General features: G+C 42.5%; 1 long non-coding RNA gene across 2 annotated transcripts; it reads left to right on the top strand.

Moving 5' to 3' along the window:
• Nucleotides 1-18,245: 18,245 nt before the first annotated feature.
• LOC119854994 lies at nucleotides 18,246-73,218 on the top strand. 2 transcript variants are annotated; one of them, XR_005292720.2, is made up of 4 exons: nucleotides 18,246-18,576; nucleotides 48,404-48,472; nucleotides 71,721-71,780; nucleotides 72,761-73,218. It is a non-coding gene; the product is annotated as an uncharacterized LOC119854994 (long non-coding RNA). The 2 variants fall into 2 exon arrangements; XR_005292719.2 differs by lacking the exon at nucleotides 48,404-48,472.
• Nucleotides 73,219-136,940: the final 63,722 nt, after the last annotated feature.

Raw genomic sequence — 136,940 nt, 5'->3', positions numbered from 1 at the left:
AAATTGGAATGACTGTGTTGTCCAATGCTTGGAGCAGCCAGCAGGGAGATGGGAGACTTTGGGTCCAGTCCTCCTGCTTCAGCCAGGCTTTCATTATTTATCTACAGCAGAACAGCTTCTCCAGAAGAGATTGAAAGAACCCCATCTCTGCATACTCAGAGGCTTAGTGGTTTGAGAGGTGGCAGAGCCCTGCTCAGGTCCTTTCGTGGTTTGCTAAGCAGAGCTAGGTGCCTCCCCGCAGCCTGGACAGAGGTGCCTCTCTCCAAGAGAGGGGTAGTGCTTAGCACAAACCCCTCTCATCAGCTTGATTCTCTCATTGGCTAACTTATGTGGCTGCCTGCTTATCCTGCTGGCTTTTGTGAATCCCATTCTTAGGTGCCGGTCTCTCCCCATTCATTGTATAGGGAGCCTAGGTGCCTTACTTGGCTTTGTGGATCACAGTATTGTTCCTGATTGTTTAGGAGCCTGCAAGTTAGGCTCTGTGATGATCAGCATTTCAACACCTAAATCCCTTCCTTGAGTCCCACCCCTACTCCTCAACCTACACAGGTGGGTGGCTGGGTGCACAGAATGGGGGAGAGTCAAGGGTGCACTCCTCCAATGCAGTAGCATTGCACTGGGGCCAGTACAGAAGGGGAAGTAATTTGTACGAGTTAAAAGGCTGGCTCAAATTATTTACCCACAGAAATAAAGAGGAAACAAGGACCAGGTCGTGATTCTGAGTCCCAGTCTGGTTCCTGCCTTGCTTCTGGGGCAGCTCAGGAACACATTGCCCCTTATTCAAGCTGGACTGTTAAGGTTACAATCCAGTCCTTTGAAAAGTGCTGAATAGTATTATTGTCCCCTCCAAGCCAAAGGCCTGATCCCTCCCTCACTGAAATCAATGGGAAAAAGCAAGGTCATGCTGCGACTCTCTGATGCTGCAGTACTTTCCATAAATGGAAACAGAAATGGACCGACACAACCTTCCAAACACCTCTTGGGACTGAATACAAGAAATGAGTATAGTCACAGTGTATTTCCATATTTTCCAAGCCATTTTTAAATTATTTATTTTCCTTAATTTATTTAATATTGTCAGGCCCATTACAAGGCTCCCTCTACAGGAGGATTTCATAAGGGCTGTGTGTGCTTCCAAATTGCTTAACTTTCCAGACAGCCTTAGCCACGTCTGCAGAAGCTTATTTCTCAAGAGGTTCCTCTCAGCGCCTGTTATCAGCGTGGTATTTTTATGCATCACTGAATTGATTTACATTTTAAGTAGCCGTTCTAGGTTAGACTGCATTCATTCACGCTGGAGTAATTAAATCAATGAGACCTATGGCACAATACAGCCTCTGTGGTGTGACAAGGCCCACAGTATAAAGAAATGATACTGTGTCAGCTAATAGGAATTAAAAATACTAGAATAACAACATTGTATTCTTTGGTGGCAGTGGATTATTTAAACAAAGACTTTTAATGATATTCTCTCCACGGATGTTTTTTAATTAGGCTTTTCTTTGTCTTCCTTTTAAGACTACATATATTTTTTTAAAGATATATCCAGTGGCTATATTCTTTCCTGAGTCTAGTCTGATAGTCCAGGGGAAACAAACAGGGCAGAGACAGACCCCAAGGTGCCTCTGGATTTGGATCCAAATTTCCCCAAAGTTTAGGGGTGTTTTGATCAGTTTTTCAGTCCACCCTCTCTCTATAGCAGAGTAAGGCAAAATGATTCTCTACCCAATTTCACTTCTTAGTGACTCCCCTGCTCCCCACAAGGCTGGTCAATATACAGCATGTGGGTCACTAAGATACAGATACTAATGCAGATGCAGCCTTAGTTATATAGGCAGTGTGACCCTGATCCAAAGCCCACAGAAGTCAATGGGAGTCTTTCCACTGACTTCAGTGGCCTTTGGGTCAGGCTCTATGTGTTTGTCTAGGGCACTAGAGTGATCTGCACCCCATATGGCCACTCATCTATGGGTCAGTTCCAAACCACTCTTCTATGGCTACAGGATTTATTTTTGCCCAGTGACCACTTAGTGACCCCCTCTAAAACTGGCATTTTTCTTTCATCTGCTAGAGATGCATTTGGATCTCAGATACACTCCACAAGCCTTCACACTGGCTGTTGTGGTGCCTTGCTTGAAATGCTGCTGCAGCCAATTTAAAAAAACTTCTGGACCTTGGGCACTGACAGTGCCTGCAGTAGATGGCTGAGCGAAGCAGAGCCTACATTTGGAAAAGGAGATGATGTAGGAGTAAGGGGTGCTGCAGAGCTATGGGTGCCAGAAGGAGAAATAGCATACGTGGAGAGGTCCCATGATCTATCTTTGTGTAGAGTGTTAGTCTCTAAGGTGCCACAAGTACTCCTTTTCAATGTACCTAGAGTAGTCCCGGCACTTATGGGTGTTCCATTTACAAAATTTCTTTAGCTTGCTGCCCACAATGGTGGTATTGTGCTACCAGGTATCAGATTATGAATAGGGAAACCGAATGGTACAAGAACATGGATTCTGCCCCAGTTAGTGATTAATCAGGTGCATTGGACTAACTACCAATGTCTGTCTGAGACAGCTTCTGGAGGCTCCTATAATTGATATAAATGTCTCAGCTAGCATAGAAGTGTTCTGCTGCTGTGTCTTGGACTCTATCTGTCAGTGCTGGCTTCCCGAGAATTGGTCAAGGGAACCAACTCTCAGACCTCAAAGGGGAAGTGCAGAGCAAGCCCTAACTGATGGGGACCATAGAGTAATACAGAAGAATGCCAGTTACTGTTGCTGAGTCTCCTAGTAAGGAGTTGTGCATTGTCTAACTGCTATTGGTACCATTTTCATTCCACCAGTCACAGATTACACATGTGCTGGTATCAAGTAGTTTCCAAAGGCAGGGTGTTCAAGGACTGAGGAAAACCACTGAACATGTCAAGGCAACTGTGAAATACGTGTGTCTGTGGGGGGGGGGAGGGGCGGGGAGGGGAGCTAGACAGAGAAGAATGGGTTAATAGTCTGAAAACAGGCCTGGGAGTCCCTGAATTCCAATACCAGCACTGAGACTGACACTCTCTGTGGCCTTGGACAAGTGATTTCGGGCCCTCTTTTCAGGCCGTGTGCATTTGTACATGTGAATATCTAACAAGGCAAGTGCAAAGGAGGCGAGTGCCTTCGATGGCCTTGCCTATAGGGTGACTATTTTGGTTCCCAAACCGAAGTGGTTTGATCTTCACAGGTGCTGAGGAACCCCAGCTCCCATTGATGTCCCAGGCTCAGCATCTGTAAAAATGAGGCTTCCTCTACCTATATACCTAGATAAGGATTTGGGGCTTTCTTTAGGCACCCAAGTTTGACAATTTTCATTATTTTTTTTTAAAGAGAGAACACAATAATATATTGTATGTTTCATTAAAATGTCACAGCTCCCCCAAATAAAACCCACTTCTTGGATTACAAGAGTGGCCTACCATACCTTCCTAGGGACAAATATGGCAACACCAACGAGGGAACGTTGCCCATTGATCACTCACAGCTATTTTTATTATGTCACATTGACTTCTTGCAACTCAAGCCCTTGATTTCCAGAGTAAAAATCAGATTTGGAACTGTAACTTTTTAGACAACTGTACTGTGGCTCCTAGGCAGCACTACATTAGACTAGCCTGAGGGAGGCAGTTACAGGACTTTTGTCCAGAGACAGATGAATGTTGAGAATACCCTGTAAGATGGTGCACAGTTGGTATAGTGCCCTCTGTTCCCTGAACCAGACAATAGCCCTCTTTGGAAGCTAAGTCTGGCTAGAGCTTTTTGGGACAGTACATCCTGTGTTAGAGGAAAACTGGTATAGAAATAGAGAATATGTGCTCTGTGATAGATGTGACAACAAAGGCGCAGAATTCTTTGACATCACTAAATATATAGAGTATTACTATAGTTGGGGAGGACTCAGCATATACCCAATTAATATGCCGTTAGCATAGCAGATACAATTACTCTATTCTTTTCTAAATAGATTCTATTATTGCCTTCATCACCATACTATATGAGCACCTTTCCAATAGCACATTAAGCAACATGACTAACCTCTGTCACATGTGCTTATTTATTTCTCCCATCCTCTCCCCAGGGGGAGAATGGTGTGTGCAACGTTTTGTTTTGGTAGGGTTTTTGTTTCTTTTTAAAGGTATAGGCTGGTATGTGTTTACCGGGTAGTAATAATACTTAGCATTTATGTTTTCAGAGTGCTTTAGAAACATTAACTACTTAATGGTAAGTCCCAGGATAAGGAGAAATTGACATGAGACTTGCCCCAGGTCACAGAAGCTACCATTGTCAGAGCCAAGGTGAGAACCCAGGAGTTTGTAGCTCTCTGTCCAGTGTTCAGTCCTCTCATTGTGCTGCCCTTCATTGAAATATTGTTAGGCACTCCCTGTTAGCCTTTTTCAGCAAACCGCCACATACTCCCATCTGTGTCAGTTCATTAAACTGTGGAAACTCCATAATAGCAATGAGGGTAAAGTTCTTTGCTCAGACAACACCTGGAGACTCGTTACATAATCTTATTATACTGATCCCAGAAGGCTGTTTGGGCTTAAGATGGGATTCTTAGAAGCCATAGCAAAAGGTTGATTTTATATGCTATGTTTTGATAAGTTATATGGTATAAACTAGACCACAGCGGATTTCCCCCTTGGTACTATTTGTATTTATTTACACAATGTTAATTTTGGTTTTGCATGAGCTTGACCCTTCAGTTATTTTCACACAGTATGACTTTATTCAGTGCCATAGGGGAATAATATCAAGAAGAGATGTGGAAGAAAAACAGCACAATTAAACCTCTAAAGCAATTGTAAAAACAGCCGTAACACAGTAAATCAATAATTTGATAATTACTCTCAGCTAGCTGACCTCTGTTTAAAATACAGGATTAACATGGAAGATGTACATTGTAGCAGAGAATTAAGCACTGTATTGTATTTTACATTTGCCCAGTGTGTGTTGCACATGGTACAAAATGGTATTTCTAGTAAAATTCTGAGTTGTAGACTAAACTGAAGAGAAAAATCCTTTTATAAATTCATGGGATTATATATATTACACACACACACACACACTTATTTTTGTTTGGGTAACAAAAATGCAAATATTCAAAATGGTTTCAAGGTCCTACAGCATTCCTTTCATCATGATTTATTGTTATTTGTATTTATTTAGTGTAGTAGCATGTATGGGCCCCAGTCATGGACCCTGTTGTATTAGATATTGTACAAACACAGAACAAAAAGCTGGTCTTTGCCCCAAAGAGCTTTCAATCTGAGTCAGATCCATATATAATTGAAAATCACATCAAATTGTATAAAATCCAGATAAATATTAGAGTGAATTGGCAAGATATGTTGAAATGATCATCTGCTGAGTGTTTTAATCAAATCCATTCAATATACCAGGATGAAAAAGGATCAAGAGAAAAATATCTCCTTTAGCTGGACCTGGAGCACTGTTCGAGGGATATGCAAATTGGAGAACATTTTGTATTTTCTGTAATATTGTCCATCCCAGTCAGTGACACCTGCCTCATTTTAGTTCATCTTTTCTATTTCTTATTAAATATTTGTAATAATTATTACAGCTGGTCAAAACATTGATTATATTTTTTCACAAACAGAAAAAAATCACCACTTTCAACCTGCTAATTATTTATTATGATAATAATATTTCTAACTTTCTGAAAACCAGTACAATTCCATGCATCCTATAATAGTGTTATTCTTTATTGTTTGTATTGCAATAGTACTCAAAGGCTCCATTCAGGATTGGAACCCAGTTATGCTAGCTACTATCCAGATACACAGGATGGCACAGTCCCTATCCTGTAAGCTTACAATCTAATGCCCAGGTCCTCACCTTAGTGCCTAAATACCTTTGAGGATCTGGGCCTAAGGCTAGGGTTGCCACCTATCCAGGTTTTCCTAGGATTTTCCTTTTTTTGAGGTAGCTATACTAGGAAATCTATTGGTCTTCCCAGAACATTAAAAGTCCTGTTTTTGTCACCTCCCATTCCCTTCATTTTTGTCCCCTGCTGAATCTGTGCCCTGGGGATAGAAGGGAGCATGATCTGCCACGGAGCAGGGGAGGGACACTGCCTATGGGGAAGGCCTGAACTGAGGAGATCTGCGCATTCTCCTCAAGTCTGTCTTTAAGGGTGTTGCAGGGCCCATTGATAGCTCATGGAGGAAGTGGGGCCAGACCGGGGTATGCAAGACTCATAGATAGCTTGGTATTTTTCCACTCCACATCCTGCAGTGCGTCCCCATTTTGAACAGTAGAATGTGTGGGGCATGGAGGGAGTGAACAGCACCGAGCCCCCAAATTTCCCCTGCTGATCCACACTGTCCACCCCCATATCTGGGCTTATTTGTACCTCAGAGGTGTCAACCCTACCTACATCCCTGATCCTGCAAAGACATAGACACTCAAATGACAAAAAATAGGAGGACTTATGAGGGTAATGGCATAAGATCATGTGGTTACGTAGGTGGGCTATTGCTCAGATTGATGGCTCCAATATCACCTGAAAGTTCCTGTCTGTACATAAATAAATAATTAAATATCCTCTATTCTGTTGCTCTCATCTGGCCATCACTGATCAACTGATTTCGGGTGGGTGTCACAGTAGAGTAACCCCTAGGAAGGGATCTGATGCGAGGAGACAATAGAGGCCTACGAATTAGGTCTGGAGAGCGTTCCCTCCCAAGGAGGGCAGCACGGAAGAAGGTTTGTGCGATGTGTGGGGGGAATAGCATACAATGTGCATTTAAGGCTGGTATCATTGGTGAAGTGGGATGGGGTGAGTGAACAAATTAGGAGACCTTAGCAGAATAACGTGGGTGGCAGGGGGAGCAGAGCATGCAGATCTGGCAGGTGAGGACAATTTGATGCTGTTGCACTCACATCGCAGTGGTACATTGGAGCCCGGGGAGGTTGTGACATTTTGGGATCACCCAGACTGGAAAGAGCCTTCTGTCACTGCTCTGCCCTGTTCCCTTAGGGCTTACAATGCTGGTGTTGCAGCTATGGTTCAATTCCCTGACCCCCAGATAGCCCTGCCCACAAACAAAGACGCTCAACCCTGGCTTCAATCCAGCCTCCTTATTCTTGGAGAGTGATGCCCACTCTTTCCAGACCCAAGTCTCCCCCAATCTGTCCCTCCCTGAGTTCTTAAGTACCAGACAATGGATTGTGTCCTCTGGTCAGTTACCCCCCGAATGTGTGAAACCAGGTCCCCATTTATCACGTCATTTTGGCACACACACTCCACACAGTTTGCACAACAGAGACCTGCTTGGAGTAAAAATAAACAAAAAGTCTATTTCATAGAAAACCCACAGATTCAAAGATGAAATAGTAAGGGAAGCAAACATACATGAGTTACGCAGAAAATAAAGTTCATTAGACAGGAAAATATTAGTTAAGTAGGTTATAGGTTTTATAAAGTGTGTTACGATTTTATTGTCCATGAAACCATTTGTTTCCACGAGTTTTACCTGTTTCTTCTCAAATCTCTATTCCTTGTTAATTAAACTTAAAGTTGTTTTCACTATAAACAAATCTAAATGCTGTGAGGAAAGCAGTGACCCTGAGGTGAAGCTGGTAAGTTGGGGATGCTGTTCCTTTGGGAATAGCGGATGTGGGAATTCTGTGTGTGTGTCCAGTGGACCAGGGGCTGGACACTCCAGGAGGATGCCTGGAGGTCTTGGGGTTTGGATTGTGACTATCACTAACCTGCAGAAGGACAGCAGAGCCAGTGCAGGCTGAGAGGGGATTGCTGGTGTTGCCTGTGGCTGGTGGAGTCAGGGAGCTGACCTCTGTCAAGCACAAACAAGGCTTCCTCCTGCTAAGGGCACCCACAAGGCTTCCATAAGCACCCTTAGGAAGCATCACAACATTTATAAAGCACTTTGCGATCCTCAGATGGAACGTGTGCGATAAAAAGATGTGCGATAAAACCACAAAGTATTAGTGTAAATTTAAAGGCCACATTTTCACATAGGGCCTCCAAAATTGAGGAGGCCAAATTTGTCATGCACACTCATTTCCACACACACATCACATGATTGCCCATTTAATCATCCCCTGCAGATATTTGTTTGCATGGGCAAATGCAAGATTTGTCCATGTAAACGGTTGCACCCAATATGTGACAGCATTTCAGAAACTAGGTTTGAATATGCCCCTTCATGTTTACAACACCATCTCTATATTCTGCCTGATTTTCTTTTATGCAGACCTTTTACCAATCATAGGCTCCAGTGGAGATTGGAAAAAAGAAACAAACTATAAAAGAAACTCAGCTGTGTTTCTTTAAAGTCTATTTTTAAGTATGAAAAATTGCAGCAGCTAGATTTTTCTGGAATCTACTGTGTGTCTTGTATTTGATGCCTTTTCTCTGCATAGTAATGTGTCTTTAAAAAAACCCCCACTGATATATGTTACAAGGAGTGTATCTCTTTCACTGAGACAGAACATTTTAATTTCCCGACACCTTTTAGTGATTGCTTCAATTTCCGAAGATTTTGATAAAATCATGTGGTTTAAGAGTATCAGGATTGAATACCCTGCTCCAGCAGCAATTTAATGAAATGCTGTAGTTTCATGGCATTTCATTTGACATAACCTAGCTCAGAGGTCTAATAAATGCAGTGTGATAAATGTTGAAGCTATGATTGTAAAAATATACTTGTAATTGGGTTAATATGCCTTAAAATACTACCCATCAGTTATCTTTCTTCTTGCTGTTATATGACTTGCACTGCAAAGACTAAGCAATTCAGTTTACCCTTTCCCCCCACATTTCCTTTCCTTTCCTTTTCTAAGATTTCCTTTTTCTTTAATGCATTACACAGCAGTATGCTGTATATAATCCACCAATACTAAAAGGCCTCTTCTAGAATCCTGGATCCTTTCCTGAACACTTCATATTAGTCTGACAGCAAGCTGGAAGATTTTAAACACATAAGCAAGACTACTCGACATGAAAGACAAATGCAGAGCAGCATGGTTGTACAGTGGTTGTTGCTTAAAAGTCAGAATTTATCAATAGTTACCCCACTGTGATGTCTAAGATGCTGTGCATAGAATAAAAAATTACAAAGATATCCCAGTTAGTGCTTGGTAACTGTTATTTTGACTTAGTAAGATATGAAAATATGAAAAATTGGGCTAGGTGTAATAGGCTCCTATATAAGACAAAACCCTGAATATCGGGACTGTTCCTATAAAATCAGGACATCTGGTCACCCTATTTTGACTTTTTAATTATGAACGCGCTGGGTATGTGTGTGTGTGCACTTGTCTAGGTTGATATACAACACTGGTAGTATATGAGAACACCGACCTGTGAAACATATCAGCATGCCTGTGTAGTGTGCCTTTGTATGCAGTTTCATAGTTTTACTCCAGCTAAATTCTGATGTGCAGAATGTGTTGTCAGACTGGAAATATTCACTGTACATTATTTTTCAGTATCTTTCCTGATATAAAATATCAGTAAAAACTAATTAATTTACAGAGAGTATTTCAAGCAATGGGTAAGGGGCCACACACACCTGTAGAGGCCTAGTGGGAGTGTAAAAATAGCTTCCTAAGAATAAACGAGTTGCCTCTGCAATTTGTCACACAGCAAGTGTGTGTATGTGTGTGTACACACCTACATGCGATATGTTCTATTATATCTACATAGCGTATGTACATAAGTACACTGTATATATTATACACACACATATGTATACAGTGTATTATTTGATAGCAATATCCATGTGGTGAGTTGCAGAGCTATGTAACAAAAAAAGCATCATGCATCTTTGGCCATTTCAATTGCCATCTGCTCATTAGTGCATCTTCCCTAAGATATGAACATCTCACCCAAAACTTTGGGCATCTCAAAAAGTGGTCAGTTTTTAAATATGCTGAATAATATTTTATCTTTCTCCTGCAAAATGTGGAATTTCCCCATCGTAATTGCACCAGGATGGGCAAGTTTCAGTCGTCGGCCTGTGATATCTTCTCTATACATAATGTCACCATATCAACGGTATAAATTCAGGATTCTTCAGCCAACTAGCTGTGTGTCTGAGAGAGAGGATGGTCCTTACGACCCTAGCTGAAGGTCTGAAAAGAGGTTATTAGCAGAGCTGGTCAGAAAATTTGTTTTAAAAATTTATATATATATAAAATCATATAGAGTTTGATTAAATTTAATTGTGAAAAAAATGGAAAAAGTTTAAAATGGCAAAATGTCAGTTTGATATTTTCAGCATGAAAAGTTTCAATTTTCCATTTTGAAATGACTTTTTGTTTAGAAATTTATTTTATATAAAAAAGGAGTCAAATCAAAGCAATTTTCTTCATGTTTATTGAAATGAAACACTTTGATTGACTCCACAATGTGTTTTTTCCCCCATCTTTGAAAAAAAACCCTCTGAACCAAATTCGAACCAACCAGGTAGAACCGGGTTAAAAAAACTTTGAAATTTAGGTCAACTTACAGCCACCGCAGTAATGACTGTGGTGGCTTACGTGCACCTTGCCCTCCTTCTATCGGTGCTGCGCGGCTTCATCAGGAGCGCTTCCACCAACAGAAGAGGGGCAGGTGGGGAGTTGAGCGCCTGGGTCCCTGCTCCCTACCAGGAGCCCAGCCACCCTGCCTCCCCGCTCTCAGCTCCCCTCTCCCTGTTGGGAGCACAGCAGCCGCCCAGGCTCTCAGCTCCCTGCTCCATGCCCCCTGCCTGGAGCATAGCATATACCTGGGCACCCGGGAGGCTGCCAGACTGGGAGTGGGAAGCCTCCATGCAGCTGGGTTTCTGGTGAGGAGCAGGGAGCTGGGAGCCTCAGTGCAGCCAGGTTCCCAGCAGAGAGTGGGGAGCCAGGACCCGGGGGCAGCCTGTCTTGGAGCGGGGAGCTGGGTGGCCACAGCTTGGCTCAGAGTGGGGAGCAGGAGCTGGGACCCAGATTGGCAGCCTGGCTCGAAACAGGTAGTGGGGAGCCGGGCGGGCTCAGCCCAGCTTGGATCAGGGAGCCTGAACAGTGCTGCCTGGCTGGGAACGGGGAGCCCAGGGGCAGTTGGGCTCTAGCTGGAGCCCCCCACCTGCCTTTGGGGTAACAGCCTGGCTTTCTTGTCAATTTCACATCTCCTCCTGGAGTCATGAAATTGACAAAAATGACAGCCAACAGTTTATATATGTAACCAGCAGTGTTTACACAGGATACTGCATTGGCCTAACTACACTGCCCTAAGCCGTACACCTCTTGTGGTGGAATTATGTCTCTGTAGTAGGACACTTACAGTTGGTGGGAACAAGGCTGTAGTAAGCTGCCTTACGTCAACCTAACTGTAGTGTAGACCAGGCTGTAGTTACATGGGTGCCAGTTCCCCTACTCTAGACAAACCCTATGTGATTGTACAACCCTTAGCTCTTTGGAGTCCCAGTCTCATCTGGAGCCTCTAGGCCAGGGGTGGCCAACCTGAGCCTGAGAAGGAGCTAGAATTTACCGATGTACATTGCCATAGAGCCACAGTAATATGTCAGCAGTCTCCCCCATCAGCTCCCTCCCACCCCGGGGTTCCAGTGCCTCCCACCCACCAACCAACCACCCACCAACAGCCCCACTGATCAGCGCCTCTCCCTCCCTCTGCGCACCTCCTGATCAGCTGTTTTGTGGCATGCAGGAGATTCGGGGGGTGGGAGGGAGGAGCAAGGGCATGGCAGGCTCAGGGAAAGGGTGGAGTGGGGACAGGGCCTGTGGCAGAGCCATGGGTTGAACAGTGAGCACTCCCCAGCACACTGGAAAGTTGGTGCCTGTAGCTCCAGCCCTGGAGTCGGTGCCTATACAAGGAGCCATATATTAACTTCTGAAGAGCCGCATGTGGCTCCGGAGCCACAGGTTGGCCACCCCTCTAGGCACTTCTCTAACACAAATAACCATTGGGTCCAAAATAGCCTGAAATTGGTGACTTTCTCAGCATGCTGTAAAAGGTATTTGTTTGTGAAGGCTATTTGGAGATGGCTCAGGGTGCACTTCCTATATGATGAAGAGAGTAAGGTAGCTGGCTGGCTGGCTGGCTGAGTGCCCGTGAAACTGATTATTTTAATGCTGAGATTTAATGTAGTACTATTTATCATATAATAATAATGTTAGGCCTAGATCCTTGGATAGACATCTCTACTATTTTATATTTCAATTAATTAATAATAATAATAATTAAAAACTTTTACATTCCTCTCTCCCTGGAAAACCACACTGCCTAAGAACAGGATCTCCATCTCTGTTTGTTATAGCATCGTCATTCCCAATACTTCTCACTCAGAGTGGTCTATTGTCCACTTGCTGTTGCGTTTTTGGACTGCTACTGGGTTGCAAGCCCTTTTGGGGCAGGGACTTTCTCTTCATATTTTACCATGAAACATCATGTCTGTTCTCGCTCTCTCTTTGTATTAACAGATTTACTTGTAAATTCTCAGGAAATTCATTCTGTTCCCAAAGAGTAAGTGCTACCAGTTTGGGAAGGATGTGTTTTGTTTTACATAATTGAGTGGCCGAACCCCTGCTATAAATGACAAACAGATCTCACCCTTACCTACGGAGTCATGATTGGCACGTCTATAGTAATAATAATGCCAGAAATTTAATATAACATCTAGCCCAGTATCCTATCTTCTGACAGTGGCCAGTGCCAGATGCTGAAGATAGACTTACTAGCCTGCAATTGCCATGATTACCTCTAGAGCCTTTTTAAAAAAATCAGCATTACATTAGCTGCCCTCCCATCATCTAGTACAGAGACTATTTTAAGCAATAGCTTACATGCCACAGTTAGTCATTTTGCAATTTCATTTTTGAGTTTCTTCAGAACTTTTGGATGAATACAATCTAGTCCTGTTTAAACTGATCAATTTGTTCCAAAACTACCTCTATTAACACCTTAATCTGGGACAGTTTGTCACCTAAAAGAATGGTTTGGTGTGGATGCCTAAAATTAGCATCCTAACTAAAAAGAAAAGGAGTACTTGTGGCACCTTAGAGATTAATAAATTTATTTGAGCATAAGCTTTCGTGAGCTTCAGCTCACTTCATTGGATGAAGTGTGCTGTAGCTCACGAAAGCTTATGCTCAAATAAATTTGTTAGTCTCTAAGGTGCCACAAGTACTCCTTTTCTTTTTGTGAATACAGACTAACGCGGCTGCTACTCTGAAACCTGTCATCCTAACTAAGGCATCTAAGGAGAAGTGGCTTCAATTCACTATCTGCTGGCCCCTTTTCTACAATGTTGCCAACTCTCACGATTTTGTCATGAGTCTTTTGATAATTATTGTTTTCCTTAAAGCCCCAACTCCTGAAGTCAAGTGGCTATATGATGATTTCAGCCTTCATTCTTAAAGAAAAATGAAGTTTCTAGCCCCTGTGGCTATGGAAAAAGCTCCAGAATGTGATCCTAAAGGTTCAAAAGCAGAAGGCAAATGAAAAGAACACCAAATCTAATATTTTTACATAAGGTCATGATTTTAAAGCGAGTCTCATGATTTTTGGTGAGCCTGACTCATGATTTTTGAACATTTTGGATTGGCAATCCTGTTTCTACGAATTAATTATTTACATAGGCCAGGTCTACATTAGGAGCACTTTGCCATTACAGCTATGCCCAAATACTGTACTAGCAAACCGCTCCTAGTGTGGACACAGTTTATACAAGAAAAACTGCGCTTTTTGCCATATCATTTATATCAGCCCCTCAAGCTATAAATAAGCCTGGCTAAAGCAGAGTTTTGCCAATGTAACTATACTTATACTAGGGCCTTTTGCCAGCAAAGCTATGGTCATGAATCGCACCTCATCACATCCTTGAATGACAGAGCTATAGTGGCAGAAGTCTGTAGGGTAGTCCTAGCCGTATAGAACTTTCCTGTAACATTTAGTAATCCCTACTCCCATTGAAGGAGACAGGTCCCCTTCCATTATAACTAGGAGTAATGGGATGAACTAAGAAATGGAAAATTTAGGCGGATTACCAGCAACAACTTTCTAGTCACAATCTCCGCTAAGATGTAAAATTGCCTCCCTGGGGGAATGGCAGCAGTTCCATCTCTTGGGATGTTTAAAACTGGATTGCACAGAACACTAGAAAATGTAATGAAAGGGAAAATCCTACCTTGGCAGGGGAATAGAGAAGACCTAATAGGCATTTTCCATCTCTAATTTCCATGAACACTTTGGGCTTTGTATCCAGTGCAGTGTCTCCCTGCTGCTGTCACACAGCCTTGGAACACATTTACATTTTCTGAATAGGGCAATTAGCACTCACTCCTTTCCCCATGTAACTTGCACCTGGTCTCTGACATTCCTGGCTCCTCAGGACTAATGGCCCGGTCATTAGTGGTGATTACTGGTCATTGTTTCTATTTCACTGACCCATCTGATTGGCAGAGGCAGCCTCCAAGAGTAGGGGGATGACTTTTAAATAGGCCAGTTCAAGGATAGAACCACTAAATAATAAAGAAATAAATAACAGCAGACAGGCCCTACCTTTACTTTGTATGGCTAGAAATAAATGAACATGTGGTTTCAGGGCGTGTGGTGAAGACGTTCTGTGCCAGTGGAGGGCAACCTGGGCCCGTAAGGGTAATCTGCTGGCGGGCCGCAAGACAGTTTGTTTATTTTGGCGTTTACAGGGATGTGCTGGCTGCCGCTTCCCGCAGCTCCCATTGGCCGGGAACGGTGAACCACAGCCTTTGGGAGCTGCATGTGGCCGTGCCTGCGGACGACCAATGTAAACAAACTGTCTCACGGCCCGCCAGAGGATTACCCTGATGGGCTGCGTGTGGCTTACGGGCCACAGGTTGCCTACCACTGCTCAGTGCTGATGGGAGAGCTCTCCTGTTGGCATAAAAAAACCACCACCCATGAGCGGTGGACGCTCGCCCACTAACATAGCACTGCTCACACTAGCACTTATGCCAGCATAATTTATGTCGCTCGGGGGGGTGGAATATTCACTGAGCGACAGAAGTTTTGCTGACATAAGTGATAGTGTAGACATAGCCTTAATTCTCATTATTTATTTGTATTGTGCTTAGAGGCCCTGACCCCATTGTGCTAGGTGCTGTACACACATAATAAAAAGATGCTCCCTGCTCCAAATGGCTTATTACAGTATGAGAGACAACAACAGGGTACAAGAGGCAAAGGAAGCACAAGGTGACAATGGCCCAATTATGATCAGCATGATAACAAGAAGTCGCAACACATCTGCTGCCTAACCACTGCCTCTCATTACTACAGAATACCATTGTGGGGTGTAATGGCCACGCTGTGGAGAGTTTTCCTTCTCTTCAGTGATGAGTTCTCAGACCCAGTCCTGTAGTCTTGTACTCAGGTAAAATTCCCCTTGATCTCAGTGGAGAAATGAAGGTGTGCCTGAGTAAATTAGCAGTATTAAAACCATTTGGACTATATTCTTTGTCTTGCAGAGGAGGATGATCTTGTAGTTAAGACACTGGACTGGGATTGAGAAGACTGGGATTCAAGCCCAGATCCTCAAATTGATTTCAATGGGAGTTAGATAGCTGTAGCTCACGAAAGCTTATGCTCTAATAAATTTGTTAGTCTCTAAGGTGCCACAAGTACTCCTTTTCTTTTTGTAAATACCTTTGAGGATCTGGGCCTTAGTTCTTGGTTCTTACGCAGACTTCCTGTATGATTTCTCTGTGTGTGCCTCAATTCCCCATCTATAACATAGTGACAATCACACTTCCTTTCTCCCACCCTTTGTCTGTCTTGTCCATGTAAGCTTTAAGTTCTTCAGGGCAGGGACCATAGCACACGGGAGCCTTAATCTCAGCTGGGGCCTCTAGGTGATACTGCAACATAAATAACTGATAATAGTCTTCCACCGCACTTATTCAGGCTGATCTGAGGAAGTGAGCTGTAGCTCACAAAAGCTTATGCTCAAATAAATTTGTTAGTGTCTAAGGTGCCACAAGTACTCCTTTTCTTTTTGCGAATACAGACTAACGCGGCTGCTACTCTGAAATCAGGCTGAGTAGTACTTTTCGCTGGAAGGGGTCCCACTGAATACAGAGGAACTCCTTGAGGAGTAAGGTGCTATTCAATATGAATAAGGGAGAAGGGGGGCATATTTCATGTCACATTCCCCATCAGTGCCCGGTCCAGGCCAGGGAAGCTAATGATCCAACCAGCGGACCAAATTTGGTGATGAATCCTGGTCACGTGTCAGCTGAGGCAGGTTGCACATAAGCCAAGAAGTGTGAGTAAGGATAGCAAGATCTGACCCTTAGTGTATACATTAGACTCTTTTGACTACAGTACTGGATGGGACAATCCTCTGTAACCCTTTCCCCAAACCCCAATCCAATTGTGAAATGAGCCTTTTGTGACATTTGGTAAAGTTCAGTTTAAAAAATAAAAGACCTTTGAATTTGTGTCTGCGCTTTCTTATTCCAGCCAAGTGCCAGATCCCATGAAGAAATACTGTTCTTGCAGCCTGCAAGTTATATGCAGCCTGACTGAAAGAAGAAAATAGAGGAGACCATGTGAGACTTCCATCTCAGTCTTTCAGATCTGTGAGGTTGGCTGTAGTTTGGTTAAGCACCTGGTCTTCTCAGTGCCTCTCTGGATGAAACCTCCAAACTTTTCTGAGGTATTCCCATTACTAACCTAAATTATTTAACAAGGGTGAAATGTATCTCCCTGTTGAGGGCCAGCACAAGGTGCTATGCACCTCTTAAACCCAATTTAAGGGCTTACTGTAAGTGGGATCCTGGGCCTTGTCATGGCCTCTGCACATGGGTGAATTTCACCCTGAATGAATAATATTATCCATGTTATAGCTGTCACAGATGAACAAACGTCTTCTATGGGTTAGTGTAATGAATCCATTTGTCGGTTTATGGATCCAAAGTCCTTCTGGGTCACAAAGCCACAGGTCATTGCCAAATGTTTGCTTTTTATTTGGGTCTGAGGCAGCAGAGAGATTTTTAAATTTGCATGGAGGCAGACAGCTCTCTGCTGACTTCCCTACAGAGGCTCATAGGTATTATTTATTCCACCATAGGTAACGGAATGGCATAAAGTCAAGAAATCTGTTCCTTCTGGTAATACAAACCCATCTAAGACAGTAAAATATCAGTAACTGGGCCACTGGGTGTAGATCTACCTATCTGCCTATGCTGTTCCAGCACACCGTTTACTGCAGGGTCTGCTTTCTTTATTTTTTTTTCTTTTCTTCCACTGAGTGGAGAAGGCTGCATACTGTACCAGTATAAGCTTTTGTGAGCTACAGCTCACTTCATCGGATGCATCCGATGAAGTGAGCTGTAGCTCACAAAAGCTTATGCTCAAATAAATTTTTTAGTCTCTAAGGTGCCACAAGTACTCCTTTTCTTTTTGCGAATACAGACTAACATGGCTGCTACTCTGAAACCTGTACCAGTATGTCTCACTTTTTGCCATTCTCTTCCATCTTTTCCTTCCTCCCCCTCACTTTCTTCATCTTCTCGGTGAAATTTTGCTGGGCCCCAGCATGTGGGCCCCAGTTCTGCTTTCAGTTACACCAGCATACCTCTGCAGTAACTGAACGGTGAAGTAGCAACAGTTGGAAATTTCAGCAAAAATAGAATTGTAGTGTAGGTATAACATAGCAGCATATCCCCAATACTGTATTCTCTGTCAGTGGGAGCCCAAGTCCTGCATATGTTTTGTCTACACTTTAATTGTCCTAGATGAACATTTTAAAAATTCTGTTTTAACATATTTTGGGCCACAGGTTAGCCAGCCAGTGGAAATGAGGGCCAAGCATGTTTAAACTTTGTTCTAACCTTGGTTCCACTGGCCAAAGTGGGTTTAAACTGAGATAGCCCTGAACATTTTAAAAACAAGTTTTCTGTGCTTCAGAAAACACAGTTAAAGGCCTACCAAGGATGGGGCTTAAAAGTCAAATCTACAAGATTTACACTTTATAGAAAACTACAAAGGCCTTGTCTATTCATGGGATCAGCCATCAGTGACCAGCAGCTGGTGTAGCTGCATGTGATGGGGTATACAAACCCCACACTGGACAACAACAGGTTAAGGAGCTGCTCTGGGTCAGGGTCCGGAGCTCCTCCCCACAACACCTGCAGGGCATGCACAGGCTGGAGGAGGAGCTTAAAAGGGGAGCAGAGCAGCTTACTTGTTGGCAGACCAAGGAAGAGAACAGATCTTCAGCTCCTGACTGAAGGCAGGAGCTTCCCAGATCACCACGGCCTAAAGGCCCCTCTCTGAAAAGAGGGCCAGATTCTGATGAACCTTGGAAGGGAATCCTTCCCCTCTATTTCCTATTAACTCAGTTTACTTGCATTAATTCCCCTTGCTTTTTGTCCATGGACTACCCCAGAAGGGGAGAGACTTTAAAGTAATGTGGCCAGAGGGCCAAGTCACAGGAAGAGGCAGACCACCGTAGAGGCAGCGCGGCCACGGGCAGGAAACACCCTGAGGGTACAGAACTGCTACACCATGCCTGGCCACAAGGAGGCACCACTGGTGAGTCAACTCCTTTGCACTGTACCAGTGCAAATGCCAAGTGTAGATAAGGCAACTTGCAGTTTGCACTGGAATAACATTCTAGAGGTAAACTCAGTTGGTGCAAATCCTGGATTTCTTGGAGTTTGCACCTGTGTAACTATTTTGGTTGTTGGCCTCTAAGGCCCAAATGTCCCATTAACGGGGAGGGAAAATTTACTCTTATTTTCTGACCCTTCACCCCAAACAAGACTCCCTTTGATTAAAAAACAAAGGTTTTCTCTCCTATTTTAGAATCCATCTCACCCTGACTATCCCTGTGTCTAGAGCTTCTTTATTACTGGAGGTTATTGTTTAAGTAAAGCATGCATTCTGGTAAATAGCAATTGCTCAAACTTAAGCAGTTTCAAACTTAAGAAGTAGCCCTTCCAGTCTCTAGATGAAGGATGATTTGAAATGAATTGATGTGTTCTGACTGGTGAGTCAAAATAATTCAATTCCCCCCTCCCCCTGTGTTAAACCAAGTCAATTTTTTCAAACCATATTTGATATCTTATTGTTTATTTTTGGTCAGCAGACAGCAATTTTCAAGAACTGCTCTTGATGTACAGCTCAGATATCTTACAGGTCACATGTCATTCAAGAAAGGTCAACGATTCATTTAAAGTTTCATCATTCTTCACATAAACAGGCAAATACCATTTCATTCACAGTGCAGGCTTTTGTGTGTGTGAGAGGCCCCTGTAGTAAAGTCTATGTAATATTATTCCTGCCTAAGAAACAGTGAACTGACATTATTATCATTACCTTATCATATATCTTGGATGCACTGCCAGTAAAAGTACGTGCACCTAAACAGAATTTCATTTAGAGTCAATTCCAGGGAGTTTTTTAGACCTCAGCCTCTTGCCCTGATCCTTTCTCATCATCGCAAAACCAAAGTAGTATTATACAATTACAGCTCTGTGGCTTGTTCAGACATAATATATAAAGAGTCAAGTATTACGATAAAGTACTACAATAACATTGATATCTACATAATTGGAAATTCTATTGTGTAACAAAGGTTCTCTTTAAAAAAAAAAAAGAAAAGAAAAAAAACTCAGTTTAAAACACATATTTAAAAAAACAACTTTCTCATGTTACCAGTAACACCTGCAATAATTCAGCCTGAAATAATTTTTAAAATTGGATTCACTTTTCACCATGTAAGGGGCAAGTTTCCTTTCTGCATTGCACTCAGCATGGGCAATGAAACATAGGCTAGTCGGTTTCCCATCCTCGTGCTGGTACACTGGCGCATTGATGCAAAGTTTCAGATATAAATCCAAACCAAAAAACCCAACACCTCTAGCCAAACATTTTTTCTAATGACATTTTAGAAGCAAATATCATGGTAGTATTTTTTATTTGTTTGTTTTGAAACATGTATAAAAACTTTTTTTCTGTAAAACCTCAGGGTAGGATTTTGAAGAGTATTCCGCATTGACCTAACTCTGCTCCTGTTAAAGCCAATGGAGATCTGCATCTGCATGGAGATCTGTACATCCAATTGCTTTATTATAACGGTTGAAATCACTGTGTCTAGGGTGTTTCCACCTTTTAATTTCTGGCACCTCTGGTTAAGGAATTCTTTGCTACTCAAAATGTGTGAGTGTTTATGGGAACCCACCAAGGGCTTGAGCCTGTGAAATCTAGTGCGAGGAGCTCCTAAAGCCCATGCCTCTGAGTTTGTGGTACACAGAGCATGGTGCCAGATGTCTCCTGAGAAATAGTCAGTGTTGCCAACTCTTGCAATTTTATCATGACTCTCAAGACAAGTGGTGTTTGTCTTAAAGCCCTCACGTTTGCAGAGAAGTTTGAAAACATGACCCGGAGGCACCCTCCAGGCTTGGAAATCAGAAGGTGAATTTTAAAAACTCCAAAACAATTTGTTTAATCTCATGCTTTTTGGGGAACCTGACTCATGATTTTTGCATGCTTAAGGTTGGCAAGGCTTCTGAGGTACCACAACATGCACTATGACACTCTGCATTGGGCTAACTTGAACAACATTTCCCTATCTCACAAAGGTGTGGAGGTCTATTTGCCTATTTGTAAATTGTTCTGAGTTCTTTGGATGGAAGGTGCTATAGAAATGCAAAGTATTTTTTGTTCAGTATCTTCATTAATGATCTGGAAGATAGCTTGGATTGCACCCTCAGCAAGTTTGCAGATGACACTAAACTGGGAGGAGAGGTAGATATGCTGGAGGGTGCGATAGGATACAGAGGGACCTAGACAAACTAGAGAATTGGGCCAAAAGAAATCTGATGAGGTTCAACAAGGATAAGTGCAGAGTCCTGCATTTAGGACAGAAGAATCCCATGCACTGCTACAGACTAGGGACCGACTGGCTAGGCAGCAGTTCTGCAGAAAAGGACCTGGGGGTACAGTGGATGAGAAGCTGGATATGAGTCAACAGTGTGCTCTTGTTGCCAAAAAGGCTAACGGTATTTTGGGCTGTATAAGTAGGAGCATTACCAGCAGATCGAGGGACGTGACAATACCCCTCTATTCAGCATTGGTGAGGCCCCATCTGGAGTACTGTGTCCAGTTTTGGGCCCCACACTACAAGAAGGATGTGGAAAAATTGGAAAGATTCCAGCGGAGGGCAACAAAAATGATTAGGAGGCTGGAGCACATGACTTATGAGGAGAGGCTGAGGGAACTGCGAAAGAAAAGAATAAGGGGGATTTGATAGCTGCTATCAAATACCTGAAAGAGGGTTCCAAAGAGAATGGATCTAGACTGTTCTCAGTAGTAGCAGATGACAGAACAAGGAGTAATGGTCTCAAGTTGCAGTGGGGGAGGTTTAGGGTGGATATTAGGAAAAACTTTTTCACTAGGAGGGTGGTGAAGCATTGGAATGTGTTACCTAGGGAGGTGGTGGAATCTCCTTCCTGAGAAGTTTTTAAGGTCAGGCTTGACAAAGCCCTGGCTGGGATGATTTAGTGGGTGATTGGTCCTGCTTTGAGCAGGGGGTCAGACTAGATGACCGCTTGAGGTCCCTTCCAACCCTGATATTCTATGATTCTATTATTACTTTCTGGAGAAAGCCTTTTGATTCCCTGTCCTCCTAATGCATGTGTGTAATTTTACTCATGTGAGTAATATCATTGAATGAAATGGGACTATTCACATGAGGGTGAAATTTACCCCTGTGCAAAGGGCCTGTGGAACACTTAAATCCAGCTTAAGCATTCAATACAGGGCTTGTGTGAGATTTTTAAGTAATGCCTGGCTTTCCAGTTGACCCTCTGCATGGTAGTGGAGTGAAGTTGCTTATGTGGCTAATTATTGACAGGCTCAGGCTCTTGCACTGTGCATTGGGTGGGAGAAGCGTGAACATTTTTATTCTGCAAACTGATATAAAAGGGTCTTTGCTAACTGGGATCAAGTTTTAAATTAGAACCTCATATGGCAAAACATTTTTGTATTGTGTAGCCTTTCAAATGGTTTTTACCAGTCTTTTCCTTTTAAGTGGCTTTATTTTAAAGTTACAAATCAGATACTATTTCTTCTTTGCATTCCCATACTCACAAAACAAACAGATGTGATCCAAGTAAGGCCATGGTGAATAAGAGACTTTGTTCAGAAGCTTTAATACTATCTTGCACGACCTCTGGATAATGAATGGGTGGGTGTCTTGGATAGCACATTCACTCTTTTAGGAAGCAGGGATACATTCCTGTGATTTATAATTAATTTAACAAAATTTTACTATTAACATTTTTTTCCAGTATTCAGTTTTGCTGCGGCAGGTTGTATTTAAGATGGACTCTAAAAATCTATTAAGAAAGGTTATTACCTAGCAAACATGGAAATATAGAGTCCCTCTGACAAGTAGAAAACAAACAGTACAACTCTTACCTCTGCCAGCAAAATAAAAAAAGAATAAAAGAAAAAAAGGCGGCAGCAGCAGCATCTCACTGGACCTCCACATGGAAAGTTCCAAACACTTGATTATTTCATACCCTTTGAAATCTCATTTACATTCATGAACATAGTGCCTTTGATTTTCTGCTCTGGCTCATTTAGGGCTTCGTCTTGTGAGGTACTGAGTGGCTCCAGAGAGAGGTTGCATGCCAACCATTCCTATTAAATGCAGTGAGGGTGAGGGCCTCCAGCATCTCTTCCTCGAATCTGCCATCTGCTTCATTCAGTGTACAGCAAGGACCAGCTCTGGGGACAAATCAGGATTCTATAATGAAGGAGATTGTTTTCTTTAGGATCCCTACCTCTTTTTTTTTTTCTGCAGAAGTTGGAAGTTGTGCAGTGATTGAGGTAGGAGACTGCAGGAACAGAAACAATGTTTCATTGTCTCACTGTAATACCTCCCTGGAGAATTGGATTCTATTCCCATCTCTGCCACTTAGTTCCTATGTGATGCTGCTCAAGACATTCAAAACTAACATTTCCCAGGTGGTCACTAATTGTGTGTTCCTCATTTTCTGGGTGCCTGACTTGAAAGACCATCAAAGACCATTTGATTTGCAGAAGTATTAAACACTCACAGCTGCAATAGAAGTCAATGGCAGCTGAGCTTTGAACATATAAAATGCTGTATAATGCTAAGTGGTCTGAAATGTCAAGTCCTAGGCATTCCAAATTGGACACCCAAAAATAGTGGTCACTTTAGACCGTAATCTCGTTGTGCCTCAGTTCCACATCTGTAAAATGGGGATAATATCACTCCCTCACTCCACAGGACTGTTGTGAAAATAAATTAACGTTTGTGAAGTGCTCAGTTAGTGATAAGCCCCATAGAAAAGTTCACGAGGAAATTAATAATTCTGTTTTCTGAGCATGGTTTGAATAGTGTGCAGTAAATAACTCTTGGGGCCAGCGACTAAACAATGAAGATAAAAACAAAACATTGAATAGTTGCTCATTCAGTGAGCACCGTCCATTCTGTGCAGGAATCCTGTGGTGAAAAAATAGTATGGGATCATGTAATTAAAGACTGTGTCATAGTGTATATACACAAAGAGACCAAACTGAGGTTGCACAGGCAACCTTCATTCTGGCATTTCTGGATTTTTGAGTGCTTGACTTTTCAACCTTAACATTTTTTTAATGTAGTTGTGTGTGTGAAAAGAGAGAAAGATGTATGAAAATCTTTTTTCAGACAAAGGAAATCTTTATTCATGCAATTTGGTATTACCCACTGAAAGACTAGCCCTATACATTATTTCAATTCTTGCCAGTTGGTTTCTACACACAACCTTGTGCATTTCCAGTAAAATCTGGACATTGAGATGATCATAAGAAGAAATGTGATTTTGTACCTTTTCTTATTTATCCAAGTGCACTGAAACACCATACCAATAAACACAAACGTGTATTGGAGCTGTGCCAGTTTATCCTAGCCGAGGACCTGGCTATAATGTTATGTAATGCCGACAGACCCTGGTTGCCGGGATTAAACCTGGGGCGTCTGGAGCTTAAAGCATGAGCCTCTACCGCATGGGCTAAAAGCCAACTAGCTTCTAGCTAAGGCTGTAGAGCAGACTCATTTTATCTCTCAAATGGTCTTGATGCCACTAGATGGGACAGAACACCACACCCAGAAGGTGTGTGGGTTACAGTTATGTACTTGGTGCCTGAAAAGTTCTGTTTGCCTAGGGTAAATTATTAATTTTTTTAGCTGGTAAGTAAAGCTCATTAATTTATCATTATCACCATCATCAAGGGAAAGGTGGGAGATTTTGTGCCTAAGCCAGTAAATTCTTCCTAATGATTATGCAAAGCTGATGTCATTCAACAGAAAAGAAGGTGGGAGACTAACCCAAAAGGATTAATTTATTAAATATATTTTAAAATATCTACTGTGCACCAATTTGTAAGGATCTGAACTAAAATCAGATTTTAAAATAATAAACTTTTTGAAATCTTGCTGTTGCATACTGAAGCTCTGAATGTGTGAGCGCTCCACAGAGTATTTATATACAAACCTACATACATACCTACATATACACTCCAAGGGAAAGTTTTCAACAGTGTATTACACACTACAGCAAGCAGCAGATTGCTTAAGATTACCCCGACATCCTGGACCAGACTTGGAGCAGTAATATCTTCATGTTTGCTGTCAAGGCCCGTCACCCCTGCTGACCAGCAGGGACACCAAGGCAACCCACATTACTCAATCAACTTTAAGTGTTATAAATACTGAGGTCCATAAAAAAGTACAATGTAATGATGGCTTAAACAAACCCAATTCATCATCCCAGCTGCACACATATCGTTTCCCTCAGGGTGACCAACCAACCAGCAGTGAACATAACCCAGGCCAGTTTCTGATTCCATTTCTCTTCATCAGTTTGACTTTCTGTTTTACCCCCCTCTAAAGGAAGAAAAAAATGAATAAAATTCTCACAAATCAAATACAGCTCAGCTGCCTGAGTCCCTTTTTGTGTGCGTGTTGTACTCATGTCCATGCATTTTGCCTCCAGTGATATAAAGGGAAACCCTTCAATTTAAAGGTCAAATGGGGGCCGTTTGTTTTAACTCAGTGGACCATGGCAATGGTATTCACATATTTTATCTTTTGTCCTTCAACAGTTGTTAGACTTGTAGCCGAAGGGGAGGCTTGGCAGATTTGCTTGTGCAGATTTTAAGATATAAAAATACTAAATTTCCACAGTTAAGGACCTGATTGAGTAATATTCCAAAAATCAAATGGATAGTGAATCTGATTCTCAGTCAATGATGAGGCACATTCACCAGCATCCATTACAATGTATTGTTGTTTATTTAAAGGGGAAAACATGAGGATCCAAAACTCTGTGTAGGGTGTTTTCTTCTGTTTGTTTGTTTATTTCACTTTATTTCTCCTGTTTGTTTGGGAGGGGAGGGTCCCTTCACAGTGCACAGAGCTGCACATGGGAGTAGAACTGTTAATTCATTCACCCTCCAAAAAATTCCTTCCTCTAATCCTATTGTCTGTGCCCCAAACCTTGCTTTCTCTCCTTTCCAGAAGAAAGTCCTAACCTGTAGTTAAAAGAGAGAAGAAACAGCCAAGAGATTGCAGAAAACTGCCTCATACAGATCTCTAAGGAAGGCAATATGCAGTGTATAATATTTGCTGCATAATATGTTACCTTGAGATGGTAGCTATAAATTGCAGACTAATTCCAGTTTAGGTAATTGTATTCTTTCTGCCCTACTTAAATTTCTGCTTAAAAATTAAGCTTGAATTGGTTACTGTAGGCCAGATTCACCAATATGCACCAATATTTTAACTGCTCTGACAACACAAAGCAGCTGGTAAACCTGGTCTCACTGGCTGTTAAACCAGGGTATGCTTGGGTTTTTTGGCTTGGTTTGGGTATCCAGAGTAGTGCAAAGCAACTCGAGCATGCTGGTAGATCCAGCCTAGAATTAAGAACTTCTTATCCTAAATTGTAGTGCAGGATGGCTCTGTGCTGTTAAAATGTTGCTGCTGTCTTTCCTGAAGGTGGCTGCATTTCGCTGTGGGTTTATCAGTTCCTGTTTGCAGGATCTACAGGAACAAATTCCACCCTCATTTAAATCTTTTCCACTTTACTGAAGTTAAATGCAGGGAATATTTTAGTCAGTGATGTAACTGACAGCAGTGTTTGGCCCATACATTTTGTATCATCTGTGTACGCACAGAGCACTTTGGGACCCTTCAGTATTCAAGGGGCTAATTATATATTATTAATTAATTCTACAATACTGAACTTGTAATATCTGTCACATTTTATTTTAAGGTTTCAACACCATGTATCCCAAGATCCAAACAGCTAACTAGCTCCTTTATAACTGTTGCAAAACTGCTATTTTCACTGGGAAATGAAGTACCATGCCATATTGAATTATAATAACTAATTGTAATTAATTTTAAAAGGGAAACAGTAGTTAATATGAAAGGAAAACAGTTGTTGGGGCCTAAAAGCAGTGTCAGAATAACTTGTGCAAGGCAAGAAAAACAAATGTCAATGGAAAATTAAAAATGCTTATGACATCTCACTAAATGCATGCAGCTATCTGGGAAGATAGAAGCTTTCCAATCAGAAGGAAAGGCATAGTCCTTACAATAGGAATGATATAATCTAAGGACTAGAAATTTGAATTTCCATCCTGCGAGAAATTCTGATATTTTGAAATTTGTTTTCATCCCAAAGAGGGCTAAAATGTCAATCATAGATATTGAAACGTTTCATGGAATGGAAAGATCTGAAATTTTTTTTATAATTTCCAAACTCTTATGTAGCTATTTTCTTCAAAGGAAGTCAGTATCATTATCCTCGTTTATTAAACCCTGTGCAATGCTCTGTCCAAGTGGCTGAGTTGCTTCCAGCCTATCTTGCCAGTGTTCCCTGTTTACACTGGTATCCCATCAATAACAGTCCCTCCAGGGAACATGGGTCCTCTGACTCCAGTTCCACTGATCATGATACATCGTTCCTGTTTTACAAACATTTTACTAAGGATTAAAAACAAATAGATGACCAGACCCCACAGCATTTATCCCTTCAGCTAGTGGCTGCTACCACATAGCCAAGTTGGAGTCTCATCTTTACCACAGACTCAGCTGGTTACAGTCTTTGAGATAGTTTGGTCTCCTCAACAGATGACCACACCAGGAGTGACCTATCTCTGTCTCCCTGCCGCCTGTCCCTGAGTCTAGCAAACTATTCCTCTGTGGACTGTCCTCCCTTCCTTTAGGGTTGGCCTCTGGATGGTTTGCTCTCTTGCCATTCTGTGGTGATTTCTATAGCCTCTCTCTTGGTGTTGTCTGCAGGCTTGTAAGTGCTTCCTGTTCCTTCAAATCACTTGTCATCTTGTGTAGTCACCTCATATGTCCTGGGTGTTGCTGTGCACCTCATGACTCCTTTAGTCCACGCCTTCTGGTGTCTTTCTAATGGCCGGATCCACACAGGAGTGCCTATGTGGCACTTGTGTAGGTCCTTGTGTTGGAACTAGACACTAATTCAACCATAAATTCCTTTACTAAAACCAAAGGCCGAATGGTACTTATACAATTGCTCTAAACATGTCTAAAAGTCTAACTATAAGCAATTAAAACATCCATACGGCAACAGACATTTATAAGTAATTGATCAAGATATTCATGAAGGGGCTAAACCCAAGGATGCTTAGATCCAAGTTGCTTGGCCCCCAACTTGGTCAGGCAGGTATTAGCAAAGAACCCTTCAAGAGTTCACATTTTAATACTCTTTAACAAACAAGTGATGTCATTGCCAATTGCTAACTTTGGCTAAAAAATAGATTTTTGACTGGTTTAGTGTCATTATTGGTTTAACATACACAATCCTTCTTTATTGTTTAAACTAGTTAGAACTATGCCTGATAACTGGAGGGTTCTTTTGTCTATCTCAGTGGTTTTCAACCTGTGCTCCATGGTCCCCTGGCAGTCCGCAGACAAGGAGTCCGCAAAAGGTTGTCGTTACCATAGAACAGGGTCTACAGACTATGCCTGAGATTTCCAAAGGGGTCTGCACCTCTATTCAAAAAAATTTTAGGGGTCTGTGAATGAAAAAAGGTTGAAAACCACTGGTCTATATTATCGGCTACCTTTCAGGTCTAGTTTTTCTAGTTAAACCACATTCTTTCAAGGCCTTCCTGCAACTGCTAACAGACCTGCACTTTACGCCATCTACAAAAACACATTTATTTCTTTTTAAACTAATTTAAACCCTTTATATACTAATCCTACACCTTGGCTGACCTGTCCTATCCTAATGCCTGCTTTCTCTGATTGCTGGGCATCTCCTCTTGGCAGTATCTCCGGCCTTCTGGCTGCAACAGGTCTCCCCCTCACTGGTAGCAGAACTTTGGTCCTTTGTCCCCTCAGTGCTTGTGCTATGCTGCTTTGGCACCCCTGGGATGGGGTATTCCTGTGTGCTAAAAATACTAACAAGGGGTCTGACTCAGAAGAAACAACCTTGTGGGTATGCTGAGGATGAGGTGGTGGGTCAAAATTTGCTTCTTGTATCAGGCAGAGCATCAGCTTCCCAATAATTTGAATAGTAGGCCACTGTAATCAAGAACTCTTTTCCTTGAAGGTAAATAATTCTGTTCCCACTGTCATGGGCAGTCCATATGGTAACAGAGCCTCTTTCTGCTTGTGGTTATCACACAACCGGCCAGTGTCACACCCTTTTATTAAGGAGCAGAGTCATTTATTCATTCCCAGCCAGTAAACATACTCTTGAGCCTATCTAAGACAGCTGTCAATGCCCAGGTGTGAAGCATGTAATTATGTAATGAGGCAGGGACAACAGCTCTCTCTCCTTGAAGTACGATTCCATTCTGCACTCAGCTTATCTTTAATGTGAAAATATGATCCTACTCCTACCGGTACTTGGCTTTTGTCTTCTGACCACTCTGTTAACCTCGCTCTCGACTGCCTGTAATTGGATTTCCTTTTCTGTAGCCTCTTTGATTTCCATCAGTTTTGCTGTTGAAACTGGAGGATAGTGCAGCTTGTTAATAGATTCAATGTTCTGATCACCTTCCCCCAACTCACTGATACCGGGCATAGATGTCCTGCTTAGGGTGCCAGCTAATACCAGTAATCATCCTGGATGATATCTGATCTCTGCCTGTTAGCATTGGAGGCACATCAACGTTCATTGCAATCTTTCAAGTACTAAGAAGGGGGTTTGCCTTGATTATCTCTAGGGGTTTGTGGTTTGATTGTACAATTACTGAGTGGCTACAGGTGCCCTGATGGACCCATTCCATTTCAAACACCACAACCAGAAGCTCTTTTTCTAGTTGGGCAGACCCCTGTTCAGCCTCTGATAGGGTTCTGGTGGCATAAGTGACTGGCTGCTGCTGTAAAAGAGCTACACCCAGTCCACACTGAAGTGTCAGTGGCTCTCTCGGCTGATGGTGCTTCACAACATAGGCATCCATTATCATCTTCTGTTGGGGACCTACCCTGTCCCACTCAACATACTGCCTTGAGAGCTGATGTCTGGTTTCTGCTACCGCAGCCAGGTGCAGTCAGAACGTGGACAGAAAATTTACCATTCTCTGCAGCACTGTACCCCTTTCACATTCATTTGAGCTGGCATGTCTCTGATTGCCTTGATCTTTTTTGGGATCTGCTTTCAGGTCCCTCTACTGTGAGTAGATGTCCAATGTATGTCATCTCACATTATTTGAGTTTCATTTTTTTTCTGGGCTGAGTTTTTGTTTTTGTCCCTGCATCTTTGTAGAAAAGCTGGCAGTGTTCTGTCACAGAATCATAGAAATATAGGGCTGGAAGAAACCTTGAGAGATCATCTAGTACAGCTCCCTGCGCTGCGGCAGGACCAGGTAAACTTAGACCATCCCTGACCTGTTTGTCTAAACTGTTCTTAAAAACCTCCAATGATGGGAATTCCACAGCCTCCCTTGGAAGCTTATTCCAGAGTCATTAATGAAAGTACAGACTAGTTTCAACCCAAGATTGACTTCCGCAGGACACTACTGGAGACATTACTTTCTGAATATGGTCTTTCAACAGCTGTGCATCCACCTTATAGTAATTTCATTTAGACCACATTTAACGGCTTATGAGAGTATCATGTGGGGCTGTATCAAAATTCTTACTAAAATCAAGATAAATCACTCCACAAGTTAAACCCTTATCCACTAAGCCCATCAAAGAAGGAAATTAGGTTGGATTGGCATGATTTGTTTTTGACAAATGCATACAGGCTATTCCATATAACTCTGTTATTGTCTGGGTGCTTACAAATTGATTGTTTAATAATTTGTTCCAGTATCTTTCCAGGTATCAAAATTAGCCTGACTGGTTGATAATTCCCTGGGTCCTCCCTTTGTTCCCCTTTTTAAAGATAGGTACTATATTTGCCCTTCAGTAGCTCTGGGACCTTATCCACCCTCCACAAATTCTCAAAGATAATTGTTAAGGTTCCAAGATTGCTTCACCTAGTTTCTTAAGTACCCTAGGATGAATTTCATCACACCCTGCTGACTTGAATATATCTAATTTATCTAAATATTCTTTAATCTGTCCTTTTCCTGTTTTGGCTTGCCTTCCTCCCCACTTGTTGTTAATATTAATTGTGTTGAGGAACTGCTGTTGTGTCTTGAATACTGTCTCCCTGATAAACTGCCAGCTCTCCTGAACTCCTCCTTTTTTTCCCTTAGATTTTCTTCCCATGGGATCTTACCCACCAGTTCTCTGAGTCTGTTAAAGTCTGCTTTTTTTAAAAAAATCCATTGTCCATTATCCATTTTTACCCATAGACCTTCAACTGGTCTGTCTCTCACCTCCTTCTGGACCTCAGAACAGTGTATGTATTCTTGATTAATAATGAAACAACTCTTCCCTTTTTATCCTGCCTGTCCTTCCTGAACATGTTATACCTCTCTATACCAATATTCTAGTCATGAGTCTTAGTCCACCAAGTCTCTGTGAAGTCAGTTGTCAAACTTAGGTTATGTATTGATAGTTTCAGTTTTTCCTGTTTATTCACCACACTCCTTGTATTTATGTATCAAATCTAAGATGTTGATCAGATTCCCGCACTGATTTCCATCTTGTTGCTTCTATGACCCTGTTCCATCTCTCCCGCAGCATCTAGTTCTCTGTTAAGGTTGCCTTTTTCATGCTTACCTATGGGGTTTGTTGCCTGCCCTGTGAAAGGGCGCACTCACCCCACACTGGACCGGCAAGGGTTAACTCTACATTGTGATCTGAGGATACTGGGCATGCTCAAAATGCACAAGTGTAAAAAGGAGCAACTCGGCTCAGTTGCTGCTGACCACCAGGGAGGAAAGAAATGTCACCTTCTCCAGCCAAGGATCAGCCAAATCCCAAGGCCGTGGGAGCAAGAGATGCTGCAATCAGGCAGACGGCAGGGTACCCATGGAGGCCCTGCAGAGTCCAGAGTTGCCAGGGCCAGTACAGACCGGGGAACCTGGAGACGGCAGAGACACCCAGACCACGGCAGTGGGAACTACAGTAGAGCAGCCCAGTCAGTGAGTCAGCGTGTTTTGGTCGGAATCCCCCGGTGACTCAGTGGCACACACTCCTGCTACTACCTGGGCTGTGGTCCGGTGGAGAGGGAAGGCCTGGACCCCTCTACTCGGGCTGCCAACCCCCCCTTTTCTGTGTGTGGTGGGCCCCCTTCCTGACTTAGACCAGTGGGCTTCACTACCCTGCTAACAGGGAAGAATTTACTGACTTTGGCCACTAGGCCTTACTGCCCCGCTAAGAGGGGCAAATCTGGGGACTCTGGCCTTTCTTGTGTTGTGTGAATGGGTGGTCGTCACTGCATGATGGACAGCATGACGCTGGGACACTCCTCTAGCCCCATACTTAACGGGCTCCCCCAGGCGGCCTACTGCAATCTTGACGACCAGGACAACCTGGACTATGAAAAGATGAAGGCAGCCATATTACACCAGACCAGCGTCAGCCCCAGACGTACTGCCAACCGTTTCATCAGGAACAATACCCTGCAGGAGCTAGGTTGCGAGCGGTGGATCAACATCTCCAGGAATACGCATGGCGGTGGCTAGAGCCCAACAGGCAGTCTGGTGCTCAGGTGACAGAAGTGGTAATTTTGGAACAGTTCACTCAAATCCTCCAGCTGGGGTAAAGAGTGGGTGTGAAGACACTTACAGAAGTGGTTGGACTGATGGAGGATTACTTGGCAACTGAGATTACAAAACCCTGACCCCACAAGATGGAGGGACCCAGGGGGGAGAGACCAGCCAGCTGGGCAAAAACCCCACCCAGCCCCACTGAGAGGAGTACGACGCCTGTTGGGAGCCGCGACTAGGAACGCTGACCCGAATCAGAAGCCGACTGCCACCCAAGGTCTTACACAGTGGATGAGACCCCACTCATCTGAGCCGAGCCAACTTGAATGGACTTGCCACCCAGAGCGACGAGAGACCGTTGTTATGAATGTGGTCAAGAGGGGCATTTTCATCATGCCCCTATATGGACTGCAATTATGGGCAGGTCTGGGTAGCCAGCCCCCAGGCCTGGAAGAGGGGCCGGAGAAGCTCAGGGTCCCAGTGCTCATAGAAGGAATTCCTATGACTGTGTTGATCGACTCCAGATGTAGCCAGATTCTCATCCAGGGCGACCTGGTACCAGACCTTGAGCCAGGCGGAACCCCCATCCACATCCAATGTGTCCATGGAGACCTACATTCTGATCCTGCTGCCCGAGTGATGCTGGTGACATACTACCAAAAGCACAGACTTTTCAGTTGGCATGACCCCCAGACTGGCCTATTCAGTGATTCTGGGGCCAGTGATGTTGGACTAGTTATCAAGACTTATGAGCCAGGACCTGTTCCTCACATCTCAGACCATAAAGATTCTGGCTTTGGAAAGTTCTGGCAAGATTTCATCAATTGTGGTAGAGGATAGTGGCATCTTTTCAATGTTTAGTTCAGTGGCTTTGGGTCTTTGCCTATTGTGTAATTTGCCTATTGGTTTCTTTACACCGCCATACTATTTACCAGGCTATACTGGCCTTTGTAGGTGCTATGGTACCTGTGATGGGGGGGCTCTTTTCACTGCTGGGATGATGCCTCCACCTGGCTGCTCTGGGAAATATCTCACAAGGCCAATGCCCCTTCCCATAGTTGCATGCCATCCCTCCACGTCTGTCTCTTTCTCTGCAGCACCTCTGCAGTTCCCCTTCCAGGGTAGGCTTTAAGTCTCTACTCTCCATACAACATCAAGCAGTCCTCATGCCCACTGCCCTGACCCGGTCGATCAGTGATTCAGGTAGTCTTCCTGTTCATTGCCTCCAAACAGTACCTCCCTGCAATGGTTAGTAGGGGAACCCAGGCCCACCCTCCACTCCGGGTTCCAGTCAAGGGCCATGTAATGATCAGTTAAGGTGTGCATCTCTACCACCTTACTGCTCTCACCCCTGGACTCCTTCCTACCAGGCTTCTTCCCTTCCTTCTCCCTTACTTCAGAAAAAGGGGCTGTAGGCTTCCTTCCACTGTTGCCAGACTCCTGGCTTTGTAGAAGCCCCACATGTTCCCTCACAGCTGAGCCTTCATCTAATTAGCTTCCTCCAGCTTAGGTCTCCTCTGTTTGTAGCCTAATTGGCTGATTGGACCCACCTGGCCTAATTCAACCCTCTCAGGGCCAGTATGGCAAGTTTGCCCCATCACAATACCCCAGCTCTGCAGACTTTCAAGCCTCTTGCATACTGAATTATGTACAGCCACTGGAATTTTCCTTTGTGGTAAGCACACAGATTCCGCTGTGGGGTCTGCTTCCAGTCATAGCTTTCCTTTGAGGCAGCCATCACCAGTGAAAACCTCCCCGTATAATTTTTAAAATGTCTCCATTGTCCGTGGGTCTCCCCTTTTTGCCTCTTGCACTCCAGTTATAAAATTCTGATGCCCTGATAGGATCCATGTTTGTATGGTTGTATTCTCCAAGAGGGGTCTGCGGTGCTTGCCATCTACCACCAGAAACGTCAATTGGTACTGTTAGTTTTGGGGGTTGGTTACTATGATATCACCTCTTCCAATGAACTGCATTGTGCTCTCGTACATTATTAGATTGCACCTGCTCATTGTAATGAGTGGGCTAGAGTCCCAACAGCCTGCATCTGATATGTTCTTGATTTGAGGAGAGAGCCACGATATCATCCTTACTGTCTGACATGCCATCCCCCTCTTGTACGAGTCTGTCTGACTCTTTCTGAGACCCTCCTCTGCTCTTACACATGCTGCTAAAAATGTACAACATGCCGCATTCCTTGAAATGCTATTGTAGTGCAGGGCACTTTTCCTTTTTCCACTTGTGCTGTCTCCCACTATAAATCTCACTATGGGTGTGGAACCCTGACCATCTGCTCTCCTTTGCTGTTGTTTCATTGCGTGTACTACTGGGGAATGTTGTGACTTCTAGGGCTTTCATCCTTTCTCTTGAGGCTTCCACTGCTTGCCGTATGTCTCAGCATCTGTCTAATATGAGATCGCCTTCCTGGAGCAGCCACAGGTAGTGATCCCAATTGCTGCTGACTATCCTGTCCTGAATGAGGGAGTCTGTCAATGCCCCAGAATTGCATGTAGCAGCCAGTGCACAAAAGGCTGTAATTTAGGGATCTGTGCCCTCCCCTTTGGATTGGTCTCTAGAGAAAAACCTATGTTGCTCCACAGTTTGTTTAGCTTTGGGGAGTAATAGGTCCCCAGGGTTCCTAGGACTGCTGTGAGCCTCAAGGCAGTGCAAAGCTTCAGCATGCAGCAGACCTCTCTGCCTTGTTCCCCTGTAAGGTAAAATAGTAGTTGTACTTTCCAGCTGTTGTTCTCCTTCATGGCCAGGTCTCTGTACAGCTTGAACTTCTCCTTCCACCAGCTCTATCTCTGGGCTAGGTTTGTGTCTGCAAAATCCAGGGCTCTGGGCAGGAAGGATCAGACCAAGTTCCATTGCTCACTCTGCCAGGTGATGCACCTCAGAGAACACACCACTCAGACGCTGCCATCTTGTTTCACTAGCAAAGAGTGAAACTGAGTGCAGTTTGTATCAAACATGTAGAAGGTTATTAAATCCTGCACATTGCTTTGGCAATGTGGCTCAGTTGCTTCCAGCCTAACTCCCCAGCATTCTGTATTTCCACTGGTGTCCTGTCAAAACAGAGAATGTGGGCCCTCTGATTCCAGTTCCACTGATCATGACATATCCTTTGTCTTGCCTATTAAAACAGTATGCTCTTTATGACCAGGACTGTTTCTTACTATGCATTTGTACAATCCTGAGCACAATGGTGCCCTAATCACAGTTGGAGGCTTTTAGGCACCTCTATGGTACAAATACTTATAATCTAGAGATACATAAATACCACCGATTGATGCTTTGTTTCTCAATGCAGAGAAGATTGATGAGACCCATTTTGGAGGTCAAGTGAAGATAAGATTTCAAGCAATGGAAATTTAAATAGAAGTGAGATGCCCTTTTGTAGCCTATATGGTCTACTGGCTTGTTTGATCACATTTCTTCTCTCGCTCTTTCTCTCTGGAACCACAGAAACATTCACCAGGAGGTATCTGACTATGATGTGTGTTTTTTAAGATGTACAATTGCTACCTTTAATTGATTAGACATTGGCTAAGATAATCCTGTCAAACAGAAATTCCTTGACTACTTTACAGTGGGTATCATGGGTGCAGTGAGGAGAGAAAGAAGGCAAAGCAACTGTATTCTTCAGGTTGGGGGAGTGCACCAGTGGGAGTAAATCTCCTGAAAAAGCTTAAGAGACAAGGCCCCGCCTCCCCAGTGCACCATCCCACAAAAGTGCCCCAGTGTTCTGGAGGGAGCAGGAATAGTGCAGCCATCTTCGCCTTGGCAAAGCTGGGGGATGGATTGTGCCTGCTAGCTCACAGTCCTTCCCACAGCTCAGCCTGAAGTGGTGAAGCTCCATAGTGTCCCCTTCTCAGGGCTGGGGCTGACTGCCAAAATCCAAGCTCCCGTTTCAGAAGGTGTAGTCATACGCTTTGTCTCAGAATGCACCCAACAAAGTTGGTCGGTTTCCTAGACAGCAGGAATTAATTTAAAAGGTATCATTTCTTTAATCAGCAAATTAATGATGCTAATTTTACCAAGTATAATATATAAAGGAATTAGCAGCTTGATCTTGCAAAACACTTGAAAGCAATGTGATTTCTCATTGGCTTGCAGTTAAGCCCATGCCTCCATGTTGAGCTGGATCAGGGCCAGAGTAGTCCATGCTTTGCTGGGTCGACTTGTAAAGAACTCAATGTTTCCACCTTGTTAAGGTTTGGAGACCACTTTCTTCATCTGTAGTCCACAGGGTTTTATCTCACTTATTATTATTTATTACTGATAGTTATGTTATGGAGGTCACACTATGCTAGGCACTTTGCCCACCTGTAATACAAAGACAGGTCTAGCCACAAAGAGCAGCAAGGGAGTTCTCCAGGTGAAGGAGGAGCAATTACGTGACCCTTGGGCTAAGTCTGTTGTCTGTAGCGTGTGTGTTTGTGGTATGCTTGCTGCTTGACTGAAATATACCATGTGGTCGGTTTGTTTGGGCACTGTGTGCTGACCGTGTGTGTGCTAAGCCTAGCAGCCTGCTAGGCAAGGCTGAGAGCTTCTTTACCAAGTTTTGATCCCTCAGCCTTTTAATATCCATGAACCCTTAACCAGGGAGCAAGGCTACTCAGGAAGCCCAGGGCTTTAAAAAAGTCACTCCTAAGCGACCAGAGGAGCTAGTGAACAGAAGTGTCTAACGGGAGTTTTGCGAGGGACTTCTCCAGGTGAAGGAGACCCTGGGGTAAGTTTGTGTGTGTGTGTGTGTTGTGGGGGAGGAGGCTAGATACATATAACATTCTTGCAACTTAAGGCCTAAAATGCCCCCGATAATAAAAAAAAAAAAATCAGCAATGGACAACCTGCAGGAGTAAAAAGAGAAAATAGACAGAAATCCAGCAACAGAGTGGGGGCATCTAGTTTATTGCACCCGATGCAGCATGTATGATTACCCGCCCTCTGGGTGGGTGGCATATGTGTGCATTCGGTGTAAGGAGCTCCTGGCCCTCAGACAGTGTACGGGCTTTGGAAACCAGAGTGGCTGAACTGGAGTCGCTGAGGGAGACAGAGGTACGTAAATGAGACTTTCCGGGACAAAGTAGAACGATCCTACCCCTGGTCTGACAGCTTCTGTGCTGTTGAGGAGAATGAAAGTCCCAGGGAAGGAGAACATCCAACTGGAACAGAGGGAAATGATCCCATAGTTGGGACCCTCCTTCCAGATGATGTTGTGGTCTCACTGAGGATACCTCTCTGTGGGAGGGAACTCCAGTTCTTAGGAAAAGACAGGTAATAGTTATGGGGGATTCAATCATTAGAAACATAGATAGCTGGAAGAAAAGGAGTACTTGTGGCACCTTAGAGACTAACAAATTTATTAGAGCATAAGTTTTCGTGAGCTACAGCTCACACAAAAGCTTATGCTCTAATAAATTTGTTAGTCTCTAAGGTGCCACAAGTACCCCTTTTCTTTTTGCGAATACAGACTAACACGGCTGCTACTCTGAAATCTGTCAGATAGCTGGGTTTGCGATGACTGGGAGATCCGCATGGTGACTTGCCTACCTGGTGTGAAGGTTGCGGATCTCTCGAGACATCTAGACAAATGTATGTGTAGTGCTGGGGAGGAGCCAGTGGTTGTGGTACATGTAGGTACCAATGACATAGGTCCTGGAGGCCAAATTTAGGCTGCTAGGTAAGAGATTGAAGTCCAGTAACTCCATGGTAGCATTCTCTGAAATGCTTCCAGTTCTATGTGCAGGGCCAGTTAGGCAGAACTGCAGGGTCTCAATGTGTGGATGAGACGATGGTGTAGAGAGGAGGGGTTTAGATTTATTAGGAACTGGGGAAACATTTGGGAAAGGGGAGCCTATACAGGAAGGATGGGCTCCACCTAAACAAAAATGGAACCAAATTGCTGGAACTTAACATTAAAAAGGTCATAGAGCAGTTTTTAAACTAAGGGCTGGGGAAAAGCCGACGGGTGCGGAGGAGCACATGGTTGCACAGAGGCATCCCTTAGGGGATGATCTATTAATGAAGATTCTCTATGTCCTAGTAAAGAGGAGAGAATGAAAAATTATTTAAAACAGGATCTGATGAGAAACAGTCAAGTGAGAAAGTCCTATTCCATTACATCATGTACTGGCAGACATTTAAAAGTGACAAGTTTTTATAATGCTTATATACAAATGCTAGAAGTCTAAATTAATAAGATGGGTGAACTAGAGTGCTTCGTATTAAATGAGGATATTGATATAATAGGCATCACAGAAAATTAATGGAATGAGGATAATCAATGGGACACAGTAATACCAGGGTACAAAATATATCAGAGGGATAGAACAGGTCATGCTGTGGGGGAGTGGCACCATATGTGAAAGAGAGCATATAATCAAATGATTTAAAAATCTTAAATGAACCAAACTGTACCATAGAATCTCTATGGATAGTAATTCCATGCTCTAATAAGAATATATCAGTAGGGATATATTACTGACCACCTGACCAATATGGCAATAGTGACTGTGAAATGCTCAGGGAGATTAGAGAGGCTATTAAAATAAAAAACTCAATAATAATAATGGGGGGTTTCAATTATCCCCATATTGGATGCGTACATGTCACCTCAGGATGGGATGCAGAGATAAAGTTTCTTGACACCTTAAGTGACTGCTTCTTGGGCAGTTAATCCTGGAACCCACAAGAGGAGAGGCAATTCTTGATTTTAGTCCTAAGTGCAGCATAGGATCTAGTCCAAGAGGTGAATATAGCTGGATCGCTTGGTAATAGTGACCATAATATAATTAAATTTAACATCCCTGTGTCAAGCAAAATACCACAGCAGCCCAACACTGTAGTATTTAACTTCGGAAAGGGAGACTATACAAAAATTAAAAGGTACAGTGCCAAAAGTGAAATCCCTGCAAGCTGCATGGAAACTTTTTAAAGACACCATAATAGAGGCTCAACCCCAAATTAAAAAACACAGTAAGAGAACCAAAAAAAGGGTCACTGTGGCTAAACAACGTAAAAGAAGCAGTGAGAGACAAAGGCATCTTTTAAAAAGTGGAAGTTAAATCCTAGTGAGGAAAATAGAAAGGAGCATAAACTCTGGCAAATGAAGTGTAAAAATGTAATTAGGAAGGCCAAGAAAGCATTTGAAGAACAGTTAGCTCAAAACTCAAAGTAATAGCAAAAGAATTTTTAAGTACATCAGAAGCAGGAAGCCTGCTAAACAACCAGTGGGGCCACTGGATGATCGAGGTGCTAAAGGAGCACTCAAGGACAATACGGCCATTGCGGAGAAACTAAATGAATTCTCTGCATTGGTCTTCATGGCTGAGGATGTGAGGAAAATTCCCAAAGCTGAGCCATTCTTTTTAGGTGACAAATCTGAGGAACACTCACAAATTGAGCTATCATTAGAGGAGGTTTTGAAACAAATTGATAAACAGTAATAAGTCATCAGGACCAGATGGCATTCACCCAAGAGTTCTGAAGGAACTCAAATGTGAAATTGCAGAACTACTAACTGTAGTTTGTAACCATCATTGAATTCAGCTTCTGTACCAAATGACTGGAGGATAGCTAATGTGACACCAATTTTTAAAAAGGACTCCAGAGGTGATCCTGGCAATTACAGGCCAGTAATAGGACTTCAGTACTGGGCAAACTGGTTAAAACTATAGTAAAGAACAAAATTGTCAGACACATAGATGAACATAATTTGTTGGGGAAGAGTCAACATGGGGAACAGCCCCATTTTGTAAAGGGAAATCATACCTCACCAATCTACTAGAATTCTTTGAGGAGATCAGCTAGCATGTGGGCAAGGGGGATCCAGTGGATATAGTGTACTTAGATTTTCAGAAAGCCTTTGACAAGGTCCCACATCAAAGGCTCTTAAGCAAAGTAAGCTGTCATGGGATAAGAGGGAAGGTCCTCTCATTGATTGGTAATTGGTTAAACGATAGGAAACAAAAGGTAGGAATAAATGGTCAGTTTTCAGAATGAGCAGTAAATAGTGGTGTCTCACAGGTCTCTATTGGGACCAGTCCTATTCAACATATTCATAAATGATCTGGAAAAAAGGGGTTAAACAGTGAGGTGGCAAAATTTGCAGATGATACAAAACTACTCAAGATAGTTAAGTCCCAAGCAGACTGCAAAAAGCTACAAAAGGATCTCACAAAACTGGGGGAATGGGCAACAAAATGGCAGATGAAATTCAATGTTGATAAATGCAAAGTAGTGCACATTGGAAAACATAATCCCAGCTATACATATAAAATAATGGGGTCTAAATTGGCTGTTACCACTCAAAAAAGATCTTGGAGTCATTGTGGATAGTTCTCTGGAAAACATCCACTCTGTGTATAGCAGCAGTCAAAAAAGTGAATAGAATGATGGGAATCATTAAGAAAGCGATAGATAATAACACAGAAAATATCATATTGCTTCTATATAAATCCATGGTATGCCCACATCTTGAACACTGAGTGCAGATGTGTTTGCCCCATCTCAAAAAAGATATCTTGGAATTGGAAAAAGTTCAGGAAAGGGCAACAAAAATTATTAGGGGTATGGAATGGCTTCCATATGAGGAGTGATTAGTAAGACTTGGACTTCTCAGCTTAGAAAAGAGACAAGTAGGGGGGATATGACAGAGATCTATAAAATTATGACTGGTGTAGAGAAAGTAAATAAGGAAGTGTTGTTTACTCCTTCTCATAACACATGAACTAGGGGTCACCACATAAAATTAATAGGCAGCTGGTTTAAAACAAACAAAAGGAAGTATTTTTTCACACAATGCACAACCTGTGGAACTCCTTGTGAAGGCCAAGGCTATAACAGACTTCAAAAAAGAACTAGATTAGTTCATGGAGGATAGGTCTATCAATGGCTATTAGCCAGGATGTGCAGGGATGGTATCCCTAGCCTCTGTTTGCCAGAAGCTGGGAACGGGTGACGGGATGGATCACTTAATGATTACCTGTTCTGTTCATTCCCTCTGGGGCACCTGGCATTGGCCACTGTTGGCAGACAGGATACTGGGCTAGATGGACCTTTGGTCTGACCCAGTATGGTCGTTCTTATGTTCTTACTCCACAAAGAACCAGATTTCTGAGCTGAATTTCAGGTTTGAGCAACCCCAGGTCCCAAAGGGAAGCTGCGCAGAAACAACAGAATTTCACCTGTGTTCATGTTGAAGTGCACATTTTTTACATGATAAAAACATTTATCAGACCGTGTTTGGGTGACATTGACCCAGATTGTGTGGGAAAAGCTTGTGAATCATTTGACAACTCTGACCTGAGTTTGGAATGAAAATTAAACCCCGGTGAGTTTAGCTTCACTTTAGGTATTACCAATATTTTGCATAGTTCAGAAAGAAGCCTTGACATGCATTTTGTATTCATACTCTTTATTTCCAAATCTAGTAGAATTTTAGGATGAAATTCTGCCCTTTGATTGGTGTGTGAGTTCCACTAACTCACTGGAAGCTGCTCCAGTGTGGCTGTTAAAAACAGATTTGTCCATAGTGGTGTTTATACAAATACATGCAAATTCTGAATCTAGCAAAACTTAGCATGGTGATCTGGCACCCTGCCCACTAGTTTATATTTCTATTCCTGTTTTATTATCCAAGTCTGGATATCATTACCATGATCTTCTCACTGATATCCCCTTCTGTGATCTATCCATCACCCTTTTTAGTGTGCTGTTCAGGTTGGAGAACTGAACGCAGATATGATTTTTTTAGAACAGCGAATTTCCTGTTGCAACTGATACCTCATTCTGCACATGGAGATCTTTCACCCCCTTAGGTCTCCACCTCCTTACAAGAGCATGAGTTTGAATGGCAAGTTGTTTCACCAACATGCCATCCCTTGTGTCATTGGGACAGAATCTGATCCATAATCTGCTTTAAATGCCTTGCCCCACTGGAAGCAAATGACAAATATTTCATTCTCTAGAATTCTGCAAAACTTCTTGTGCTATAGGGACAGTGCAGTCAGTCTTGGCAATGACACTGTCCATTAAAAGCTCTGAGCTGCCCAACTCAAGTGTACACCATACATTAACTTTTGTCCTTCATCAGCTCTTGGTCTCATAACTAGAGGAAAAGATGTTAGGATTTGCTTGAGCTGAGCAATACAATATTTTTGTTCAGCTGTGAAGTTGATTAATAATTTGGAAATTAAATCAATATAGACTTTGATTTTTATTAGCGTGGGGTTTGCATGTAAACCTTTTGTACTGGCATTTGTAGCAGGACTAGAGAAACTTTAAGGGACAATCAAGTCTCTCCCTGCCTCTAACCCTGTGCCCCTTTCCCCCCCAGAAATGTAAATGAAACTCCAAGGATCAGAATCCTGGCAGTTGTTCTTGCTATTTGTCTTTCTGATTATTCTATGGCCTACATTTTCAAAAAAAAGCAAGCAGTTTTGGATGCCTCGGTTTTTGGGTGCCCAGCATAAGGCACCTTCATTTAAATTTCTGAGCACTCACCTTCTGAAAATTAAGGACCCTTAAAGTCTGCATCTGGTCAGCCAAAAATTGAAGCACTCAAAATCATGTTTGAAAATGTAGGATTTCTGTCTTGTTTCCTAATCCAGGTTTTTTAAACAATGCAGATACATTGACTTGTTCAGAGAGCAAAGATACAGTAATTTGGGTTCATATCTCTATTTGCAGCTGCCCCGTCTGAATTAATTGAGTAAATGTAAGATGGCTGGGCTTCCAGAGCATTATGTTAAGTTGTTCAGAGGTTTTGAGAAGTAACCTCAGCACAAGGGTAACAATAATAATCCAGTTTAGTTGTTCACTGCCTTTGTGTCAGTGGTATTGAGACACTTCACAAAATAACTGCCATCATGCACAGTGCTGGTTAAAAACATAGGTTAGAATTTTCAAACTTCAGTGGCTCAAAGTAGGCACTTAAATCCCTATTGCGTTATTAAGGTAGCCTGAATTTATAGATTCATAGATACTAAGGTCAGAAGTGACCATTCTGATCATCTAGTCTGACCTCCTGCAAAATGCAGGCCACAGAATCTCACCCACCCACTCCTACGAAAAACCTCACCTATGTTTGAGCTATTGAAGTCCTCAAATCGTGGTTTAAAGGCTTCAAAGAGCAGAGAATCCTCCCTCAAGTGACCCATGCCCCATGCTACAGAGGAAGGCAAAAAACCTCCAGGGCTTCTTCCAATCTGCCCTGGAGGAAAATTCCTTCCCGACCTCAAATACGGCGATCAGCTAAACCCTGAGCATATGGGCAATTTCAGAGTCAATGGGAGCTCCACATGCTCAGCAACTCTGAAAATCAGGCCACTTTAATTAGGGTTCTCAGCATGGATTTAGGAGTCTGATCCAAAGTCTATTGAAGTCAATGGGAAGACTCCCTTTCTCTTCAAGGTGTTTTAGAGAGGGCTGGAGATACTAACTTTAGCTAAGTAAGACTGAAAAATGGGGCTTAAGATTATTGGAGTAAGCACAAGTTAAACAATAAAATCAATTGCAGTGTAATGGGGAAAACTTTACAAAAATTATAAGGCCTTGAAACAGCGGCAATGCATAGGGGGAGAGATGCAGGGTGATATAACCCCCCTGCCCCCCCCCACCCCGATTTGCTACTTGGCTTGTACTAAGCTTGCTCACACGGAGTGAGCATGCTCACTTGCACTGCTGAAACCAGCTGCCCTCATTCTTCCCCCCCTTCCCCCCCCCCCCCGCTATCAGCAGGCACGGGTCACTTCTGATAAAACTCTTTTGAAAAGAGGTGCCAAATGCATAACACTTCTCAAGTCTGGCAGAATCACACTCTGGGACGCCAAGGTAGGAGAACCATAAATTCAGTTCTTTCTGCCACTGACTTTGAAGCAGGGCAGCCAGAGGTGAAAGTGGGCCAATACAGGCCGGTCTGGTGTACCGATAAGAAGTGGCTGCTGGTATGGGCCCTTAAACAGCTGATGTTAAAGCACCGCCGCGGCAGCACTTTAAAGTCACTGCCCCTTTTGCCCCCCCCACCCCAGAGCCACGGGGGTGGGGGGGAAGGGGCAGCTGTCCCGGGGCCCGGCAATTTAAAAGGGCTCGGGGTGCCCGGCTGCTACCGCAGCAGTGGCCGGAGCCCCAGGCCCTTTAAATTGCCTCCAGAGCCCTGGCTGGCGTAGGCTGGGCAGCATTAAAGGGCTGACTGGGGGAGGCTGACCCCCCTGCCCTGCCCCTTCTTCCTGGGGCCCAGAGCTGGGCCCCCATACCAGTAAGACTTTTAAGTTATTCACCCGCCAACAGCTCTTCTTCCACAGACCTTAGTGTGAGAAAAGGTGCATTGGGTTCCATAAGCCATAGGTTCTCAAATACTCTGGGGAAGGGTAGGGTATACAAACCTACATAACTAGAGAGATTGGACAATACCTGTAATGTTGCTGCAATGTGCCTCAGTCTTTTGGATAATGCAGCAAATATAGCCCTGTGAAGTAGTCAAATCTTGAGGAATCCCCTGAACCAAGGACAAATGATTGTGACACAGTAAACGGAACATCTGATATCCAGAGCCCAAATTCTGTTCTGAGCTAGACAGATATGCAATCCTGGTGTCCCATAGCTGTGTCACTCAGCACAGAATTTCACCTGGGGCAGGTTCTGTCCCACTGTTCCAGCCCTTTTGACAGCTCATGTGGTGCAAAGAGGCCAGAATCTGGCAACAGCTATCCTGCTAAAAAATTGCCCCAGAGGGGGCAACTCTCATCAGACATAAAGCCTGTGGCACTGGCTCTTATCCCATACTCCAGATAGGGGACATGTTAGTGAGGTAGGAAGTATGCTGGAGGCAGATTTGGATCAGGGTGCAAAATGAATAGCCGTCATCAGAAGACATTTAATATTGTAAAGTCCAGCTCTGATCATGGCTTATACCTGTTTGTTTGACAGCAGCGACAGACCAAGGGCCATGCTCATACTGTGAATACATTAGCTTGCTGGAACCTCATTAAAAATCAGGAGGCCTCAAGAAAATGACAATCTCTTCATACTTTCACCTGAACCCAAAATAATAAATGAATGACTCAGTTCCTCTGTCATTGATTTCAGAAATAAGCAGAGTGGCACCTCATCAGAATTTGGAGAGAATGAAATAGAGCTGAACATAATTTATATTGTAATGATATAACATTTAACAATGTCTGAGAAAAGGAAGGATGTAGACACCAAAATGCACCAGAGCCTAAAAAAACCCAAATCCAGTCAAATCCTAATTCAAGCCAGTGAGAATTTACTCAACCCCCCAGACTACTGTCTATCAAGCAATAGCTAAACCAGGTTAATCAATTGCTGGTTGCATCTAAGGTAATTCAGGAGGATATGATGAACAACTATACCTGTTGTGCATAAATGACCAACTATTTAAAGGTTTCAGAGTGGTTTAAGTTTTAAAGAGATGCTATTCAATTTTTATATGCTTCAGTTTTAAAAACCATACACAGAAACAACATAATCAAAAAGGAAAAACCTTCAGCTAACCACTGAATGGCAGATTAACTCCTGGGTCAAGATCCACTTAGGCAGAAAGGGCTGTCAGGTTATGGCTCCCTGATTCTCAAGCCACAGATGCCTCTGTGTAAATTAGAGCAGCTTAGAGACTTCTCTAACTTATACTGACTAGTTGTGGTTCCTACGGAGCCATATGCCAGCTGAGAATTTTCACAGCAGAGATGTATTCCACTCTCCCTCCAGCATGCCTCCTCCCTCACCAACATGTCCCCATACTGGGGCATGGAATAAGTAGTTGGTGTAGGAGCCAACTCCACAGGCTCTATACCTGATGAGTTTCCCCCCTCTGGAGCAATTTTCAGAGGGACAGCCATTGCCCGATTCTGGCCTCTTTGCATCACATGAGCTGTCAAAAAGGGCTGAAACAGTGGGACAGAACCTGCCCCAGATGAAATTCTGTGCTGAGTGACAGCCATGGGACACCAGGATTGCATATCTGTCTAGTTCAGAACAGAATGTGTACTCTGGATATGTACAAATCATTGTGGACCATTTACTGTGTCAGAACCATTTGTCCTTGGTTTGGAGAATTCCTCAAAGAGCTGTCACACTGCAAACTTTGCAGAGGAGCCAGTGCACCTACAACAGAAGAGATGATCCAAGGGGGCAGCTTGTGGTACACAAGTCCTCTGTTCCAGCCTCCAAATTGTCTGATCATTTCCTTGGGAGAAGGGCCAAATCATGATGCTTTCTAAGAAGCAACAAAAGGGTGAAAACAGATTGATCCTAGAATTTTAATGGCAATGGTCAGTACAATATTATCAACTTCCATTGTTCTCATCTCTGTTGAGAGAAGTGCTGTCATCATATGTCCTCAGCATCATAGTGAATGTCACAGGATTCTGTCATTGTGAGTGAAAATGTTATCAAGCGGATCTGATATCTTTAGCCTTGGCATAGCTGGTCAGATCAAAGGCCAACTTTTCAGTGACACCAAAACAGTTTTTTGATTCCCCTGTGTTCATATTTGCCCTATTTCAGTGACTAATTTTCAGCAATCCTGTAGGAATGTGGATCATATAATAAGCTTTAAGTACATGCAGAGGGCACTCTGAAATTCTTAGCTGTTACATACTCTGCACTTTGCTGGTCCTACTTGAATGGATTTTAAAATGTTAACTTCCTGTGAAGCTGGGAATGCAGTGAATGACTCTGACAAACAGATAACGGCAAAACCATGATCCTGCCTATCACTCAGGCCCAAAACCTGGGGTTCATCTTTGCGGTGTATACCCAGGGTTCTTTCTCAGCACATCCAGGGTGTATCCAGACTTCGGCACTCCTTCCTACATAACCTCCGTAAGATGCTTCCTTTCCTATCTCTCCACACAGCAAAAATTCCTGTTCATCATCACCTAACATGATCACTACAACTGCCTCCTCTCTGGTCCCCCTAGCATATATATCCCCCACACTCCAAGTCAATCACATTGTTGCTGCTAACATCTTCCTCACCCATTCCATTGGACCCCTCTTTGTATCGGTCATCTGGAGCCCCGTTTCACCTCATCAAGCTAAACAACGTGGCCTCACCTTCAGGACCTTCACCATTCTGCCCCTCCCTGCTTGTCTGCTCCCATCTCTTAGTCTCTTACCATGTTGTCTCCTTCCACCTCTGCTTTCCCGATGATGCCAGCCTCAGCCACCTATTTGTCAACTTCCCACACCGGTATCTTCACACCTTCTTCCATGTTGCTCTTTAGACATGGAATGCCCTCACTGACTCAGTCTGTAAGTCTGTTTCCCTTTGAGTTGTCCTGATGGCTATGTGAACTCATCCAGACAATAGTATTTTTAAGAGGCAAATGGAAATAGTTACCACTTATTATATGTGGGCCTGATCCAAATCCCATTGAAGACAATGGAAAGACTCCCACTGAGTTCAATGAGTTCTGGATAAGGCCCTTGAGTTATAATTATGAGGAAAAAATGGCAAATGTATATATTTGCATGTAAAATTGTATATATTTGAGATCCTTCAATGACATTCCACAGGTGTATCTCTGCACCTAAGTGTAGCCTCATTGATTTCACAGATCTGTTCTGGGGCACAAGGGCCCACTCATATGGATGTCACTCTGTAACCCACTGGTGAGTGTGTGTTATGGGTCCCCGTCTGTGCCCAATTCACAGCTGATGTGAGTGTTACAGCCCCACCTAGAGCATGTTGGCTCTTTAGTTCAAGCTGAACAGCTTGTGCTGCTTAGCTCTGGAGGTCCTTAGTTCAATCCCCAGTGGGTCTGCTGAGAGGAGGCTTTAACAATTGCAGAATCAGGGACTACTTATGTCTGGTCTACACTACAGACCTATATCGGTATAACTTTGTTGATTTTTCACATCCCTCAGTGACATAGTTATACCAACCTAACCCTCCATGTAGACCGTGCCTCTTGCGGAGGTGGATTACCTACACAAAGAAAAGAGCTCTCTCCCATTGACTTAGAGCATCTTCATAAAAGGGCTACAGTGGGGCAGATGCATCAGTGGAGCTGTGCAGATGCAGTGTTTTAAGTGTAGACATGCCCTTAGAATGTAAACTCTTAAGGTCAAGAAGGGTATCTTCATATATATTTATGTAGTAGCTAGCACAATGGGCCCCAGATCCTGAATAAGGTCTCTGGGCTCTATTTAATACAAATAAATAATAATAGCGAAAAATGGGTAAATGGAAAAACAAAGCTATCTTTTTTTTTTTTTTCAGACTTCCTCTTCCTTTCAACAAAGCAGTTCAATGTGAAGTCAAAGTTCATTGACACATTCTCTGTACTTGGTAGGATGATTGTTTTATATTAGCTATTGACTTGGCCTGCATTGATCCTTGAGAATGTATCGCACAAATCATTTTGCACTAAACTGCTGAATCGATGAAGAAATCTCCTGGAAAATTTATATTAAAAGTCGCTGCTTGCCTAAATGAGTTCCCTGTGCCCCATATTGAATATTTTGCTGATGAATTGAATGAGTTTAAATTTGAACATTGCAGACCCATTAAAGAATGAATTCTTAAATCAAATTCTGCCATTTATGATTGAAATGAGATTTCCCCTGCAGTAGACTAGCTGCTATATAAATCAGTTGTGCGTTTTATACTGTACCATAAACAAGATATAATTCTTTTAAATACACAACAGGTGCCTTAAATCTTTTGATGCATCTTGTATTTATCTGATGTTGATTTTAGTATATTTACAGTAGATAACTAACATGGGTTTATAATAGAATATAGTTTCTGAAGGTTAAAGAAGCCATAATCTTTGCTTTTAAATGCAGTTTTCAGGCATTCTACTTTACATCAGTGTTCACAGTTGGGTTATAGGTTTAATTTAGAATAAATAATTTCATTTTGGTCTATAAAAATACAAACCTGTTAGAGTAAGGTTACATGCAGGGCAAATTCTACTCAATGTAATGGAGAGTAGGATTTTTTTCTATTCTCTTACCACGCTAGTTTTTAATACTTTACTCTGTGAATCAGTTTTCTTTTCTTTCTACTGGGGCCCTCTGTACATTGAGTGAGTGGTTGGCTGACCATTGGTGCATAACTTCAGGCTGGGATCAAAATTGTTCCATGCCTGAGCTCAATCCTGAAATTGTTCCAAATGCAAGACTCTCATTGACTTCAGTGGTCTTTACTGAACGTCCTGTGAAAAGGACTTTCCTTTCCCCACACACAGGCAGCGTTGCACACTGGCCAGATGCATTATGGGAGTTTATTGCCTTCCATTGAAGCATCAGGCAGATGCCACTGTTGAAGTTGGTATACCTGACTTGATAGACAACTGGTCTGTTCTCACATGGCATAATCTATATTCCAGAATTTGCTCCAAGTGCATCTGTATGCTCTGACTCACCATCTCCTTCCATACTGAACAAATTGAAGAGAAAAAAGAAAAAAAAAACACATTGGGCACAAATTAGCAGCTGGTGTAAGTCACTGTGTTTCAGCTGAAGTCAATGGAGCCATGCCAGTTTACACCAGCTGAGGATCTGGCCATTTTAAGTTTTCAGACGTATTTAAATAGTATTATTTCACTGCAATTTTGTCTGTGCTTCAGTGGACTAACAGTGAGCAGCAACAGCTGCATTGTGGGTTGCTAAGCCTGCTGGTATTGAACTTAATTTTACATAGCACCAAGGTTTATGGTAATGTGATACCAAGAAGTAAGCTTGATATAAAGTCTGAAAAAAGCAAGTCAGAAATGCAGGAGTTCAGACTAAGTGATCATAATGTTCCTTCTGATCTTAAAAATATGCAAATCTATGACATGCAAAAAATGCTGAATGCAAACATGTAAAGAAAATAGCAGTTTAATTGTTCAGTACTCTAAAAGAGCTTCTTCCTTTATGCCTGAGACATACTGCATAAGAGCCAAATTCAAAACCAGAGCAAGCGGGTGGAATTCCATTGATTTCAGTGGACATGCAACCACTTATACTGAGTGTGAATTTGGCTCTTATGTGTTGTTTGTGTTTACTCTCCTTCTTTAGGGTAGGATGACGTGCTAGAGTCTGCAGATTGGTATATTATGACTAGTCTGAGCTTTAAGAAAACTTTTTTTTCCCCAGTCCTGTCAGAAAATTGGGTTTAAAAGCAGCTTCCAGTACAAAGATGTCCCTAAATCACAGGTACTGCAGAAGGGCTGGAATCACTCACTTTAACCAGGTTGTAAAAACTCACTATTGATGCTGTAGTAACTAATGTTTCATCCCATGGCTGCTAATGTTTTTATGTCTCCGTGGGCCTCTTTCCTCCAAGGACAAACATCAAGGGTTTTATAACTATCAGTTGATCATTTCTGGTAAAGTAGGGGAGGTGAATTTTCAGCAAGATAACAAAGGTGTTATCTCTATCCAGGGAGGCTATAAAGGATATTGGGAAGATAACATCTAATTGAAGATTCAATTTTCTAAGTGTCAAATTGTTTTGATGACTAATTGATTTACATAGACTGGATTCATTCACAAAGCAAATATTTTTTAGATCTTTCTGTCTGTCTTCCTTCATTGCAGTAACTAGATCTGTTTACTTTCTAGAAAATGATAAACTAACTAGGTCTGGCATGGAAGAGGCAACTGTTTTAGCTCTGTGTTTTGGATATAGGCCAGCATAGGATGCTAATGTTAGTGAAGGTGTGTTTAGTGATGTAAGTCCAAGACTGGAAGTCTGGAACAGCTGAATCCTAATTGGTGTGACTAGGTGCTGAAATACTAAGAATCTGAATAGAACAGAAAAGAATAGAATTCTCTCAATAGTTTTTGAAATTTTGAAAGACCACTATAACATTTCAAAAAATCCCATAAAATGTTTGACTGTTTTTTCAACCAGCTCTAGTGCAGTGCATGTCCTGGAAGGTGCCCACACTCCTTCCTCCTACACCCCTTCTTATCTTGTTTCAGAGTAGCAGCCGTGTTAGTCTGTATTCGCAAAAAGAAAAGGAGTACTTGTGGCACCTTAGAGACTAACAAATTTATTAGAGCATAAGCTTTCGTGAGCTACAGCTCACTTCATCGGATGCAGCCGATGAAGTGAGCTGTAGCTCACGAAAGCTTATGCTCTAATAAATTTGTTAGTCTCTAAGGTGCCACAAGTACTCCTTTTCTTCTTATCTTGCTAACACAGATGCACCTGAATAGCTTTATTTGTGTAATCTGTAATGTTACTCATGTAAGTAAAGTTTGCTTATGCATATAAACATTTGCATAATCAACCCCTTAGAGCCAATCAAAGAACTAATAAAAATCATTTGCTTAACAAAGGTAGTCTTCTAATAAAAACAGAGTAGAATTGTACTCAGAGGGTGAAATCCTGGTCCTATTGAAGTCAATGGGAGTTTTGCAATTAACTTCAATGTGGCCAAGATTTTACTCTAAATGGTTGGACATATTCTGGAGCAGTTTCTTATGATACAAGATTGACTTGTAAGTATGTTCCTTATACTGAACCATGCATAAAATTCTATGCTTGTGATACTAATAACATCTTAGAATTGTGAAACAAATTTTAAAATTCTAATTTTCTTGTATATGCTATTACTATATCTTTCATTTGATTTGCATATAATTCACATTAGCCAACTTCGTTAATTGGTGAGTTTCACTTTTGCATATCCTCATCTTCATTTCTCATAATGACAATTTTGTCATGTTTGGGTGTCCATAATGCAAAGGACACAAAAAAAACCCAAAAAACAACAAAAAAAAAAACCCCACTCCTGTTTTTAGTAATTGTAAAGAAATTCAGTAAAACATTTGTGATCATATTGTTCTGAAACCCATTGACTCTGTACTTTAAAAAAAATACATATAAATTTGAAGTCTAAAATATTTGGCATTATCCCGTCTCTCCAAATTTTGGTACAACATGGCAAAATTTAATTTGAGGATTTTACCTTTAAAATTTGTCCAAGGATACTGAAATCAAATTTTGCTTATTATTAACAACATATGAAACATTATTTTGTTATAATATTTGAATGATCAATTTTTCCCCAAAACTCCAACTGCACCCTTTAAAAACAATTTTAGTGTGAATTTTATTCATAAAAATGAACGACTGATTCATAGCTAGAACCAGACTTAGTGCAATCAGACATTATGCAGTCTTCCCCACACAGCCATGTCAATGCATCTTGGCCAAGACTTAGAGCACTCCTTCTGTTCCAGTCAACAAATATTGCCAGTTTTGATGGCTTGTGATTTAGACAAAGATCCACTGGAGACTGGCTTGAGGCTACCACACTTGTTTCATTTGTGACCAAATACTAGTTTAAATTTAGGCTCCAATAGGAAAAAGCATAGTAAATCAGCCCGTTTGTGTCTTTGGATTCTGCTCTGTTGTGGCCCAGGCTTCAGCATTTGCACACTGACTCAAAATATATAATGTCTTGTTTTGCCTTTATCAATATTTTTTACCTCATTTAGAAAAAGTGAAGCCTTGGAATAAGTTACATTTACCAATACTTCAGAATTAATCTAGCTGATACTTCAGCTAACCACTGCATAGGGTTTTGTGTAAGTTTGAAGGGAATTTTCAGTAACTTTTTCTCTTTGCTTTTAACTGCAAATCCATTAAGGCAGAAGTTTTTTCACTCGTATCCTAATGAAGAAAGAACATGCGTTTTGAGAAGGAGTGGCTGACAGATAATTGCTTTCATTGGATAAACCTAATATATTTCCTTTGGCCATTTAACATTCCAAATCATTTTACACGTATAGAACATCGTGTGTATAATTGGATGAAGGATCTTAATTCACGTTACCAAAAAAAAGTGAAATTGATATTACTTCATTGATTTTAATAAAGCCTTTGAAGATCTGAGAACAAAGAAGCATATTGGTTCTTTAATTAGTAAAGGATTTATTCAATAAGTTATTGGACAAGTTAATTTACAGGACTTAATTTTGCTATTGAAAGGTTTAGCCTCCTTCCCTCCAAAATTGGGACGATGGACCATTCCAATACTGTGAAGGTGATGACCTTGTGATAACCCGTGTGTTCATCAGTCAAATTACTGTCCCCAGTAATGATAATGCCAAAGCTCTGGAACACTGGGGCAGCTAATCTGTATTCAAATTACACTCAATGAAACAGCAAGCACAATTCAAGTAATAACTCACTAGCACTGAGAGGTGAAGGGAGATGCTCAGACCCCTTCATGCAGATTGGACATTATCATACATTTCTTAGGTGTTGGACAGGTCTGCATGAGAGAGTTGTTAATGAAAATATCAATCAAAAACTCTGCTGACTTAATGGTCAATTTAAATTAATTAATTGGAAAGTAAAAAGTTGAGAAGGACAGCATTGATTGTTTAGCTTAAAGCAGTTGGCAGGCAATGAGAACCAGGTTGTCCAAATAAGACAATGTTTTCTTATGAAGGCTGATGCTATGTCTACAATGTTGAGCCTGGGAAGTAAAAACAGTAGAGATCCCCAATTTAAACTCTCTGCTACTTTGCATCATGGTTCACTGAACTGGGCACAGAATGTTGAATATACATTAACTTATAACAGATCCTCAAGTGGTGTAAAGCTGACTCCAACGGCGCTATATGCTAGCTGAGGATTTGGCCCTCATTTTCCAGTCACACCTCCAACAGAGAATTCGTTGGTTCTCACTGATGGATTTTTATATCCCTTTCTCATAATTTAGAGTTGGAATGAGTTTGCCAGTGGTAGCTATTTAGTTGAATATATAACAAAAATGTGTTGTCGTCTTTGTGGCTCTTATTTGTACATGTGAGGAATTGAAGATGAGATATTAAGTTAAGAAAAAGTAGGAACTTCACTAAAAATTCAAAGTGAAAAATTGGCCCCACTGAAATCAATAGGAATTTTGCCATTGACTTCAGTGGATTGAGGATTTCACCCAGGATGTCCCATCGGAGCTGAGTTCTATGTAGGTAATATATATTTAGAGGCAATAGAAATGGCCAAATTAAAAGATTTTCTAATTCATTTACATTGAGCAGAACCTGGTATTGTGTTTAAACTGGTTGGGTAGGACATGTTTCTTAGGGATGCGCAGTGTATTAAAACTATCCTATTTTTACTATTTTTTAACATAAAGAGCTTCCAGTGGAGATTATTACTCTTTAGATGTATTCATGCCAGCAAATGATAAAGCTGAAAAGGAAAGTGGAAACTATTGTAAAATGCAATCGATGATAGACCAGGAAGGTGGCATATGGAGTTGCTTTAGGATTAGGCTAGGGCTTGTGATGTAGGTTTGAGGTCAAATCAGGGATAGTGCTTGGGGTTGGCACCATAATTTCCTGACCTCTTGCTGTGTAAGATTTCAATCCAAAACAGTAAATATCTAACAAGATCAGATGACCTCATCGGATTTCAGTTGCATCTGAGCAGAACTAAAAACTGGTTTCAGAGTAGCAGCCGTGTTAGTCTGTATTTGCAAAAAGAAAAGGAGTACTTGTGGCACCTTAAGACTAACAAATTTATTAGAGCATAAGCTTTCGTGAGCTACAGCTCACTTCATCGGATGCATTTGGTGGAAAAAACAGAGGAGAGATTTATATATACACACACAGAGAACATGAAACAATGGGTTTATCATACACACTGTAAGGAGAGTGATCACTTAAGATAAGCCATCACCAACAGCAGGGGGGGAAGGAGGAAAACCTTCCATGGTGACAAGCAGGTAGGCTAATTCCATCAGTTAACAAGAATATCAGAGGAACAGTGGGGGGTGGGGTGGGAGGGAGAAATACCATGGGGAAATAGTTTTACTTTGTGTAATGACTCATCCATTCCCAGTCTCTATTCAAGCCTAAGTTAATTGTATCCAGTTTGCAAATTAATTCCAATTCAGCAGTCTCTCGTTGGAGTCTGTTTTTGAAGCTTTTTTGTTGAAGTATAGCCACTCTTAGGTCTCCTCTGCTTTTTCCACCAAATGCATCCGATGAAGTGAGCTGTAGCTCACAAAAGCTTATGCTCTAATAAATTTGTTAGTCTCTAAGGTGCCACGGGTACTCCTTTTCTTTTTGCGAATACAGACTAACACGGCTGCTACTCTGAAACCTGTCACTCTTAGGTCTGTGATCGAGTGACCAGAGAGATTGAAGTGTTCTCCAACTGGTTTTTGAATGTTATAATTCTTGACGTCTGATTTGTGTCCATTCATTCTTTTACGTAGAGACTGTCCAGTTTGGCCAATGTACATGGCAGAGGAGCATTGCTGGCACATGATGGCATATATCACATTGGTAGATGTGCAGGTGAACGAGCCTCTGATAGTGTGGCTGATGTGATTAGGCCCTATGATGGTATCCCCTGAATAGATATGTGGACAGAGTTGGCAACGGGCTTTGTTGCAAGGATAGGTTCCTGGGTTAGTGGTTCTGTTGTGTGGTGTGTGGTTGCTGGTGAGTATTTGCTTCAGATTGGGGGGCTGTCTGTAAGCAAGGACTGGTCTGTCTCCCAAGATCTGAGAGAGCGATGGCTCGTCCTTCAGGATAGGTTGTAGATCCTTGATGATGCGTTGGAGAGGTTTTAGTTGGGGGCTGAAGGTGATGGCTAGTGGCGTTCTGTTGTTTTCTTTGTTGGGCCTGTCCTGTAGTAGGTGACTTCTGGGTACTCTTCTGGCTCTGTCAATCTGTTTCTTCACTTCAGCAGGTGGGTATTGTAGTTGTAGGAATGCATGATAGAGATCTTGTAGGTGTTTGTCTCTGTCTGAGGGGTTGGAGCAAATGCGGTTATATCGTAGCGCTTGGCTGTAGACAATGGATCGAGTGGTATGATCTGGATGAAAGCTAGAGGCATGTAGGTAGGAATATCATGCATTCCTACAACTACAATACCCACCTGCTGAAGTGAAGAAACAGATTGACAGAGCATCCGATAAAGTGAGCTGTAGCTCACGAAAGCTTATGCTCTAATAAATTTGTTAGTCTCTAAGGAACTAAAAACTGTACTCCTTTCAGTTTAAGTTCTGACCCAAAAACAAAGTTATAAAGTGGGGTGAGTTCTTATTTCCTTGTTTCCTGGGAACTCAAAGGGAACTCAGAAGCTCTGTCTTGGGCCCCTCTCCACTTTCAGCCAATGAACTTTTTTTTTTTTTTTCTTCATTTGTTTCCTGACTGCACTGTTTCTAAATCACACATGGTCATTCACGTCAGCGCAAAATATAGACATCAACACAAAGTGCAGTGCAGGTGGAAATAAATCTGGGATGTAAAACGAAATGGGGATCCAGCAAGTTGGCTTAAAAAGACAGGATTCCATAAGCAACCCTAGTGCTATTAATTCAGAGAGGGTAGGACAATAAATTGACCTAATGAGACTGAAGTCAAACTAAAAAAAGAGCAATTGGATACTTAAGAAAATAGTATTAATTATTATATTAGTAATCATTGTTTTATTATTTTATTATTTATCAATAGTAAATAGCACCATAATGTAGGGCTGCATGGCACTTTATGGGGATAATGTCCTGGAGCTGATTCCCTGATCCTGCCTGGCCTCTTTCTTCCACTTCATCAGTGTAAAGGAGGCAGAAACAGCCCCCTAGGGATACCTGTGGTGTGAGGAGTTACTCTGGCAATATAGGGCTACCCCCCTTCTCAGCCCCTACATTCGGTGACATCTTGGGGCAGGGGGAAGAGGGACATGACCACAGCACTGCTGTGCACTGGCTATTCTTGGATGCTGCAACAGTCCCTCTGCGCCTCAGCTGCCATTTCAGCAAGGCATAAACTAGAGCAATCCTGAGGCTGCTCTAACTTACCTTGGGGACTTCCCTGCAAGGTTGAGAATACCAGAGACTGAGCACCACTTGTGTTTTCTTTTCCTTGTGTTCCTGCACTGGATGAAGGTTGGCTGGAACAGAGTCAACTCCACTGAGTTGTTCCTGCACTGAGTAGTTTATAGTCTAGGTTAGTTACAGGATGACATGACTCGGAGGGAGAGAGGCTCCCAGCAAATGAGGTAATGAGGTTGCTTTTTGTCAAAGGGCTTGGATTGTGCTAGTTCTAGGGCTGTCAATTAATTGCAGTTAATTCATGCAATTAACTCAGAAAAATGAATCACGATTCAAAAACTTAATTGTGATTAATTGCCGTTTTAACTGCACTGTTAAAGAATAGAATAACAATGGAAATGTATTAAATATTTTGGATGTTTTTCTACATTTTCAAATATAATGATTTCAATTACAACATAGAATACAAAGTGTAGAGTGCTCACTTTATATTTTTATTACAAATATTTACACTGTAAAAAACAAAAAATAATAATTTTTCAATTCACCTAATATAGGTACTGTTGTGCAATCTCTTTATCATGAAAGTTCTACTTAAAAATGTAGAATTATGTACAAAAAATAATTGCATTCAAAAATAAAACAGTGTAAAACTTTAGAGCCTACAATCCACTAAGTCCAACTTCTTCTTGTTCAGCCAATCGCTCAGACAAACAAGTTTGTGTACATTTGCAGGAAATAATGCTGCCCACTTCTTGGGCAGCATTATTAGTGTCACCTGAAAGTGAGAACGTCGAACTGTTATAGCCGGTGTCACGAGATATTTACGTGCCAGATGCACTAAACATTGTATGCCTCTTCATGCTTTGGCCACCATTCCAGAGGACATGCTTCCACACTGATGACAGGTTCTGCTTGATAACAATCCAAAGCAGTGTGGACTGAAGCATGTTTATTTTCATCATGAGTCAGATGCCACCATTTGGTTCGGGTTCTGGTGGTTCAGGTTCTGTAGTTTCTGCATTGGAGTGTAGCTCTTTTAAGACTTCTGAAAACACTCTCCATACTTCCTCCCTCTCAGATCTTGGAAGGCACTTCAGATTTTTAAACCTTGGGTCAAGTGCTGAGGCTATCTTTAGTAATCTCACATTGGTGAAATTTATATTTTATCACATCTTCAGTGAAAGTGTTCTTAAAATGAACAACATGTACTGGGTCATCATCTGAGACTGCTATACCGTGAAATGTATGGCAGAATGCACCTAAAACAGAGCAGGAGACATACAATTCACCCCCAAGGAGGTGTCATAAATTTAATTAATGTATTTTTTTTAACGAGTGTCATCAGCATGGATGCATGTCCTCTGGAATGGTGGCTGAAGCATGAAGGGGCATACAAATGTGTAGCGCATCTGGCATGTAAATATCTTGTGACACCGGCTACAACACTGCAACGTTCTCACTTTTAGGTGACACTGTAAACAAGAAGCGGGCAGCATTATTTCCTGCAAATGTAAACAAACTTGTTTGACTGAGCGATTGGCTAAACAAGAAGTTGGACTCAGTGGACTTGTAGGCTCTAAAGTTTTACACTATTTTATTTTTGAATGCAGTTATTTTTTTATACAGTGCAAATATGTGTAATAAAAAATAAATATTGTCATCTATTGTCAGACGGAGGAAGGAGTTTGACACTGAGGAGAGATTTGAAGGAGGAGATAGCAATTATGTGGTGCGCAAGATCAGTAATGTGGGCATCCCAGGACAAGGTATCAAAGTCCTTTGAGAAGAAGGAAATGGAGGGGAAGAAAATATAGTTACCCCATTGCTGAGTGGTAGCAGATTTCGGAGCCTTGTAGGTCACATTTCCTGTTTAAATAGAAATCAGTGGGTGATGCAGTCAAGGTATTTTCTATGTAATTTGCTTGTTTACAGAATGTACACAGGTCCTGCTTCCTTAAACACAGATGGTCCCAAACTATATACTGCTGCTCAACGAAGGCACTACTTCCATGTCACCAAGAACCCAATGGCTCTTGGTCCCTGTATCCCTTGGACTGTCCTGCATAATACTTTGTCCTGTATTGCTGCCTGGGTTTTTCACCTGGAAAACCACCTAATCTAAGGCTGATTGTTTTACACCACCTTACACCACAGGGGCTCAAAGGGTGGGCCTGGATGTTCACCCTTCTTTGGAGCAGCTGCTGTTTGATGCAGGGGAAACTCAAAAAAGGTTTGTGTGTCCATACAGACAAAGAAGGGTGCTTTACCCACCCAATCCTCTTAATGACTGTCTGGGTGCAGTCTGCGGTACCTTCAGATCTTTCTTTAGAGAGTTTGATCCTGAATGCTTATACATTGCTGAGTCATAATACCTTACATGACCGTAGCACCTTTGGGCCTAATAATATAAATGAAGCCATTGGATCTCCAACTTTCCTGTTTTGTAGGCCAAATGATAAGTGCAAGATTCACTCGTGTGTCTTTGTTTCTTAAAATGTTTTATTCTATGGACCATCCAAAGGGACCTCGAGCACTGTTGTGGGCCCACATACCTTATACTGAGAACAACTGTGCTGTAACATCATTAAGAATAAGGCTTAAAACAGGGTAGTCCAGGAACTAATGAGCTACGGTTGTAATTCCTTCTTTACCTGCCATGTTTGTATCTTACATATTGTGAATATCTCTGCGCTGTGGGAGTTTTATATACCCTAGTCTATCTTCCTAACATAGGTTTCTCTATAGCACCCATCACAGTATTATTATTTATTGTTTGTACTGCACTACAACTAGGAACCCCAACATGGTCCAGGATACCATGGTGCTAGGAGCTGTACACAAACACTATCTTTTACCTGAGATGTGTTCTGGAGGTATAGTAGTCAATAAAGAGAGAAGGCACTGTCTGGGCTAGGTAGGAGAGAGAAGGAGGCAGCAGCAGGGATGAGATTTGCTAGGTCTTTGTGGTGCTGGTACATTGTGTGAGCATTGTTGCTAACCAGGGCACTTTTGCAAAAATGGCATGCAAGGGATCTAGGGATAATTTGACTCCAAGTGTTCTGTGTGCATTCTGGTGAATTGTAGTTTGTAGAGTATGACAAATTCAGTGCTTCCAAGTTGATGGATCATTTTCAGTACTTTCTTGTTGACTCCTTTTGGGTTTACTCAGGTTATGAGCATTTGCATTTATTAACAAACTGCAGTTTCAAAAAAACCAAATCCAAAACAAAACTTAGTTCATCTCACTTCACTGAGTGTAAACTACTCAACAGCAAATTTCAGAGGCAAGTTGCCAACTGGTTTTATTACCTGATTTCTATGAAATTACTAGTTTAAAATCATGTTTGCTTCCTTGAAGGGGTAGGAATCAGTCAATCGGCGTTAGACTGCCATTGATTGTACAGGAGGAAACATTTTCTAAGACATCTAAAAAATGGCAAGGAAGGATTTAAGACAATCGCAGGCCAGAAAGATCAAATGTTACCTCCTCGCTAATGATACTGAAATGCTTAATATTGACATTGTGTTGTCCAGTCACCTCACTTCTGTCTCTCAAAGATTACGTTCTTGAGCAATGATTCTCTTTATTAGATCTCTCCAGTATAGAGCTGGACAATTTTATTTATTTATTTAGCAAATGGTGAATTTCCAGGAAAAAATTCATTTTGGGGGGACACCAAAACTATTCACAAATTGGGGCTGAATTCAGCAAATTTTGTTGGCTTAAAAAGTGGGGAGAATCATTGAAACCAATTTCAACCATTTCAAAACTAAACACTTTGACTTTTCCTTTCAAAATGGCATTGCTTTTCAAATTTTAGCTAATTAAAAAAAAAAGTTTGAAAAACACCCCATAACGACCTGAAATGAAATGAAAAATGGAAACAAAACACAAAATTTGGTTTGGGTCAAACCTAATTTTGTTTTCATTGCTTTATTGTTTTGTTTTCCATTTTGGCAACAAAAACTGGAAAAATTAAGTGTTGGTTCAAGCCGAACCAAATTTTTTTCCAAATTGTTTTTCAGTTTGGCTGAATTGAAAAATCAGTTATGCGCTCGGCTTTACTCTTGCCGCCACCCATTTTCACAGCCTTCTCTTGAATAATTAGTCACCCTGATCCCAACCTGCAAAGAGAAAAACCAGCACAGAATGGACAAAGGCAGGAAAGTCATGCTGGGCCTTCATCACTCCTGGTGTAAGTCAGCAGAAGCACAGCGGATGATTCTGCAATTTTAAGTTGTGCCTTGTTGAATCTAGATGCTTCTTGCTGAGCTGTATAAATAACGTTCATTCAGCTAAAAGGCAATCTCAGTAGCGTTTGCTGTTCTCAAAAGTCCTGGTTTTGCTTAAATGTTTAATTTCCCACTAAATTTAATTTCCCATTTGTGCTGACTTGGGTGCTTCTGTACCATTAAGACTACCCCTTGGTTCAACTGTAGCATTGTCTAAATACAGATTTTATACTGGTTTAACTATTTCGGTTAGGGGTGTGATTTTTCTACCTTAAAAGTTCAGTCAGTACAATCCCCAGTGTGGATGCAGTTATATCATAATAAAAATACCTTCTACATTACAGGTATAGCTATACCTTTATAAGTATAGTATGGCATAAGGTTCCTTTATGCCAATATAATTGCATCCACACTAGGTGGGTTTTTACCATTTTAACTATCCTGGTGCGGGTAAAGCAGTACAGCTTGTGTTGACAAGTATAAGGCAGGGAGTCAGGATTTCTGGTTTCTGCCATTATTATTGTGTGACCTTACGTATTTTCACTCTTTACTCACAATGCTTTTGAAAATCGGATCACTGATGTCTAATTTAAGACACCCAAACTGAAAATTTGGGCCTTACATCTATCTGTGCCTCAGTTGCCTCATTTATGAAATTAGGATAATAAATAAGAGCCAGAAATCTCTAACTTCTAATCCTGGCATTGACTTTTTCTGTGGTCTTGGCTAGGTCAATCAGCTCTCCTGCCTCGGTTTCCCCATTTGTGAAAAGCAAAATACTTTGCAGATATGTTGAGAGTAAAAATATTCATACTTGATACTTAGTGCTTTTCATTACCGAAGCATTGAACAGACAGTTATTTATTATTGTTCTATTAATTTACCCACAAGTTGCCTCTCAAGTGAATCGCACCATCCTATTTCAATAAAATAAATATGACAGTTCAGTGCTTTGGTGATGAAAAGCACTAAGTACCAAGTATGAATATTTTTACTCAAAGCAACAAGCTGGGCCTAAGTCATGGAACTGTGAGAAGAAGAAAATGGGTGAGTTTAGGTATTTCACTCATTACTTATGGCAACAGGACCAAATAAAGAAATAAGAGACAAACTACTGGGGCAGCAAGGATGAGACTGATTGCACACAGAAGTGCATGGTTTAGGATGTGCACAGGAGAAGATAAATCAAGGGGAAAGGCCAGCAGCAGTATTAGCAAAACTTTAAAGTGTGGATCTGGTCTGAAGAGGGACTGTGGTCCTGATCTTGCTCTCATTGACATGTTTAAAGTTGAGCGTGTGCATAAATGTTTGTAGGATCATGGTCTACATGAACATACCACCTTACTCAACATGTATGGGCCCTTTGTGTAGAGTCTGTGCCTGATCGTGTGATGTGGATCGTTGTCTACCAGGGGTTAGGATTTAACAACTACTAGGTCCATATTCAGGATTTAAATTGAGACCTCCCAAAGGGACCAAATTAGTTTAGCACTAAATCAGATTTTTAAAGATATTTAGGAAATCGATGGGAGTTGGCTGCCTAGACATTTTTGAAAATCCCACTAGACCTATCTTTACCTTTTTAGGTGCCTAAATATATTTAGAAGTCTGGTTCCTTCCTCCTGATAAATGGATCAGGCTTCTGATGGAGTTACTCTGCATTTATATTAGTATTAATGGAAGCAGAGTTTAGACCAGTGAATTTACTTTGGATTTACACGTGTGACAGGGATTAGGATTTGACCTGGTGTGTTCGTCAATATTGAAAGGACTAAAAACATTACTAAATACCCAGTATTTTTCAAGTCCCCTCCTAGGCAAGGTGATTTGGCAGGGTGAATTGTTTTCTGTTCTACAAATGTTTTGTGGTCCCTTAGATAGCAAGTAACTTGATATAACTATTTTATATTTTTTATTGAAATAGGAAGGAATTGGTAAATTAATAGAACAATAATAAACACTGTATAATCATTTGTCACTTAAAAGGTTAGGGTTTTTTAGAAGAAGGTGAGTAACTAAACAAGGTTTTCGTCTGGTTACTGAATATTAACTATGGTATCAAAATGGTAAATTTTGCATGATCTGTTTTAAGCCAGTATATAGAGAGAAGAAATTAAATGTTCATATAATATAATTAGGAAGTAGTCAACATTCTAAATTTGGGGATTAGATACTGTTCCTTTGTATTTAATTGGACCAAATGAAGTATCCTGCTGTATCATTGAATGGGAAGTTTCACACAGTATAATTCAATGGGAAGTTGTGCTTAGTTAGTATAACAAGTGAGGGAGAAAGTGGTTATAGTAGAAGTCAGGAAGTGGACTCCAACTCTGCTATTGACTCTCTGAATGACCTAGGACAAGTTGTAACTTGTCTGTGCCTCAATTTACCCTCTATAACATGGATATAAGGATATCTATGTGACATGGTTGTTTTAAGGCAGAGTTTATGCTTCAAGGCTGGAGAATAAAGATGTTATATGAGCCAGATTCTGAATCCCTGCTCATGTTGGGGACTACCTTTAGGCCTTGATTCTGCAAAGACTTGCACATGTGTTTAATGTTATGCACTATGATTAGTCACACTGACTTAAATGGGACCATTCACAGTGCAAAAAAGTAGCTCAGACAGGAGTCTTTGAACAACTGGAGCCTTACTCCGCTATGTACAGGTATCAGAGTCTGGCCCTCCGTGAAACATATTATTTTCTTTTACTATGAATGATAATCAGATCTTACACTTGCTGTATGCTTGACATTATTCTGCAGCAAGTGTTAGTGCTATTATTGTTCTTATAGTGTTTAGTTTGCATGTATTCGCTCTTGACTTTAGATGGATTTTAATTTTGCATGCGGTAGCTATAGTGTGCATGTAAAAGCGTCCATAAATCTGCTTGTTCAAACGGAAATAGGCATTTTTATATTATGAGGCTGCCTTGCCCCTAAACAAATCCACATGATTAGAGCAGTGGATTTAACTAATTGTCTTCAAAGCAGCCCATAAGGGAATACAAAATGTTGTCTGTTAATCAGCTGGGAAAAGCCACAGCATTATATCATGTGGTTTAATTCCACATGGTTTGCAAGTTTGCAGGCTGTTAATTTACATAAAATCACTATCGCCTACTCCATAATAATAATCATAAGCCTTGGAACAAGAGATGAATCAACACCTGAAATGAACCAATTTTGAATTTCAGGAGAATATAGATTCAAATCTCAGGATCCTATCCCTCTGGTTTTTGTTTCAGGTTAGAACCCTGTTTTCCAGAAAAAGCTCAGATTCAGTTATGTGAGATTTCATGGGAACAGATCCTTTTCAGAGATTTCCACCATGCAAGCTGGCAGAAAGCTAATGATTTCAACCCCAAATTGTGGAAAAATCAATGTTCCCTCTAATTTTTGACAGGCCGTGTGCGCAAAAAAATTCTTTTGTGCAAATTGTTGTGCTTCTGTGCAAATTTTTGTGCTCGCAGTGTTTCGCCATATGCGCTGGGTTTAGGATCTGTGTGCACGTGCACAGCTTAGAGGGAACAGTGGTTGAAATCTCAGGAGAACAGATATCAAGATTTTACCATCATATCCAAACACAATCCAAGCTATCTATAGCCACAAACCCAAGCCTTAGCATGCATCTAAGATAGAGCAGAAAATAGCCTCCATGGTGTATCCCTTTCTGTGCACTTCTGTATTGCAAAAGTGTAGATGACAAGTACAAGCAGAGCCAGGATCTGGGGCTAAGTGTTTGAACAATTTGGAATAAAGTACAAATAAATAAATCTAAGTCTGTTCATTGATAATTTGTGAACAGAAATAAAGGATTAAATTCAGTGAGCAAATTATTCTGCATGGTTTCTTCATGCTGGCTTGGAATTCAATGGCTTCCAGAGAGGAGGGATGATCTAGTGGTCAGGGTGTCCTCCTAGAACTCTGGAGAAATGGGTTCAATTTTCTGCTCTGCTACCGGCTTCCTGTATGACACTGAGCAAGTCACTTTCTGCCTCAGTTTCCCATCTGTGAAACGGAGATAATAGCACTTCTCTACCTCATGTGGGTGTTGTGAGGCTAAATGCATTAAAGATGACAGGTTTCAGAGTAACAGCCATGTTAGTCTGTATTCGCAAAAAGAAAAGGAGGACTTGTGGCACCTTAGAGACTAATAAATTTATTTGAGCATAAGCTTTCGTGAGCTACAGCTCACTTCATCGGATGCATTTTCCACCAAATGCATCCAATGAAGTGAGCTGAAGCTCACGAAAGTTTATGCTCAAATAAATTTATTAGTCTCTAAGGTGCCACAAGTCCTCCTTTTCTTTTTAAAGATTGTGAAACGCTCTGGTACTACAGTAATGGGGACAGATAAGTACCTTAGCTAGATAGCCATGTTGCACTGATGTCAGTGTCAAAAATTTGGCTTGCTGTCCTGCTAATGTCCTTAAACTTTGACCTAGAGAAACCAACCTTAGAGGTAAAAGATTTGATCTTTCATCATGATTATTCAGTCCTTGACCTCTCTGCTAAAACAGCCAATAAGACTGCCAGTTCATGTTGTGGTTTATGTGGGGTGGTCACCAATCTCCTGGAAACTGAACTAGAACTGGCTTCATTTCATATTAGCTACTGAACATGCATCAGATGGTAACAAGTTTCATTTACTGCAAGCAACTCGGGGATGAAAAGCGTTATCTTTCATTACCTGAACCAACTAACCCTAACTTTGACACCCAGAATGAAGTAGCAGGAAGTGAAATGAAAACCAAGTAGTTGGGAGAAGGTAGCAATATTGCTGAAAGTACTGCTTCTCTCCCACCCGGCTCATTTTCTCTTTGGCAAAAAACATTTTTATATTTTAGAAAGGGGCCAGCTAGTAATTTGGTTTTCATATATGGCTGGTCTGTTTCAAGAAAGGAGATTAGTCTTCACTAATCACATTATCGTAAGAATAGGAAAAGTTTAGAGGCATATTGCACATTGACAATTGAGAAACGTCGTCTTATATTGAAGATAGAAATATCTCACCCATATTAATCCATAATGAAAAGAAGAAAATTAATGGAGATCTAAAGCCAAGATAGCTGCAAAACCATGCAAAGTAACACCTTAATACATTTTGGAGTACAAACTGGAGACCAGCAGACTTAATGGATTGGTAATGTATTATGGACCCTTTTACCTCCAAACCACTGGTTTAAGCCTTTCTGGGTCAGTTGCCATGTCCCCACTGTTTGGCGGTCTCCATCCAGTTCTCAGTGAACATGTGCCCACATCACAAAATCCAGTGTCACCATTTGACATTGGTTTTCTCAGCAGAGAGCTCAAGGAATGAACAAACTACCCCCTGACATCTAGACGTTCTCCTTCTGGAACAAGACAGAGACGCAGGGAGCAGGGAAGGGAAATTTTGCCTTCTGTGAACTCAGTTTGTGAATACATGTGGCACATCAGTCTCCAGGACTATCAGAATGGCATCTTCCATGATTCCTGCCGAGTTCCATTGGGATTTGGGCATGGAATTTCCTTAGGCTTCTTTTGAAAATTCCAGCCTAAACTGACACGAAAAATGCAAAGAGAACCTAGCACGAAGAAATACATTCCTACCTTGGCTTTCATTAGGCAAATTGTTATCGTAGATACTTGGGAAATACCTGCAGGTCACTTAGTGCAACTTAAATCAGAGAAGGAAACTTGGCTAGTTTGTAATACATCGCAACATTATCTGTTCAGTGGCCACTGAAGCAGATAGTAATTCTCCAGTAAAATTTTCCAAATTAGTTCCTTTTTGTGTACGTTATCTCCCTGTCAGAGGGAGGTAGGACTGACCTTTCCTCTTGTTTTTTTTCCAAGTCAGTCTTGCTTTTTATATATATATATTGTTTGCAAGGCACATTACACCCTTACTCTCCAAGTAACTTCCCTGTAAGTTTCTTAGCATCATCTCTCTCCTTGTCTGCTGCACTTTAGTATCCACTCAGAGATGTGTGAGCATTCTACTGTAGCCACGTGGTCCTGGTCCTATCTGACTGTGCAGCTAATGTCTTCTGTTAATACATCTCCAGTGCCACATACAGTGTAAATGAAGAGTGATATAATGCATACAACTCAAGTCAATAACAATGTAACAAAAAAGTACTTGTGTAATTACAGGGTACCAGATTATATTAGTTAAATACCGAGGGTGAAATTCTGGCTCCATTAAAGTTAATGGCAAAATTCCCATTGACTTTAATGGGGCCAAGATTTCACGCCAGGTGTCTTGACTTGTGGCTTGCTATACATATTTTGCCCAGACAGTCCTCCTCACTCCAGTAGGTACCAAGTAGCGAAGACGGTTTGCTAATATGGTGGTGTAATTCCTAGCGAGGTCTGAGATGTACATAGAGTTACAAAAAGAAAAGGCAAAACATAGCAGCTGGCCCTAAACAAGAAACAGTTGGAAGTATATTATAGGAAATACAGTATCACAACTGTATACCTAGCATATCTGTCTTTGGACATACTGTATACTCTTCCCATTCCTCCTGTGAGGGTGGGGCCAGACGCACAGTGTGTGGGCTGCGTGCACTTAAGACAGAAAGGAGCCTCAATTGCTGACAACTTTATGGCTGGGTTATCACAGGTCCACGTGAGTTGCGCAACTCTTGATCTGGCTTATTGTCTCTCTTGCAATCGGTTTCTGGATGCAGATTTCAGTCCGAATCTGTGATCTCTAACCCAATCAGATACTTAGTCCATAGTGACGGACACATTTAACAAAGGTTGTTTAGGTGCTGAACAATCACATCACTTATTTATCCAATAATCACATAATTGATTTTTTTAAAAATCAAGTAGAAGGACTTCTTTGAGATTTAAAGATTTCAGTTTCCATCTGTGTCTAAAATGCATAATTTGAATTAAATCTCTATTACATTTTACTAGTGTTGTTCTTACAGTGGAATCTTGTAGATCAACTACCAAACCCAGCCGTCTTGTTTAAAATGCTTGCTGAGGTATTTTTAATCACGAGTGCCTAAGAAGTAATACATACTGATATAATTTGGCTTCTAGATAGATATTTTCCAGCACTAAGATTATCTGTCTGGCTCTTAAAAAATATTCACTTGTAAGGAAAAGAGAGTGAGCACCTTCCAGTGTTTCACCATTGGCAACTGGCCAGAGTCTACCAGACAAATTCACTGCTTCCAATATTTGGACAATTCTACCTGGGTGCAGAGAAATGACAATACAGTAAAATATATTCTGAGTCAACAATGAAAAGCCACTGCCCTCATTCCCGGCCTCGTGAATTTTGCTAAATTACAATAATTCAAAAGAGCTTATTTTCTAGCGAGAACAGTGGTGAAGTACTGGAATGGGTTACCTAGGGAAGTGATGGAATCTCCATCCTTAGAGGTTTTTAAGGTTTGGCGTGACAAAGCCCTGGCTGGGATAATTTAGTTGGTGTTGGTCCTGCTTTGAGCAGGGGGTTGGATTAGATGACCTCCTGAGGTCTCTTTCAACCCTAAACTTCTATGATTCTAATTAGTGAGACTAATTAGTGGAATCTGTAACTTTTATATCAGCACAACTGTTGCTATTGTGTATTTTTCCTAAGGGACACATTTGTTTTGTCTTTAAGGAGAACCAAGAGCAATGACATTTTCTTTTAAATGTAACTTCCATTCATAGCTGATTTTCATATGGGCTTCCAAGGCTTGCAGAGACAAACATGATTTAATAGTTGGAAAAACAACAGAGTCTGATATTCGGGGCCCATTTCAGACTGTCTGAGTGACTTTGGGCAAGCCAGTTAGGTTCCAGTTTCTGATATCCTTGCCTAAATTGGGAAATAGCTAATTCCACATATAGCTCCATTGCATTCACGGGGACTATTTTATGTAGGGAGATCTGACTCAAGATGAGTGAGGGTCTCAATCTTCCTTGGAACCACTCTGTGCCTCTGTTTCCCCATCTACCAACCTCAGAGAGATGTAGCAAGGCTTCCAGATTAAATGTGTGAAAAGCCCTTGTGAGATCCCCACGTGGAAGGTGCTACAGAAATGCAAAGTGTTAATAAATTGGTGAAATGTAAAGGAATCATTATGGTCTTTACAGGTGTTGCATTTTTGACCTTGCCAGTCTTGACACGAAACTTAGTCCATATAGCTCCCCCACCAAGGTGCAGTATGCTAGCATGCCTGCAAGGCGCTTTTCAGCCTAATTCCTGCTAATGTCATGCATGGTTAGTTAACCTCCATTTGATCTGTCTTTTAGAGATTTATTCATCAATAAAGGCGTTATTACTCCTTTGATGATAGTTAATATCATTTATATGAATTGTCTATTGATGGACACATTTAACAAAGGGTGTTTATATGCTGAACAATCACATAGTTTATTTATCCAATAATCATATAATCGATTTTAAAAAATCAAGTTGAAGGACTTCTTTGAGATTTAAAGATTTCAGTTTCCATCAGTGTCTAAACTGTCTAATTAGAATTAAATCTGTATTACATTTTACTAGTATTGTTCTTACAGTGGAATCTTATAGATCAACTACCGACAGCTCCCAAGTAAGGATCAAACCCAGCAAACATTTTAAACATGTTGGCTGGGTTTGATCCTTAATCATGAATGAGTGCACAAAAATTAATACATACTGATATAATTTGGCTTCCAGAGAAACATTTTCCAGCACTAAGATTATCTCTCTGGTTTTTAAAAACATTCACTTGTAAGTAAAGGAAAGGGAGCAGCCCTAGCCGTTTTGCTCTGTCCAGGGCGGGGACATGTTTTTGGCACCTCGCCTCCAGTCCCCCAATGGCCGAGCAAAAAAAAAAAAAAAAATTTTTTTTTTAAATCCAGCTGGCCAATAAGCACTGGAATTGGCTCTTCTCTCTGATAAGCATCCTAGATTGTTGCTGTTATCATTCAGACCTGCTTGAATGAAAATAAATACTAAACTAGGAAACTTTGCTCATCTATTTTTGGTACTTCTTTGGCCCTCATCCGTGTAGCATCAAAGAGCCTCACAACTCTTTAATGCAGTGGTGGGCAACCTGCAGCCCACGGCCAATGGGAGCTGTGGGAAGTGGTGGCCAGCACATCCCTGTGGCCCGCGCCACTTCCCATCAGGATAATCTGCTGGCAAGCTGCAAGACAGTTTGTTTACATTGACTGTCCGCCGCTCCCAGTGGCCGCGATTGGCCGTTCCTAGAAATTTTACAGATGGGGAACTGAAGCACAGAGAGACTTAGCAGCTTGCCAGCATCAAACAGGAAGTCTAGAGCCTAGTAGGGAACTGGACCCAGATCTTCTGAAGACAATACTATCTTTGGGGAACCACAAAACAGAAGTTTTCCAAGAAGGACTGGTAGGAAAAATATAGATTAAGTACAGGCTAGTTCAAAAGAATTAGAACTCAATCCTGCAAACACACACAAGAGTAAAGACACTTGTGAGTGTATGTGTTTGGAAGAATGAGCCCTTAGTTAGTTAATGTAGGTCCCAATCTTGCAAAGACTCTAGGCACATGCTTACCCATAAAGCATCTGCTGATCAGGATCATAAAGAAGAATGAAACTTCTACAGTGTAGCAATGTAGCCTGTTTAAAACCAGGACACAGACTGTAATTCATTGTGGGGTTGCTGTCTCGATCAGCCATATCTTGATTCCTTGTTATATCTCCATTAGTATTCTAATAAGACAGGAAAGGAACATTGGTCTTACTTACATGGTTAACTTTAACTACATCTGTAGTCCCAATGAATTCAGCAGAACTACTCACATGGTTAAAGTTCAGCATGTGTGTAATGCTTTGCAGAATTAAGGCTGTAGGCTTGTGGCCTGTGTTTCTACTGCACAAAGCTTCAGAATGGGACCTCTAGACACGACCATAATAATAATAATTAATAAATAATCTATGACACAAAGGATTTGGAGTGCTTTAATTAGACAAAATGTGATTTAGCTATATGCTTTTTTTAAAAATACATTTGTCTTTTTTTCTCCGTATTGTTATTGATTATTTAATGTGAAACTACTCAATTAGAACCTATTTAAATCGTGCCAGATTATAGCAGCACTGATGCATGATATGGGTCCCATTTTTAAAAGCTTTGAGATAGATTGTGAACTCCTTACACACAATGGTGAGTAATTGCTATGCAGGCATATTATGCTCCTAGCTCCTGGAAGCAGCTACTAGGGACAACAGAAGTACACAGAAAATACATCCAAGGATCAAGGGGTGAAAATCCTTCAACAGTGTCTGAGTTCCTACCACTGCCCTTCACTGTACAGCAGTGAGTGGGAAAGGAGTGCTCCAGGCTTATGTTAAGGTGTCTGAAGAAGAATTAGGATGGATCTATTTCCATGATCATCTCCCTCATAAAATCAATCCAATACACTGAAAAGGAGTAATATTTTTGAGTACTGGGATGCCTAACTCAAGCAAATATTCTGTGTTACAGTATCCCTGTGCAAAGAAAGGTCTATAAGGGATTGGTTTGCTGTGATTTGTTACCGGCCAACAATTTTTTTCTCTGGTTTGAAGGATTTTTTGATCTTTTGATTTTACAGGAGACTGGAATTGATAAGCCTGCTGATTTCAAGGACTGCAATTCAATCAGAAACCCCCTGGTGAGGCTGCAATGAATGGCAAGTCCTGGGATTTGAAGGTTTAAGTCAGGGACTGCCGGTTGTTATCACTAGAGCACTACCAGTTTAGCTACAACATGAATTAAGCTCTGTGTGCAATAGCTTAGCCAGCACGTCACTGTTACACTCAAACAATTTAAGATACAGAATAAGAGCCTGATTCTGAAAAATCCTATGAGTGTAAGTAATTTTACCTTGTGGGGTTGCTCTTGATAGTAATCACTACTATTAATAGCAATTCATCCCTTTGCAGGGCAGTAGTACTCCTGTGCCCCTCTTAAGCTCTCTGAATTTCACCCTAAGGGTCAGATTCGGATCCCCTTATTCATCATGAATAAGACCTTAACCTACAAATAGCCCTGCTGACGTCAATGAGATTACTCACAGAGGCTCTGATTCAGCAGAACACTTAAGCACAAGTTTCACTGATGGTTAAACAGGTACCTAAGCATGTGCTTAACTTTAAACACATGCTTAAGTGCTTTGCTGAATGGGGATGGGGTCAAGTGTTTACTTAACTTTCAGGCCATGAGTAAGTGTTTTGTAGCCTCAGGGTCAGATTAAAACACTAGTAAGTGTTAGTAAGGATATGAAAATCTGGCCCTAAATGACTGCAGGATTAGGTCCTAAATTAGTATTCAGCCCATCCTAGAATGGAACAGTGTCGGTTTGGAATTGTAGTACTAATTATGGTAATGTATTTGCATTTCCACTGCATACATCCCTCCAGTAGGGGACTCTGAGTCAGATTCTGATCTCAGTTATACCATATATTGTAAATCTGGAGTAATTTTATTCCAGATTTACACCAATATAATTGAGATCTGACTCATTAAATGAATGTTACTTTTTATTATGTTTAGATGCAAATTCTATTTCATATATTATTCATTATTAGTATTTTCTAATTCCATATAATTCAGAAGAGGAAAGGCTAATTTTCTATTTGCTTTTTACATTAGAAATAGCACTTCCTTCTCTGTAATGGCTGCCATGACTCATCGAAGCATGCAAGGGCATGTGACTAAATCATGTGGTACTGGACTCCATTTTGTTGCTTGTACTTTTCTACAAACTGCTGGGGGCTTGGCTTGAAACAAAGTTCCCTCCACATGGAAGAATCTATAAAAGGGGGAAGTAACATCACCAAGAGGCCTCACTCCCCCTACAACATAACACCTGAGGAATAAAGACTGAACTGGGGAAGCAGGGTCCCAGGCAGGACAGAAGAATTCCTGCCTGTGTATGCAAAAGCAATAACCTGCTCACAGGGTGATTCAAATCTTATCTAGTTTATAAAGCTTGGATTGTGTTTTTGTTTTATTTCTTTGGGTAATCTTCTGTGATCTGTATGCTCACTACTTATAATCACTTAAAATCTATCTTTCTCTAGTTAATAAATTTGTTTTATAAGTTTTACCTAAAACAGTGTGTTTTGCTATGAGTATTTGGGGAATGTGCTCAGGAACAAAAACTGGTGCACTGTCCTCTCCACACTGAGGGAGGAGCGAACTGGGAAATAAACTTACTGGTCAGGCTTTTGACCAGGGCAAGATGGTACAGCTCTGGGGTCCTAGCCTGTGGAGCTGTGGGAGAGGGGAAGGCTTCATGTAACAGCAGCTGGGTGTGTCCCTGCCTGTGTAAAGGTTTGTGGAAGTGCAGGACCAGGAGCGGTCTGCAGCTTGTCATAGCAGCACAGTGCTAGAGGGAGCCAAGGCTGGTCAGTCAGAGGGCTCGGTGGTACCCCAGTTCCAGGTTGCACCCTGGGGACACCCATCACATTGGCAAGCACTCAGAACTTTGTAACCCCTTTGCAAACAGCTAGACTGAATGCTGTGGGCACAGGGCTCTTCTGAACCTCAGGGCAGAGCCAGCTCTGCTAGTTCATTGTGACCTCTGCAGTAGCCCTGGACAGATTTGGGCTGTGGGCATGCCCAAAAAGGGAGAGTGGGGTGGCAGCAGGTCAGGGTGGCTCTCCCCTGAAATGCCCACCGTGCCAGAGAGAGGGTCAGGAGCAGGGAGCATTAAAACTGGCTCTGTACTTTATTCTCTTCTGTGGGTGTGCAGTCCAAGTCTCAATCTAGCTGTATAGAAACAATGTTTGCAAAGCATGAAAAGAGTTACTGGCATCCAACCATGCAGAATCAAGTCCGTTTTAGGAGAAGACAGGCCTTATGTTAAGGCCCAGGACTAGAAGTCAGGAGATGTTGTTAGGTATTTAAAGAGTGCTTAGAATAATGGACCCTGGTATATGACTGGGTGGTGCGACCACAATGCAGATAATTAATAATAGAATCGTAGAATAGAATCATAGAATATCAGGGTTGGAAGGGACCTCAGGAGATCTTCTAGTCCAACCCTCTGCTCAAAGCAGGACCAACACCAACTAAATCATCCCAGCCAGGGCTTTGTCAAGCCTGACCTTAAAAACTTCTAAGGAAGGAGATTCCACCACCTCCCTAGGTAATGCATTCCAGTGCTTCACCACCCTCCTGGTGAAAGTTTTTCCTAATATCCAACCTAAGTCTCCCCCACTGCAACTTGAGACCATTACTCCTTGTTCTGTCATCTGCTACACTGAGAACAGTCTAGATCCATCCTCTTTGGAACCCCCTTTCAGGTAGTTGAAAGCAGCTATCAAATCCCCCCTCATTCTTCTCTTCTGCAGACTAAACAATCCCAGTTCCCTCAGCCTCTCATAAGTCATGTGTTCCAGTCCCCTATTCATTTTTGTTGCCCTCCACTGGACACTTTCCAATTTTTCCACATCCTTCTTGTAGTGTGGGGCCCAAAAGTGGACACAGGACTCCAGATGGGGCCTCACCAATGTCTAATAGAGGGGACAGATCACATCCCTCGATCTGCTGACAATGCCCCTACTTATACAGCCCAAAATGCCATTAGCCTTCTTAGCAAGAAAAATTGCTACTATTGCCTACCATATAGCAGCGTAAATCATTTTGAAATCCTAGAATGGGAGAGATGTTTGGATACTAAGATGGTGGGTGCCCTAGAAATACCTGCTGGGAGCCAGCTAGCTGACCTACACACAGTTGAAATTTGGACACAAAGTATCAGATTCTTGCACTGAACTGTCCATGCTGAATGTATAAGAAAAAGTTGGGGAAAAATGCCGTTGAGCACATTTGAATAACCATTAAACCTGAGGGAACTGCATTCTGCTCATGGGCATTCCACATGCAGAAGGAGAGCTAAATTCATGCAGTAAAATATTCCCTACAAATTATTTGCTCAGGGCTAGAATATGTGGCTTTTTCATAAGCCCTGAGTAGGGGATAGCTGCATTGCTCTATGATCAACACAGGGAAGAAGTGCCTCTCGGATGCACATTTTTCTCCCTCACTTGCCCCTTGCTCCTGAGGTAATTTGCCACTGACCTATACCATGAATAGATTACATCACCCTTCCAAGACCAGTTCAGCTGCTCCACCCATTCCTCATCCCTCCCTGTCCACCTGCTGCAGGGAGAAATATAAGCAACCACCCCTCCTGCCTCCCCCGTCCCAGGAAGAACACCTCAGAAGAATCTAAAACAGAGGTCTGTTTGGGCCTAATTTTATGCCAAAACTGAGCACAGGTGACCCAGATTCAATCAGAGAATGTTGTTGACTCATTTTGAGAACAGACCAGACCCCAACACTTCCCACTGAACCTGTGTCAGTATCATCACCATCACTTCATCCTTGGGACTTGACCTAGGGGCTTCTTGATCCCCATGCCCCCTGACTCATCAGCACACTCACTCCGCAGTGCACACAGTGTGTAGTGAGTTGGCAGTGGTCGGCAAGAGCGGGGCATGCAACTGCAGCCACCCTACCCAAACCTACCCCACAGGCAGGAGGAGATGATCAGACACAACACGCGCTCGAGAGGGCTGGGGGCATTTCAGCCTTGACCTGAGTTGAACCCAACACTTTTAGTCAGGTCCCATCAGGTTCAGGTTGCGTTGCAAGGCCCTAACCCAAAAGAATCTCCACAAGCAGAACCTCAAGGGGTTTCCTCAAGACTTTCATGTAGTTTTTTGCATGGGAAGAGATGTTTTTCCCTGTACTGACTTAGGGTTAGATTTTCAGAAGACTGATACTTTCAAAAGACTGAGACCCCTCTGTTTGAGGGCACAAATCCAATGACCAGCACCTGATTTACTCCTGCAGGTAGTGAATGAGAGGTGCAAATCTGCAATTTTTTCACTTGCAATTGAATTGCAGATGTAAATTGCACTTGCATTTCACTTTTGCAAGCACAAACTGTCCCGCAAAAGTTCCTGGGAATTTTTAAAATCTGGTCCTTCATCTGTTTCACACCACAGAGAAGCCACCTGAACGTTGAATTAAGAATGGTCAGGAGATGGAGATTAGGAAAAAAGAAAAACTTTCTGACATGTCGGTCCAGAAATACTGTGGTCTGTTTCACCCCAGCCAAGAGATCTTTTATGAATTAATGTAACTTTTCAGCGTGACCCAAAGTTTGGGTTAATAGGTTGGATTGGGTTGAAAACCAGAAAATGAAAATTGCTTCCAACTGTCAACAGATGACTGGAATTATAATGCATATATTTTAACATTGATGCAGGGTAACAGAAGTGATAGCTGATTCCTAACCTAGCCCCAATAGCAACCCACTTTGAGCTGAAGACTTTTCAGTGTTCTTTGGTGCCATCAAGTGGCAGTAAGTCTGAAGGACAAAAATACTATGGAGATCTTCAAAAAGAAAAGGAGTACTTGTGGCACCTTAGAGACTAACAAATTTATTAGAGCATAAGCTTTCGTGAGCTACAGCTCACTTCATCGGATGCATTTGGTGGAAAAAACAGAGGAGAGATTTATATACACACACACACAGAGAACATGAAACAATGGGTTTATCATACACACTGTAAGGAGAGTGATCACTTAAGATAAGCCATCACCAACAGCAGGGGGGGGAAAGGAGGAAAACCTTTCATGGTGACAAGCAGGTAGGCTAATTCCAGCAGTTAACAAGAATATCAGAGGAACAGTGGGGGGTGGGGTGGGGAGGAGAAATACCATGGGGAAATAGTTTTACTTTGTGTAATGACTCATCCATTCCCAGTCTCTATTCAAGCCTAAGTTAATTGTATCCAGTTTGCAAATTAATTCCAATTCAGCAGTCTCTCGTTGGAGTCTGTTTTTGAAGCTTTTTTGTTGAAGTATAGCCACTCTTAGGTCTGTGATCGAGTGACCAGAGAGATTGAAGTGTTCTCCAACTGGTTTTTGAATGTTATAATTCTTGACGTCTGATTTGTGTCCATTCATTCTTTTACGTAGAGACTGTCCAGTTTGGCCAATGTACATGGCAGAGGGGCATTGCTGGCACATGATTAATAAATAAATTAATTAATACAGACTAACACGGCTGCTACTCTGAAACCTATGGAGATCTTATTCGCAAAAAGAAAAGGAGTACTTGTGGCACCTTAGAGACTAACAAATTTATTAGAGCATAAGCTTTCGTGAGCTATGGAGATCTTATTGTTACAGATAGAGATTTGAGGTCATACAGTTAGCATATATATGAGTTAAGGTCTTCTCCCCTGGTTTGGGAGCCCATCATAATATAGCTGCAAAGGCTAAAGAGATAAAATAACATATAGCAGTGTTTTAACCAGCTTGCAATGTAAACCTTTTAAACAGTGGACGCTACGCTTGAATGTTCTATTTTTGATAACAGGTTATTATAGCAGCGCTTGCAGATGTAGCTTGGGGGAAGGTCATGTTAGTCAGTTCCTAGAACACACGTGATTTTTGAGAGTTGTAGGACTTGAATCAAATTTAATGGCCAAATCCTCAGCTTGTGTAAGTCAGTAAAGTGTAAAGTCAATGGAGCTAAGTTGATTTACACCAGTAGAGGAACTGTCCTTAAAAATTCAATCCATTCTGAAATTTATAGGGCTGTATTCATGAACAAACTTAGGCAGGGCCATGCTGAGCCTCACCACACATAACTTGTAGGTGCCTAGAAAATCACTACGATTCACAGAGTCTAAGTTCAGCACCTAGGCTCCCTCTACAATGAATGAGGAGAGAGAGGTGCTTCAGAATGGGCTTCACAAAAGCCAGCTAGGCGGCTCTCTGCTTAAACTAGCCAGTGGCAGAGGCTGAAAAGAAGGGTGTGTTCTAAGCCCCACCCCTTCAGGGAGTTCAGCACTTGGGGTTCTCAGCCTTTAACCTCTCTCTTGGGGTTAGGCCCCTATGCCCTTTTGTGGGGAGAGGAGTTGAGGATGACCTCTTTCATAACCTTTCGTCCTGTGGTTCAAATACTCACCTGAGATGTGGGGAACCCCCAGTTCATGTCCCCACTCCACCTGTCCATCTCTCTTGTTGAAGCTGTTCCACTGTGGATATATAATGAAAGAATCATTAGGTTGGAGAAAGAGAGAAAGAGGCTGCAGCCTGGTGTTTGGAGAACTCACCTGGGAGACCCAGGATCCGGTCACCCTGCTCCAGTGCCTTTTTTTAATTATTTATGCACAATGGAACAGCTTCAACAGGAGAGACTGAAGGAACATCGTATCAGGATATCCCATAACCCAGTGGCTAAGACACTTACCTGAGAGGTGGCAGATCTTTTTTCAAATCCCTTTTCCCCTCAGGTGGAGCAAGGCCTTGAACCAGGGGTCTTCCAGATTCTGTGGGAGAGCCTTTACAGTTGAGCTATAAGAGAGGTCAGCCTCATGCCCCCCTCATCTGTTTTGTATAAGCTCACCTCTAGACAACCTGATCTGGTGGATGAGCTCTGAGCACACTTACTGGATTAGGCTCTGCAGGTGACTTAACTGTTGGGAATCCTGTCTTCCCCTGGTTCGTGTATCATTCTGGGGCTTAGGCATCCAGATGCTTGGCATGGGGCTGCCATGTACATGCTCAGAGGCAGAAACATAGGTGCCTAGGGAACTTTTACTGCAAACATTTAGGTGCCAACGATTAGGTGCCTACAGGGTTCAGCAGCAGCTCAGCTGGGGTTTTGTGAATCCCAGTGGGGCCTGATTCTGGGATTTAGGCACCTTAAGTGGCTCCAAGGCTGGATCACCCACGTAAAAAAATAGTGGATGCTCAGCATGCACTGGCAGCCCAATAGATCAGCTCCTTCCTCTCCACCCCAGCTCCTCCCAGCACTGGCAGTCCCGTTAATCAGCTCCTCCCTCTCCCCCCCCCAGCACCTCCCACCCGCTGCAAATCAGCTGTTCAGCAGTAGACAGGAGGCACTGAGGGATGGGTGGAGCTAGGGTAGGGCACGCTTGGGCAGGGGGGTGGAACAGGGTGGGAAGAGGCAGGGACAGGGGTGGAGCAGAGGTAGGAAGAGGTGGGGCAGGGGTGGGGCCTTTTGGGAAGGGGTGGAGTGGGGGCGGGGTCTGGGGCAGAGCGGGGAAATGAGAAAGTCGGCACCTGTTGTTAGGTGTCTAAGTCCTTTTGTGAATCTAGCCCCTAGTCTGACTAGACTTGTTTGTTTCTTGGGTTGTATACATTTATAAATAAATTCATAGATTCATAGATTTTATGGGCAGAAGGGACCACTACATCATCTAGCCTGACCTCCTCTATATCACAGACCACTAAATAACCCCTGCTTACTCCTGGACTGAGCCCACTAACTTGTGTTTGACTAAAGCATTACTTGTGTTTGTATAACATATATCTTCCACAAAGGCATCCAGTCTTAATGTGAAGAAATGGAGAATCCACCACCTCCCGTGATAGCTTGTTCCAGTGGATAATCACCCTAACTTTTAAAAATTTGTGCCTAATTTTTTATTTGAATTTGTTTGGCTTCAGCTTCTAGAAATCGATTCACATCATGTCTTTCTCTGCTAGATTAAAGAGTATTTTAGTATGTAGTATTTGCTCCCTGAGAAGATACTTATACACTGTAAGATCCATTTGCTTTGCTTTCATGTCTAAGCAAGAATGAAAAACGGAATTTACAAAGCTCAGACAGATTAATTTCTGTTGTTTTAAGAGCTGGAAAAGCAATGAAAAACCCAAAATAAAAATATCTAGCTAGGAAAACCAGCATTAGTTCCTTTAAAATAAAACCAACACAACTGATTTTTAAAAGTAATTTAAATGGTAATTAGTCTAAACGATGTTTTAAATACTTGATGGTTTATTAAAAAACTAAGAGTTTAAAATTGTTGAGATATGTTTGAAAAGATCTACATACATAAGGACTCTTTCATCAAAGACATAACTGATTGTATAGTTTATGTAGTGAAAAATATAAATGGGGAATCCCGAGTAGGAATAGAGAGGTTATATTACCTCTGTATGTGGCATTGGAGCAACTGCTGCTGTAATACTGTGTCCAGTTCTGGTGTCCACAGTTCAAAAAGGTTGTTTATAAACCGGAGAGGGTTCAGAGAAGAGCCATGAGAATGATTAAAGGTTTGGAAAACACAACTTATAGTGATAGACTCAAGGTGTTCAATCTATTTAGCTTACCAAAGAGAAGGTTAAAGGGTGGCTTGATCACAGTCTAGAATAAGTACTTACATGGGGGTGAACACATACTTCATAATGAGGGATTTTCAATCTAACAGATAATTGGTTTAAGAAGATCTAATGACTGGAAGTTGAAGCTAAACAAATTAAGACAGGAACTAAGCATGAATTTTTAACAGAGAGGATAATTAACTACTAGAACAATTTACCAAGTATCATGGTGGATCCTTCATCACTGGCAATTTTAAAATCAAGACTGGATGTTTTTCCAAAAGATCTGCCCTAGTACAAGCAGGAATCAGTTCAGGGAAGTTCACTGGCCTGGATTATGCAGGAAGTGAGACTAGATGATCACAGTGGTCCTTTCTGGCCTTAGAATCTAGTTCAAGGTTTGACAAAAATGTACCACACAAAAGGACTCTGAGAAGAGAATGAAACTTAACTCTGACCCGGCTCATTATGTCTAACTATTGTAAAGGTCTCCAGACAGCAGCCAAATGGAATGAGTTCAAAAGAGAGCACCTGATTCTTCATTGCCTTGCACATTGTATGCTCTGTACACCTGTGTAAAGTGGGTGTAAAAGGCTACTGTCCGGTTGTGGAAGTGTTTTACACTGGTTTTGCACAGATGCAAATGATCTCATGAGCTGCAAGACCACAGAGAATCAACCAGAAATTTGTGAGGTTTTGTGGATTTAAATCAGACTAATAATGTTCATTAGACATTAGAGAGACATTTGAGGTGCAGAGTTTGGAGCTGTATTTTGAACCTTTGAGCGTGAGCTGAGAATTTTGGTTTGGCCCCATTATACAGCTCTCTCTAAAAATGTATACTTCATCACAACAGCTTGTGAGGTAGGAATGTGCTGTTACTACCATTTTACAGAGGGAGAACTGAGGCCCAGATCCATATAGGGACTTGGCTGACTTTTTAGTGGCTGGAAAAATCCCTGGAACAATAATGAGATCCACAAAGCCTGAATTAGGCACCTGGGCTCCCTCTACAATGCATTGGGGGAGAGGTGGTGCCTTAGAATGGGATCCACAAAAGCCATCGAGCAGAGTAGGGAGCTGCCTATGCTAACCAATGGGAAATGCCAATGAGAGGGGTATGTCCTAATCCCCACCACTCTGAATGCAATGCCCAAGTCTGCGACAGGGAGGCACCTTATTTCAATGTGCCTAGGTTGGAGTGTGAGGATGTGACCATTCGCTTCCCAGCTTATGGCTGCCTCTGCTGCTTAGCCAAAGGCCTTAGCCTAAGAACAGGGCCTCAGACTGTCACAGTGAGAGAAGGCTCTTACACTGGTAGACCGTGATTTTGATGCTTTCTTTTATACCTCTAGAACTAGCCAAGTGATAAGAATACACCTAAATTCTTAGTGTATAGGCCTTTACGGACAGGCCAGAATATCTATATCCTAACACAAGTGACTGTGAAGTCTGGGTGGGAATGTCTGGAAAGGACTTGTGGAGCCCAAAGAACAAGTGTGAACACTACTTGCTGAGGGTGAATACTTTTTGTTTCATGATACTCATAAAACAGGCCCTGGGAGAGACTAATCTGAAACACCAATTGGGGGGCAAAAGTACCCTAGGGCACAGGAGGGGAAACTGAAGCAGGAGTATACCCAGTGAGGGTCTTGGGGAAAGTCTTTTTTTTTTTTGTTACAATGTGCTTGAGTACTTTGCTGAATGGGGGCTATAATCTGTATTTTTAATATGTTCCATGCCACAGGCTAAACTTTGGCTAGTATTATAAAAGTAGCGTTGTGAAAGCCCTGCTGTGAGGCTATACTGATGTCCCATTTGCATGCATATTATACCTGCCTGGTCTCAGCACTCTAGCATGTTCCATTCTCCTGAAGTGTAGGAATAGTTAAGATGTATACAAACATACATGTCTACTGTACCCTGTTCCCATGCTTTGTTTCCCCCTTGTGCAATGTTGTACAGGACCTATGGAGGGAGCTCTCTGATTTCCCAGAACAACTGGCCTAGCCTTTTTGCTCCCTCGGCTGCTTCCTGGCTTCTGTGTATGCATATTGCCTTCCAGAACTTCTTCTCTATTTTTTGCTTACAAAGAGCTTCTCTGATTCCCAATATTCTACCAAAGAATCCTTTAAAAGTTAGCAAGGGATCTTATAATAAGGCAGTTTTTGTGAAATTGTGTTTGTAAGTGGATGCACTTAATTACCAGGTGGTGAAATATTGAAAGCCCTTTAGCTTTTCACAATTTTCCCATCAAAGCAGTCTGCTTAACCAGCTTCTCCAATATTAAGCTTTCTTCCCTGCAAGCTGACTACTCAGGTTGCCATAATTTGGAGAGAGCAGAAATAGGACACATACAGGACTTGTTTTTCCAGACGAGTTACTGTACAGTAGGTAGAGAACAGGCAGTCAGACCATGTTGTGAACCTCTTCATCTAGCATGCCGGGGTAGTGTGCTATGACTGCTATGATGCCTTTCTCAGTTGTGATCTCAAAAAGGAGGCCTGTACAAAACCAAAGGCAAACTTAGCTCAGCTGCTGCTTCTGTGGGTTAAAATGGAAAGAGCATTACTGACACCTACTGGTAAAATGGATGGCTACGTATTTTCATGTAAAAAGCAGTGCATGTGGAGAATTAAGGGAGCCCCTGTTTCTTGTTGTTACCGGCTCAACTAATGCTTACTCCCTTTGATATAGGCATAAACCAAAACTCCCCATATCTTGGTGAACTTGAGATCCAAACCACTCTACTCCATCCCATTCTTTTCAAGTGCATCTTATACCAAGGGGCATGACTCACTTTAGTCCCACAGCTGCCTATGTTCCACATTTGTCCCCTCACTTTAATCACTGAACATTATTTATATGAGAAATAAAGAATTGTGAGACTGATATAAATTGACCCTGAGGATGCACCCACACAGCAGCTCAGAGGGCGATTTCCAGCCCAGATGGACAGTTGCACTAGCAATAGCAGCATGGCTGTGGTGGCACAGGTGGCTGCTTGGGCTAGCTGCCTGAATATGTACCCAGAGGGTCAGGTGGGATTGTATTTGGGTGGCAGGCCCAAGCTGCTACCTGTACGCCACAGCCGCACCACTATATTTAGAGTGCTGGCATATGTCTGTCCACTCTGGGAAGCACCCTGCCAGCTGCTAAAGGAAAGAGTGTCACTGTCTTACAGGAATACTTTTTGTATGTCCTTGCTTGTCGGTGTATGTCACTTGTTTTGGACCCTGACAGCTTGAGAAGTAGGCTGGTCCCATCTCTGTAAAGGCCAAAGGCCCTGAGCATGCACAAACACTGAGGAAATTTTGGCGTGCGCTCTCTCCGGATGAAGATCTGATTGAGAAGCTTAAGCTATCTCTGAGGGTAAAGGGTGTGTGTGCATGTGTACACAAAACGGTGTGCAACTCTTTCCACATTTGTGCTCAGATGTATTCAGGAAGGTGGAGTAACAATGAACACACTCCCTCAGAAAGCGTTTCAGACACAGGAGGTGCATCTAACCAGGGTGGCAATGTGCAGTAGGCAGCACTAGCCAGTCAGGTCAGAGGGGCACCTGAGGAATTTTTTCAAAAAGGCAAAAGTGGCAAATGAGGGCACAAAGCCATTGCATGCATGGTTGGATAGCAATGTAATACAAACAGCACGAGCACCTGTGGAATGACTTGGAGATCTGCCTAATGCTTCATGAACAGCTGTCTACATTAACTCCACAAGCATTACTCTCTATGCTTTTCAGTTTGGAAATAAGTCCCTCATTTTTAATGGTGAGGGTGAGTAACCACTAGAACAAGCTACAAAGGGAAATGGTAGATTCTGTCTCTTGATGGCTTCAGATCGAGACTGGATGCCTTTCTTGAAGATATGCCTTAGTCAAACAGAAGTTATTGGGCTCATTGCTGGGGTAACTGTGTGGCATTCTATGGCCAGGTCTTGGACAGCAGGTCAGACTAGCTTATCTAATGTTCACCTTTGGCCTTAAAAATCTCTAAATATTCATGTCTTTACAAGAAGCGACCTTTAAAATGAAACTCTTGTCGGGTGATGTTGGATATTAAATACGATTCTGCACTTTTCATAGGAGTATAATCTTTTCCCTGGTGTCTTTAACAAAACATGCCCTCCCCAGACTGTAGGATGGCCTAATACACCCCATGTGACTGCTGTCCTCCATCCAGGCCCAAAGTAGCCTTATCGGGAACTGGAATCTGGCCTCAGAATTAGATGCCACGTCATGGGCCCCATAGTTTAAATGATGGCAAAACTGCCCTCAGTTCCTTGAAGTAGCCTCTCCAGGTTGAGATGCAATCCATATCTGAGTTAGGGCAAGTTGCCAGAGAGGAAAGATCGTTTTATGGTTATAGCTCTGATCATGGGCTTAGAGCAGAATTCTGTTCCTGGCTCTTACTATGTACTTGACCAAATCACTTAATCTCTGTGCCTAAATTCTCATCTGCAAAATGGGCATAGCAATCTTGCCTGTTTAGACTGTAGGCTCCACAGGGCCAGAACTGTCCCTTAATGTGTGTGGCACCTAGAACAATCAGATCTTGATATCTTCCGGAAGCCTCTAGGTATTACCACAATAGAAATCATTAATTGCCTGGCAGTGGCCTGCTGCAACCTGTCCTGTGGACAAAAGACATCACTCTCCATTGTGTCACTCCAGCACCTCTCTAATACACTTGTCTTAGAAAACGAAACTTCTAAATTCCTTAGATTTGGTGTCTAGTTGGTTGACAGATACTTCTCCTGCTCCATTGAGCTGTACCACTCTGGGATCCAGTTGATACACATACCCTCTCCTTTTGTTGTTCTTTGTGGTGCAAAGAGCAACATAATCATGCCTCATCAGTGATTTTGCTCTATTAGTATGACACAAAGGCCCCTTGGCATGGGGTCCCCTGTTCTTTGCAATCATCTCAGATGTGACAAACCCACTACATTAAATGCACTGCTTACAAGGTATTTGTTCATAAAGGGTAACATTAAGGTCTCTTGAAAGCTTGCAACTTGATTGTAATCATGGCATGATGTGTGTACAGGTGACACTTAAGGAATAATGTAACTATATTGAAGCTGATGCCTGTATGGTCTTCCAGTTTAAGAAGGCGTAGCCAGGGAATTGTAGTACTTAGTGATGGCATCCAATCCCTTGTATTACATCACTGGCTAACAAGGCTCAATTGTCTGTCATTTTCCCTCATCCCAAAACAGCCAATGGAAAGCCAACAGACCACTGCAAACAACTGAAACCATTTGGATGTAAAACAGGAACATTATAATAGGTGGAATCACCCTCTATATCAATAAAGACAAGATTGTAACACTGAAACAGAGTGGAAAGAGGCACTCTGGATCCATTCACTGAGGACACAGCTTGTTTGGGAGAGGGGACGGGGGGGAGGCTTTTCATGAAAATTTGGATCCTGGTTCCGGTGAAGCCAGGCAGTTCTGCAACAGACTGAACTTTGGGGGTGAGAAACCTACTTTACTAGTAACTATTGATAAGTGTAAGCCCTAGGTCATGTTCAATTACTTTGTTTTGTATTGTAATCATTTGTTTCAATCACTTTCTTGTTTCTAGTGGAATCTGTATTCTTTCTTAAACCTTCTTGTGCTTCATTACAAGTTCTGTGTGTTGTATGGGAAAAATGGTTTAAGGTTAAACTGGGTACCTTGCTCCTTTGGGACCAAAAGATCTGGGATTTCTGAGTGTCAGGGCTGGATATCCTGGGGGAACACTTTGCTTGCAAGGCAAAGACAGGGCTGACATTGCCCAGAGGAGAGTGCTTGAGTGGCTGAAAGACTAGTGGTGGTCGGGAGTTGACATCTAGCTATCATCGACAAGACACCATCTCTCTGAAGGCAGGGACTAACTGAGTGACTCTCAGTCCTAAGTACCCCAAGAGCTGTCACAGCATCTGTTTGCAAAAGAAAATGCAGTGCTTGCCCACATTTTATATTGAAATACCAGGGAGGTCCCAGTACTCATTTCCACACCTCTGCAGTGGAAATGGGATTTGGGGAGCATCCCAATACTCTGCATCTCTTATAAGGGTGAGTCCAGCCTGAAGCAGGGAGTCACCTAGAATCCCACACTTTGGGGAAACAGGAGACTGGAGCTAACGCCAGAGTTCAGGGTAGCTTAAACAGAGCTATGGGGGGGGGGATGTGTGTTGGCCCAGGAACTCCACTCACGTCAATAGGCTTTTCAAACCCTCACACAGCTATTGTGTGCAAAGGGAGCTCCTCTTACTGCAGCTGTTGATAGAATGAAGACTGAGCCACCTGACTGTGGGTCCGTTAAATGTAAAGTCCAGCATGACGCTAACCAGCAGTGCTTATTCTGTCTGTGTGTATGTACTTAAATCCAAAGTCAGCTCAAACTGGCTCAGTACCATGTACCCTTTAGTTCAGTCTTTAACCTCCCCCAGAGAAACATTGATGTTTATGAGTATTGGCAGAGACTGGTTGATCTCAAAAATGATTCAGTTCTGCCAAGATGGGTAAAGAATGTTACCTCAGTAGATGAGGTGTTCTCTGTCTTTCCTGCCCCAATATAGGGAATGCCTAAAGAGAATAAAATATTTAGGTAATGTTATGTAGTTACCTACAACACATGCTACTTTAATAGAAGAAAAAGAAGGAAGTTCCGTGCTTATCTTGTGAGGCATAACTATGAATGAGAAACTGACGAATAGCCACAGGGCCACTGTTCCTCTCCAGCCTAAGATACCACCTTAGGACTCAAAGGGGCTGAGTTCAGTTCCTGCCTCTGCCATGGGGGTGGAGAATAAGAGTTGAGCTAATGTATCTGCAACTACATGGATCTACTGACTGTTTAGCCTTGTGGATCTGTAGTATGATGATCTGAAAGAGGGTCAGGCTTCGAGGGACTTTGATAGGATGCTAGGGCTCAACCATGCAAGCTGGGTCACGCTGCTACCAAACAAGCATAGGCCTCTCAGTAAAGATCTTTCCCATGACTTAGCTTGCTTGCTGTTTTGCTTGTTGCTATTGAATCAAGGGATTATTATAGCTCTGAGCAGCAGCCCCACAGAGGCCAGAATGGGATGTTTTCCTTTCCTGCTGCTCCCCCAGGCACTACTTAAAGCACATCCTGGCTACTTAGCCTGTGTGCTAGTATAAGCGGGGGAATAGTCTCACTCTTGTGGGGAACTTTCCTGGCTTCTGCACTACCCCAGTGAAGTGGGCTAGCAAAAGGATCTGAGTCCTCACTCCCACTTCCTTTATCTCCCTGCCCTTGAGGACTCCCTTTCCACTCTCCTGTCTGGCAGAGTCCTCGTAACCCCAACAAGACTGGGCCCAGGATTCCTGGGAGGCTCAACCCCCAACCCTGCTGTGGTCATCTAGGACAGGGGTTAGGGTGTCCCCACTCTGGGGTACTCTCTCTGCACTGGGTACTTCTCTGACTCACTGACCATTACATACAATTTAAAGCAAATGCAAGTTATTTAAATCAACAATTAATTTTAAAAAGAATAAGGAAAAATGGGAAAGGTTAAAGGAAACACGTCACCCCGCTCTGTGGCAGGGAACATCACAAACACTGTCTCTGGAATGTCCGGGCAGTTCAGTCTGTTCCTTGTCAGTCCCAGGCCCTGGCTGTGCTGCAGAGATGCTATGGGTTGGACACTTGCGCTGGTGGTGGCCACACGCTCTCAGGCTCTAAGTGGTAGGACCCTTCTTCCCAGTGTTGCCCCCACCTTGTCGGGGTTACGATCCAAGCCTGGCCTGCAGAGCCCCTTGGCCCAGGCATCTCCCTGTGCTGGGCCTGCTGCCCAGGGTCCCCCTCGCTCTCCCCAGCTGCTCACCGCACCCAGCTCTGGACTGCTCCAGCCCCAGCTGCACCACTCTGTCTCTGCACTGCTACTGCTGCTGCTCTGCCTCCAGCTCCCTGGGCTGCTTCTTTGGCCCCTCTGGCTCTGGTTGCTGCAGCTCTGCTCCCAGGACAGGGTCTGCTCTCTTTGGGCTGCTTTTCTGGTACCTCTGGATCTGGCCCATCTCTGCTCCCCAGCTCAGCCTGGGCCTCTGCTTTCTCCTTAGCTCGGCCCCACTCTGTCTGACCCAGGCAAATCCAGCTCACACGGAGGATGGGACCTCCCTGGCCTCCTGACTCCCTGATTAGCCTGCCCGGCCGTCATTCAGGCTGACCTGGAGCATTGGCCTCTCCCCATTGTTCCTGGGGGCTGTCCGTGTCAGGGTCCTGATTTCCCATCGACCCTTCCCCCTTTTAGTACTGGGAGCTAGCAACTAAAACACCCCCACTGACTGTTAGTAAGGGGGCAACAGTCCCCTTACACTAGGGTTAGGAGACAGCCCCGAGAGAAGGGTTAAGACATTGGGCACATTTGGCTCTTGCACTGGTGTTGAACGCAACAGGGTTGTGGAGGCGTGACTGACAGTAGCATTTGGCCCGACTCTTAGTACAATGTTTTGAGAGATTACCTGGGGAGGTAATGCTTTAAAATTAGGGATAGCAAATAGGCATAATTCAGAGTTGTATACAACAAATTGCATTTAAAGAACCTTAAGTGCAAAAAAAAAATACTCAAAACTCATGAAACACCAAAGTTAAGGTAGCCTTTGCCACCTTAACTCTGCATTACAATATAGGCCTAGATTCTCAGCTGTGGCTGAGGAGCTTGGTTCAGCTGAGGCGATGAAGTACAAAGATGCCCTGCCCCAGTCTTGGAGTCATCTAAGTGCCTTTCTAATCCCCTGTTTAAACTAGAGTAAGAAACCGTTTCAGCAGCTAGAGATCAACTGGACATGAGAGACAAAGCCATGCCCCCTTTCCTAGCCATGCCACCTGGGCCAGAGGTTGGGGAGGAGACTGTAAGAGCTGACCAGCAGCTTCTAGCTGCTAGAGAATCCTCTGCTTTGGGGAAATTTTCTAGCTGCAGCCTAAGCTGGCTATAGGGTAGCTTTGTGGGTGCGGAGTGATGCAAGTCTGCTCCATCATCCAGAAGAATCTGGCCTGTACTCTTCCATTATGCTTTTGGTTTCTCTGCAGGGCTGTTATTCATCAGCCAAGTAGCAGGATGCACTGTGAATGAGGCAACAGTTCACTATCCTTTTTGGAAAAAGGAAAATCTACCTCCATCAAAAGGTCTGCTAGACTGCACTGGAAGGCTCTGTCTTGCACAGCCTGTGCACTCCAGGAGGCCAGGTTTCACAGCATAATTTTGAGCCTCTAGTGAGCATGTTGATGCATCATATACAATGAGACTGGTTTCATTCCATACGTTCCCTCGCAGCCCATATCCTCCCCCCTCCACACATACAACCCTGGTCTAAAGCCTGATAACAGCTAGGTGAATGCCTTGTGCCTATGGGCATTTATTTCAGCCATTTTGCACAGCTTGATGTGTCTCCTCACATATCTCAACAGAGGAAGAGGATGGTCAGACATAAAATTGTCTTCCAAATTTTGACTTTTTATTTGGATAATTTGCCTATCATGCTTCAGGCCTGATTTTCCTCACACTTCTGATGTCTAGCACTAGAAGAACTCCACTGAAGTCAATGGCCCTGACTCTTTCCTGCACCCCTCTTTACCCCATTGATTTGAATAGACTTTCTCCAGTGTGGGAGGAGAATCAGGCCAACTATCTTCATAAAAGCTACATTAATGGTGGTTTGATGCTCCTCCTTATAGATATGGCTAATGAACAATCCTGCAGGAATTCTGAATGGAAAACTTTTATTTGTAATGAAGTCACTGATGACTGGGCCAGAGAAAGGCAGGCAAATCCCCAGTTTACATTTCTAAAGAACCCCAAGTATTGTTCAGTGCTGTATATTACACTTCAATTGGAATAAAGTTCTTCAGAAGCTGAATCGTAGCTACAGACTTATCAAAAGCCCACTCAGTTCAATGTCTAGCTCCAGTCTTTAGTGAATAATTCCTCTAATCTATTGGGCACAAGAAGCGAGAAGCTTTCTCTATAGCTTGTCTTCTATCATCACTTGTTTCCCTTGAACAAACAGTCATTGTTGCCATTGCAAGCAAGAAATCGCTGTCCATTGACCGTGGTTTCTCTCTGTCCCATAGCAATATATGCTGATGGAATACAGGGTCTCCATATCTCATGCGATACTGCATGGCTGGAATGAATACTGGCAGGATGTTTGCTCTGGCTTCAGCACTAGCTCCTTTCTGGCACTGGGGAAGACTGGGAGACTGATGCCTCTCATTTTGGCATGTGAGGATCCAGCATGTGCCCCTTGTCTCACCTCCTAGAGGATGTGAATGTCAGCCCACTGAACTGGCAGAGTGTGCTGAGAATAACAGTTCTTCTATCCAGTTGCTCCATGAATCCAGTCAGTGAGTGGTGAAAGCTAGCCTTTGTGGTAGGCTGATAAATACAGTGAACATCCCTCATTACAGCACGGGCTAATGATCCCTCATATGACCATACGTGAGGGAATGGATATTGAGGGCCAGGTTGTCTGGCCCTTGCATGGATGCATTGTGAGCTCACAGGGGAGAGGGAGACACAAGGAGACTTCCCTGCTTGTGCCTGGCCCTTGTGCAGGACAGTGTAATCACAGGCTGCACTGCAGGCAGCTTAGGATTGTTCCCTTCTATGCCCCTGGAGATGCAAGAAACCCCAAAGGGGCCAGGCAGATGCAGAGCCATGCTCCTATTCCTTCTCTCAGCACAGGCCGGTTGAAATGGCCAGCTGTATGGAGAGGAGCATGGTCCACCCTGGGGAGCTATGGAATGACTTGGACCTCTTGCTGCACAATTCCTCTTTGAACACCCCATGTGGCAGTACAACTCTGCCACTGCCCCAAGACTGGCCAGTGCCAGCATGGCACAATGTGTCTCCAATAGGCAGAGTATCATGCAGGATGATTACTTGCCCGACAAGTAGGGCGACCAGATAGCAAGTGTGGAAAAATTGGGACAGGGGTGGAGGGGTAATAGGTGCCTATAGAAGAAGAAAACACCAAAATCTGATTGTCCCTATAAAATCAGGACATCTGGTCATCCTACCTATAGGAAATCAAGTAGGAAAGCTGAGTGAAGGCAATTACAGGTGTGCAACTCCACTGAAGTCAATGGGGTTTCACAGGTGAAGTTGAGAGCAGAATTTAGCAGACTGGGGAAAATTTTTCAGTCACCCAAGTAACTTAGGCTCCTAATTCCCAATGACTTTCAATCATCCTTATGTCCTTAAGGCCCAGATCCTCAAATGTATTTAGGCACCTAAATCCCTTTAGAAAATAGAATTCAGGATGCCATGTCATTAAGGTGCTTTTGGAAATGTTACCCACTCTAATTAAGGCAGCCCTTTCCATAGGCCAAAACCAACCTGAAACTACTCCAGGGCATGTCCACAATACAAGTTGAAAATATGTAGCCACGGCTCTTTGTAATGCAGATGGGTGCTTAATTGTGTCCAGGAACCCTGGCTGTCCATTGAATGAGTGCTTCAGGATTTAGCCAACTGACCTTATCCCAGGCACTTTTGACTCGGTGAGGATTGAGTAAAGTGAATAAAATGTGGGTGGGTTTTTTTTTGGGGGGGGGGGAGGAGGACAAGTTAAGATCAGGGTGGGGGAGAGAGAAAGGAGACTAATAAAAATCCTTCAGATAGTTACTTTACCTTGTCCCATTTATTTATCCCTCTAACATGGTGGATGGAACCAGTTGGGTAGCTGCTCATGGGGCCAAATTTTTGCTGGTATAAACAGGTTAATTTGACTTCAATGGAGTTTTGCTAATTTGGACCCGAAGGTAACTTGGTGTGTAAACTGCATCACTTTGTTTTAAAGCATTTACAAATTAAAATTATCTACCAACTCTTCTGTTTTCTGCTGACAGCATTTGAGAGAGCCTTCTCCCTCTGAGCTTTCCACCACAATCTGTATTGCCAGGTGATTAATCTTAACCTTGGGCTCAAAGAGTTAAAACAGAGCCAGACCTGGGGGTGGGGGCAATAGCTACAGTTTGGCTACCGACCTTGATTCCGTGCCCATGCTGTCTGTTAGACTTACAGGGACAAATAATATCTCTTATGAGGCTCAGTGAAGAGAGAGCAGGCATATTACCCATGTGGCAGTGAGGGGACATCGTGCTTGTATGAGGTAGGTGAGGGAGAGCATGGTGCACCTTTTTGAAAGGCACAGCAAGTGCTTCTCTGGTGCAACTATCCAACTGCACAGAGGATAGAGATGAGGTCCCACCCAGCAGTGCCCTTTCCACAGCCTCGCCAGTCAGAGACCTCTAGCCAATTAACCTTCCTCTTCACACTGGAATACTCGGAGCCAACTCACGGCTGCCTTCTGTGTGGATGCTCTGTGGGGAAGAAGATTGTCCATCCCCCACATCTCTGCTATACCCACGGAGGTGCAGGTGTAGTTGTGGCCAAGCTGTTCTGAAAGGCACAGTAAGTTGCTTAACCAGTCTAAACAAATGTAACATACTGCTGGGGCTATTGGGCTACTTTTCTTACAGTGACCATACATACAGGGTACCCCATTCTGTCCCCCAATAACATTAGAGCCACCCGAACCTAGTCCCCATGGGCATTGTCAAAAAAAGCCCATCTGGGAGCTCCATCTGAGAGTAGTCATTGTTTTGCATGGCTGGGTGCCAAGTACGGACCACTGTAATTAAAAGAAAATTGCATCTTTGTGGGTTTTCACTTCCTTGGCCCTAGCAGGTGCCCCTGCTGGGTGGTAAAAGGCAACCGCAGCTGCTACAGCTGTTACACTGGCACCAAAACAAGAACTCAGTTAAAACTGTCTTCTGTGCAGCTGGTAAACCCCATAGAGAAGCCTGCTGTTTCATTCTAGGGCATTTGTTGGAATTAGTGTGTGGTGGGTGTGTGGTGATGGTGGTTTTTCCTGTATAACAGTTTAAAATCATCCAAGCCCAATTTTCTGTCAACCATTTGCCCCCACATCGATGCTTTTCAGTGCAGGGGGTGAGGTAATGACGTGAGGAGCATCCATTTAGGAAACGTTGAATCCACTGACAAGCCGACATTTGGTGTAATTAGAAATCAGCTTGCTGAGCTAAACGAACCAGCTGAGTCACTGGTCAACAGTGAAGTGACAAAGCACTGTCTACAGTACAATTTTCTGGTTGATATCTTCCACAAAAGCCTTTTTTTGCCATCTTCTCCCCACCCCTGATTCCTTTGCTGTCGGATTAGAGCAGCTTTCAAGTCGCAAAAGCCCAACATCTACTGAGCTGTTTGGTTTGTCAAACTTCTAAATCTAAAACCTATGGGTCTCTTTCAAATTTGTCATTTGCCAGTGGGGGAGAATACACTCATCTCTATAAAAGGAAGAAGCCTCTCAAGAATTGTAATGTTCTAAGTATTTGAGATAACAGAGAGAGAGCTGTCCTGTTGACAGTGCTGGAACAGCCAGTTTTAAAACACAATTTCCCTTTTTGAAGTAAGGAGCTTTTGCCCTTCAGTGTCCAGGCTTCTACAGGTATTGAATCAACAGTTGGCATTAAAAGGCTTTGGCTTGACTCGTAACAGTCAATGAAGGGATAGTCCTTTGACAGCTCTATCTGGCGTATTTACTCAGTTTACATATAAATTAGACACAGTAGCAGAAAATTGCTGTCCCATATCTCATAGGTGTGGGTCAAAAGTTTCCTTATTTAAACACGCGTTTGAAACTAAATAAACTGCGTGTTTTACAAAAGTGCTCTCTGCTCCCATGGGTTTTGGGAGGAGCTAAAGAAGTCAGTCAACCCCTTTGAAGATCTGGTCCTCAGCTTGGCTTTCAAAGATATTGACACTAACAGAATGTACCTCTGTGTCCACATCCTACGCTGTTGTAGTAATCTTGGCACAAGGTATGCCTTGTGAGAGATCCTCTGAATACTCCTGATTTGCTGGTCAATATTATCCTGAGGAGGTGTGGCAACATTGTTTGAAGTTAAAATGCCCTGGGGATAATATGTTCCAAACCACAGCAGAAGTTGGCAAACAGGTTCGTCTTGAACAAAGGAATGTGTGCTCTGCTTTGTTTGCATTTAAGTAGTAAACCAAGTCCTCAAGCACAAAGGGTAGGCAAAGAAACCTAAAACAGGTGAGGAAAAGCAGCAGGGAACATCCTTCTCCATAGACTTTGTCTCCAGAATCTCAACTGGAAATGTTTTCAAAGAGGGGGACTGACCCTATAAAAAGGAGGGACAAACACTCCCAGGCACCCCTCTTTAGTTTCTTTTTCTCTATCAGGTCACTGCATCAGAAGTGACAAAGGAAGCAGCCATTGAACTGGAAAAGGGTCCTGACCTAAGAATTTTGGTAGGCAAGACTGCTGAGAGCATGTAGTGAGAACCTTACTTTAAATTTAACAGTTTAAATTAGAACCCAGTTGTGTTTTTCTTTTTTCTTGTAACTATTTCTGACTTTTATGCTTCATTACCTGTACTCATTCTCTTTGTGGCTAATACACTTGTGAGTATTTCAGAATACTCAATTTAAATTGAAGTGTCTGTGAAACTCCAAATGGGGTAACAAGGTGTGTGCACATTATTTGAATCTGTAGTACTAGAAATACGGACTTTATTTCTTAGTCTAGGAGATGGCTGGGTAACGCAAGACAGACGTTTCTGGGGGGAAATCTAAGACTGGGAGTGTGTTGGGGTCACTCTGCAATGTAGGCTGCGGCACACGCACCCCGCTGGGAGTGACTTGCATACAGGCCAGACTGTAAGGCTACAGGAGCAAAGTCTTGTAAAGGGCACCCCAGGTTACAGGGCAAGGAAGACACCACTACTCATTAGTCTGTATTGTAGCCTGGGTATGTACAGACACTAACCCCCATTGTTCAGTGCGGTTTAGGTGCCTAAATACCTTTGAGGTTCTGGGCCTGGATGCCTAAATCTGGGTTTAGACATCTAGCTGTAGGTACTAATTTCTTTTAAAATTTGGCAATCTGAATTTCTGAAAAGGGGCCAAAATTGAAATAGGGGCCTATGGTGCCAACTCTTATGATGAATCCTTGCTTTGGTGAGCTGTCCCACTGGCATCAATGGTGCTGTTCCTCCCTCCCCCTCTCTCTCTCCTCCTCCTCCTTTCCCTCCCCCCCACCCCACCCCACCCCTCAAGTAAGGATCAGTCATGGGAGTTGAATGATTGAGCTTCTAGTATGGTCTAGGAGGATAGGGGAGGAAGAGTATTTTAGGGAAAAGAGCAGATTCAGCACATGCAGAAAATCAGATCCCTAGTATACATGCAGTATTTGATCTCCATGCTTAGCTCCCATTGATGTCAAGCTGGGGTTACACAGAGAGCTAGTGCAGAATATATAGCAAAGGAACACTCTGAGGTGGCAGAACCACAGAGGAGCAGATTCCAGAGCAGGGGGATTTTACCACAAAATCTAATATTCACAAGCACAAAACATTTTAGAACACTTCCAGGGAGGAAAAGAATCCAGTTAGAGCGGCCCAGGAGGCCAGTCAGTACAGGTCTCCCTGAGAGTGGGGAAATAGTTGAGGAATACAATCCACAATGCTAATGAGTGACCTGGCTGTCATCTGCATCCCTGCCAACTCCCCTGGCCTGGTTTACGCTAAAAAGTTAGATTGAAGGAAGCCACCTTAAGTTGATCTGTTAATGTATGTGTCTACACTACTGGGTCCTTTATGCCAACCTAAGTCACCTCTAATGTCAACTTTATAAGAGGCATAGCCCTTAATTTAATGTTCATGGGTCAACTGCGAGGCAGTGCTGACGCAGCATAGTGTAATTTGACTTAATTGGCCTCCAGGTGGTGTCCCATAGTGCTCATCTGTTTCCACTGTGGAGATCTTTCTCAACTCTGCAGCCAGGTACACAGGAGACAGCCCCTCCTCTGCTAAAGCCCCAGGAATTCTTGATTTCTCATTTCCTGTTTGATCAGCATTGGGAGCATGCCAGCTTGAGCACAGCTGATCATGGAGACTACCTGCCCCAAACACGCTCCATCCTGGTCTGAAGAGGAGGTGGATCTCATCGCTGTGTGGGAAGAAGTCTGTGCAGGCAGAGCTCTGATCCAGCAGAAGAAATGCTGACATCTACGCAAAGATCACTTGTGGAATAAGGGAGAAGGGCTACATGAGGGACACACAGCAGTCCTATGTGAAAATAAAAACTTCACCAAGCATACCAGAAGGCAAGGGAGACAAAGCACCCCCACAAACAACATGGACACCTCACAGGTATGAGTCTAGGGACAACAAGCAGAATGATATGGTGGAGGAGGAGGAGAATGGGAGACAGGTGAGTGGTGGATCCATTCTCCCAGAGATCCAGGAAATATTTTTAACCCTTGAGCCCTGTTAGTTGCAAGACATCACGGTGGCAGACATCTGGTGAGTATACAGTTACAATCAAAGTCCAGTTAAACTTTAGTGGGCAGACACATTTGGTGGTATTGCATGTTCTCTGTGAAGAAAAAGCAAGGTGCTGTGGCTCTCTGCTTACAAGAGGCTGCTCTAGCTACACTGAGGGTGGCCCCCAGAAAAGACTGTTCATGTGGGCTGGGATAGCCTGGGAATCCTCCATGGATATCTCTAGGAAACTTTCATGGAGGTACTCTGCAATCCTTTGCAGAAGGTTTCTGGGCAGGGCAGTCTTATTTCTTCCACCATGATAGGACACTTTTCTTTTTCCATGCAACTCCTGAATTAATTCTGCTGGGATCATTGAGGTACACAGCATAGCATCATAAGGACTGGGTCTATACCCAGACACTTGCAGCATCTCCTTCCTTTCCACCTCTGTTACCCTCAGGAGACTGATCTTACATAAGGTACCTAGGGGAAACCGGGGAAGTTCTCATTAAAAGTGCTCTTACAAGGGGGGGAAGGGCATGTAGACCCTCCCCACACAGACACACACACACATTCCAGATCGCCAAACTACGAAGCTGCTAATGTGCCCTTACTGTGCTTGCCATGGGTTGGCAAGTAGTTTAAAGTGCCTGATAGGGGTCTGTGGCCCCACATGAGAGTCCACAATTTGGGAGTGAAAATGTTGCCGCCGCCCCCTCCCCCCCCCCGCCGGTTCGTGAACAGCTTCCCATGGTGCTATGGCGAAGGGCCACTGTTCGAGTAGCTACCTCTGCTCCTGTCATGAGCCTGCTATAAACTTCATTAAAAGTGTGGTCACCTATGACCGTGGGGAGCGGGGGCTACTCACCATGACTAGAGCAGCAAAACAGCACAGTGAACGGTTATGGATTCTGATTGTTATGGCTTGCACCTAGTGTAGTAAGGATGGGGGGTTTTATGAAAACAGCCTTGCTATGGAAACATTTTATTCATGTACAATGGCTCCTTTATTTTTTTTTCCCATGACTGACAGCTGGAAAAGTGTCCTTTGGCATGTCATCAACACCTGAAAGCATCCTTTCGCTGATTTAGAAGGAGAAGTTCACTGAGATAATGAACACCTCCAGGACAGCTGACACAGAACTGAGAGTGTGGAGGATTTCACTGTCAGAAATTAGATATGGACATGGAGAGCAGGAAAGCTTCCAGTGAGCAAGAGTGTGCAGCACAGGATGCGATGCTTCCGATTATGAGGGACTAAGCAGACATGTTGAGGAATCTGGTTGAACTGCAGGAACAGAAGCAGGAGAGTAGAGTTCCTCTGCAGACCCTGGTGGACCGCCAGCCAGCATCACCTGGCACAGAATTGCTCTCCCCTAAGCATCCCATAAGGTGTGGGCAAAAAGTCCATTATCCCTTTCACTTAACTTGGGGGGCACAAGGAACAGAAGGTGCCCATTCACAGATCTTTGATGGTCTGGAATGCAGTGTTATGTTACACAGCTGAAAACGTTTCTCCCGTTCCAACTTTACAACCCCTTTTCCCCAAGTTTCAGAATAGCAGCCGTGTTAGTCTGTATTTGCAAAAAGAAAAGGAGTACTTGTGGCACCTTACAGACTAACAAATTTATTAGAGCATAAGCTTTCGTGAGCTACAGCTCACTTCCTGTTCTTTGTTTAAAAAAAAAGGGTAAATGGATGGGAGAAATAAATGTGCCTTATTAAGTAGAAGCAGTGGGCTTGGGTAGGGGGTTGGCTTTACAGGGACAGTAATACAAGGCAGGTGAAGGTTTGGGAAAGCACAATGCAGACAAGCAGCTCACGTTACTGTGATTCATTATTGAAATAGCTTTTCAAAGCCTTGCAGATATGCAGCACCCTTGCTGTGCTCTTCTTATTGCCCTGGTGTCTGGCTGCTCAAAAATGGCTGCCATGCACCCACCCCTGCAGAAAATCCCCCCCTTCCCTCCCCCCCACAGATACTATGGAGCACACAGCTGGCAGCTATAACTATGAGGATGTTCTCCTCACTAAGGACCAATCTTGTTAATAGACTACTTGAACTACCATTCTGCACTTGCTGAGCCTATAGTTGAACCATTCCTTACTGCTGTCCAGATGGCCAGTGTATGGCTTCATGAGCCATAGGAGCAAGGATAACTGATGACATTGAGATGCCTATAATGTTCATTTTTGTGGTTTGGAAAGAAATTCCCAGAATGCAGCTTTTTGAACAGATCACGTTCCTAAAGATGTGCGCATCATGAACCTTTCTCAACTATCATACGTTGATGTCGGTGAAATGCCCCATGATCCACCAGCACTTGCAACATCATTGAAAAGTATCCCTTTCAGTTTATGTACTTTTTGGCAAGGTGGTCTGGTGCCAAGATGGGGATGTGTGCCATCTATCGCTCCACAGTAATTGGGGGACCCCATTGCAGCAAAACATCCGCTATGTGCTGCACATTTCCCACTACCCTTTGTAGCAGAAGTCTATTAATGGCCCTGCAAACTTGGAGCACAGCAGCTCCCACAGTTGATTTACCTACTCCAAATTGATTGCCCACTGACTGGCATTGCAAACTTCCAAATAGTGATTGCCACTCACTTCTCCACTGCCAGAGCAGCTCTAATTTTTTATTTTGCTGAACTGCAGGGCAGGGGAAAGCACTGCACAAAGTTCCTGGAAGGTGGCCTTCCGCATCTGAAAGTTCCGCAGCCACCGCTCATCATCCCATACGCACAAAACAATGCAGTCCCACCAGTCAGTGCTTGTTTCACGGGACCAGAAACGGCGCTCAACAGAGTACAGCTGCTCTGTGACTGCCAGCAGCAACTGTAAATTTTATTTTATTTTTTCAATGGCTTGCAGGACATCGCACAGTAGACACTACTTTGGCTCTGGAAATACTGCAGGAGATGGTGCAAGGTGTTTGAGATGCTCACAGCAAGAATGCACAACTGAGCAGGCTCCACGCTTCTGGGGTTATAGCATATGCATTGCAGTTTTATGGCGTGAAAACCACTGGGTTGTTTGCGTCAGCATCCTATGATGCACTTTGCTTCTTCCCTCATATCTACAGCAATGTTCCCATTCTCCCCTGCAACAATGTTTTGGTCCCATGAGGCACTGCACAAACTTCCCAAAACAAACTGTGGCAAGTTGCAGCTTGGGATAGCTACCCACGATGCACTGCTTTGTGCATCGATGCAGGCACTGCTGGTGAGGACACACTCCATCAAGACAATGTGCATGGCTACACCGTGCTCAATCGACTTCATTTGGAGGCTCCAGGTTGAATTGGATAAAGTTGATTTAATTTTGTAGTGTAGACAAGCCCTGGGAGTAGAATTTTGGCCTACCCTCAAGTTGTCTTTTTTTGGGGGAGGGGGGAATTGTACAAGTTGCAGTTGGGTAAGCTGATCAAACAGTTTAAAGGAACTGAAGAACTACGCATAGATCCCTAATATTGTAAATATGTAGTTTATTTTATTTGAGAACATATTTTGTCAACAGCGCTCAAGGATCCTGTTTTGAAGAACCAAGAAAGCAGCTTTTTTTTTTATATTAAGCTGCGTATAAACATGTTGCTTGGAATTTCCTTTCTTTGAATTCTTTGCTTTGGAGCAAGGATTGCATTTTTCTGATATGTTCTAGCCAATTGTTGTAATCACTGTGGTCTTGTTAGGTTATTTCCTTGAGAGAAAAGCTACTCCATATTTTCCCCACAGAATTTAGAATGAAAACATCACTTTACTGTCTGCGCTTTGATATGTTTCAGGGGAAGGAACTGATGACAGGTCAGGGCTCCTTTTTCAAGAAGGAAAAACAAGTCTTTTTCCAAAGTATGAAAAGGCAAATTGATGATAGCGTGTTTGGGGTCTGGAGATATTTGTTGAAGCCAAAGACTACACTGTGTGATTGTTTCCAAGACACTATGCTTTTCCATGACTGCAAGAATATGATGACCCTTAGCTCCCCACCTCCCTCAGAAACAGTCTGTAGAGAAGAGCCTGATTGAACTAAATCAATGCAAAATTCTCAGTGACTGGTCACTGTTCTCAGCATTTTAAAGTTTTATTGCAATTAATCATTCAAATGTGAAGCTCCATTTTTACACACTACAAATTTCACTAGCTTGTGAGTAAGGGGTGCTACTGCAGCTCTCTCATCCCCTAATACCAGTCAAAGTTGAACTCTTTTCCCATTTTCCCCACCCCCCACTCAGGTAGCACACAGTGGCCAAATACGATTCTAACTCATCAGCTAAGAATTCAGGGTTGGGGGGATGACCAAGGAGGGCTCTCAGCTGGCATAATGCAACAAGTCTGTGGCACATCAACTGTTCCCCTATGTCTTCCAGTGGCAACAGGGTCATGCCAGAGCTCTCTGCTGGAAAACCTGTTCCTAGGCCATCTGTGCACCTCTGGTAAGGGGCAAGAAGGGGTGGGGAATGTATCTGCATTCACCTAATTCTCAACTGGCATGTTGTCCCCTAGAGACCATAGACAGCTGTCTAAATCAGAGAGGCCCCCAGGCTGGGGCTGAAACAGGCCACAGAGCAGACCTGCACGGATAATCCGGTAGTCAGCAAAGGGCTCCTTGGCTTTACGCCCCTTGCATCCTTTGCTAAGAGAATCTTGGACCTGAATATGCAACTAGCGTTATTTTATTGCACTTTCTGACTGGGGATGGAAGCTCCCTCCTTACAGAACAGCATGGTGGGCTGGGGACACCTCTCACTGCCCTTCTGCTTTTCTTAGACTAATATGTTCTTTGCAACATGGAAGACTTTGAAAAGTGAATATTTTTCTGCATTAGGTCAGCTTTTTTGAAGTTCTAAAAGCCCCCATCCCTGTTACCTCATGTCAAAGCAAGAAATACCTCACAGCAAATTCTTTATGGGACACTTGCGTTTAATATGCTTTCTTGCATAGTGATTGCTTGGCTTCTGATAACTCTTGTGGTGGGAGTGACTTTTTTTGAGACAATGAGTTTGGGTTCTAAGAATGTGGTAACAAACCCACTTATAATATTAATGCAACCGTCTGAGGGCAATGACGAGTCTTCAGGTGCTCTGACAGCAGTAACCTGGTCAGCTATGTTTTTACATCAAACATCTGATTGCTCTATTATATTAGTACCGGGTGACAGTCGAACCTCAAAAGTCTTGGAGATTCTGTTCAAACATTTGGATAAAACTCATGTGCTCTCTAGAGGAAAACATTTTATGCCCCCAAGCATGAGACTTTATTACCAGTCTTCTCATGTGAGCCCCAGATCTTCCCTGTGCAGGGGTTGCCAATCATGGTTGTGTGATATGCAGTAAAAGTGTGAGAGCACTTCCACATGTTCTCTGTGCCTGGATTTGAACTCAGATCTCAAGATGGCGTAAGTTAGCTCATTAGCCCAGTGCTTACCACCTATAGCCCAAGCAGCAGACATTTTCTTATCTCTGCCATTGATGTATACAGTTTGATGCCTATGACTCTTTGGTTTATTTCTGACTATAAGAGAAGGTATCAAGAACACAAAGTGTCTCTGAAAATCCTTAAATGTAAACTCTTGTTCTATACCCTTGCTCTATAAATCTTTTTCTAGTTCAACAGGTGCCTGTAAAGGCAAGTGAAATGCAGTGAATGCACAAGTGGCAAAGTCTGATGCTGATTTTTCTCTGTTCTTGGCTCTCCATTGCAAGAGAGTGTAAACCCAGACATCATGTACTTTATATTTTGCACAACTCAAACTATAAACAAACTTTAAACTTTTAATGTGTGTCATATTAAACTGGCTAACTGATGGACCTCACATTGTAATTGTAAACAGGGTGTCATCAATGAGTTGGTGTTCTGGTGGGGTCTAGAAGGGATTGGTTCTTGGCCCTATGCTATTTAATGCTTATCAACGATCGGGAAGAAAACAATAGCCTCATTGATAAAGTTTGCAGATGACAAAGGATGGGGAAGTGAAATAATGGAGGACAGGTGGGACTGTGTATACTCTCCTCCTGAGTGCCTCCTGTCAGCTGGGTGTGGTGCTGTAATCTTTTCTCCCCCCACTGTTCCTGGTGCCCCCTGTAGGTTGCTGATCTTGCTAGGTAGGTCTTCTGTGACTCTCTGTCAAAAAATGGACAAACCCCTTGTGGGGTAGCAGAAGTCCAACAAAACTAGCTACCCTCATCAAGGTCTCCAGACCCACCTCTGGGTGCTTTAAATCCCACCCTTCCCTCAGGCTCCTAAACAAGCCTTGTTCCCTTTTTTGGGCTTAGGCTTCTTTCCCAGTGAGGCCCACTGACTTCTCTGGGTACCAACCCAGGGACCACATAAACAGCAGCAACGTACCACTTATCTGCTGCTATTCCCTGGATCTCTTCCCACATAGCCCCTTTCTCTTCACCCTTATCTCACCCTCTTCACTGAATGCAAGTATCCCCAGAAACTGTCTTCTGGATTCTCTCAAGCTCCTATGATCAACAAGGAGCACCCTTCCTTGCTTCTCTGGTTCCACCCAGGAACTGATCTGCTCATGCCCTGCGCTCCTTTTAACTGAGGCTGCTGGGCTCAGATTGGCTGCTTCTATGCAGTCTTTCTAGGCAGGTCTGGAGGACCTACCTTCATGACACCTTTTCTGGGGTGGAATGTGGTAGAACCACAGGGCCTCCAGCAGAGGGCCTCGAAGGCCCTGGTACACCCCTTCACAACAGGTCACTTAGATAAAGCAATCTGGATTGCTTAGTAAACTGGGCACAACCAAACAACATGAGTCTTAATACTGCCAAATTTGAAGTGATACATCCAGGAACAAAGATATAGGCCATACTTCCAGGATGACAGGTTTCAGAGTAGCAGCCGTGTTAGTCTGTATTCGCAAAAAGAAAAGGAGTACTTGTGGCACCTTAGAGACTAACAAATTTATTAGAGCATAAGCTTTCGTGAGTCCAATGAAGTGAGCTGTAGCTCACGAAAGCTTATGCTCTAATTAATTTGTTAGTCTCTAAGGTGCCACAAGTACTCCTTTTCTACTTCCAGGATGGTAGACTCTGTTCTGGGTAGCTGAGACTCTGAAAAAGATTTGAGGGTTGTGCTGGATAATCACCTGAACATGAACTTCCAGTGCAACACTGTAGCCAAAAGGGCTAATACAGTCTTTGGACATGTATAAATGGGAATCTTGAGGTAGTAGCAGGTTATTTTACCTCTGTGTATAACCCTGGTGCAAGCACTACTTGGAATAATGTGTCCAGTTTGGTGTCCATTCAAAAAAGATGTTGATAAATTGGCAAGAGTGTAGAGAAGAGCCATAAGAATGATTTATGGAATTGGAAAACATGCCTTCTAGACTCAAGGAACTCTCAATCTATTTATTTTAACAAAGAGAAAATTAAGGGGTAACTTGATCACTGTTTATAAGTACCTACATGAGAAACAAATATATGGTAACAGAGAGCTCTTCAGTTTAGCAGAGAAAGGTACAACAAGATCCAATGGCTGGAAGCTGAAGCTAGACAAATTCAGAATGGAAATACACTTTTTAATGGTCAGGGTAATTAACCAGTGGAACAGCTTTCCAAGGGTTGTAGTGGATTCTCCATCACTGGCTATTTTGGATGAAGATTGGATATCTTTTTAACAGATGTGCTGTAGTTCCAACAGGAATTATTTTGGGGAAGTTCTGTGGCATGTATTATGCAGATGGCCAGAGTAGATGTTCACAATAGTCCCTTCTGTCTTGATTTGTAGACTCATAGATTCTAAGGCTAGAGGGAACCATTGTGACCATCTAGTTTGACCTCCTGCATAACACAGGCCAAAACACTTCCCTGAAATAATTCCTAGAGCAGATATTTTTGAAATTTGGGTTCTGCTACAAACTTGAATCTCAATCAAGTTTGGCTAAACTACCAACTTTGTGACTTAAACTGAACCCATGTTTGAGCAGCCCTCTGCTAGAGTGTGTGGGAGGAACCTCTTATCTTTATGTAATTTCAGCTGTAAAAATCTGGTTATGTTTAGCAGGTCTTCAACTGAAATGTGCTCTAGGGACAAATTCATCCCTGATGTAACTCTATTGACTTCCACCTAACTGGCAACAAGGCTGAATTTGGCCCTTTGTGCTCCTTGAAATCCAAAATTCAGAGTTGAGCAGCGGAAAAGGACAAATATATATGCTCAGATTCTCAGCAGGTGTAAATTGGTGTCATGGGTGCTGATTAATGCTAGCTGATTATCTGGCCCTAAATTACAGAGAATCATACAGCAATCCCTCTGCATAAATAATGTTTGGTTTCAGGGAGGAGGATCTCTGACACTGGGGTGGCACAATGGCCCCACCCAGGCAGAGTTACTAGTCTGGTATGTCCCAGACTCCTGTTAGGGTGTCCCAAGCTGTCCTTCAAGCTGGTGGCTCACTCAGAATAGAGGCATATACAGTACTCTAAATCCACGTATTACAGTTCCCACCGATGCCCGGGAGCATCCGCAACATTAGTAAGCTTTGTTTGAGTAAGTGTTGCTCCCAAATAATGTTTAAGGTGTGTATAAGTTGACTATGTTTAGTTAGCAGATCTGTTCAAACATATGTTAGCGATGTGTTGATTGCTGTACATATACATTTCTCACAAAAATATCTAAAGGATGTAAAAAAACGATAGCAGCTGAAGCACCAGGATGCTTGTCTGCCAGTATTGTCCTTTCTGGAGGAATTAATATAAGTATTTCTTGTATGTAATCACAGGCTTGTACTCTGCATTGCAGACATCTCTGCTTCTCAAATGACCAATAACTACTGAGTACCTGCAGAGGGATTGTAAAGAACTCTTGTCTGGTCATATACTCTCAATTTATAAAAAAAAAAAAAAAAAAAAGAAAAGGAGTACTTGTGGCACCTTAGAGACTAACAAATTTATTAGAGCATAAGCTTTCGTGAGCTACAGCTCACTTCATCGGATGCATTGGATGAAGTGAGCTGTAGCTCACGAAAGCTTATGCTCTAATAAATTTGTTAGTCTCTAAGGTGCCACAAGTACTCCTTTTCTTTTTGCGAATACAGACTAAAACGGCTGCTACTCTGAAACCTCTCAATTTATAGTGGATGAGTGTCCTCACCCTTACGATCTACATGAAGATATGGATTCAGATTGCAGACCCCCTTGAAACTTCGGAGGTGGTTGAAACAAGAGGCTTAGTTCAGACCATTCTAGGACGTGGGCCAGCTTTGAAATTCAGATCAGGATCCACATTTGGATTCCAGACTTCCACTATGTTTGGATCCATTGTTTAGACAACTGAGAGGTACCATCCCTTATCCCATCCCCTGTTCTTTGTAAGCTCTTTGGGACACAGACCTTGCCTTCATAACTTGTCTGTAAAGCAAACTTGATGCTATACACTAATAATAATAATAGCCTGCAGAGGCAGATTAAGGTTTCATGGAGCTCTGGGCCAGAGCAAGTAGGGGCGGGACTGTGGGCAAAGGCAAGCTTGGCTGGTAACAGCAGGTTGCCTCCAGAGGCGTAAGTATCCAAAAACATGGATATTTAAACCTGATCTGAAGTAGCTGAGCTTCTTGTGCCTACAGGACAGGGCTGGAGACAATTATTTTAGGAATAATCTCTCATGAGATTCCTGAAATCATCCACTCAATGTGTAGCGGCAGTCAAGAAAGCGAACAGAATGTTGGGAATCATCAAGAAAGGGATAGATAATAAGACAGAAACTATCATGTTGCCTCTATATAAATCCATGATGAGCCCACACCTTGAATACTGTGTGCAGATGTGGTCACCCATTCTCAAAAAAGATGTATTGGAATTGGAAAAGGTTCAGAAAAGGGCAACAACATTATTAGGGGTATGGAACAGCTTCCGTACGAGGAGAGATTAATAAAACTGGGACTTTTCAGCTTGGAAAAGAGGCGACTAAGGGGGGGATTTGATAGAGGTCTATAAAATCATGAGTGGTATACAGAAAGTAAATAAGGAAGTGTTATTTACTCCTTCTCATAATACAAGAACAAGGGGCCACTAAATGAAATTAATAGGTAGCAGGTTTAAAACAAACACAAAGTATTTTTTCACTCAACGCACTGTCAACCTCTGGAACTCCTTGCCAGAGGGTGTTGTGAAGGCCAATACTATAACAGGGTTCAAAAGGGAGCTAGATAGCCATTGATGGACCTATTAGCCAGGAAAGGTGGAATGGTGTCCCTACCCTGTTTGCCAGAAACTGGGATTGGGTGACAGGGCATGGTTCACTTGATGATAGCCTACCATGGCCACTGTCAGAGGACAGGATACTGGGCTTGATGGACCTTTGGTCTGACCCAGTATGGTTGTTCTTATGGTATTTCCTACTTCCAGTTGGGCCTTTACTGTGGTCCATTATTTCAACATGTCTTTTCTGTTCCCAGACAAAGCCAGAACTTTAAGCTTATTTTTTCATATCTCTGAAGGACCAATCATGTTCACTTTCCATGGGAGAATAGTTCCCATTGAAAGCAACAGGGATGCTCACTTGTGTAAGCCCACAAATTGCGAAGGCATTAAGTCAAGGGTTGTGTCATACTCTGCTCTCTACAGTGCTGAGAAAAGAACTTCCCGCATTTAAAAAGGAATAACAAGTAATAATAATAAGAAAAGGAGTACTTGTGGCACCTTTAGAGACTAACAAATTTATTAGAGCATAAGCTTTCGTGAGCTACAGCTCTTAAAGTGAGCTGTAGTTCACGAAAGCTTATGCTCTAATAAATTTGTTAGTCTCTAAGGTGCCACAAGTACTCCTTTTCTTTTTGCGAATACAGACTAACACGGCTGCTACTCTGAAACAAGTAATAATAATAGATCAGGAGAATTAACATATATTTGTGGGCCTGTGAAAGCTTTCTTTGGGTTCCATTCTAGTTTGGGGTGAAAGTTCTGTTAGTTTAGAATGTGTTCATTGCTCCATAGTATGTTTATGGGCTGAGTTCTGTAAAGTGCTCAATGCCAGGTGTTGAATGCTTTCCTCTCCCTCAGGTACATAGGGGCCTAAGCCTGATCCATACACTGCTGTAATTTCACTGACAATGGTGTTATCCCTGTGTAAAACTGGAATGAGATCCAGTTTAGCACTTAAAGGAGGTGCTAAGCACTTCAGACATTCAGTCCTCTGATCTTTGAGTGGGGGATGTTTAGACCCAACCAAAATACATATCACTAAAAAGAAAAGATGATTTCAGGGTGGAGGAGGAAAGTCGGAGAACAATTTTAGGGATATACACCCTTGCACTTCTGCTCCCCAAGCATTACACAAAACACATTTAAATCATGCAGGTTTCAGAGTAGCAGCCGTGTTAGTCTGTATTCGCAAAAAGAAAAGGAGTACCCCTGGCACCTTAGAGACTAACAAATTTATTAGAGCATAAGCTTTCGTGAGCTACAGCTCATGTAGCTCACGAAAGCTTATGCTCTAATAAATTTGTTAGTCTCTAAGGTGCCACGGGTACTCCTTTTCTTTTTTTAAATCATGCAGTAAGTTAAAGGTCCTGCCACGGGGTGGTGGAACTGAGCAGGAATGACTTGAGGGTGCAATATGTTGTTCCATGTGCAGTGCAAAAGGATGGGGAAATAATCTATGCATGCAATGGGAAAGCCCCTAGGTATAGAGCCAGCACCCAAACAATGGCTCACTTAGCACATTTGGCAAACAATGTAATTGTATAAACACACAAATGAAATAGCTTTTTCTAAAAGGGAAAAGGAGACTGTCCACCAAGGGAAACATAATTGTCATGGAGGGAAGAGCACATTGCAGGTTGTAGCCTTTCTGTGGGACTGATGCTATAGTCATTAGTCTATGGGTACATCTACACAGCAGGTATGATTCCCAGCTACGGCAGACATACACGTGCTAGCACTAATTGAGCTAGCACACCAAAATAGCAGTGTGGCCATGGCAGCTCTTCAAGCTGGTGGCATGAGTACAGTGCTGCTCAACCATCTGGGCATGTACCTGGGTGGCTAATCTGAGCCACCTGATGTGCCATTGTGGCCACGCTGCTATTTTAGCATGCTCGCTCAAGCAGAGCTGGGAATGTCTGTTGGAGTTGGGACTCTCACCACCCAGCTGCTGTGAAGTTGTACCCGAAGTTATAATCCCTATTGATTTCATTGGTGAAAGATTGGGTCTAGAAGTACTATTGTTGAAGCTAAGGCCCAGATCTTAGAGAGACAGATACTATACATAATATGAAAAAAGCAGAATTGGATGTTTTCATTGTAGTGTGTGTGTCTGTATATGTGTATATCACTGACTTTCATACCTTCCTTTCGATGGGAGAAAATATTTTCATCTAAGTTTTACAGATCCTCAGTACATAGAAAAACTCATGGCTTTTTCTGTATAAAGTTTTCTTTATAGTCTGAAAGTCTGGGTTTTTAACTCTATCATAAGCCTGTCATTTATAAAATCTGGAGCCACCCAATCCCTGTGGAAAATAAATGTGACTAGGTAGTCACCACTGTGAGCATGGAAACTACGTGTGTGAAACGCAACAGCTGTCTAGTGCACGTGTATATGTAGAATAGGACCAAAATCTGGGCATCTTCAGTCATGTGTGTCATTGTGAATCAACAGTACTGTCACCCCCCAAGGTTCAAAAATCTGAAGTCAGGCCCCAAACATCATGAGATTCTTTAAAATCATACATTTAAAATAAATCTTGGATTGTCATTTACCGTCTATTTCTTGAGCCTTCTAGGATTCACATTGTCAAGCTTTTCCTTGCAACTGAGGGCTGGAAACTTTTTTTTTTTTAATGAAAGCTGAGATTCCCACAATCTCATGACTCCAAGAGCTGGGGCTTTAAGAATAACTCTAAACATATCAAGAATCGTGACAAAATCATGAAGTGGCAAACTGAACCAGTTAATAGCTAAAGAAACAGAAGAGTTTCAAGTGTTGTAGCCTAAAACTAAGTGAACAGGAGTGTTGCTATTTCTGGAATGTCCTGAATGCTTTTTGGAAGGTACTTTGTGCTTTAAACTCCCATTTTCACTTTAATTATCTACAGCTTAGCTTGGGCCATGCAGATGAAGGACCATATTGTAATTTGTCAGTAGAATAAATTAACTGTATTCCATATTCTGTTATAACAATGATTAGATTGATTCAGAATATTCTGACCCCACCCATGCCATCATTTGAGCCCTATTTCTTGGAAATCAAATGTTGCTTCAGTGGATATATTATAATACATAAAATAAACATTTTAAACAATGAACACCAGGCCGTGGCTGGGTGAAATATGCAAACAATCTATTTTAGGTTTAAAACAAGGATTACTGACTTCACACTGTAGTGCAAGATCAGAAACAATTCAACTTTGACCTTGCAAAGGGATTTCTTAGATTTGTTAATCCAAATAATGGAAGACTTGTCAAAGCAGCTGGGAATTCTGTTCTAGGTAAAATATCCTCAGCTGTCCTCTGTTGAGCTAGATGTGTTGATAGGACAATCACAGGAAATAGAATCCTCTTTCATTTTAAATCAGTCTAATTATTTCACAAATGGGACACATATGAACACATAAATATGAAATTCCCTGTGTCATTCATGGGTAGGATCATTCCAAAATGTCAGCAAGCTCCTATAGTTCAAGATTCTAGGATCAGCTGGGCATATCTCACCTAATCAATTCCCTACCATTGCAGAGGTGTCAGGCAGTGGTGGCACCTTCTCTCCTGTTCTGTGCCTGTGGCATGCAACAATGCTTTTGTTTAATCCAAGTTTTGGGGCTCAGCCGAAGGATAACTGGGTGAAATGTAATGACCTGTGATAAACAAGAGGTCAGATTAGATGACCTAATGGTTCCTTCTGGTCTTAACCTCTATTAAAGGTTAAAATGCAGATGTGGCTCCATTTGGGGACAGGAGGTGAGTGAGTGTCATACACAAACATCCATATTCTCTCTCTGAGCGGTAGGCCCACATTGTAATTTTACTCATGAATTACACAGGAAATTTCCTATGTTATGAGTTCATATGCACTCACATGGTACATAAGTACACAGCCATTATCCTCTCTTGGTGACTGCTCATGAATGAAGAGGAGAATTTACCTTCTGGTGAATTGTGCGGTTGCCCCAACCCAGTATTGAAGCCAGAGGTGGGCAAACTACGGCCCCTGGGACTGTCCTGCCTGGCCCCTGAGCTCCTGGCCAGGGGAGGCTAGCCTCTGGTCCCTCCCCTGTTGTCCTCCCTCTCCTGCAGCCACGCCGCTGCACGAGCAGCACTCTGGCCCACTGCTCCTGCCGGGCAACTGGCTGCGCCGGGGCTGTGAGCTCCTGCTGCTCTAAACAGCATGGTAAGGGGGCGGGCCTCAGGGGGGAGGGGGTTGGGTAAGGAGGCGGGGAGTCCTGTCAGGGGGCTGGGGTGTGAATAGGGGTCGGGGCAGTCAGGGGACAGGAAGCAGGGGGGGTTGGATTGGGGGTGTGAGTCCTGGGGGGCCTGTCGGGGGCAGGGGTGTGGATAGGGGTCGGGAGGGCAGTGAGGGGACAGGGAGCGGGGGGGGGGATCCCAGAGGGCAGTTAGGGATGGGGGGTCCCGGGAGGGGGCAGTCAGGGGACGAGGAGCAGAGGGTGGTTGGATAGGGGGTGGGGTGTGGATGGGGTCGGGGCAGTCAGGGGACAGGGAGCAAGGGGGGGTTGGATGCAGGTGAGGTCCCGGGGGGCTGTTAGGGGCAGGGGTTCCAGGAGGGGGTAGTCTGGGGACAAGGAGTGGTGGGGGGGTTGGATGGGTTGGGGGTTCTGAGGGGGGCAGTCAAGGGGTGGGAAGTGATAGGGGGCAGGGCCAGACTGTTTGGGGAGGCACAGCCTTCCCTACCCGGCCCTCCGTACAGTTTCGCAACCCCGATGTGGCCTTTGGACCAAAAAGTTTGCCCATCTCTGACTGAAGCAATAGTTCTTTCCCAGCAAGTAGTCATCTTTGCCACTATGTGTAATACAGCATGTGCATTTGTATATCTGCTAGGTACAGAGAGATGTCCCCTGGCTCTTATAACAAAAGAGCCAGACATCTGTAGGTCAGAAAAACATTCTGCTCATGCAGCATCTCACAGTTCCTGCCTTCTCTGCTTTTCTAACCTTTCCCAGCCAAATTCAAGGATGAGATTCAAAAGTATCCATTATGTCACCATTTATTTGGCAGCTGTAAACATCAGGGGGCCAGTCATGTGAGGTGCTGAGAACCCTTAACTCCCACTAAATTGAAATTCACTCCCACAGTTGCTCAGGATGCAGGTCTGGGCCCAAAGTAAGCAGAAGATTCCAACATAGGCTACTATTTCATTCAGGCAAGTGGCCCTCCCTCCCAAAAATAAATCAAGTGCCATTTAAAATAAACACACATGTTTACACCATCACAGATAAATCCAGATCTTTGTTCTGAAGCAGCAGTCCATATTTCTTTTGCACTGGAAACAGCTTGTGTTTATTATTCAGTTCTTGGCATAGAATCATAGAACTGGAAGGGACCTCGAGAGGTCATCTAGTCCAGTCCCCTGCCCTTGTGGCAGGGCTAAGTGTTATCTCTATATCAGAGAACTCGAGACCCACAGAAAGGATTTCAGGGAAGAACAACAGTAACTGAGACTCTGAAGGGAGTGATGGCAGACACTGCACTGGACTAGAAAGATGTCACGTGCTCCTTTATATGCTCAGTAACTAGTAGATGCATGTTCCTCTACCTCTGTAGCAAGCTCTAAAACACAGACTGTGCCTTTAGGCACAAAGGGTGGTGTGTACATGGCACCAGCCCAGGAGTAACCCTAGAAGGCACTGTGATTGAGAAACATCGTCTGAGGCACAATTCTCTGCCTGCTACTCCCTGGCTCTAGGGAGGTAGTAACTTGCTGCTGGTTCCCATCAGCAACAAACTGGAATACCTCCTGCACTGGTTCATCTGGGCTGGCCGGTGTGCTGGGAAGGGGAGAAACTAATGTAAAGGCTGCACCCATTTTCCATCCTGGTTGGCCTGCCTGCTCCAGTGAGCAGATAGAACATGCAAAAAAAATTCTTGTTCCTCCTTATCCAGTTGCACAAGCATGAAATCCAGGTTATGTCTTTGACACAGCATTAGGGCTAGATTATAAGCGTGTGTCTCTGTGCGTGTGTGTATGTGCGATGCTGCACCTTGGCCTGTGTGTAATTCCACATCCCAAACTTGGATATTTTATCTGGGTATTAGGATTCCTATATTTAAACAAACAGTTTATAGAAGAGGAAAGATGAAAAAGAATCAATGTCTATTTTGGCTCGGAAACCACTATGGGGAAGCGGATCATTGATAACAATCTACAAGTATATGAAGCATATGAAAATCAAGGAAAATGAGAAGGAGAAGAAATATTCAGGGTAGAACATGGGGATATAACTATGATTCATGAAATTACATTAAGAAAGAGAAAATGAAGCCAAACATCAGGAGAACCTTGGTGGTGAACTACAATAGACTATGCTTATGGGTGGGGGGAAAACCAAATGAATTGGTGGGAGCTCAAATGCTTGGGGCATTTAATACTAGACTGGACAAAGCACTGTAAAATGTGCTGTAGGGACACTCCTCCAATGCAGTGAGGGTGGAAGATCTAACAGGTCTCTGTTTGACTCTGTCTATGTGCAATTTTTTGGTAGGTGATCTCTAAATGTCTTGTTCTCAGCCTAGCTCAGCAATGCATTGTTCAGTCCTGCAGAGGGCAGTTCTGCACAGGACATATGCCCGTTGCCTGTGCATAGAAACTGATACTCTTTCTTTTCACAGTTGCTGATTTGTGAGCAAAGATGAGAACAATTTAATGTCACACGCTTGGTATTTCTGTCATCTTGGTCCCTCACTCCCTCTTTATCCTTAATTTGGCTTCCTCCTTGAAACTGAAAGTAGGGACTGAACAATGGCGGCTTTTATGGGGGCTGGCGGTGGCAGATTGGAATGAAGCACTGTAACAACTGCTGCAGGGGCTTGGGTTGTGGCCTACCATTGTCTGCACAATAATGTAGCCCTAATATGGCTGCTCATTAACCAGTTTGCTGCTGTGCCTCATTATTTTCTGAAGTAGATGCTTTAATCATGCCTGGTTGTGCTGAAAAGCATTGTCTGGTGGGGGCGAGGACACTTGGTATTGGAATGGAAGTCGTAAATAGATTTCCTAAAGGAGAAATCTCTCCATCTTAGATTCAATTTTGGCTCCATGGATCCAAGTCAAACCCTTTACACTCCCCCACTCGCAACTAGCATTCACTAAGACGGCTGCTCCGATTTAACTACAACAATTCAGGCCCAAGTGTGTATATGCACATCCTCTGGGCCTACATTTGGAAGCTGCTCTTTGTTGGTAACTGCTAGCCAAAATTTTCAAACATGGATGCCTAAAGTTAGGTTCTTTAAATAATATGTAGGGACATGGATATTAATTGCACTCTAGACATTCCTCGAAGCCTCAATCAGGACTTGAGCTCTATTGTGCCAAGTGCCGGACAACCATGGGACTAGAACGGCCCCTGCCACAGAGAGCTCATCGTGTGGCAAAATGACAGGACACCATGGGTGGCAGCAGAGAAGAATGGGTGGAGGGCCATGGTAACAGTAACATCCCTGATTCTGCAAGGTGCATTAGCACTCTAACTTGAAGCACGGGAGTCATCCCATTGAAGTCAATGGCATTATTCACATACTTAAAGTGAGGCATGTGTGCTGCTGCATCAGGGTCCAAATGCTCACATTATGCTTAATAAACCACCCTCCCAGATTTTCACCTGTCTAATCTAAATAAAAAAATGGCCTGATTCGCAAGGGTGGTCAGCACCTTCAGCTCTCATTGACTTTCCTGAGATTTGTGGGTGCTGGGGCCCAGCGGTACTGAAAATTAGGCCTTTATATTTAGGGGGCACCCAGCCGTGAGAATATTGGCCTCTCTTTCACTGTCGTCTTTACCTTCCAGTGTACAGTAGGAGCAGCCTTAGTTTAGCAGACAAGCTTTTTATCAAGCCAGGCACAGGGGAAATTAATTAAATCGAACAGAAGCCACCCTTGTTCTGAAGCCCCTTCACAATTTAAAGCTGCAGGGTGAAGTAATTAAATGTTATAGAAGTTGCAGCTTATTAAATGAAAATGTATGGTTTTGAATACAGTAGGGATCAGCATTAATAAGGCATCGGGGGGAGAGGGGGCTGGTCTGAGGGAGCCATGGGAACCAGCAGCTCCTAAATTATTATCCCAGGTCTGACTTTGATGGGTTCTATAGCTGAGGACAAGTCACGTAATTTCTCTGCCTTACTTTCCCCCTCTCTAATTTGCGGATAATAATGACTTGCATACCTCACAGGGGTGTTGTGAAGATATGTGAATGGGTGAAGAGTGCTTTGCAGTTGAAACGTCAGATCAATAATAATAATATCCCTTGATAATGAAATGACTCTGTGTGTGTGTGTGTGTCACAGGCGCAATGACAAACAATGAGTTACAGTGTGGCAGCCCCTCGGGATAGATGCATAAACATCATGTGAGGTTTTTCACAAATACCTCTTTTCTGCAGGGATCTAATCTGTCACCCCTACTCCTTAATGTTATTTGTCGTGCATATGTCATGTCATAAATATACCACACTGAGACCCACGACAGAGGTTTGTTGAAAACCTACGCTCTTATCAGAATTCCTTGATGGCATTGTAATCCTTGTTTCTCAGGTTTGATTTTGTTATTTATTAGCTGGTGAAATTCACTTCTGTGCCAGAGGACCACAAAAAGTCCCGTTGGTCTGAAGAGGATCAGAGACTTCATGCTGGCCCTCTGCAGGGGGGTGGTGTTTCATCTATTTTACACTTTTTCTGATCAAGAAAATTTCACGCGTACCAAAAAAAAAAAAAAAAAGTCAGGTTACAAAAGGTTGAAGATGTGAATCTGATAGACAGAGAAATGTCAATTGTGTTAGAGAAGGTTCAGATCTAAATATTTGAAGGAGACGTGGGAGAGGGGGAGAAATTAGAAAAACTGGTAACGGGACACAGATCATATACCTCTACGTCAGCAGTTAGAATGCAAACCAAGAAAGGTTGGTAGGTAGGGAAAGGTCCAACCCTCTGACAGTTGCTCAGTGGCTTTTGTGAAATGAGTTGACGGGTCTCAACCCAGTTCCTAGCAGACAGGTGTCCACACCACAATAACCCCCATCACAGATGTCACCATGGCTGGCAGCCTTAGCAGACAGACCAATGACTGAATAGGCAATAGAAACTGAAAGGTTGTGGAAACTGAACTTTACCCTCAGTTCCTGAGCCACAGTTCCTCCTAGAGCTCCTCTTGGGCGTGCAGCTCCACGCTGCACCCTTAATGTGCTGAGCAAAGTCTGGCCATTTGTATATGACAGGCCTCTTAGTCTTTTGTGCCATTCTACCTGGTTTGTAAATTAGAGACAAGCCTTGTTTTTAGACAAGGGAGTCACTGGCTTTTTGGCATGAAGGTCTTAGCCCCAGTTGGAGGCTCTAAATCTTGTATGCCTTGCTCATGTGAATAAGTTCACTGCAGAATGTGTCCCTTTCTGTGGACTGAAAGGAAGAGGTGGCTACCCACTACCCTGATCATGGGTGAACTCCTGCCTCATCCAAGTCAATGACAAAACTCCAGCTGACCTCACTGGTGCCAGGCGTTCACCCTGGTGTCACTCTTCCTCTCAAATAAACAGCACAGTGTGTAAAACCAGTTTGTTGCCTGAGCACAGTTGCTCAGGATCATGATTAAGTTTACACACTGAGTACTTTGTACAGCATAAAGGGAAGGGTAAAGGTCTTTTTGGATAGCTATACTTGAGCAAAACCGTGTCTTCTGGGCCAGATTCTCAGTTTATGTAAATCAGCATAGCTCCATGGGAGAGCTTAATAGAGCTACACTGACTTATGGCTGCCAAGGGTCTGACTGCAGGGTTTTACTGTCTGATAGGATTCCAGCACTGCAACCAGAACTGGCTGGGACTTCACATGTGATTTTTACATAAAACAACTTTTTCAAGTTCAGACTTTTCAATAAAAAAGCCGCTATTGGCACAAATAATCCCACTGCTCTCATTTGCATAAACTCTAGGAAGCTGGATAGCAGAGGAAATAAGCAATAACAGCAATATAAATGGGCCCTACAGTGAAGCAAGAGTATAAATTACAATGCAGCAATTCAATCTATCAGGCTCAGTTTACACTGGTGGTAAAAATAAAAGAAGAGCCATTATGTCTTTAGAAAAGCTTGACCTTCGATGTTACTGAAGACATAGGGGGCTCTATGCCAGGGAAATGGAATTTCTGTACATTATTATTAAAGGGGTTTTGCTAGGGCTCATATACACTCATCCTTTGCATTTACTTCTGGAACTAGAGAAGAAGAGGACATACAACAAATGAATATGTGCAACCCAGCAGCCCCAGCTGACCCACTTCCCAATATATTTTGCCTGACAAACAGCTTATCCCTGACTATAGTGTATTTTGCATTCCTCCAAAGTTATCATTAATCATGGAAAAACCCAAGTTGCACTAGCAGAGGGTGAGCCTCTATGAACGGCTCCTTTGATAAGAATGTTTTTACATGCCTGGAGGGATTTAGCATTTTGGACTCCTTTGCAGTGGGTAGCTTGTGGGTCTGCTTTCATCGCTGTGTTTCAAACTGTGGAGATTTATATTGGGGGCGTTTGAAATGAGAAGGTGTCTAGTGCTTGTGTTCCTGCGGTGTATCTGCAAATCCTGTGCTCCTTTCACAGCGTTTGTAGTGTGGCCCAGTGCACTAAATATCTATTTTCAACAGTCTAGAGAGAGAATTGAGAAGGAAAGAAAGAAAGGAAAGCAGATGCCAGGGTTTCAGTGTGAAAGCGTTTAGACAAGTAACATGGAGTAGTCAAGCAATTACATTTCTTATAAGTCCATAAACTGAATATAGCAGGGTATATCTACATTGCAATAAAACATCTGCATCTGACTTCTGTCAACTGACTTTGCCTAGCAGTGAAGATGTTCCAGCTCAGGCCTGAGTTCTGGGACCCTCCCCCCATTACAGGGTCCCAGAGCCCCGGGCTCCAGCCTAAAGCCAGATGTCTATGCTGCAACTTTATAGTCCTGCAGCCCAAGCCCTGGGAGGCTGAGTCAGCTGACATGGGCCAGATGCAGGTGTTTTATTGCAATGTAGACATACCCACCGTGTCTCAAATGATAAGAATCAGTTGCCTAAGCAATGAGATAAATATATAGCTATGAGCCTTTTCCCAAATATACAATAGAGATACATATAATGCATGGAAATACAGAACCATACAATGTATTACTATCATTATTCATAATTACAATATTTATAGGGCACTCATCACCATGGCATCTTGGCAGACATCACATAGCTTGGATTGGAAGCAATTAATGTTGCTGTATTGATAGATTTTAAGGTCAGAAGGAACCATTATGGTTACCTAACCTGGCCTCCTGCATAACACTGGCCATTAAACCTCACTCAGTGATTACTGCATTGAGCTCAATAACTCTTAGGATTGTCTATACTTTAAGGTGCCACAAGACTCCTTGTTGTTTTTGCTGAAACAGATTAACACGGCTACCACTCTGAAACTTAAAACACTGCAGCTGCATCTCGGTAGTGCTTCAGTGTAAACACCACCCTCACCTATGGGAGGGGATTTTCCTTTGGCATAGTTAATCCATCTCCCTGAAAGATGGTAGCTAGGTTGAGAGAAGAATTCTTCCAACAGGGGTTAGGTTGGCTTAACTTTGTTGCTCAAGGGTGTGGATTTTTCACGCCCCGGAGCAACGTAGCTGAGGTCAACCAAACTTTTTAGTGTAGGCCAGGTCTTAAGTGAACTATAGCACGTCTTTTTAGAAAGACATCCAATGCTGATTGAAAAGTGATGAGTGATGGAAAGGTCACCACTACTTGCTAATGCTTAATTCCTTTCTCTGTTAAAAAATGTGCAACTTATTTCTAATTTAAATTTGTCTAACTTCAATTTCCAGCCAACAAAACTGATTATGCCTTTGTCTGAAAGATTTAAGAGCTCTCTACTAGTAGATATTGTCTCCCTATGTAGGTACTTATAGCTTGTGATCAAGGTACCTCTTAAACTTATTAAGGTAAAGTAAGTTCTTAAAGTATTGCAACTTTAAAGCAGAATTGCTGAAAGGTAGTGCAGAGACGCAAAGAACCTACAGGCTAAATGCCAAGGATTCCAGAACCTTTTATTAGAGGATGGTCTGGACCAAAAAGCATCTCTGATAATGCCTTCTAAATGTGGCCAGATTCAGTTTTAAACATATTTCTAGTGGGAACAAATTATAAGCATCCTGAATGTGCAACCCTTACTGTCTTTGGCGAGTACTTACTCGCACAAGTAGCCCCATTCATTTCAGTACATTGTGACCGATGATACATAAGTAGCAGGTCATAAAGTCCCTGGGTGGGCTACTTCCATTGCAGACCACAGTGCAGGGATTAAATAGTCTTCACGGAGCCACATGTGGGGGGCTTGGAGTGTACAGGGCCTTAACTCCAGCCACACAAAGCAGCAGCCAGTGCAACTGAGCCAGTACAAAGTGGAAAGTAAGCTGTGCCAAGTAAAGGGATGGAACAACTTACTTTCTCCCTGGAGTAATGAAGAACCAGACACCAAACTGGGACTCTCTAAGTCACAATTATGTCCCAGGGTTGGTGCAGGGCAGCAAAGCTACAAAGTGTCCCTTACAGAAGGTAACTCCTCAATTGATTCCCTGAGTGATTATTGGAAATGGATCCCTTGAACAGGAAATAGGATTTCCTTTTAAGATCCCTTGATCTTTTAAGGTGGAATTTTGCCCCCCTTAGAATCAATGAGAGTTTTGCTATTGACTTCAGTAGAGCCAGAATTTCATTCCCAAGTGATGTTTTGATTTTTGCATATCTCTGCATATATTTGGGGGCAAAGTTAAGGTGGGTGAGACAGTATGAGTCAGGGAAGTGATGGTGAATGAGAAAGGGTTATTCAACAAAGGAGAACAACTTGGCTCCCCTAGCTGTTCGTTTCCAGACATTTGGGGTTTCTGCTTACTTAAAGTGCTGAATTTTTGCAAAGAAAGAACTATGGGTTTGGGCTATGAGATGAAATTAATTGAAACATACTTGTAACTTTATCTCTGTTTCAACCAGACTTCGTGTTTGTGAAGGTCTGGATATGTCAAGCCTTGGAGAATATTACTTTAACCAAGTCATAAATGAAAACAATCTTTCTAAACTGAACCATCTAAACAGCTTTTCCTGTGGCAAACTTCAGGCCCCAATTGTAATGGCTTTAACAGTAAAACCTAGCTCCTTTATGGTGCTCTTCTTCCATAGACCTGTAAACATTTTGCAAAGAAGATAAGTATCAAGGGAACTGAGACACAATGTGGCTTGCCCAAAGTTGCCTAAGCAAGCTTCTGGCAGAGCCAGAACTAGAACCCAGATCTTCTGGGTCGTAGTCCAGGGCTCTATCCATTACAACACTCTGACTCCCATTTTGAGGTAGCTAGGATATGTTTTGTGATGGTGCGTCTAGTCTGTTGAACTAAGGGAGTCATTTGCAATGCGATAAATGAGGGCCATAAACAGAAACGTACAGGAATATTAACAGAACTTTCTTCAGCTTGGTGAAGAATGCACCATCACCTGCCATAAGTGCAGGAAGAGGGGAAATGCACAGCTTGTTGCTGTAGCCTGCAGAAACAATACTGTTTCCTTTTTATAGTCACTCTACTAAAGGGCAAAGGCCTCCGTTCCAGTTCACGGAGCTCCAGATCGGTCATGGTTTCCTCACTAAAGAGAACATGTGACAGGAATAACAGAAATGGTATTTATTCAAGATTATCAGACAAAACAAAGAAGCTGTTGTGTATGCCAAGTGAAATGTTGGTGGGCCAAATCCTGCAGTCCTTGCCTATTTTCAGGAATCCCCCATCCCATGGGAATAAAACTTAACAGAGAAAAAAAAAGTCGTCTTGAAAAAACAGAATGCAAGGGCAGTCCTTGGGGTATCCATTTCCACTGGATTTAAGCCTGGAAGATGCACTGGGGAACTCAAGTCTTGTCAATTCCAAGGGGCATAGCAGATTGGAACTGGCATTGCTTTATTCTTTTCATTGTATTAAAGAGCTGGTATTCCAGCTCTGTAGAAAAGAAGGCAAGAGCATAATGTCCAATAGGGCTACCAAATAATTGAATCACCTGTTTGGTGCTATTGTGTTGGTAGTTAACATCTCACTGCAGGTGACTTGATTTTTGTCTGTGCCATTGAAATGTCTCATATCTAGCAGAAAATCTACATCAGTCATAAATCCCCCAACTTCAACTGTCCGCAACAGAGCAAATATGACAAATCAGAGCACAGGAAGCTGGAAATGCAATTTGAATGGTAGCATCAAATTTGCTGCAAATGAGCAATTTTCAGAATGCCATCCTAGAAATATATCAGTACTTTTTTACACCAGGGCTCCACAACAGAAAGAGACTAGTGGTTGCAATAGCATTGAGAATGTCCTTGTGGCAGAATAAAGGCCCAGAATCATTACATTCTATTGATATACCCTTCATTCCAAAGATAGCTAAGAAAGTTTTGAAGTTGACTTATCGGTGTGAATGAAAATACATTCTTCAGGTCCATTTTTACCATGAATTCTCCTTCATTAATTTTTCTAAATGTGTATGTATATTGTATATGTGTAGGTGCATATATAGTCTGCCCACACAAATACCCACTCACATAGCTTCATCTGGGCCTCCATCTCAGGCACTGCCTCCTAAATCTTAATAATCATAGAATCATAGAAGATTAGGGTTGGAAGAGATCTCAGGAGGTCATTTAGTCCAACCCCCTGCTCAAAGCAGGACCAGCCCCAGCTAAATCATCCCAGCCAGGGCTTTGTCAAGCCTGACCTTAAAAACCTCTAAGGATGGAGATTCTACCACTTCCCTAGGTAACCCATTCCAGCCTCCTAGTGAAATAGTGTTTCCTAATATACAACCTAGACCTCCCCCACTGCAACTTTAGACCATTGCTCCTTGTGCTGTCATCTGCCACCACTGAGGACAGCCTAGCTCCATCCTCTTTGGAACCCCACTTCAGGTAGTTGAAGGCTGCTATCAAATCCCCCCTCACTCTTCTCTTCTGCAGACTGAAAAAGCCCAGTTCCTGCAGCATCTCTTCATAAGTCATGGGCCCCAGCCCCCTAATAATTTTTGTTGCCCTCTGCTGGACTCTCTCCAATTTGTCCACATCCTTTCTGTAGTGAGGGGCCCAAAACTGGACGCAATACTCCAGTCGTGGCCTCACCAGTGCCGAATAGAGGGGAATAATCACTTCCCTCGATCTGCTGGCAATGCTCCTACTAATGCAGTCCAATATGCCGTTAACCTTCTTGGAACAAAGGCACACTGTTGACTCATATCCAGCTTCTCGTCCACTGTAATCCCCAGGTCCTTTTCTGAAAAACTGCCGCTTAGCCAGTCAGTCCCCAGACTGTAGCAATGCATGGGATTCTTCCATCCTAAGTGCAGGACTCTGCACTTGTCTTTGTTGAATCCCATCAGATTTCTTTTAGCCCAATCCTCCAATTTGTCTAGTCACTTTGGACCCTATCCCTACCCTCCAGCATATCTATCTCTCCCCCCAGCTTAGTGTCATCCGCGAACTTGCTGAGGGTGCAGTCCATCCCATCATCCCAATCATTAGTGAAGATATTGAGCAAAACCAGCCCCAGGACAGACCCCTGGGGCACTCCACTTGATACTGGCTGCCAACTAGACATTGAGCCTTTGATCACTACCTGTTGAGCCTGCTAGCCAGCTTTCTATCCACTTTATAGTCCATTCATCCAATCCATACTTTTTTTAACTTGCTGGCAAGAATACTGTAACTAAAATACAATAAATATACAGATAGAATACAAATAAACAAAAGGAAACTAGCAAGAAGTACATGCAACAAATGGGCCAAATTCTGATCTCAGTTTACCCCAGTGTAAACCCAGAGTCTGTATTTATGCTGTTGAGACTTAAGAGTTGGGCCCAACGTATATTAACAGAAACTGAAGATAAGCAAATTAAAGAAAAGATAACGTTAAATGACTGCCTTGGGATTAACTTAATTTCAAAGTCCACAACAAAAAAATATTCTTTTGTTGGAAGAATTTGCAAAGGGAAAGCATTTGTTTTTTTAAGAAGAATTAAAGTATTACTTCAAAAGTATATTAGAAGTAATACCACATCATGTAGTTTAATGGAGACTCAATATAAGATATTATCCAGATGTTTATATATTAACAGGATTACAATCTATGAAACTGTTGCTACATAAATAGCACTGAAGAATCTATACTTGTGAAAATAACAATAGATATTGCCATAGTGGTTCAGACCAGTGGTCTATCTAGTCCACTATCCTGCCTCAGACAGTTGCCAGTAGCAGATGTTTCAGAGGAAGAAACCATGAAGCAGGCATTTATAGGTTGTGAAGTCTTCATCTAACCCCTAATAGGAAAAGTTTAGTTTATGCCCTCAACCAGGAGAGGTTATATCCTTTCCAGAGCTGCTGTTTCTATTTAATAGTTACTCCTGCATATTCTTGTTTTGATATAAATGGTTAAACCTTTTTTGAATCCTGCCAGACTCTTAGCCTCAAGGTTCTATTGTGGCAAATTGTGCATTGTTTCTTGGTTTTCAGTTTCATTTACTGTTTTCTCATCCTTGTGTTTATGAGATAGGGTGAATAGAAGTATATCCTGGAACTTATTCTATGATTTTGTCTGAGAATATAAACCCACTGGAATAAGACAATGTATATAACATACATTTTAGAAGAACAAGAATAAAATTATCCCCGCAAGAGAATATTCTGGGTAGAGACAATATAGAGACCCAAAACAGGAAGTCACAACTGCTATGAAAAATACCTTTCCGAGGAGGAAACCATCCCATATTAGGTCTGTGCTCTCAGTTGAAACCCAGTCCAACTGCCACTGACTTCAGTGGGCGTCTCTATGCCTACAGAATTAAATTTACATTCTTGTCTTTCCTTCAAGGACTGCATCTTAGATCTCATTTTTATAGTAACACCCTCTTGCGCTGGTTTGCTCCATATATGATACCAGCTTAGATGCTCACTTCTTTTCTTTCTTCCACTCCTAACTTCATGCCTTCTTCCCGCTCTTTATCTAATTGCTTCCAGCTGGATGCCTCACTGCCTTCAATGGATTTATTCCCACAACACTCCTGTGACATAGGAATATGCCATTATCCCCATTTTACAGATGGGGAACTGAGGCAACACACCAGGGATAAAGTTTTCAAAAAAGCGTAATTCCTATTGACTTTCAATGAGTCTTAGGTTCCCAAGTAACTTTTGAAAATGGGACTTAGACTCCTAAATAACTTATGCACTTAAAAATTACCCTAAGAGCCACATTTTTAAAAATATTTAGGTGCCTAAAGATGCAAGCACATAGTGGGATTTTCAACAGCGCTTTGGCACCAAATTCCCCTTGATTTCAATGGAAATTAGGCACCTAGGCACTTCTGGAAAACCTACTAGGTTCCACCTTGCAGCTTTAGGCACCTAAATGTTTTTAAAAATCTGGTCCTAAGTCTCTTTTGGAAACAGGACTTAGGCTACCAAGTCATGTAGGCATTTTTGAAAATTTTATGCTCAATAATGTGCCTCTGTTTGGGGCATGGATTGTTTAGATCCATCTTATATCTTGTTTGTGTCTGAACCTGTGGTCAGTGCTTAGCAAACAATGGTCAAGATTTTCAAAAATAGGTGCCTAAACTTAGGCTCCTAAATCCTATATTTTGGTACCCAAATAAGTGGCTGCATTTTCAAAAGTGCTGAAGACCTAGAAGTTCCCATTGACCTCAGTTCCAATGCCAACACTGCTCAGCACTTTTAAGAAACAAGGTCACTTATTTGAGTGCCAAATAGCCTTTTAAGCCGAGTAGCCTTTTAAGCATTTTTGGAATTTTTTGCCAGTTGTATTAATGATAGTTCAGAATGGCTGCACCGCTGTTGGCAGTCTGCAGCTATATATCTGGAGCCACAGAAGTATAGGACAATTGCAAAATGAGCAGTTCATGGCACTGTTGGAAGTGTATCCCACACACCTCCTGGGTATGGTGTTCTATCCCATCTAGTGGCACTGAGACCACTTAGACAGAGATGAATGAGTTTGCTCTACAGCCTTAGCTAACAGCCAGATGGCTTTTAGCTCATGCAGTAGAGGCTCATGCACTAAAGCTCCAGAGGTCCCTGTTTTGATCCTGCCTGCTGACGACCAGGATCTGTCGGCGCTACAGAAGGAAAGATGGTTTTGTGGCTAAGCACTGGACTAGGGCTCAGCGAATCTAGGTTCAAATTCTGCTTTTGCCTCAAATGACCTCTCTGACCTTAGGTAAATCACTTAATCTCTTACTGCTTCAATTCCCTCTCTGCATGATGAGGACAATGCTATTTTCTTTCTCCCCATGCCTTGTTTGTCTTGTCCAGTTAAGCTGTAAGCTCTTCAGGGGAGGGGTTGCCTTTGCTATATGTCTCTTCAGTGCATATCAAAATGGGGCCTTGATCTCAACTGGGGCCTCAGAGAGTATGTCTTTGCTCCAATTAGACACCCGCAACCGGCCTGTGCCTGCTGACTCTGACTAAGGGGATATTTAACGGTAGTGTAAACTTTCGGGCTTGGGCTAGAATCTGGGCTCTGGGACCCTCCCCCATCACAGGGATTCAGTCTTGAGCCCAAATGATTACACTGCAATTAAAGAGCCCCTTAGCCATAGGCCTGTGAGCCTGAGTCATCTGGCACGGTCCAGCTGCAAATGTCTGATAGCAGTGCAGACATACCCTTAGTGCTATTGTAGTAATAATAATTATTGATGCAATGAGATCAGACACTGAACATCTGAGTCATCTTAGCAGAAAAAATGAGTCATTTCAAGGTATGAGTGGTACATAGAAAGCATAACCAATTCTAGAGCCTCCTCTCTGCCCAGCATGCATCAACCCACAGTGAGAGCCCTGGGGATGCCAGGTGATCGCTAAGGTCCTACCCCTCCAACTAATTCCATTTGGGTGGACTCTTGCACTCAATCAGTCAGTAGCAAGATCAGGGGCTTAATTTTCTCTTATGTAATTTGGCTATAAATGCATTTATAGCCCTCCCACCCTCTTTTTTTCTTTTTTGCCTTCAGACTTTTTGTAGGTCACAGATGAAATTATGCTCTGTTTTAGCAGTGTAAACCTGGAATAGCTCCAGTAACTTCATTGGTAATGGACAGAGCCTACACTATTAAAGTGAATGGGAGAGTGGCTATTGACTTCAGGAGCAGGTCCAATCTGAATACATGAGAGCGAAAGAAGAAGAAGAATTGGATTGTTACTCAGGTGCTGAGTAACACACAAGAGGGAGCTCAGGTGATTAATAATAACTAATACAATGCTGAAATTGACCAAACCCATGTTATGTTAAGAGTATGGAGGTCTCGAAACAAACAAAGCATAATTCCAACTAAAATCATAGAAGTGGATCTAGTTAGAGCTAGTCAAATAGTATTTGTCAAATAGGATATTTAATTTTAATGTTTTTTCTAATAAAAAAATTGATGATGTACTTCTTTTCACTATTTGCCTACTTCTAATTCAGGTAAGAAATGGAGCCCATCAGGTCTAAAACGAGAAGTACACGTTCTCCCCGTTGCATTTTTGTGTCTGTGGGAGCAAAATAAATGAAATACTTTTTGGCTGCCTCTCTACTCTGAAGCGGTACTAGGCCACACTGCCAACTTCTTGGAAACCCATTTTATTTTATTTGTTTATTTTACAAGTTAATCTTCATTCTTTAGTCTAAAGCTGTCCAGTTAACCCTACAGTCTCTATTGGGCTGTGAAGATCAGGAGATATCTACAGAACTCTGAGTGCCCTTGAAGCCCTGCTGTGGCTCCTGTCAGCCTAGCTTTCACAGCCCTCAGTGGCTCTTCTAATGCCTGACAGAGCTCCAGCCTTCAGGCAGGGGTGGAGCCTTTGGGAGCTGCAGGGGTGAATGAAGAGACTAGTTCATCATACATTTTACCAAGCACATACAGAAACACTCAAAATTGCAACTGAGATGATCGTTGCAGCAAGGTTGGAGGGGACGTACAGTATCAGAAGAAATCATTTGCATTAGCTTGAAGGGTCATCCAGGGTTCAGCATGGTAAAGATTCAGGGCCAGTTCCTGGCCTATCCAGCACACACAGGGGAGAAGATAGGTGTAAAGTGTTTCCTTGATTCCCTGCTCTGGCTCACTCCACTATGGACAGCTGCATGCAAGGGAGAATGGACTGTGTGAAGCTGCTACATCCCGCATCCTCATGCCCCATGCATGTAGGCAGAAAGAAACTATCAATGGACAGAGCCTTCACTTTATCTCCCCCCTCCCCCCCACACACACACACGCTAGCCAGTGCAGTCAGACCAGTGTGCTGGAAGGATGTAAATTGCACCAGGTATAGGGCAGGGGAAGGTACATCCCTCTGGAGTTGGTGGGAGAGTTGTTCTGACGACCCAGGAGGCAGACTATGCCTCTGAGTCACAATCTGCTTTCTGGAAGCCACAACTGAGTTCCAATCAGAGAGGAATCATGAGAATTTGTTCCGAATAGTCCATAAGGAAGAAGACACATTGCTTGGGTCCTTGTGCATAAAACTGTGGGAAAGAATACTACAGTGTTTGCTATTGCAGGCCAGAACAGTAACTAGCAGAGCTTTACTGGAACCCTTTGCTCAAATGACTGGAAATTGAACAAAGTGTTTTGATGTAGAAATACAACTGTGACATTTACATCCTATTTATGGAAAACCTTTCTCCTATGCTAATGTATTCATAAGAAGATTTGCTCTATAGCCTAATGCCAAGGCTTTCAAAACAGGTGCTTAGCTTTAGGCACTCAACCAATCCCATTGACTTCAGTGGGACTATTCACATGCTTAAATTTAGGCTTGTGCTTAGGTATGATACTGAATCAGAGCCCTAATCCTAATATAGCCATATAAATGACTTGATTTTCCAAAATCCTTAGCACACAGCAGCTCTTACTGATTTCAGTGGGAGTTCCTGAGTGCTCAGCACTTTGGAAAATCAGATCACTGATTTAGGTGCCTAAATACGTACTTGGAAGGCTAACTTTAGGCACCTAACTACTTAAATTATTGGCCTGTATAAATACAGTGGACTAAATTCTGCTTGAATCCAGAGTAAATCCAATGAAGTCAATGGAAGTACTCTGAATTTCAAACTAGAATATAGCTGAGAATAGAATTTGGCCCCTAAAGTAGCAACATAACTGCAAATTATGAAAACAGAGCATGCTGATGGAAGGGGTGAGATAAAATAGTAAACTAAGGGATGGGTATTCTGTTTTTTAGAGTGGGAGATTTTTCCACTGAGAGCAGAAAAGTTGTGATATTTTATGTATTTCGTCATTGCTCCTGTTTTTCCTTTTGTTGAAAGGATCAAGAGTCCTGGTGAAAAGACCAAGAGTAAGTTTGACAAAAACTAATGACCTGCTCCGTGCATGGAGCCCCTGTTGACTTGAATTGGCAGCAGCTGAGCGTGGAGTTACTAAGAACAGAAAAGAAAAGGAGTACTTGTGGCACCCTAGAGACTAACAAATTTATTTGAGCATAAGCTTTCATGAGCTACAGCTCACTTCATTGGATGCATATGATGAAGTGAGCTGTAGCTCACGAAAGCTTATGCTCAAATAAATTTGTTAGTCTCTAAGGTGACACAAGTCCTCCTTTTCTTTTTGCAAATACAGACTAACATGGCTGCTACTCTGAAACCTAAGACCAGAAAGTGGCCCATAAAATGTAGTTGGGAGGGATGTTGTCATTTTATGCATCCATAAAGCACCATACACATGCCATGTGACTAAACAATAACTCCAGCAACTGAAATGATTAGGGCCCTATCTATGTACTTACATGACTTCCATCACTGTTGCATCTAAGCACCTAACTTCCTAAGCCCCACAATATACAGTTTTGGTCTGGGTAGTCTATGTAGTGCTTGCTGCCCTGACCCCTCAGTCCTGGGGACTGCTCTTGTCCACAGCTCTGAAGCAAGTAGCTGAGAGGATATTCCATAGCCTGATTCCACAGCTGTGGCATTGCAGGCCTGGTTCCTGGAGTGGTAGAGACTGTACAGTTGATGCATTTGATCTCTGGAGAGGAAGGAGTAAATACTGGATGCATGGCACCCTGTGCCAGCTGGCTTGGGAGAAGCAACATTGGCTTTGATTGTGCAAGCAGGTGTCCGCTTCCCCTCCTCATCAGATGGAGAGAGCTAGGGAACAGCTGTAAGCAGTGCAAGGTTAAAAAATAGAGGGAAATAGGGATTAAAAAAATAACTGGCTTGTCTGGCACTGGGAGCTTGACATGTTTTTCATCTAAATTAAAGAGAAAGTTGTGCTGTTGTTTTTCTGTAGTGAAACAATTGGGTAATACAAGAGCTGCACATTTTCAAGAAGTGAGAACAAGCCATATGTCTTCCATAAAAACATACTGATACAGTTGAGCCTGCAATTTAAGCTCTGTGGGAAATAATTTTTCTCACATGCCATGGTTAAAGCAAGCAATATTTTTATTTGCCAAAATGTATTTACAGCATTGTATTATCATTCATCTTTGTCAGTTTTGCATTTGTTATCACTGACACATGGTAAAGTAGTTTTAATTATCTCTGAGTGCAAGAACTGAGAATTTTTTCTATTCAATACAGTCTATTTCCTTTCCAGTATCTAAGCTACCATAATACAAATGTTACTGAAGGTTCCTTTTTTTCTCTTTAGTTCATAATAAAGGCAGCTCACTTGAGCAAATAGTTCCTTTGAAATGCTAATCCTTCTCAGATGTGTTTTTTGTTAGATCAGCTGCACTTTTAAAATATTTTTTCTTTTCCCTTTAGCTTGAATGCAGAATAACACTTATTAGCCATATGGACACAAAGTAGCTCATCTGCTGAAGACAACTGAATTAAAGCTTCATGTGGAAAGATGAATTGACTGTGATGCAGGATGTAAAAACCGCAATTATATTAAGTGACTGTTTTTATTCTTTCATTTCTTATGCAACACAATCTTTGAAAAAAAAAAGTAAAAATAGTATTCACAAACATTAATAGTCATACTTTTCCAAGCTCATTAAAGTCCATGGGAAGAATATGTAAAGGAAAGTGGATCAAAAATACAGGGTGAAACATAAACCTGTGTTTATTTCTGTTTGTACAGCACCTTGCACAGTAGGGTCCTGGACCATGACTTGGGGTTGCGGGTGCTATGATAATGCAAATAGTAAAACCTGTGGCACAGAGAGTACTTTTAAAAGAATTCTACTTCTGTGCATTTCCCTTCCAATTAGTTTGTTTCATGATTCAACATGTTTTGTTCCTATTTAGCATTGAGGGCCAGAATTTCAAGAGCTAACCTCCCATTTGGATCCTAAGTACAGATATTAGAATTAGCTGTGCAGAATTAGCCCAGGCGATCAGCACCAGGGTCTGAGTATGTTGGTTAGCCTATCTCTGTAAAGCCATACCAAGTCACTGGGTGCTAACTGGTGCTGCATTCACCAGTGTGTGGCACCAGGACTTCATGCTTCTTTGTGCTGTGCTAGACACTTTATGATTATTTCCCAGTGAATTGTGGAAGAATTCGTCTGTCTTTCTGGGCACATAGGGGAATTGTGGGAAGGCTTTGGAGGACGATTAACATTCAAGTCATAACCTGATCCTCATTGCAAAGTGGGCAGCTTACCAGCCTGAATAAAAGCAAAACCTGGGCTCTAATCCATACATCCTGCTGTACAGCTAGCCTGGCTTGGAAGTACCATAAACTCAAGTGAGAGATTTTTGTGTGTGGATGGGTGGGGGATTAGGGGCAACATCCAGGTCAGAGTGCAGGCTAACTCTACAGTGAAGTCCTACTCTAGGTGGCCAGACTTTCAGAATTGCTGAGAGAAACAGATGAAGCACAAGATGGGGTACTAGTGGGTGTCTGCTATAGACCAATATATTGCGCTATGGAACAGGGTGACTGGTGCCTTATGCACCTATCTGGAATGTGTAGGAAAAAAAGCTGAGTGATCATGGGGACTTCAATTTGAATGACATGTACTGAAGGTCTTATGCTGCCAGTACTAAAAAATCCTTGGAATTTATAAACACTATAGATAACAATTTCCTAACTCAAAACATGTTGCAGCCAACACGGGAATTCTATATTAGACCTTGTTCTAACAGATAAAGAGGAACTGATAACAGAGCTAAAAATTAAGTGTAGTTTAGGTACAAGTGATCATGACCTGATCACATTTATAATGTGCAAGGAAAATAATGTCCAGACAAGTGATATATACACTTGGTGCTTTAATAGGGCCAATATCACAAACCTGAAAACTATTATGAACCAAATCAGCTGGAGGGAAGAATTTAATCAGAAAAATGTGAATGATAACTTGGATCATTTAAGAATACTTTACTAGATGTGCAAAAAGCCACAATCAGGGAAAAAGGCTGTGCTGGTTAAAAATCAATCTGCTTTAGATGGGAAGTGAAGGCAGCTTTTAAAAAAATATTAGGGATGTCAAGCAACTAAAAAAATTAATCGCAATTAATAATCGCACTGCTAATAATAGAATACCATTTATTTAAATATTTTTGGATGTTTTCTACATTTTCAAATATATTGATTTCAATTACAACACAGAATACAAAGTGTACAGTGCTCACTTTATATTTATTTTTGATTACAAGTATTTGCAGTGTAAAAAATCAAAAGAAATAGTATTTTTCAAGTCACCTCAGACAGGTACTGTAGTGCAATCTCTTTATCATGAAAGTTGAACTTACAAATGTAGAATTATGTAAAAAAACCCCTGCATTCAAAAATAAAACAATGTAAAATTTTAGAGCCTGCAAGTCCACTCTCCTACTTCTTGTTCAGCCAATCACTCAGACAAACAAGTTTGTTTACATTTGCAGGAGATAATGCTGCCCGTGTCTTGTTTACAATGTCACGTGAAAGTGAGAACAGACGTTCTCATGGCACTGTTGTAGCCAGTCCCGCAAGATATTTACATGCCAGATGCTCAAAGATTCGTATGTCCCTTCATGCTTCAACCACCATTCCTGGGGACATGTGTCCATGCTGATGACAGGTTCTGCTAAGTAACAATTAAAGCAGAGTGGACTGATGCATGTTCATTTTCATTATCTGAGTCAGATGCCACCAGCAGAAGGTTGTTTTTCTTTTTTGGTAGTTCGGGTTCTGTAGTTTCCACATTGGAATGTTGCTCTTTTAAGACTTCTGAAAGCATGCTCCATATCTCGTCCCTCTCAGATTTTGGAAGGCACTTCAGATTCTTAAACCTTGGGTCAAGTGCTGTAGTTATCTTTAGAAATCTCGCATTGGTACCTTCTTTGCATTTTGTCAAATCTGCAGTGAAAGTATTCTTAAAATGAACAACATGTACTGGGTCATCCTCCAAGACTGCTGTAACATGAAATATATGGCAGAATGCAGGTAAAACAGAGGAGGGGACATACAATTCTCCCCCAAGGAGTTCAGTCACAAATTTAATTAACACATTCTTTTTTTAACAAGCATCATCAGCATGGACTTGTCCTCAGGAATGGTGGCTGAAGCATGAAGGGGCATACAAATGTTTATCATATCTGATATGTAAATACCTGGCAATGCTGACTACAAAAGTGTCATGCAAATGCCTGTTCTCACTTTCTGGTGACATTGTAAATAAGAAGCGGGCAGCATTATCTCCTGAAAATGTAAACAAACTTGTTTGTCTCAGCGATTGCTGAACAAAAAGTAGGCCTGAGTGGACTTGTAGGCTCTGAAGTCTTACATTGTTTTGTTTTTGAGTGGAGTTATGTAACAAAAAAAATCTAGCTTTGTATATTGCACTTTCATAACAAAGAGATTGCACTACAGTACTTGTATAAGGTGAATTGAAATATTATTTATTTTATCATTTTTGCAGTGCAAATATTTATAATAAAAAGTAATATACATTTTGATTTCAATTACAACACAGAATACAATATATATGGAAATGTAGAAAAACATCCAAAATAGTTAAACAATAGAATACCAATTGAAATGTATTAACAGTGCGATTAAAACTGCAATTAATCCCAATTCATTTTTTTAATCAAGATTAATTTTTTTGAGTTAATCACGTGAGTTAACTGTGATTAATCGACAACCCTAAAAATATGTAAAAAATGGAAGAAAGGGGAAGCTGGTAGTAATGAATATAAATCAGAAATTAGGAGTTGTAAAAAATTGATAAGGGAAGTCAAGGGACACAAGGAGAAAACTATGGCCAGCAGAGTTAAGGACAACAAGGAGGGTGTTGGTTTTTTTAATATATTAGGAACAAAAAGAATCCTGACAGCGATATTGGTCCATTACTAAATGGGAATGTTTGAATTACCAATAAAAGGCAGATGTGTTCAATAAATATTTATTTTCTGTATTTGGGGGAAAAACAGGTGATATAGTCTCATAATATGGTGATGACAACTTTCTTTTCATTCCACTGGTATCCCAGGATGATGTTAAACAGCAGCTACAAAAGTTAGAGATTTTAAAATCAGCACATCTGGATAACTTGCATCCAAGAGTTTTAAAAGAGGTGGCAGAGGAACTCGCTGGACTGTTAATGTTGATTTTCAGTAAGTCTTAGAGCACTGGGGAAGTTCCAGAAGACTGGACGAAACCTGATGTTGTGTCAGTTTATAAAAAGGGTAAATGGGATGACTTGGGTAATTATAGGCTTGTTGGCCTGACAGTGATCCCTGGCAAGATAATGGAGCATCTGATATGGGACTCAATTAATAAAGAACTAAAGGAAGATAATGTAATTAATGCAAATTAACTTTGGTTTATGGAAAATAGATCCTGTCAAATTCACTTGGTTGATAAAGTAATAGTATTGACATAATCTACTTAGACTTCTGTGAGGTGCTTGATTTGGTACTGCACAACATTTTGAGTTAAAAAAAAATTAGAACAATATAAAATTAACATATCACACATTAAATGGATTAAAAATTGGCTAGCTGATCGGTCTGAAAATATAACTGTAAATGGGGAATTATCATCAAGCTGGTCTGTTTTCAGTGGGCACCCACAGGATTGGTTCATGGCCTTATACTATTTAATATTTTTATCAATGACCAGGAAGAAAACATAATATCATCACTGATACAGTTTGCAGATGACACAAAAACTGGGGGAGTTGTAAGTAATGAAGCGAACAAGTCACTGGTTCAGAGCGATTAGAATTGCTTGGTAAACTGAGCACAAGCAAGCTATGCATTTCAACATGATTAAATGTATACATGGAACAAAGAATGTGGGCCATACTTCCAGGATGGGGGACACTATCCTGGGAAGCAGTGACTCTGAAGAAGACTTGGGGGTCATGGTGGATAATCAGCTGAACAAGAGCTCCCAGTGTGATGCTGTGACCAAAAGATGTGATCCTGAGATGCATAAAGTGGGGAATCTTGAGTAGGAGTAAAGAGGTTAGTTTACTTCTGCATTTAGCATTGTTGCGATCGCTGCTGGAATACTGTTTCCAGTTCTGGTACCCATAATTCAAGAAGGATGTTGATAGATTGGAGAGTGTTCAGAGAAGAGCCACTAATGATTAAAGGTTGAGATAACATGCCTTATAGTGATAAACTTAAGGAGCTCAAGTTATTTAGCTTAACAAAGAGAAGGTGAAGGGGTGATTTGATTACAGTCTATATGCCTCTACATGGGGAACAAATATTTAATATTGGACTTTTCAATCTAGCAGAGAAAAGTATAACAGGCTCCAATGGCTGGAAGCTGAAGCTAGACAAATTCAGACTAGAAAAAAGGTGTAAATTTTTAACAGTGAGGGTAATGAAAACATTGGAACAATTTACCAATGGATGTATATCCATCACACATGATTTTTAAATCAAGACTGGATGTTTTTCTAAAAGATCTGCTGTAGGAATTATTTTGGGAAAGTTCTATGTCCTGTCCAGTACAGAAGGGTCAGATTAGATGAACATAGTGGTACCTTCTGACTTGAATCTATGTTGGGTGTTGTTTTGAAACTTTGGTCATATATGTCCAAGTGGGAGTTCTGGGTGCTGAACATTTTTGAAAATCTAGTGCCTAAATGAGAGTTCCACTCTTTTCCCCCAATTTGTTTCATGCCAAGACTACTTATTCCCTAATTTACAGCATCACATGCAAGTCTAACTGCAGGGATACAACAATTGCACTGTAAACATAATAAATCTCTAACTATGCAGCACCCAGTGAGACAAAAAGCAGAGGCACCGACTTTCTAATGTGCCATGGGGTGTTCGACCGCTGCTCTGTGCCAGGCCCTGCTTCCACTCCACCTCTTACCCCAAGGCCCACCCCCCCCTTGCCTCTCCCCACCCCGACCTCGCCTCTTTGTGCTCTCTCCCCTGAGCATGCCCTGCCCTGGCTCCTACCCCTCCCCCCAGCGCCTCATGCACACAACAGAAGGGAACAGCTGATCGTGTGGGCAGGAGGGTCTGGGGGCCTGGGGTGGAGCTGATGTGGGGGGCTGCCAGTGGGTGCTCTGCACCCACCATTTTTTCCCACATGAGTGCTCCAGCCCCAGAGCACCCACAAAGTTGGTGCCTATGACAGGAAGTTCTTTCCAGGCACAGCATTCCAGTTACAATTATTTGCTACTCCAATGTGCTTTGACAGAATGCTAAGGGTAGTTACAAACTTATGCAAACCCATTGAAATCAATGGGGTTTTTGTCTAACTGAGGGCAGAAATGGATTCTGTTTGTCCACCACCCGAAAGTGTGATAAGTGCTCTACAGAGAAATTAAAAAAGGCAAGGTCTTTGCCATGAAGAGTTTACAACTTTAACAGAGACATAAATAAGGAAAGACCCCAATGATGCAAAGAAATATCTCAGGAGGAGTCTTTCTATTCTAGTCTATTTAGGTTCTTATTCCACTGTCATCACCATAGTAGCTAAGCATCTTCCAGTAGTGCATTAAACAACATGACTAACATCTGTTCCATGTCATTTGTTCTCCTTTGCATCCTGTCCCCAGAGGGAGAATTGTCCATGTAGCATAGGGTTTTGTTTGGTAGGATTTGGGGACTTTTTTTTTGTTTAAATGTACATGCTGCTTTGTATTTGTTAGAGAAAGCAGGTGGAAGAATCATGCCTGCATTTGGAACAGACAGTGGTGAGGTCTGCAATGGTCTGAAACTAGTGTGGCAGTTCGATCTATAGTCTGACTGGCCCCTGAGAAAGCTCTAGCGCTGGCAAAGACAAGCTTTACCCTGACTTCACTGGGACACAGGTTCCTTTGCAGGATTAGTTCCTTAGGCAGGAGAGTATTTAGCTGACTAGACTTAAGTTTCCCAGTGTAACCAAATCTTTAGTGGTTACTGTCCTGTGTTTAGAGCTCTTCATTTAAAAGTGCCAGAGGAGTTGGAAGGGACTTTCGGGTGGGCATTCCTTATCCCTATGTAATCCAGTGGTTATGTCATCTCTTATAGAGACTAATGCTGGAGACCAGGGCTGACACTAGGCTAAATTGCGCCCCAGGCAAGGAACGACTTTGACGCCCCTCCCTCCATTTGTTAAACTTCTGAATACAGTCTATGTTGTTCTGTTTCAGATATTTTCCCTGCAAATTTGCCCCTTGCTGCAAACTAGATTGCAATTGAGCTTTTCCCTTTCTATATTGAGCCCTTGAAGGCTTCTTCATGGGCATCTTTTATTTTCTATAGGGGAAAACAGACAGTATTAGGGAGGGCAAAAGTCTGTGTTCCACAGTCTGAAAAAGTCATCAAACATTACATGTTAAACATGGCAATAGACGTAACGGTATTTCTTTTATATTGTGTAGATAGGGGTTCGATAGATAACTCTGGCGTCTCATTAAATGTGTCCTTTATTAGACGCTACGTACACTCTTCAAACACAAATACACTTTCACAATTACACAATAAAACAAAATTCACAGTATCGCAGCTGGGCTTTCACTTCACTTCAGCTCGTTCTTATATCGCACTGGCTGGCTACGCCTTGCCCCTTATATACCTGTGAGGGCCTGGCTGACAACATTCTAGGAGGTTCGAGAAAAATGTTCGAGAAAGTCTGCAAGGTACAACAATATTCTACAAAGGTCCAGAACATTCTAGGAGGTTAGTGGAAAATGAATCCACAT

Source organism: Dermochelys coriacea, chromosome 4 (genome assembly GCF_009764565.3).
Source record: "Dermochelys coriacea isolate rDerCor1 chromosome 4, rDerCor1.pri.v4, whole genome shotgun sequence".
NCBI lineage: Eukaryota > Metazoa > Chordata > Testudines > Dermochelyidae > Dermochelys > Dermochelys coriacea.
The sequence above is the reverse complement of the archived record's forward strand: the minus strand, read 5'-3'. Positions and strand labels throughout refer to the sequence as shown.